The sequence below is a fragment of the Ailuropoda melanoleuca genome, chromosome 4 (genome assembly GCF_002007445.2).
Source record: "Ailuropoda melanoleuca isolate Jingjing chromosome 4, ASM200744v2, whole genome shotgun sequence".
In the NCBI taxonomy this organism is placed as follows: Eukaryota; Metazoa; Chordata; class Mammalia; order Carnivora; family Ursidae; genus Ailuropoda; species Ailuropoda melanoleuca.
The window spans coordinates 48,879,899-49,024,077 of record NC_048221.1 but is presented as its reverse complement, the minus strand read 5'-3'; the positions used below and the strand labels follow the sequence as shown (position 1 = coordinate 49,024,077).

Sequence of the window (144,179 nt, the reverse complement as noted above, 5' to 3'; positions counted from 1 at the left end):
TAACGTTCAGTTCTGCCAGAATCCTCAGAGGCTCAAGTCATCCTGAGCTGAGGAAAATGTCCTAGGGGGCCTTTGTTTGGAGATGTGAAGGCTGCCACTCTTCTGCTTGTTTGTAACAATTTGGTTTTCTCTTTCCTTCTTTTCTGTCTCTCGCCCTACTACTTTCAGCTCTTCTCCTTCTCCCTTCTTGTCCTACCTGTTGCTTGCTTTATTTCCTTGTGTGTGTGTGTGTGTGTGTGTGTGTAGCTCCCTCTTGCTTTAGACCTTGCTCTCAGTCTCTCTTCTTCCGCTGGGGGAAAACAGCTCTTGTCCAACAAGATGGACTGAGTTTCCAGCATTAAGATTTGTTAGGACTGCTGCTGGTGGAGGTAGATGTGTCTGCAGGAGGGTGGGTCACATGCCCTCTGAGGACCCCTGAAGCCCACCTTCCTGGGGGCTGAGGTCACTGCGGGTCATGCTGCACATGCTGAGCTTCCCCACAGCTCCTCAGCCTGGGGGTGGAAGGCTGCTGTGGGCAACAGGACTGAGGAGGAGGAGGGACGGAGAGAACAGGTCTTGCTGGGTATGTGAGGAAGCAGCCACAGGGCACACCCAACAGGCTTCGCCCCATCAAGAAAAACCCCTCATAAAATGTTGCCTCCCTCCTCTCAGAGTAGAGGCATACAGTATCCCTGGAACAGGGTAAGTCAGAGCTTGTCTGCTTCCCTAGAAGGTCCCTTCTCGATTGTTCCTTGTCAGGTTGCTGGTTTCTGAGAATGACAAAGGCAGAAAGATCACCCTGGAAGGGCAGCAGCTGTTTCCGGAGAGCCAGTTTCATGCTCCCTACAGGTTCTTACTGTTTCCTCTGTGTTGGTGGTGATGGCTGAATCAGGAGCATTCTTCAGAGGAAAATTAATTGCATTTCCTAAATGTTTACCTACACGCCTGCCCCAGTCAAAACAGTCATGGAAATACTGAGTTGCAGGAACAGTTGAGGGACACTAGACTCTGAGGAAGGAGACCTGGATTTGAAAGACAGGGAGAAACCTTCATGGCCCTGTGATCTTTGGGAAGCCATGTAACTTCAGACCTCAGTTTCCTTATCTGTAAAATGAGAATGACGGCACCAGGAGAATCGTGGCCTAAGTTAAAATGAGGTGACCTATACGAAGGAGCCTGTCACAGTGTCTGGGACAACTGGATGGGTGAAACATTATGCTGTATCCAGTAGAAATTCCTCCTAATTCTGATCAAGAAACTGAACCCAGGGATTTTTACGGATCTAACTGCTCATTGGCAGCCTAAACCGCCCTTGTGTATTTTCCTCTAAGACATTTCATTTGGGGGATCATCAGTGTCTTTGTTTTTCTTGAAAACAGCCTTATGAATGGAGCCCAGCCGACTCTGAAGGTCAAATCAGCCAGAAAACCACGACCCCATGTCTCTGTAATAGATGGTTCTCCCAGTGAGTGACCAGCCAAACGGGAGGAAAAACGTAGTTCTTTGGCCTTTCCTCTCTCAACATATTCTGTACCTAGCTGATGCCTGCTGCCCAGCCTGGAGTCTGTTAGCACATCACTGGTATATATGTGGAAAATCCACTTGTGCTTGCTCTTTGGTCTCCCAAGATTTATAAAGAAACCATGGTTAGGCTAAGAACCCCTGATTGTCAGAACTAAGCCAAGTGAAAACATTGAGGCAGCCTGTCACTAGCAGCTTTATTAATTGGATGCTAAATGAAGACCTAGGCTGCCAGATAAAGAAACTACTAAAATCAGTAACAGAAACATGATCATATAGTTACGTCAGTTTCCAACTATAATTTCACCACCATTCTCTCACTGATGTTTTCTCAGAATTTTTCCAGTTGCCTTCTAGTCCTTGCCCATCATTTACATCTGGAAGGCCATTAAGCCATTAACTTTTTGGCTCTATCAGGGGTCCATAAATTGGCTTTAGGAGGTCCACTGTGGGCAACATTTTGTTTCTGTTGGAATGTGTGCCTCTGAGGAGAGGTCCATAGTTTTGATCACATTGTTCTAGGCATCCGCTAGAAATCTGGGTAAGATTTCTACTGGCTTGCAGTTCATGATATTTCCTTTAAGAAAAAAATGTCAAGCACACAGAAAAGTGGATGGAAATTGTACAGTGCACACCCATAAACCTACCACCTAGTTTCTACATTTGTTAACATTTTGTTATATTTATTGTATTGTGTATCTATCCATCTATCAGTCCATCTTATTTTCATACAATTTTTTAAAAGATTTTGTTTATTTGACACATACACAGTTGGTACTTTTGCAGTTGAGGGTGGTCAAGTCCTTTCACTTTACCGAGGCAGACATTTGAGTACAGACTTGAATGAAATTAGGAAATGGCACACAGGGTCAATAAATATTTGTTGAATGTGAATGAATGCAAATATCTGGGAGAACAGTATCCCAGGGAGAGGGAATAATAAGTGCAAAGGTCCTCTGGCAGGAAAAGGTTTGGAATGTTTTAAAAACATCAAGAAGGCTCTATGAATATTTATGTTATCGTGTTTAGGGGTATAGTGTACTGATGTCTGCAGCTTACTTTAAAATTCATTAAAAAGTGAGATGGATGGATGGATGGATGGATGGATGGATGAATGGATGGGTGGATAGAAGTTTGGATAGATATGTGATAAAGCTAATACAGTAAAATGTTAACAGTAGAATTTAGGTTGCAGGTATATTCATGTTCACTGTCAACTTTACTTTGTGTTTGAAAAATGTCAGAATACAGTGTTGGAGGAGAAAACATTAAGGCTAGTGAGGCTGTGAGGGAGGGACTGAGTGAGGGAGAGAGTGGTAGGGAGCGAAGCCCAGAGTGCGGAGGGACCTCGGCAGCTCTGAGGAGACATTTGGGGTTGGCCCCAAGCACAGTGGGAAGCCTTCAGAATTATTTCAACAAGAGAGTTTCCTGATCTGATTATGATTTTAAAAGATCCCTCTGGCTGCCTTGGGGAGAAATGGCTCTACCAAGCACGAATGAAAGCAGGGAGGCTCGTAGGGGGACAATGTTGATCTGGACCAGGGCAGTGGCCATGGAAGTGGCGAGATGGGTCCGATTCAGGCGACATGTCAGAGGACTTGCTGATGGCTAAGACGTGTGATTCTCCAGAGCAAGGCTCTGGCCTGAGTAAGCAGGCAGACGGTTCTGCTTCCTAAGATGGGAAAGATGAGAGAATTAAGTAAGTTTGGAGAGGGGTGTGTGGGAGAGTGATAAGAAGGAGAATCCCATATTCTATTTCAGGTATGATAAACCCAAGTAAGAGACTTCCTAATAAACGGCGGCTATGATTACTCTTTCTACCATACACACTTACTTAACGGCGTCTGCAGTCACACGTGCCCTCTCTCAGCCTACGGCTCAGCTCTGCTCCTCCTCTCTTCTTCTCTTCCCCTTACATTTCCCATTCCTCTTTGTCCCCCCACTCCCAACTCCAGACCACCCCCAGTGACTGCTGGAGGCTCTGGAAATGCAGAAGGCAGGACCTAGACACGCAGGCAGCTCCTCCAGGCTCCTCCTGGCAGGAGCAAACCTCTGCTTCCATCAGCTTCTTCACCAGTGTGGGGAACCTGGCTCAGAGGACACCCGGGGGTGGAACCCTGAGAGCCCACAGCCTCTGGGTTCAGCTCCTGGTCTTGCAAACCCTCCGGCCTTTTTGTCCTTGTAGCTAGGCGGGCAGACAGGTGACCGGACAGCGCTAGCCTAAGGCTGGTATAAGATCCAAGGAGGTAGTAGAGAGGAGGACAGAGATCTCCCCATTTTCCTGAGAAGGTAATTTTGAGTCAAGATCTGAGTTAGTGGGGCCCATTTAGCTGTGCTGTCATCTTGCGTCAACTGTGTCAGAATAGCATTTAGGGGCGCCTGGGTGGCACAGCGGTTAAGCGTCTGCCTTCGGCTCAGGGCGTGATCCCGCGTTATGGGATCGAGCCCCACATCAGGCTCCTCTGCTGGGAGCCTGCTTCTTCCTCTCCCACTCCCCCTGCTTGTGTTCCCTCTCTCACTGACTGTCTCTATCTCTGTCAAATAAATCAATAAAATCTTTAAAAAAAAAAAAAAAGAATAGCATTTAAAGACATTTGTCAGGGAGCCAGCTGGGGAAGGCTGGCCTCACTGCCTGAGGCCCGGTCCCTGTAGAAGGCTGCCCCAGGCCCTGAGGACTAGCTGCATCCACAAGCCACCGCATCTCATAGGAGTGTCAGCACAGTCTCCTGAGCCAGCTGCTTACAGAGGGGAGCCCTAACGTGCATGTGGGTGTGGTGGGGATGGATGGGGGAGATGAACAAAAGAGGTACCTCCTTCTGCTCTTTGATTTTCCATGCTGCCCATACCCCTTAGAAGTGCGTTCGCTCTGGTAACAACTCTCATACAGAGCTAACTCTGTGCCGGGCACTGTTGCAGGCACTTCCTATACAGTAACTCATTTAATCCTCATAACAGCCTTCTATGCTGTGTACTATTATTAGCATTCCCATTTTACAGAAGAGGAAACTGAGGCTTAGGAAGGAGAAATATGTTCTTCAAGGTCACACAGCTAAAAAGTAGCAAAGCCAGGTGTTCTGGGCTTAACTCCTTGATGGGCAAGTGGGTGGCTGGAGGGACAGATACACGATGATCCATAAGGAATGGAGCAATAGAGAGGTAGCACAGGCAAGGTAGCTGCGTCTAGAGAGAGCAGAGGTCACTTTCACTACTCTTTTGTTCGATTAAAATCCAGTACATTTATTATTTTTATATATGTAAATATATACATAAATATGTATATTATTTTTATAGCATCAGACATCTTTGTGTTTGCTTTAAAGTATAAATACATTAATACTCACAGCCAGTTTTCTACCAAGTATAGGCATCTCTTAAGGTACAGCCATAACACAGATTAAATAAATCATAGGCCTAGCTCCCCTGCTCCCCAGAAAGTCTCTTTCCAAACCTCACTAGCTATATGGCCTAAAACCCCATAAACTCTCTGCAGCTTAGATTTCTTGTCTGGACCTACCCCATAGGGTAAAGCCACTAGTAATTATAATCATGAGAGTGACTATCAGCTGAACACCTCATGTATGTCTGTACTATGCTAAGGACTTTCATACATTATGGTTTTTAAAAATCTAAAATCTAGTATATTTCTTTTTTAATTGAGATATAATGGACATATAACATTATATTAGTTTCAGGAGGACAACATAATGATTCGATACACGTATTGCAAAGTGATCACCACAGTGAGTCTAGTTAACATCCATGCGTACATCAAAGTATGCATGTAGTCACCAGACATAGTTACAGATTTTCTTTTCTTGTGATGAAAACTTTTAAGATCTACTGTCTTAGCAACTTTCAGTGCAATGCAGTATTATTAGCTATAGTCGTCATGCTCTACATTCCATCCCCAAGACTTATTTTATAGCTGGAAGTTTGTGCCTTTTGACCAGCTTTACCCATTTTGCCCACTCCTTATGCCCTGCCTCTGGCAACCACCAGTCCGTTCTCTGTATCTGAGAGTTTGGTTTGTTTTTGCTTTTAGATTCCACATATAAGCAAGATCATAGGGTATTTGTCTTTCTTTGACTTATTTCCCTTAGCATAATGCCTTCAAGGTCCATCCATGTTGCTTCAAATAGCAGATTTTCCTTCTTCTTTATAGCTGAATAATATTCCACTGTATCTATACACCACATTTTCTTTCTTTCTTTCTTTTTTTAAAGATTTTATTTATTTATTTGACAGAGAGAGTGAAAGAGCACAAGCAGGGGGAACAGGAGAGGGAGAGGGAGAAGCAGGCTCCCCACTGAGCAGGGAGCCCGACATGGGGCTCGATCCCAGGACCCTGGGAGCATGCCCCGAGCCGAAGGCAGATGCTTAACCATCTGAGCCACCCAGGTGCCCTTGTATACCACATTTTCTTTATCCATTTATCCATCTATCTTTTCAAGTTAGTGTTTTTGTTTCCTGTGGAGAAATACCTGGAAGTGGAATTACTGCATTTTAGGGTAGTTCTATTTTTAATTTTTTGAGGCATCTCCCTACTGTTTTCCACAGTGGCTGCACCAGCTTGCAGGGAGGGTTCCTTTTTCTCTACATCCTCGCCAACTCTTGTTATTTCTTGTTTTCTTTTTTTCTAGTAGCTACTCTGAGAGGTGTGAGGTGCTGTCTCATGGTGGTTGTGACCTGCATTTCCCTGATGATGAGGGATGCTGAGTATCTCTTCAGGTGTCTGTTGGCCATCTGGATGTCTTCCCACATCCTCCCGAATCACCCGAGGTGTACAGAGGTTATGTGACTTGCCTGGGGTCACACAGATAAGAGGCAATGGAGCTGGGCAGTAGGAGTGCCTCAGGGGCAAGAGCCATATCCTCATTGCTTAATCCAGTCAGGGCTTGTCACTAACCAGTGAAGAATAAAGGTTTGATTGGTAGATGTGTATGTGCAAAGAGATAAGCTTCAGATGTGGCCCCATTAAGAATTCTCTCTCCCCCCAAATTAAGTCCATAGATGAAAGTGTTATTCAGCTCAGGCTGTTAGAACAGGACTGGGTGGCTTGCACAACAGAACTTTATTTCCTCATAGCTCTGGAGGCTAGAAGTCCAAGATCAAAGTGCTGTCAGGGCTGGTTTCTGGTGAAGCATCTCCTCCTGGTTTGTAGAAAACCGCCTTCTCACTGTCCTCACATGACCTTTCCTCTGTGTACATTCAGAAGGAGAAAGAGAGATCTCTGGTGTCTCTTCTTCTTCATAGAGGGACACCAGTCCAGTCAGATTAGGACCCTACCCTAATTACTCACTGGATTTGCAGGGCAGGGGGACACACAGTTTGGTCTGTAACAGTGAGCTTTGAAGAGTTTGGGAGCCCTTAAAAATTGTGTACAGCATCTTTGCATGGATGGGAGTCCACCTACACCCAAAAGATAAGAACCACTAAAAGTATTATAAGTGGACAAAGAGTGAAAGGATTCATGGACAAATAGAAGTGGAACTTGTATTGAGAGGTAGAAGAAAGAGATATTTCTTAAGATATTATTTTAGTTAGTGTTAGAAAGTGGAAAACAAGAGCGGTAATGGAAAATAAGGATATGGTGTGTCAGAAGTTAGATGGCCTGCCTGAGGCCATAGCACAGGGAGCAGATCTGAGCTAGAACCTGGTATCCGGAGCCCCGGCCCACACTGTTTCCACTGGCTTGCTGGCTGTGCTGCCCCCCAGAGCCCAGGGCCATCTGAGCGAGGCTCCTGGCTGCCGTCCTGTTCACTTCATGGATGCTCTTTCCCTTGCTTTCCTTCTAGAAGTGGAGCAGATCGAGGCCATTGCCAAGTTTGACTACGTGGGGCGGTCCCCGCGTGAGCTGTCGTTCAAGAAGGGGGCCTCGCTGCTGCTGTACCACCGCGCCTCGGAGGACTGGTGGGAGGGTCGTCACAATGGCGTGGACGGACTCATCCCACATCAGTACATAGTCGTACAGGACATGTGAGTGGGAATCAAGACCTTCTTTGAAGAATGCCATAATTGATTAGTGATGTCTTGAATGGGCACAGGAATAGGAGTGCTGGGCTGTATGGAAACCGTCTGCTCTCACTGGTATGATACACTTGGTCTTTTGTAAGAATGGATTCTATCTAACTTACCCTTAAATGGTGATCCACTTAAACAAATAAGCAAATGGCTCAGCCTTTAGAGCACACAGAGACAGCGTTTGGTGCCTTGGGATCACCATCCTGGTCCACCTGACAGCCCTCAGGGCATTCATCACCTGCCCTTGTTCTCAGCATCCAGTGGATCTTGCCATATTCCTCTGCCCTCCTGGGCCTTCTCTATACTCAGTAGCCCGCCCACTGCCCCCTTCACTGCTCACCATTCTCTTTCCCCCAGGTGGCTCTCTCAGAGGATGCACAGAAACAGTCATCCCCTCACTTCCAGTTAGTGGGGTACTGTTATTTTTCTGATATTGTTTTTTTTTTAGAAAGAAAGGCCTGCATCCCAAATACCTAGCCCTACCCGAAGACCCAGAGAGTCTACACCTTCTCTTCTTTGAAAGCCATTGAAGCTTCCTACAACACACACTCCTTCTCAGGCTTAGGTGGACCTGATGTATCAAGGAAGCAGCAAGCACGCTGGCTCTCAAGGGAAAGCATAAGCTTTGATGTCAAGAGGGGATGGTGTGAAACCAGAGAAAAGTCCAAGGCCAGGCAGACAACAAGAGAAACGCCAGTGGAGGAACCTTGGCAGCCACCTCACAATTATCCAAAACTCTGGGTCGGGAGCTGAGGGCTGGAGGCACTTTTCTTCCTCCCTTGCTTAGCCCTAAACTGCTTCTCAGGGCCCCGCATGGAGACTCAGCTCTCAGTGCTCAGCTTGTGGGCTCCTCCCCCCATTACTCCAGCACTCCCTCCAGCATTTAGCTTGTCCTAGCCTGGAGCATCATGGGAGAGAAAAACCTAGAGGAGGGGAGAGGAGAAGGTAGGCCTGGGGCAGAGGGGGGGTTAGTCTCCTGCCAGAGAAAGTAACTCAGGAGAGAGTGAGACAGTGGGCGTGTGTGTGATGCTAAGGCGGAGTGGGAAGCACCTCACCCCGAGGATGGGCATAAGTTAGCCATAAGGTGTGTGTGGATCCACCCTTCAGACATGTCTCCAGGAGCCCTGCACATCCGGGGTTCTCTGGACTGGAGCAAAGCACTGCCGACTCACATCTGTCCTTCTCCCCAGGGATGATGCCTTCTCCGACAGCCTGAGCCAGAAGGCTGACAGCGAGGCCAGCAGTGGGCCGCTGCTGGATGACAAGGCCTCCTCCAAAAACGACCTCCAGTCGCCCACGGAGCACATCTCGGATTACGGCTTTGGGGGGGTGATGGGCCGGTAGGAAACGCGGATTCATTTTTTCCTACTAGTGCCATGCCCACCTCTGTCTGTGTTGGGAGGGGCAACGGGGCCGAGGGGAGAGAGGGAGGCTATCGTGGCTGCTTGTTCCCTGCAGGATGTGATATCAGGCACACTGGGGGGTCTGCTGGAACTGGCCCCAGAATGCGGCGTGAAAGGGTCCAGCTTGGGGTGGGGATTTGGAGCACGAAGAGGAAAGATATATATTGGCAAATCAATTCTTTTTATGTAAAATAGTAATATTAAATGGGGAGAANCCAGCTTGGGGTGGGGATTTGGAGCACGAAGAGGAAAGATATATATTGGCAAATCAATTCTTTTTATGTAAAGTAGTAATATTAAATGGGGAGAAAGAGAGAGTTATAAACTGACAAGTATTTTTCCTACCTCTCTCCAGTTCTTGCACCTCCTCGCCATTTTCTGTTGAAGACCTAAGCTGTTGTATTTAAAAAATTAAGGCTCACATACTCCCTGAAGTGCACTACACAAACAAAAAATTCACACCCACGTATGTGGTGGGGAAATTGACACTCCACTCCACCCACTTATTTGGTGGGAGCACATTTGCCAATTTCTTCCCTCCCCGTGTGTGGGCTGGGCTGTGTCACGTGACCTTTCTACCAGGCAAGAGTTGTGCTTGTCATTCTACAGGCCCTTATGGGCCAAAAAATGAGGTCATTAAAAAAAAAATTAAAAAGAGAAAAGAGAACCTGACAGTTTCTCACTGCTTTCTTAATCAGATTCTCAAAATGTCATATTTTTTTCATTTTTTTCGGTGGAGAGGTCATGGGATCAGCTCCCACATATGGGTACTTGCAGACAGAGCCAGAGATACACTCTCAATAGGAACATATGTTCATGATTTTGCTTTGGTAGAAGTCTCCATGCCTCCTTTCAGTATATTCTGTTCAGTTCAGCAAATGGCTTAGGCACTGTGATAGATAATGGAATTGAGGGGCAAAAATGGAAGTCTGGGGTAGGTAGAAGACAAAGCCATGGTTCCTGGAATTCTGGGAGAGCCATATCTTCTCCTGCCTCGCTCTTCCTCTCCCTCTTGCCTCCCTTCCCTACTTTACTCTGGTTCTTTTCTTTCTCAATATTTCCTCCTCTCCAGCACCTATGCTTTGGTCCTGTTGGGGTACCCACAGGCAGTGCTTAGCTTGGCTGGTGGCTCTGGGATCTGAAGTGCTGCTGACCACATTGAACTTGGTCCTTCAGTCACAGTCCATTCCAACACTCTGTCCCTCCTTCCTACCCCCTTGCCACTTCCAGCCTCCCCTCCCTTCAAGTCTTTGTTGACCTCCCTAGGATGCAGCAAAATTGTCTGCGGGTGGAGGCTTTATCTTCAGAGTGCTTTCACACCCACCAAAGCTCCCTGGAAGGTGGGCAAGGAATATTATGCCCATTTACCAGATTAATAAAAAGGGTCTGAAAGAGGACACAGGAAAGTCTGTGACAAAGCCAGCCCTCCTGATAGATACTCTAGTCCCCTTTTCACTCCACCAGAGCCTCCCTAAAGAGTGAAAGGTGGCCAGATGCATGGAAGGCGTGTTGAGTGATGCAGTTTTTACTCCTGAATGACTAGTTTTCCAAGATCTGGAAAAGCCTCATAGATATAGCCCTTTGCTGGGGAGATTGGGGGTGGGTGACAACCCTGGACTGTGTTCAGTTCCCAGGGACCCCCTCCTGTGCTTGCAGGGAGCTGGTGATTTTTTGGTACAGTCAAGCCTCAATGCTTCAGACCAATTAAGAAGCCCTTCAGAATCATGGAAATGTCTGAACCACTTAAGAACATATCATGAGCCCAACTAACCATCACCAAAGCGTTCCCAGGTTGAAATTCTCCTGGCCTTGACTGGACATGTAGACAAGATTCATTGTGTAATTAGTAACACCACCGTCTGCAGTTTGGAAAGCAGAATGCTTCCGATTCCTTTGAGTACGCAGATTAAACCTGCCCCTCGCCACTGAGTTACACGCTCAGCCAGCGCTTTCGTTGCACAATTGAGTTTGGCTGAATGAGGCTTTACTATACCTGCTCCCTAGACTAGTGTGTAGTGTGTGGCCTGGGGTTAGCTGATCTGTTCTGAGACTTGCCAGGGTTGACCTCTGCCCCATGCCCCTGCCCTCTGGCTCCTTTGCAGAGTGCGGTTACGATCTGATGGAGCGGCCATCCCCAGGCGCCGAAGCGGGGGCGACACCCACAGCCCACCCCGGGGCCTGGGCCCCAGCATAGACACGCCGCCCCGGGCTGCCGCCTGCCCCAGCAGCCCCCACAAAATCCCCCTCACCCGGGGGAGGATCGAGAGCCCTGAGAAGCGGAGGATGGCGACATTTGGGAGTGCTGGCAGCATCAACTACCCTGACAAGAAGGCTCTCTCGGAAGGGCACTCGATGAGGTCGACATGCGGCTCCACCAGGCACAGCAGCCTGGGGGACCACAAGTCCCTGGAGGCTGAGGCCCTGGCAGAAGTAAGGGCCAGCGGGAAGGCAGGCTGGGCCAGCTGAGAACCCCAGAGGGGTGGCCGGGTGGGAGCCTGCGGACTGGGGAGCCACTTTGCCCTTCACACCAGGCTCAAGGTTAAGGCAGAACACAAGATAAGAGAGCAAGCTGGCTTCCTGTCCCCCAGCTGGCCTCCCCATGGGAGCAGAAGCTGGATGGGTGCAGCTGCTGGCTAGGGATCCCGTAAAAACTGAAGACCTCCAGTCTCCAGGGCTGGAGGGGGGATTCCTGCCCTGGGGGCAGGCCGGATGAGAGGGATGTGATAATGGCAGGTGTTTCCACAAGATGGCACAGTTGAGTTATTCATTCATTTTTTCGTTCATTCATTCATTTGTCTGATCATTCATTCATTCATCTGTTCATTCATTCCTTTATTGACAAATATTGATTGAGCCACTGTTGTGTGCCAGTCACTGCGCTAGGCACTGACAGTACAGTGGTGACCTAAAATGGCCCCAGACCCTGCCCCCCTGCTGTCCATCTTCCCAGAGCGCCTTTCTGCAGCCCCACTCTGCAGATCCCTGCATTACCTCTTAGACTAATGCAAGGCTCACGCCTAAACCACTCAGCTGATCTTTCTCTGAGCTTTCTGTCTTTCTGGCTCACATTCTGCCAGGGTAGAGTGGTGGTGGGGATGGTGGTAGAGGGGTAATCATTACACTTATTTTTTACAGTTTAACCTTTCAGTTCATGCTGGAGTATTGCAGATCAGTGAAGTCTACAGGGGACTTCATTTAAGTGGAACAGGACAAGGAAAGCCGGAGTTATCACTGCTGGGCTGGGATATAGTAAAGATGGGGAGAGGATTGCCATCTCTCCCCTTATATAGAAGGTCCCCCACAGCTAATCCTTTGGATAAAGTCACAAAAATCCTGTTCTTAAAGTAGCTAGCGTTCTGGGCAATGGATAAAATGTCATGAAGAAGCATAAAATCTATTAGCCATTGACCAGACATCCCCTAGTCTCTTAACAAAGCAAAAGGGATAAGCAGGGACCCTGCCTGTGCCAGATTGGAGCCCGTTGTGGGGGCCCAGGGCAGGCAGGAGGCCGCCTGTGGGCTGGGGCAGAGAGAGGGTAAAAGAGGGCATGTCTGTGGAAAGGGGCCGGCAGGACATCTTCAGGCTCCAGCTCCATCAGTGCGACCAGACTTGTAGTTTTTCTTGGTTTGCCTCAGGGTGGAAAAGCGAATAGTCCTCAGGGTCACCGGAGGTGGTGCACCGGGCCTTCCAGCAGAGGTTTTAGGCAATATCCCCTGTTGTCCCCTCAGCGGCCGGGTCGGTTGGGCCGTGGCCTGTCTCAGCCTGAGCGGCTCCCTGTGCCCCATTGGGTGTGAAGGCATCCCTGTAACACCTGTGTGAGCCCAGGACTCTGGCTAAAGGGAGTGTGAAAACCACTGCCTGGCAGTTTACAAAGTTCCATCACATTCATTATCTCATCCCATCTTCACAGTAACTGTAGAGGCTTTCACAGAGAAGCTAAGTATGGTGCAGAGGGCCTGAGACTTGTCCAAGGTTACACAGCCAGCAGATGGCAGAGGAGTCTTTCACTAAAAAATCCCAGCCCTGGGGCGCCTGGGTGGTACAGCGGTTAAGCGTCTGCCTTCGGCTCAGGGCGTGATCCCGGCGTTACGGGATCGAGCCCCACGTCAGGCTCTTCTGCTATGAGCCTGCTTCTTCCTCTCCCACTCCCCCTGCTTGTGTTCCCTCTCTCACTGGCTGTCTCTATCTCTGTTGAATAAATAAATAAAATCTTTAAAAAAAAAAAAAAAAAAAAAAATCCCAGCCCTTTGCCCTACCCCGGCTCCTGGGTTGAATGCTGACTTCCAGCTGCAGCGCCCTCTGCTGGTTGGAGGAGGAACAGAAGCCCTGGGAAGGTGGAATGATGAGCCCCACCCAGGCTGACCCAGCAGCCCGGGCTGCTCCCAGGTCTTGGACATGCCTTAATGGCTCTCTGTGTCATTCAGAATGCTCTCATACTGGTGAGCTCTTAATCTCCAGGAATTACATAGGCAGATGAGAGGTTTTGTTGCTTTTTAAAATTTTTGAAAACTAATTTTTCTGATTACAATACAGAGAAGAAAGTGACAGTCCCATAATTCTGGAGTGAACATTGTGGACATTCTAAAATATGACCACCAAGGAATTTTTCTATGGGCAAGGAATTTTTTTAAATAGCAATAGTGATGGGGTGCCTTGCAGGCACGGTCAGAAGAGCATGCAACTCTTGATCTCGGGGTTGAGTTCAAGCCCCACGTTGGGTGTAGAGATTACTTAAATAATAAATATTTTTTTTAAAAAAGAACAATAGCGGTTAGGGGCCTGGGCTCTAGGTTGAGACTTGGGTTATGTTACTAACTAGCTGTGTGACCTTGGGTAAGTTACTTAACCGGGCTGAGCTTCCATTTTCTCACGTGTGAAATGAGCATAATGGTAGTGCCTACCTTATAAGTATGAGGATTAAATGAGTTGCTGAAGGGAAGGGCTTGGATTGGTGGTCTAGTATTACCATTGTTACTGCCATTATTATTTGTGAGTGCCTACTATGTGTCAGGGGCCATGCCAGCCTCTTCACAGGGACTGTATCATTTAACACACTCATCAGCTCCCTGAGGTCATGTTATAATGATCTATATTCACAAATGAGGATTCTGAGGCTCAGAGAGGTGAGGTAACTTGCCCAAAGTCACAGAGCAAGGAAGTGGCAGAGTCAGGATTCTAACCCATGCCTGTCTGACTACAGAGCCTACCTTCTCAACCAGTAGTCTAACCTGCCCTCATTGCAGTGTGCTAGCTGTGCAGGCAAGTGTGCAGGTGATGCCCACCAGGATTCCCTCAGTTGGTCACAGGACACCCTGGAGATTTCCTCTCCGTCCCAGCCACAAGGCTCGTGTGCAGGGACAGCTCCCTAAGAAGCCCATAGGCCGATTAGCAGCTGAGGAAGGACTGGAGCCCAGGCCTCCAGCCTCTGTGCTGACCAGAGCTCTTTCCGTCGGCAGGACATCGAGAAGACCATGAGCACGGCTCTGCACGAGTTGCGGGAACTCGAGAGACAGAACACGGTCAAGCAGGCGCCAGATGTGGTGCTGGACACCCTGGAGCCCCTGAAGAACCCGCCAGGCCCCATCAGCTCGGAGCCCGCCAGCCCCCTGCACACCATCGTCATCCGCGACCCCGACGCCGCCATGCGCCGCAGCAGCAGCTCGTCCGCCGAGATGATGACCACCTTCAAGCCGGCCCTGTCCGCCCGTCTGGCCGGCGCGCAGCTGCGCCCGCCCCCCATGCGGCCCGTGCGGCCGGTGGTCCAGCATCGCTCGAGCAGCAGCAGCAGCTCGGGCGTGGGCAGCCCGGCCGTCACGCCCACCGAGAAGATGTTCCCCAACAGCTCAGCGGACAAGTCGGGCACCATGTGACCTGCAGGACGGGGCGGCACCGCCCTGGCCCGCCGAGCGTGGCCCGCCGCGGCTGAGGGTGGCCTCTGTGACTTCCGCGGCCGTCGCAGGGCTCCCGGCCTTGTCGGGCAGGGGCCGGAAGGTCGCCTGGGAGCGCGTCTGTGCGGAGCTGAGGCCCAGGCGCCGGCCGCAGCTCGCATTCAGCCAAGTGAATCCCACAGACCTCCCGTGCGTGAGCAGGCCCCCAGAAGGGTGCAGGTGCAGGAGCCGGAGGCCCCCCTGGAGCATCGCCTCGGATCGGGGCAGAATGTTCAATGGCTTCCCCGCATATGGTCACTGGAAAATGATTCTCTCGACATTCTCTCTGCATACATCAGTGTGTGTGTATATATCTGTGTGCATATATACACACGTACGTGTATGTATGTGTCTGTAGGTGTGTGTATATATATATATTTATGCATCTATATACATATACTAGATCTGGACACACGACTAAATGTATATAAGATCTCCTTTTTTCTTTTTATGAAACTTAGATTTACCTCAGACCCATGCCACCAAACACCTCCCGCTGAGTTACTTGGTGGGACTTGCAGGGACCTTTCTGGGAGAATTTAGAGGCCTCAGTGACTGCGAACGAAGCAATACACCACTAACCTGCAGAAAAACACACAAAAATAGTCTCCCACTGTCTCCAGAAGTCGTGGCCTTCCAGAACAGTCTGCCCCTCACGAAAGGGTGGGGCAGGCGGTACCCCAAGCAGGCTGCTCCTAGAGGTGGGGAACCCTTCACAGAACCCCCCCGTCCACCCCAGAGACCCTGCCTTTCCACCTGGAGGCCGAGGGCCAACTGTACCCCCAAAGGCACGGGAGGATGTTGGCGAGATGGCCCCGACCACAGCATCCATGTGTTTGTACGTAGAAAAAGGGGATAGTGAGAACCTAAGCCCTGTCGTAGCACAGTGTTCTGTGTGGTTGGGAAAAAGGAAAAACAAAAACTGGTGTGGAACACTTCAAAACCTAGACACGCTGTAGGAATAAACCTGTGGTAACTATAGAGGTTTAACTTATACCATTTTCAAAATATTTAATTTTTTCTTTTCTTCTTTCTACTAATTATACTGTGTCAGATCTGGAACTAAACAGGCAAGGAGGCTTTCAGTCATATCATCTTAATTTAAAATCAGTCCGTGACCCACTTTAGCTGGTGCCCTCCTGCCTGAGGCACAGGAGCCTCTCAGCTGGGGCCAGAGAGGAGCCATCCTTGGCACTTTCTGTCCCAGAAAACACTCGGTTGAGTTTATGCAGGTAAAATGGCTTCCCTCTCTCCCCTTCCCTTCCCGACCCCTGCCCCCCCAACCTTCCCCCACCACCTCCAGAGCATTTAATGTAATTGCAAATATGGTGATAGAACTGAGGTCAGTGACTTTTAGGAATTAGGAGCTAGACTCTGCCTCTGAGCTGGGAAAAGGCCTTCTGGATCACTCTTGTTTCTTTTTACTTCCTCTTTTGATCTCTTCATTTTCCAGAGATAGGCTGTTTCTGGCTAATGGACTACAGGCGAATCACATCCTATGGGGACCACTTTGATTCATCCCCTTATACCAAGCCAAGGATCTCTTCCTTATTGTTCTGAAGCTTTCTCTCTCTCTCCTGAGGCCTCTGAGTGCATCTTCATGGCTGTGGTTTGGAATCAAAAGTCCTGTGTTTGAGTCCCAGCCCCACCCCATAGGAGCTGTGGGACTTGGGGCATGTCACTCCACCTCATTGAGCCCCAGTTTACTGCTCCACAAAATGAAGGTAATAAAGGTAAAATGTAAATGAGCAAGCTCTGTAAGCTGGAAAGCACTGTGCCAACACAATTGCTCTTTTTAGTATCATTAGTAAGGTAAGTCTTTTAGATCAAAACCCATCCAGGACCTTCCCTTTGAAGCCTCCTAATGGCATTTGGGAACTGGGCAGTGGAATTTTCCAAACAGTTTCATAAGAGCCCTGAAGCACAGCCCTACAGAGATACCAGCTACTAATGCTTGAAATTCTGTCATTACCATTTCACCCCACTGGATTAAGTTTTGCCCTCTCCTCTGGTCCTCCATAAAAATGTAAATACACCCCAGGGGGAGGGACCTATTAGGTCACTAATACCTGGGTGTGTAGGAGTGGTAAGCCATTCTGTCTCTACGGAGGGATTGGCAGTTTGCACACTCAGTTTGGAAAAGTCGAGAAAGGGCACAAAAAGAGTGCCAGGGAGAGGTCAGTGACAAACTTGACCTTCCTTGTTTAGCTTACAACCAGCCCTTCCGTTTGAGCTCCCGGAAATGAAAGAGCCACAGAACCAGCTAGGAGCCCCTCTGTCTTTGAGCAGATGACGACATCCCCGTTTTACAGCTTAGGAAAGAAAGCAAGGCCTTGGGATGTGCTGTGACGTGCCCAAGATTTAATGGATGGCTGAGAGTGAGGGCCGTGTCAGGCACTTACCTGCGAGGACGCTGTGCCGTCCAGCCAGGACACAGGCTTCTCATTCTACCCCAGAGATACTCCCAGACCTTAAACGCTGTAGCCTCTGTGTGAAATGTCACATTCTCTGCCATGACTACCAGACAAAAAGCGAAAATCGGAGTTGACAAATCTGTTGCCTGATAAATAGAACACCAGTCAGACCATGTGGGTTTTCCTATGAATCGACTGCATTTTTTCCTTACTGAAAATGGATGTGCCCTTAACCAAATTACCTGCAGGCAGAGCCTTCCTTAGCTGTTTTCTTTAAGCACCTGTTTTTCCACTGGGAAACGGCTGATGAGTTCACATTTAGGGAAGCTCACACCCCACTCATCCAGCCCCAGATCTGTCCCTTGACGCAGAACCAAGTGGAAAAATCCTTTCCTGCGCCACCCCCACCCCCACTTCCTCATCTGGCACTATGCATGTCTCCGCCACCCTCTACGCGCACCCCGGCCCACCCACGGTCACTGGGCATTGGCATTCTCTTCCTGACTCCTGCCTGTGTTAGTCCACTATATATTGTTGTATTTGCTTAAATGCTGGAAAGTAACTGTTAAAATGTGAAATTGTAATTTAAAAAGGCTACGATTAAATTATAGCCAATGCCACTCACCAAATCTTTGCACCTAGTAGCTAGATCAATGTAAAAAACAAATACCAGAAACCTAACTGTACAGTGAGTGTGGGGGAAATGTAGTAACCTAGTTAGTAGTCCTCAATATAACCAATTGTACAAGGGGGAGTTTGTTTACCTACTTGTTCATCGCCATTACTGAGAGCTATACTGATCAGTTCGTTGATAACGGGCATTTTATTTTTTTCTTCACAGAACGATTTCTTTTCTTAACCTTCGACTTACCCTGAGGTCAAGCCTTTTGTCTTTACGTGTAACCGATGTTTAGTCTATTTTAGGAATGAACCAGCAAGATGTTCATTTAAAACTGACCAAAGACAATTCATTCCTGGTCTAGTTTCCTGGGCCTTGGGGCCCAGCCGCCGCTAAAGACCTTTCTCCGATAAAATTGAGAACAAGCCGTGCTTCCTACCCCACTCTCCCTCTCTCCCTTTATTCCCCCTTCCTCTTAAAGAGCTGCTCTGAGCTGTGGGATTCTATGAAAAATTCTTGCCTTTCCTTGTTTTCAGTGCTAACGATTTCTCACCTTGAAGCGCCTTTTGAACCCCGGACAGAGCGCACAACTGGAGGGAAGTGTAAGCTTGGGAGTTAGACTTGGGAGTCTTTTCTCTGAGGTCACCAGGCCAAGGGACAGGAGAGAAATGGATTCCCAAGGGATGAAAGGTTTCTATTCTACGAAGAAATCCGAGTGGGAAGAGACGCAGGGACACGGAGCCCGCGCTGGGCTCCCGGCTGGAACCAGCAGTTCAGAGATCTGCCTTATAAACACTTCAGAACTGGTTTGTGGTACGCAAAGGGGAGCCAGTGTGGGCAAGGGCCTTTACGTGGGGCTGGCTTCTCTGTTGGAGTCCCTTGGAGTGCCTTGTTGGGTATATTTCTTTCTCATTCAGGAGGCATGAATGCAGAGGACTTCCTGTGGCCTGGTCGCTCCTTGGCACTCAGCACACGTACACGGCTGATGGAAAACCACAAGGACTAATGTAATGGTTCTTCCTCTCAGTCTTTCTATTCGTAACTTTTCACACATCCAGATGGTTCCACACAAGAGCAAATGCCTCATTCTCCTGAGCATCCCAGAAAGAAGAATGGCTGGCTCACAACCATGGCAGGGGGCCCTGTTGGGCTTGGGAGGACGGGCGGGGAGGACAAGGCAGGAGGGGGTGAGCGAGGTGTTGCTTAGCTGATTTTCTGCTATGCAGAGCTAATGCTGACATTTCATGTCAACTTCCCCGGTTCTCTGGGGCCTCCTCTCTTCGGAGCAGCCGTGTAGAGAATTCCCCACATACCCAAAGCTGTCCAGGAGAGCCGAGAGAAGGGACTTCGCTGTGGTGTCGGACTCCTCCTGGCTTCTCTGAGGTCGATCTGCCAGCGTCCCGCTGTCCCATCCTCTGGGACTGGCCGAATGGCCACTGCTGCCCCTTGCCGACACCTCCTTCCTGTGTGAACTGTCCCAGGCAAATAACAAAGCTGCTCCTTGAACCAGAGCAACCAGAGTGCACTTTGCCTTCCTTAGATGGAAGTAGATTCTGGCTAGAGTTGCGGCTCAGACTCTAGTTCTGGGCGGTGTGACTGTTTACACGGTTTGGCAATAGATTTGGTTTCTGATTGCTTCAGAGTGGCTGGTCAATTTAGTTTCCTTTGGTTTCCTTCCTCCCCAAACTGTGTCAGGAAAAAAACAAACCGAAAACAACCCTAGGAAATTGCTGGTTGCCTGTCCCCACGTGATGATAAGTGTCGCCCTCTTCCAGATTTTGTTTCTCTACCTTAACGACCAAACGCCCGTCCTATAGAGTGTCTGATTGGATCCTCTGTTGCGTATTCTGATGGTGCCTGCTGGTTTGACGTGGAGCTATCCTGTGAAATAAAACAGCTTAACTTTTCTCAAACATGCTCCTGTGGCTTTTTGGAAGGGTGAGGTGGCACGTGGGGGGTGGGGAGGTCCCAGAGGGGTGTTTCTGTGTGCTTCCTCCAGGAACCGTCCCTGAAATCTCCCTTCTCTCAGACCCAACGGGGAAGGCCAAGGGTCCAAGGAGGACTGCTTCAATGGTAGAGCTGATTGAGAAAGGTCACGGTGGGAGGCCCTCTGGGAAGGCGGAAGCTGGAAATGTCAAAGCAAGGGCAAATGGGAAAAGGAGCTGTCATCTGCAATAGTGCCTTCAGAAGTTTGAGACAGGTCACCAGAGGCCACAGGATACTGAGTTCCCTGTGAAGGCATATGCAACATTTTAGCATTTGTGTCTTCACACATGTGATACTATCCCTTGGATTTTTTTTTTAATCTGTGTGTGTGTGTGTGTGTGAAGTGTTTATTCATCACTTATTTCTGTCCCAGGCGCTACATTAAAGCCCTTCACATGCATTTTCTAATCAGATTCTCAAAACGGCTGTTGAAGGTAAGTACCCTTCTTAAATCCCATTCTGCAGATGGGGAAACCGAGGCTCTAAGAGGTGAGGTGGCTCGCCCATGGTTAGCCTAGGAAGCGAAGGAGCCCAATCTGACTCCAAAGCCGCGCTCTGCACAAGTTCACTGTACTGCCTGTCATTGAGCATGCCCGTTACACCAGCATTGGAGGTGGGATCCCGCAATTAAGGTAGCTTGCGGCCCGCTGCAGTCCAAGAAGGCTCTGGACCTTTCCTTTCTGATGAACTCTCTAGTGGATTTTCAAGCAGGGGCTTCTTTGCGGAAGAGAACGAGGTCGTCTGCCGGCCTCAGGGAATCCATTAGTCTCACCCTAAGCTCTCAGTGCTCAGTGCTGGCCTTAAGCTAATTCCAGATTCCAGTACTGTGAGACCCTCTGACAGGCTACATTTTATATGCATTCCATCCGCTGTTCACTTGCTCGTAGCAACCGTGCTCCCTTGACAGCCTCAGCTCAGAGGCCTCTCGTGACTCAGCAAGAGTGTAGGAAGTACCTTTGTGTGCAGCATACCCCGAGTGAGCTTCTGGGGAAACAGGCGGGTAAGACCCAGTTCCTACCCTCAAGCTACCCACAGTCTAATTGCGCAAAATAATCCCTCCAGGATTCTGAAGTCAACTTTGACTCCTTACAACAATGATCACTAGGACAGTGTCTTTGTGCCTGGAGGCACAAAGAAAGGGCACATTTTAAGTGCTTGTCTGCTTTGCTAGTAGCCACAAAGCAGTCGGTTGCTGCACTGTCCGCTTCTGGGAATACCTGTTAAAGACCTTGTTTGCTAGTGACGAACTATCCAATCCAAACAGCTTTTTAAAAGAGAATTTATTGGCTCACGTATCTGGAAACTCTAGGCTAGGACTGGCTTCAAATACAAGAGGACACGAGAATGTGAGTGTTGCCTCCAGGCTGGGGTTCCCTGCTTCCCTCTGGTTGGCTCTCCTCAGCTCTGCGTGTTAACCTCACACTCACACAGGCTGTCTGGGATCTCTGCAGAGGCTCCTTTTGTCTGCACCTCCTGTCAATGCAATGCAGGTCTTAGGTTTGCTTCACACTGGCCGGAACTGAGCTGCGGTTTGCTGCCGAAGCAGGCCTGAGGGGTAGGACAGACCAATGGGCCTAAGCAATGCCTGGTTCCCGGGGTGGCATCGACCCCCCACCCCAAACCCTGTGTTAGTAAACAATAGCCGCCCAAACGCGATCCTAGGATCTGTCCTCATCCTTTAGACCCATAATAAATGATAAATGGAGGTTGTTTTCAGTGATTACAGTTTAGAGTGATTAGTTATGCAACAAGAGCTAACCGATACCCTAGAAAAATGTCCATGTAAATACCCTAAAACTTTGTAGTTATGCGTGGACTGCAGATCAGCTTAATGATAAAGCTAATACTCACGGAGTGCCTACTCTAATGCTCTTCCTAAGAAAACGTACAAAATACTTCACATACTTCACATCGAACCCCTAAAACCACCCGCAGGGGTGAATTACATTCATATCCCTATTTTATACACGAGGAAATGGATGTGGGTCCAGTCCGGGATTCCGTAACTGCTCCAGGGCCAGAGCCCAAACCTGTCCCCTCTGCCGCCCTGCTGCCAGACGAAATGTACGAACCACCTACTGGTTCAGCCCTTCCAGGCCAGGCAGGATTATGTGGTCCCCAGAATCCTGAATGTAGGGAGGCCTCATTGCCCCTACAACACCTTCAGATTAAAGTGTATATGCCAGCTTCTCCTGGAAACCCATGATGAACTCTATTATTTATCAATTTCTTTTGAAGTCTAATATTGAGGAGAGTGATTATGAGGGACTTTTAGCATTAGTGCCATATTTATTTTCTTTCTCTCTCTCTCTCTCTCTCTCTTTTTTTTTTTACTCCGACTCCCCAAAGAACATACGGATTTATAGTAGAGGAGATGTTCATTTTCCAGATGGGGATGCTGAGGAACAGAGAGGAGCCAGGACTTGCCCAAAGTGCCAGGATCACAAGAAGGGAGAGAAGACACCTCTGGCTTTCTTGGCCCTGGGCCCGTGTTCCCTGAGATCTAGCTACTCTCCCCAACACCCACCCGTACCATACCCGACTCCCATGTTCTGCATTGGCTGGGTGATCTTGGTGAGCTTTAGGGCATGGGTGCAAGTGCAAAGGCCCTGGGTTCAGGCAGACTTGAGCGTGGCTCCCAGCCGTGACTTGTATCAGCTGGTTGAGCTTGGCAAGTGACAAACCTCCCAGAGCCGCTGTTTCCTCAGGAATGTGGGGCTAATGAGAGACTACTTCTCAGGGTGGTTTGAAGTCTGGAAGGTAAGAGCTAGGTAACATGCCCAAGCCATCCAAGCACTCCACAAATGCTGCTGTATCAGTCCCTGTCACTTCTTCCCATTGAAGAGGTGTTGCTGCACCTGCCACTGTCTGAGACAGGAAGAGTCCTGGTAGAGCATCTGATGAGTGGTTGAGCCAAATGAGCGTTAAGGAAAGCCCTGAGCTAGGGTCCTGCCATCTGCTGGCTGCCAGATTCAGAGCAGATCCAGTCCCAGGGCTGGGTCTCCGTTTTCTCATCTATAAAATAAGATGGCTGGGGTATTGATCTTGACTATTTCTTCCAAATCTGAGGGCTCACTTGGTGTCTTGGCAGAAGGCTGCAGAAACACACATGGGAAATGGCAACCATCCCCTGCCATGCCCACCATGCTGTTCACAGGGAACATCCTACCACCCCTGTGGCTTCAGTGGCCGCGTTTGGTGTCATGTCACCCCATCTCCTGGCCCCAACTGATTGGGCCAAGAATGGCAGTTGAGCCAAAGGCAGTTGATGGTGGATTGGTTAGTAACCTTGGCCCTTGATAAGTTGGGTCAATAAATGGCTTTTTTAAGGACGTGTGAGCTGCAAGTAAGAAAATGACGTGTTAGCCGGATGAGGGGAAGATGCATGGCCACAGTGATGAGGAGATTGGAGGCAAGGACGTGACCCTTATGGACCATATGGGGGTTGGAGTCAAGAGGGAGGAGACTCGGTGAACATGAGAAAGCCCATGGGTCTGGTGAGACACATGGAAGCAACCATGGCCTTTGAGAGCCAAACCATCTGCTACCCGCCCCATGCCTCTTCTTCACTGGAAGGCCTTACACTCAGTGCCTTTACTTGGAGTAACTTGAGTAGGTTTCTCTTGCAACCGACAGGAAAGAGAGGAAGGCAGGGTAATAGCCAGCATGTTTGGAGTGCTTACTATGTTTCAGGCATTTTCCTCTGCACTTTCACATGTAAATTAACCATTCATCCTTTCGACTGGCCTATAGAGTAGGTTCTATTGTTATTCCCAGTTTACTCAGGAGGAAATAGCACAAAGAGGGTAAGAACTTACCATCAGACTGCTGCTAGGAGGTCAGAGCTGGGGTCCCCACCTGGACAGTCGCACGCTGCAGCCGGGTCTCTGCTGTTCTCTCCCAGGGCAGAGGACCAGACGGGACCCTGGGCATGACTCGGAACAGAGCACAGCATGTAACTATGAGCTTCACTGGTCTGGGTGTGACTGACCCGAGCTACCTCCCCCCGGGGGGCCTTTGCGCCTGGCCCTGGGACAGATGGGGTGGGGATGCACCCATGGGCTGCTCCTGGCTGTTGCTCAGTCAACCTCAGGAAAAGAAGACGGGAGGGATTCAAGGTTCTCCCAGGCCATCTTGCCTCGGCCTGTGGCCAGGGGCCAGGTGTCCCCTCTGACATGAATGAACATCTCGTACTAGACAATTCTCTAGAGCAAGGGGACGTATGGATAGTGGAGGAAGCCTTCCTAAGACCCTCCTCACAGACACCTATCCCCCACCCTAGCCATGGACCCAGCTGCTGCGTCGGTGCCCGCAGTGCAGGGGCCCCATGCCTGGAGTGGCCGTGCAAGGCCCTTTAGCAGTGGAGGGATGTGGAGAAGGACAAGGGGGTGGGGGGCACCAAAATGAGACCACGACTACCAGCAGGTGGCTTTCCTTCTGGTAGTGAGTGCTGATTGTGTTTAAATGAGGGATGCTAGGAAGAGGCAGAGGGGAAGAAATTTCCAGGCCTCTTGGGCTACCTCAAGAAGTCCAGCCTGGATTTTGAGAAGCAAATAATGAGAGAGAGGGATGTTTTCCAGAACCAGCACCAGGCAAATCATAGCCCGCTCACCTGTGGCCTCCCGAATCTCCACTCCAAATCCTGCAAGGCCCCACGGCACTGGCCCCTGCCCATCTGGCCCACCTCGCCTCCTCCCCCTCCTTGTCACTCTCCACCTGAGCCCTCCTCTCCTTGGACCCACTGAGGGCCACAGGCTTCAGGGCCTTTGTCCTCACTTAGCCCTCTGCCTGCCACGCTCCCGCCCAGCCTCGTCTCCCCACTGCTGCCTCCTCTTCCCTACGGTTTCTGTTCGAATGTCATTGCCTCACCGGGGCCTCCCCTGACCATCTTCCTAAAGCTGCCCCAGCCACCATCAGGCTAATTTGTTTTATTTTCCTTATTGCACCTATCATCATTGCAATTTATTTTTTTACCTATGTATAGTCTTTCTCCTCCAAACTAGAACGTTTACAATGTTCGAAAATCCGGAGTTCTATTTGTCCACACTATCTCCGGACGGTGGTGTGGTGTTTAGCACCTAGTAAATGTTCAATGGATATGTATGCACAAAATGAATATTCGTGCACAACTGGGGGCAAATGCCATTTCTGAGCGAGGAGCTCGCGGTAATTAAATGAAATCGCATCTTCGGCTGTCATTCACTCATTTAACAGATTGCTCTTGGGCACCTACTGTGTGCCAGGCATTGAGCTGGGTACTGGAGACATAGCTGTACACGAACCAGACCAATATCCCTTTGGAGCTCATGGTCAAACGCTGGAGATCAAACAATGACAACAAGGAAACAGGAAACACCAAGGGTATGCGGAGGGAGGATGTTGGGGGCCGCTTTAGACTGGGAGGCTGGGGAAGCCCCTCCAAGGAGAAGAAGTTCGAATTGGAACAGAAGCCTGAGAAGGAGGCCACCATGAGCAGGGGTGAGGGTGGGTTTGGACCGGGGAACGAACATCACGGTCAAATGGCCTGAGGTGAGAAAGAGCCTGGCACATGAAAATGGAGAAGGCCAGTGTGGGGCTGCAGAGGTGAGAGATGAGAAAACGGGCTGGCAGGGAGGAGAGCGTATACAGAGTCCTTTTGAGAACTTTGTTCTAAGAGCAGGAAGAAGCCTTTGAAAGGTTTTAATAGGGGCATTACTTGATCCTATTTGTTGCTGTTAAAAAGTGATGTCTGGCTTCTAGATTACAGCTACTTTTTAACAATGGAAGTTTGGGTGATGATTGGAGATTCAAGTATTGTGTGGGCCCAGGTCATAATGAATCTGCTTCTCTTCGCCTGACGTCTGATGGTGGAGGAGGGGCAATTGTTGTTATTTATGGACCATGAGCAATAGAGGAGTGAAAGTCCCAGAATTTTCTCTGATTGGTCTGGCTTGAGTCACAAGCTTCCCATGAACCAATCTCTGAATGGAGGGACCTTACTGTCATTGACCAGGTTTAGTGCTTTGGCCATTTTTGAACTAGTGGTTGGTACATGAGCCTTGCCTGACCACCTGGTTGAGAATACGGTAAGAGTGGTTCTCTGAAAGGAAGAGATGGATTCTATTATCAGAAAAATGATGCTAGGCAACCAGATCCCAGGAGCCAATCAGGAACCCCATGGTCCAGGGGGTGCTCTTGAGAAATGCATTCAGAACATAATCTTGGCCCTTCTTGCCACCCTTCCATGGGTTCACAGACTCCTGTCAATGGTAGGACGACACACTCTCTCTATAGCAAAATGCTTTGTCTTTCTGCAGCACCCGTTGTCAAAGAAGGGCACAGTGGATATGAATAGGACTCATGGATTTGAATGAGGACTGCCTGGGTTTAAATCCTGGCCTCCCCTCCTTGCCAGCTGAGAAACCTCAGAAGAGTTCTTTACTAGCTCTGTTCCTCAGTTTCCTCAGCCTGAAAGTAGAGACAGTGACAGTATTTTCTTTGCAGGCTTGTTGAGAGAAGTAAGTCAGTACAGGTAGAACGCATGGGATAGTGCTGAACACAGAGAAAATCCTCAATCCTATAATTACGACCTTGCTTTTTGGACAGTCTTAATGCCAGTGCCCCAGTCTCAAGGCCACAGTCATCATTTCCCCCCGTAGACCCAGGGCCTTCATGTAAATCAGACCAGCTGCCTGCCTGCTTCCATCCCAGGGCTCCACAGGGGAACAGGGAGAGACCTAAATATGTTCACATCGAGCACCTTCTACGTGCCAGACGCTGTTCTAAGCAATTTATATAGACTCTCTCATTCTTTCCCAACAGAAAAGCTATAAGGTATGAACTCTGCTTAGCCTCATGAGGTTCAGAAAGGTAAAGGAACTTGCCCAAGATCATATAGTTGGTAAGTGTGTAAGCCTGAATGCGTTTGGAAGAGGTCAACAGACATCATGCAAATGGCAGCTCCCCACTCCCCGAGCCTCAGCGTCCATATTAATGTCTTTGTTTCCAGCATGCCCAGCCAAGGCCTCCATTCCAGTGACATGACATCAAACATAGAGACACCCATGTTAGCACGGACCCCCTCCCTCCCAGGACAGAGGCTCCTGGTGACACCCGGTCCCCGTCCCCAGATACACGAGTGCCTGCGGGAGGGAGAGGAGAGGGGTGAATTTGACTCTTTATCCCCTGTAGGTCCAGCTCAGTGTCCTTTAGTAAGTTGGTGCTCACTAAAGATGGACTAGATGCAAGGATGGTGAAGTAAATGAATAAAGAATGAATGGGGTGACGACTCCTCTGCATTTCCAACTCACAGCCTGGGCGCACATCCAGCTCAGTACTCTACTGCCCCCATGTGGCCACTTGTAAAATGTCAGGTAGGATCGATGGTCTCCAACTTTTGGTGTGAAAAATTTCAAACGCGCAGAAGAAAACAGGGAATAGTATACTTAACCCATTATATCTATCCTTGCTTTAACAATTATTTGAATTTTTCTGAATTTGCTTTATCTTTTTAAAATGTCAAATAAATCACCGATATCATGGCACTTTACTGTGAAGTACATCAGCATGTATCTCTACAAACGATATTTTCTACATACTGACAATCCCATCATCAACCTAATGAAATTAATAATACTTTCTCAATATAATGTAATACATAATTCATATTCAAAGTTCATTGATTGTTCACAAAAATTTCTTTGAAAGGTTAGTTTGTTCAAATCAGGGTCCAAACAAGGGTATAACAGGGTTATGGCTATGAAGTCTTTTTTATTCTAGAACAGTGACTTCTGCTCATGACCTGTTGAATTACTCTGACTCGTTTTCTTGTGAAATGCCCCATGGTCTGGATTTGTCTGATTGCTTTCTCAATTCCCCAGTTGCTGTCCTCCACATAAGTGTTGAAAACTACAAGTTGGGTCCAAATGTTCGATTAGAGTCAGGCTCACCATTTTTGGGAGGCCTGCCCATATTGTGTCCCAACTGGAAGTGCTTGGCCTGTGGTACCCACTTCTACAGACGATAAGATTGACCAGTAGGTTTAAGGTGGATTCACCCTCATCCCTCCATTGAAAAGCTGAGTTTTCTCTATGAACCGCAAGTAAATTGTGGTCTGACCATTTGGAACCTGATAAATATCCAGTTCTATTAGTTTTGACACCTTCCTTATTTGAGGACACAAGAAGATGCTCCAGGCTCATCTTGCACCTCTTCTGCTCCCAGACCTCAAATCAGCCATGTCTCTAAGGAGCCTGGGTTCCTTTCCGTGGAAACAGTATTTAGAGACCACAGTCTGTGCGCTAGATCGCAACGGAGGTGAGATTGGAGCCCAGGCAGCCTGACTTCAGAGCTAGTGCTCTTAACCTCCACACGCTCTGGTTAATAATGTGTATTAGTGACAATGACAGTAATAATTGTGACTTTTACTCCTACTGCCAGAGCCACTGTGAGATGCCCTGCTAGATGCTTCCCAACATCTAAAAAACATAATCATTATGGCAACCCTCAGAGATAGGCTTTCTTATTCTTACCTTACAGAAAAGGAAACTGAGGCTCTGAAAGATAAGTGGCTTATGTAAGTTCACATGGTAAGTGGAAGGGCGTGGATGCAAATTGGGGTCTGTGTGACTCTCAGTCCTGTCCCTGAGACAATAGAGACCATATTGGTTGGTGAGAATTCTGCCTTTGGTGGGGATACTTGGGTGGCTCAGTTGGTTAAGTGTCTGCCTTTGGCTCAGGTCATGATCCCAGCATCCTGGGATCGAGTCCTGCATTGGGGTCCCCGCTCAGCAGGGAGCCTGCTTCTCCCTCTGCCTACTGCTCCCCGTATTTGTACTCTCTCTAATAAATAAAGTCTTTTAAAAAATCATTCTTTGGTGATTTCCACCCTGTCTCCTTTCGTTGCTTCCTTGCTTTGCTCCCTTTGCCCCAGGTGCTCCCTGCATCCCAGGGCCCCACAGCCCCAACGCTCATTTGGCATCTTTCCAGGGGATCTGACCGGTGAGTGCTTGTGGGGCCCCTTCTGCATTTACAGCTGTGCTAGGGCATGGATGGTCCTGTTGGGAGACTAAGTCATTGCCACAGAGTGTCTTTGAGGTGCAACCTGCTTTAGCACCCCAGAGGAACATTCAACTCTCCCAGGGGGCTCTGGGAATCTAATAGCCTTTAAGAACCAAAGAATTGGAGCTTGAATGGGGGATGTGTATCCGGATATTAGGACAGATGGTGGAGGCACAGAACTCAGCAACACATCCTTCAATTTGTTCCTGGTAGGGAGGAATGGCTGGAAGACTGCAGAGAGAAGAGTTGAGTACGAGTTGTTCTTCACAAGAAGGGCTGTCATGCCCCTAGGACCCATAAAGTCTGCCAGCAGATCAGAAGCAGAGTGGAGATAAGTTTTGCATCAGAGAGCTGGAGAAGACTGGTATGGGGGAAGACGAGGGACCAATAAGACTAGGGCTCCCACAGTTCTGTGTCTGGGGGCTCCGAAGCAGGGTCCAGGCAGGGAGAAGACTCCCGTGGAGGGCCACTGTGATTTTTGCTGTCTGTAGCAGTTAGCCGTTGTGGCTGTGTAACAAACCGCTCCCAAACTTAGTGGCTGAAGAGAAACAACGTTGATTATTTACCATGAGCCTGTGGTGCGTTGATCAGTTTTCTGGGAGGCAGGGGGTTTGACTGGGGCTGGATGATCTAGGATGGCCTCCCTCTCATGTCTTGTAGGTGGCTCGGTGTCAGCCGGGGTGACAAAGAAGACCTGGCCACCTGTCTCATTGTCCAGGGAATAGTGAGGTTTTGTTGGTGCTGGTGGTAAGGTTTCCAAGGGCAGCAAGAGTGAGGGCAAGCTCCACTGCGAGGCACTTTCCAAGCCTCTGCTTGCTTCGCCTTTGTTAATGTCATTGGCCAACGCAAATCACATGATCGCACCCTGCCTCAAGGTGGGCATGGACCATTCTTCCCACAGATTCACGTCCTGAAGGAAGGAGTCATATCATAAAGTGGCGTGGAGACAGGATGGGGAAGAATTTACAAGCATCTTTACAACCTGCCTGTTTACAGGCAGCCATTCCCTCTTTTACTGTATACAGCACCCCAGTGTTCAGTCGGGGTGTCCACCTCTAGCCCCAAACTCAGGCCTAGACCATCTGAGGCACAATGATTTGTCTGAGGATGGACATGTGACCCGATTCTGGTCACTGAGATTCAACCGGGGGCTTGATCTGGAGACTGCTGGGACTGAGGCCTTTTTTTTGTGCTCAGGCGGCTGCACTCGCAGAGTACAGTCTCGGGGCTTCTGCTGGTCGTGTTTGCTGCCACATCCGGGGAGGGGGGGCGCTTGACCTTCGGCCAACGCTGAAGATAGCAAGTATAAGGCATTAAGAAAGAGAGACTGAGAGGGAAGAAAGGAGACGAATCTGGTAACACTTGGATCAGGCCACACCTGAATACCTACTCCTGGACCTTCCAGCTGGGAACTAATACGTTCCCTTTTTTGATGAGGCCATTTTGAGTTGGCTTTCTTTTTTTTTTTTTTTTTTAAGATTTTATTTATTTATTCAACAGAGAGATAGAGACAGCCAGTGAGAGAGAGAACACAAGCAGGGAGAGTGGGAGAGGAAGAAGCAGGCTCATAGCAGAAGAGCCTGATGTGGGGCTCGATCCCATAACGCCGGGATCACGCCCTGAGCTGAAGGCAGACGCTTAACCGCTGTGCCACTCAGGCGCCCCGAGTTGGCTTTCTAACTCGATATTGTAGCTCAAGGAATCCTGAGTAATACAGCTCCCTCCCTTAAAAGCTCTTCCTCTCTGATCTCAAAGCTCTTCCCACCTTTAGTCCTTGTTTTGGGTAGATATTCTGAATCTAGTTTTTCGCTTGGGACCTCTGCCTGGGCCTATACTAAGTTCTCAGTAAACATTCGTTGAAAGCGTGCATAGGGAGGGTTGGGACCCCTCCTAAGAAGAGGCTGTGAAGACAGGCCGGGGACAGTCTCAGGGAGGAGCTCCACGAGGTGGTGGTCTAACAGGCAGGTGGAGCAACTGATGGATACCGTCTGTTAACGTGAACTAGGCCCTGCTGGCCCTGGTGCTGGGGCCCCAAGGTGGGCAGGACGGACTGGTGAGAACAAGGCAGGGTGAGTCCACGGGAATCATGGGGCCCACAGCACTCTCATCTCCTCCTGACCACTGCCACCCCCATCAGCTCCTTGTCACTGCCTCATGACTGGTACTTTTTCTCTTTCTCCACTAAAATCCTTCATTACCCTGCAGTGAGAGTGACTTTTTGAAAATGCAGGTTAAGTCATGTTCCCTCCCTGCGCCCACAACAGCGTACTAACAATGGCAGCTGATGCTTACACAGCGCTCGTTAGTTGCCAGGCACTGTGCCAGGCACCTTCCTCACAAAAACTCATGGAATTCTCATGACATGACTATTATCATTCCATTTTACAGATGAGAAAACCGAGGTGCAGGGAGGTTCAATAACTTGCCTGGGTTAACATGGATTAAAATCCAAACTTTTTATCAAGGCCCAGAGCCTTCCACCCCCAGGTCTCTGCACAGCTGCCTCTGTCTTATTAGTTGGTCTTGGCACCAGTGTCACCCTCTCAGAGAGGACTTCCCACATCAGCTATTTTATAATGCTTCCCACTCTTTATGACATCATTTTGCTTGTGTATCACTTAACCATTTTATTAAGTTCTCTATTCACTTTCTTACATTCTTGCTTGTTTCTGTCTGGGCCCCATCCTGCCTCGCCCAGGCAGTCAGTTCCTTGAGAGCAGGGACCACTGCTCTCTCTCTCTCTTTTTTTTTTTAAATTTTTTATTATGTTACATTAGTCACCATACAGTACATCATTAGTTTTTGATGCAATGTTCCATGATTCATTGTTTGCGTATAACACCCAGTGCACCATGCAATATGTGCCCTCCTTAATACCCATCACCAGCCTATCCCAGTCCCCTCCCCCCCTCCCCTCTGAAGCCCTCAGTTTGTTTCCCAGAGTCCATAGTCTCTCATGGTTCATTCCCCCTTCTGTTTACGCCCCCTTCATTCTTTCCTTCCTTCTCTTACTGATCTTCCTGCTGTTTCTTATGTTCCATAAAGGACTGAAACCATATGATAATTGTCCTCCTCTGCTTGACTTATTTAACTTAGCATAATCCCCTCCAGTCCCATCCATGTTGCTGCAAATGTTGGGTAATCATTCTTTCTGATGGCTGAGTAATATTCCATTGTATATATGGACCACATCTTCTTAATACAGTCATCCGTTGAAGGGCATCTCGGCTCCTTCCACAATTTAGCTATTGTGGACAATGCTTCTATGAACATTGGAGTGCATACCGCCCTCTTGTTCACTTCCTCATTCCAGCTCAGAAGGGTGAGTCCACACCTTTCCACAAGAAGGCCTGCTTTAGGACCTTCTAGCGGCTCAATAGGGGAGGGGAAGAAGGGAGGAAAGGCGGAAAGAAGGGCTAGGTCCTGAGCTCTTTCAATGCCCTTCCTCCGGACAAGGATGGGTCCTCAGGGGGAGAGAATGGAGAACAGAGAGTAATGTGATGAGGAGAGACACTGGAAAGGAACTCGGGGGGCTGGGAGGCCTTAGGGTGCAGCCCGGCTGCCCCCACCACTCTGCTGGGAGGATGTTTCCCTGATGAGGGTTGTCAGATTTGGCATATAAAACTACAAGATTCTCAGTTAAATTTGAATTTCAGATAAACAGTGAATCTCTTTTTGTTTAAAGATTTAATTTTTTTTAAAGTAATCTTGACACACAATGTGGGGCTGGAACTCATAACGCTGAGACCAAGAGTCACATGCTCTACCAGCTGAGCCCGCCAGATACCCCAGTGAATCTTTCGTTAAGTATAAATACATCATGTTCAATATTTGGGATATATTTGTATTAAAATTTGTTTGCTGGGCTTTTTTTTAAAGAGTTTATTTATTTATTTGAGAGAGAGAATGAAGGAGAGAGAGCACGAGAAGGGGGAGGGTCAGAGGGAGAAGCAGACTCCCTGCCGAGCAGGGAGACCTGATCCAGGACTCGATCCCGGAACTGGTCATGACCTGAGCCGAAGGCTGTTGCCTAACTAACTGAGCCATCCAGGTGCCCTAAAAAATTGTTTGCTATCTGAAATTGAAATTTCCAGAGCATCCTGTATTTTGTCTGGTGGCCCTACCCCAGATGGTCCACTTTTTGCTAAGTGCAAAGGGAGATTCTACTGAGCATTAGTCTGCTTTTTTAATACGGAACATTTTGTTTTCACTCCTGAATAAGAAAGTACAGTGTCTTTATTGATCTAACAGAAGGAGAATGTCTGTGAAAAGAGCAGCTTGTTCGGGCAGATTAGCTTCAAAGGGAGCGGGTGAATACCGTGGGGAGGGCAAGATAAATGCCTGGTCCTGTAGTCAAAGCTGCTTTCAGAGCCTGCTTGTGCTGTTGCTTGCACTTTCTGCCGGGGCGCCCAGAGGTGGGCTTGAGTGGGCACTGTCGAAGAGGGCAGGAAGTGTCTCTCGTTCAGCCTGCGAGGAAGGATTCGCAGGAATGTGGGTTGATTCCGGTGATTGACTTCTTCAGTCTCACTGAGCAGCTGGTGGCAGGAACTCAGAGATGAATGGCAGTGGGTGTGGCCCTGGAGGCTCTCCAGAGCCAGAGAGATGGATCTGGAGCCCAGGACCTACAAGTGATGCCTGTCCCAAATCTGTCTTCGTGGTTGAATCAATGGGAAGAATGCATTTCTTTCCCCCCCACCTCCTTCCTTATTCTTTTTCTCTTTTCTCCCTCTTCTTTTTCTCTCACCTTCTCGTTTTTTGTCATCTTCAACGTACAAGTACTATAAAGGAAAGAAAGTTCACTACTGCAATCAGGCCTGGGACCTGGTCTTAGGCGCTCCAAGCCTGTGTCCCGCACCCACTACCCACTTCCAGAACTAGGCAACACTGTCAACAGCTCTTGGAGTTCATTTGCATGCTCTTTTCTGATTGGTTGATACAACCTCTTGAAGCCCCTCACCCTCCACCCCTCTGGGCCAATCCCAACCATCCTGTTGGAGCCCCACAGAGTAAGGCATCCTGGGAGTCTCAGACTTCTGACTGTGGCCTTTCTGCTCAATTACTCCTCGGTAAAGTGTCAGCGGATGATCCTTTATCGTTTGGGTTAAAAGACCCGGATTCAAGGCTGGCCTTTGCCACTGACAACCTGTGTGATATCGAATGAGTTCTTCTGCCTCTCTGAGACTCAGTTGCTGCATCTATAAAAATGGGAATAATTTTCATGATTTTTTTTTTAAAGAGACTATTTTGTAGTGGTTAATATGGACTCTTAATCCACACGGCCTGAGTTCAAATCCTTCCTCTTCCACGTACCAGCAGAATGCCCTAAGCAAGTTATCTTTTTAGTTCCCTTTCCTCATTTGGTTGGAGTGAGTCTGAAATAGGTCAAATTGTATAAAAACACCTGGAACAGTGCTTTGCATGCAAGTGCCTAATGAATGTCAGCTATTATTGTAATGGGTATTAAAGTCCTTTGTCCAAATGTTGTTAATATTATTGCCCAATGAATATTTGGGCACTGGCTGGGAAAAATCAACTGAATACAACTCTGGCCTGGGGGCCGGAGTTTCTTATGAAGACAGCTGAAAAAAGCGAAGATTTAACCTCTCTGAGCCTCAGTGTCTTAGTCTGTATGATGGCAACAACTTCTACCTATTTCACAGAGTAGCTCAAGTGCTTGGACACTGGTAAGCACTTAAAAAAAGTATCTGTTGAGCGAATGAACGCGTGGACCATGTTGGGTAGTAGTGGCAAGCAGCAGGGGTCTGCCCTTAGCAATGTAACCGCTGACCTGCTGGTCACGAGACCTGATGCAATAGAGACCCACATAAAGCAGTGGGTGAGTACTGAGTCAAACGAGCAGACTGGGTGGTGGGCTGGTCAGCTTCACATTTGGATAACTAGCATTTTTTTTTTTTTTATAATAGTCACTCTTATACTTGCTTGGTGAGAGTATAAATGTATAAGTGTATTAGTATAAATCAGCCTCTTTGGAAAATCATATAGTGCTATCGTAATTTTACAAACTGACCCAGTAATTCCATTTATAGGAAATTATCCCCCCGATATCTTGGCCCATGTGTGCCAATATTAATATAGGTATTGTGTTCATTGCAACTCTTTGCAATAGTGAAAAACTGGAAATAACCTAAATGTATGGTAGGTAAATAAACTGTGGTACATCTTTGTTATGGACTATGTGGCGATTAAAAAGAATGAGGTAAATATGTACGTTATTAATATGGAGACTTTTTAAGATGTGTGGTTAAATAAACAAACAGAAAACTCAAGTTGACAAAGCTATGCATTTAATATAATAATATTTGTGGGGGAAAAAGCCGTGTCTGTATATCTACATTGGAAATATCTGAAAGGCTATCCGCCAGAGTTAAGGGGTTTATCCCTGCAGAAAAAAAACTTAAAAAGCAACTTTAAATTAGAATTTTATTTTGAGAAAAGAAAGAATTCCTAAAGTCCAGGGGCCCTTATTTATAGTTTGGGCAATGACACTGTATGACTCCAAGAAACTGTTCACTTTTTTGAGCGGAAGCCTCCTCTTGTGTAAACTAACAATGGTAATATTTACTTCTCAGTGTTGTGATGGGGTGAGATGAAATAATAGATATGAAAATCCCTACTCAGAGCAGGGACAGATCACTATAGCAATCACGGAGGGCAGCGTGAGGAGGAGGCATGAGCCTAGACCTTGAAAGGTTTGGCAAGGTCCGGATTTGGTTTGATTCCTGACTGTCTTTGCCTAACAGCCAACAGGCATTTATTTAACAAGGGTCTGCTACAAAACCTGATGTGGGCTTTTTAACCAGTCACCTGCCTTGAGAGGCGAAGGGGAAGCTTGGCGCGTGCGCAGTGAGAGCGTCTTTGCAGCGCTCCGCCCTTGTACTACAACTCCTAGCAGGCTCCTCGGGCGCGTCGCTGGCTGTTGACGTAACGCCGTAGCGCGGGGAATTTCGAGTAGCGGTGGAGCGCGGGAGCCTAGTGGGTGCAGGGCACCCCCAGCCTATCTAGAAGAGACCATGGACTCCCTAGTCGAGCCTCGGTGGCCTCCAGGCCTGGCAGTCATGAAGGTGAGTGCTCTGGGGAGGTCGGGAGCACGCGGGTGTCCGCGGGAGGCCGGTGCCCCTGTGAGAAGGAGAAAGGAGGAGACGCGAGCTGGGCCAGGTACCCGGCTCTGCTCTGCCTATTAGTGACTTGGTAGATTTGGGCCTGGGTTTCCTCCTGCCGAAAAGTGACGGGGTCAGGCCTCAGTCCCTTGTGGTGAGCTTAGGTTGGCCGTCTTATGGAACCGGGTAATAAAGGGGCTCAGCCTCAACAATAACAATGACCTCGAGAAAAATAGTCACTCTAAACAGTGAAAACGACAGTGGCAACTAACCCTTTCTGAGGGCCTACTATTTGTCAAGCATGTGTAAACTCTCGCAGTACATTAGTTGAGAATTTCCCATTTCCTTTACATTCTTTCATTTCTTCTAATTACCTAGTGCTGGTTGGCCCTGACTTCTCCCGGACGTGTCCTAACTCGTAACAGTTGTGCATCTCCTTTAAACAAGGAGATCAGGGCTTAGGCTCAGCACTAGCCTTTCATTTCATTATATTATTTCACTTAAACAGCATGGTTGTTTTTGGCAAGGCATTCCAGTTCCGTTTACAGTAGCGGTGAGCCCTGTGTGCTTGATCAAGAAGGACAAATACATTTTGCTGTGCTAGCTAAGAATCAGTTACTTGGTTTTTCTTCTTGCTCTGTAATTATGTATTTCTGTTTGTGACTGTGTGCAAGGACACTTTCTAGTCTATTCCTCAGTTTGGTGAATTTGGGGATTATGGTACCTTTCCCCACTGACTCGTAAGACTGACTTAGAGGATTAAGTGAAGGGACTTGGGGGAGGTTAAAGTTAAGTATAAGGCCTTTCTTCTTGCTGTCACCAGTGTCATCTATAGTGCTTGGGGACTTAAGATAGCCCCATGGTGAAAAGCTGACATTGGGGAAGGATCTCAGAAAGATGTGGTTTTGGAGTTGTGGTGGCCTTGGCATCGAGGTGCTTTGAAGGAGAACACAGATTTGAGTTCCAGTGGTCTTGGATTAAATCTGGTCTCTGGCTCTTATTTAACTGTGCGATCTTGGGTTGGTTACTTAACTTCTCTGAGCCTGAATTTCCTCAACTGTAAAGTGGAAACAAAAATAAACAGTTTATAGGGTTGATTAAATGAGTTGATGTGTGTGGATAGGGATTCTATCTGGCTTATTTGCTGTGCTTAACACAATGTCTAGCACATAGTACATGCTTAAAGATTATTTGCTAATTGGTTGAAGGTTCTAAGTATCTGGAAGGTAGTAAGCATTCAGTTAATGTCTTTATTATTATAATCATTAGCACTTAACATGTGTTGTTTCTCCCCCCCCCTTTTTGTTACTGTGAAGATTGAATTGGATAAAGGAAGTAAAAGCTTTTAGCTAGTAAAACTTCTTGCTTTGTAAAGTTAAGCATATTACCACAACTTCCAGAGTTCTTTAGAAGCAGGTTCCGTGTCTTCTGCGGATTTGATGTCTCCTCACAGCACTGAATGTAGGGTTCAGCACTTGAGGGTGTTCAGTAATGGAGTTCATTGAGCCCATATTAGAATCATGGTGGAAAGCCAGCCCCCTCCAGTATTTTCATTTCTATTTTTCTAATAGTTCTTTATTTTATTTTATTTTATTTTCGTTTGTACCTGTTACTACTCTTTATTCTGCCCATTGCCCCCCACCCCCACTTCCCCAGCAACCACCAGTTCTTTGTATTTAAGAGTCTGTTTTTTGTTTGTTCATTTGTTTTGTTTTTTGGATTCCACTAAAAGTGAAATCATATGGTATTTGTCTTTCTGTCAGACTTATTTCACTTAGTGTATATAATACCCTCTAGGTCCATCCATGTTGTCACAAATGGCAAGATCTTGTTCTTTTTTATGCCCGAGTAATATTACATTGTATATATATGCACCACATCTTTATGCATTCATATATTCACGGACAGGGGTTGTTTCCATATCTTGGCTATTGTGAATAATGCTGCAATAAACATAGGGGTGCATATGTCTTTTCAAATTAGTGTTTTCATTTTCTTTGGGTAAATACCTTGCAGTGGAATTACTGGATCATATAATATTTCTGTTTTTAATTTTTTGAGGAAACTCCATAGTGTTTTCCATAGCGGTTGCACCTATTTACATTCTTACAGACAGTGCAACAGAGCTCCCTTTTCTCCATATCCTCATCAACACCTTTATTTCTTGTCTTTTTGATGATACCCATTCAGACTGGTGTGAGGTGATATCTCATGGTGGTTTTGATTTGCGTTTCCCTGATGATTAGTGGTATTGAGCATCTTTTCATGTGTCTGTTGGCCATTTGTATGTCTTCTTTGGAAAAATGTCTATTCAGGTCCTCTGCCCATTTTTTAATGGAATTATTTGGGGTTTTTTTGGTGTTGAGTTGTGTAAGTTCTTTCTATATTTTATATTTTAACCCCTCATTAGATATATCATTTGCAAACATTTCCCATTCACTGGGTTGCTTTTTTGTTTTGTTGGTGGTTTCTTTTGCTGTCCAAAACCTTTTATTTTGGTGTAGTCCCAATAGTTGATGTTTGCTTTTGTTTCCCTTGCCTGAGTAGACATAGCTATAAATATATTGCTCAGGTGATGTCCAAGAGGTTACTGCCTATTTTTCCTTTTAGTAATTTTATGGTTTCAGGACTCACATTTAAGTCTTTAATCCATTTTGAGTTTATTTTGTGTATGGTATAAGAAAGTGGTCCAGTTTCATTCTTTTGCTTGTAGGTGTCCGGTTTTCGCAACACCATTTGTTGAAAACACTATCCTTTCCCCTTTGTATATTCTTGCCTTCTCTGTTGTGGATTGAGTCTATAGGTTTATTTGTGGGCTCTCTATCCTGTTCCATTGATCTATGTATTTTAATCCCTTTATAATGTATTTGTCAATTTCTCATCTAGGTTTTGCTTGAATTTTTCCCAGGGACAAGGAATTATCTGCTCCCGAAAGTAGCTCTGTTTGAAATTCTTTTTATACTGAATAGAAATCTGATTGCAAACCCATGGTTGCTATCCTAGGATCCATGGAAAGACTTTTGTATCCAGAATTATTTATAAGATTTTTGTTTGTGTGTGTTTTTCTGAGAAGAGAGTTCATAGTTTTTATACATACGTTTAAGGCGATCTTGTGACCCAAAAAACTTAAGAACCTTTCCTCTAGTTATTAAGTCTTTTCACTCATTTCCTACTCTCCCCTTCCACTTTCCCCTCTTCTAAGTTGAAGAAGTCCTAGAGCATCCACTTGACTGCTCTCTGTTTAGTGGAGTGCATGTTATGGTCTTGAAATGGCATGACTGGAAGTTTGTTTAAGAATGTTATAGCTCATCTGATACGGTGTCACCTTTCACAGATCTTGCTTAGTTTGTGTCAGAACCGCTCCTCCAGAAGAGGATGGTTATATAGAAGAAGGCACAATAGAGGATGCCAGGACTCTGGCTTTCAGTCCCGACTTTGCTTTTAATTGATGTTCAGCACAGTCCTCTAGCTTTGTGTGTCAATGGTAGCTTACCATCCAAAATAATGGAAGATTTTGGCATTTTCTGTTTATTTCCCTGGTTTTATAGTAACAGGAATTTTTGGTTTTGACAAATTATAAATGGAATATGTGTATATAGTAGAAAAAATTAAAATTCAGATTAAGATATAGGAGAAAATGAAAGTTTCCCGTCACCCTACCATCTGGAGGTAACCATGGTTTAATGTTTTCTTTGTTTAATGTGCATGTAGGATGTGTATATGCATTTAAAATTTGGGATCACTTTGGAGTTGACTTCTTGGGTTTGATTTATCCACTTTATAAGCACTGTAGGTTTCATCTGTAAAACTGGAATATAGATGCTATAGACTTCATAAGATTGTTAGGGAGATTAAACTGTATAGTACTATTGTAATGTAGATTTGTTCTCTGATTTTTTTAAGTTTCCATTAAAGCAACATTTTCCCATGGCATTAATTATTCTTTAAAAGTGTGTTTTTTTTAAATGGCTATGTAATATTTCATCATATAGACTGTTAGTGACATTAGTCTTTTTTTGTTTGTATTTTTAAAATTTAGGTAGTACACTCATGGTTAAAAAATATAAAACAAAAAATAAAAGTCTCCTGCCCAGTCTGTCTTTTATCCAGTTTTCTGACTCCTGTTACTATTATTTATGACTTTATTGTTTATCTTTTCAGAATTTCTTTATACGTATACAAGGTAAAAATAGAATATGTTTTTATTCTGCCCTCTCTAACAAACAGTAGCATACCTTCTTTTTTTTAAATTTCATTTTAAAGATTTTATTCATTTATTTGAGACAGAGTGGCATCCTACCTGACTTCTTTTTTCCCTTACTTTGGCAGTCTTTCCATATTGGTGCATGAGTGAGCTCCCTCTTTTTTTTTTTCCCTCTTAAAAACTGCTCAGTATTCTTATTGAATGGAATAACATTTTATTTTAAATGATTTAGAAGATTTTGTGTTGTGAGAATAGATCCTTTCCTATTTGGATTGCATTCCAGGTTGACACACATCTGACTGACTTCCCAGATTGACCACATCTTTACCTTCTTCAGCCGCCACTGGCTCTAGCTCTTTCCAGGGTTTCCTCAGTTGGCTCCACCATGTAGTAACTAACATGTGGTACTGTGCGGAAAGCACTGGACTGACTGCCAGCAGGGAGACAGGAAGTTTAGTCCTGGCTTGTCTCATGCCCAGTATTTGTGTGTGCTTCCTCTTTTGTGAAGTAAGGGTTTTAACTAGTTACTTTCTAATGTTTTACTTTAATATTCTCTGATTTTGTTCTTAACCCGTGTGGTGAATGGTTATGGGTACCTTTCACCCAATAGTGGCTGTGAGTCGGGAAATGGGGTCTGAAGAGGAAGAAGCTTGGAGTAAGAGCTGGAAACACACGGGAAATGGAACAGGAATGCAGCAGCCCCTTTGTAGAGGGTTGACAATATGGACCAGGAATCTGTACAATGTCAACTTTATCTATCAAAAGCTTTTTCGGTAACCTGACATTTGAATGTGTAAGTCATATGGGGAAGGTTTTTCTTAATTTGTCAAGAGTCCTTTCAGTTTATGTGGAGTTAATTTTGAGTTTGTATATTTGACCAAAGAGTATTCTTAAATTGTTTTTTTTAGGGGATGGAGAAAGAGTTCTGTGGCAGACATTCCAGTCTTGGTGTTTTTCTGATAGGTATATATGTATTTTTGCATTTCAGGCAATAGATGATTTGCTGCGCTGTGGGATTTGCTTTGAATATTTCAACATTGCAGTGATGATTCCTCAGTGTTCACATAACTGTAAGTATGCATTGTCTCTGTGAGTTAGTAAAAATATGATTTTTACATAAGGTAGTGTTAATTTAACACCAAATGTGAGTACACATATTTATATCTCGCCTCTAGCTCCTCTATCTTGAAGATTTTAGATGATATTTTCTGCTGCCTTCCTTTTAGGCATATATTTTTTTAAAGCAGAAAATTATTATATTTCAATATGCAACTTCTGTACAACCAAAAAGTAAAACATCACTGTAAAATGTTGGTGAGAAAACATGGTATTTCATTTGCAATTTATGGCAAATGGTTGACATCTTTAGTTACAAATGATCTCTTAGAAACCAGTAACAAAGACACTAATATTCTAAGGGAAATAGAAAAAAAAAAAACACACAGAGCAAAGTGAAATAACAAATGAGTAGAAAGGTTTAAGGATATATGATGATGTTTGAACTGAGCAGTAACAAAAGAAAAGCAATTCTTTGTAATGTCATATTGTCAAAGATTAAAACACTGACAGCTGATGTTTGTGCTGTTTTAGAAAAAGTCTCATAGACAAACACTGGGGGACAAGACTGATGACAATTTTTACAATTTTGGAGAAACCTCTACTTTTTTTTTTTTATCAAAGATTTTATTTATTTATTTGACAGAGAGTGAGACAGTGAGAGAGGGAACACAAGCAGGGGGAGTGGGAGAGGGAGAAGCAGGCTTCCCACTGAGCAAGGAGCCCTATGCGGGGCTTGATCCCAGGACTCTGGGATTGTGACCTGAGCCGAAGGCAGATGCTTAACGACTGAACCACCCAGGCGCCCCAGAAACCTCTACTTTTGACTCAAAATATAAATTTTGGATATCCAATGAAGTGGAGCTACTAGGACTATTTCAACAAATTAGGTGGAGAAATTAAAAATAATTTATATATAAGCATGTTCACTGCATAGAAAATATGTAGCTAATATATGGGCCCTTAAGACTACTTGCATATCAGTTTATTTATCAGTATACCCCAAAAGGATATGCACAAAACTCCATTAACAGATAATGTTGGGGAGTAGAATTAGGAGGGGAAAAAAGCATTTAAGAAGTAAAAATACTGGGGCGCCTGAGTGGCACAACGGTTAAGCGTCTGCCTTTGGCTCAGGGCGTGATCCCGGCGTTGTGGGATCGAGCCCCACATCAGGCTCCTCCGCTATGAGCCTGCTTCTTTCTCTCCCACGCCCCCTGCTTGTGTTCCCTCTCTCGCTGGCTGGTCTCTATCTCTGTCGAATAAATAAATAACATCTTTAAAAAAAAAAAAAAAAGAAGTAAAAATACTATTGTTCACAAATTTCTGCGTCCTTGGAAATCCAGAAAAAGATAATTTTTTATGAATCAATTTTAATTTTATCCTGTGATAAGTGAAAATAATGAATATGTGCACTTAAGACTTATGGGAACACTGAAGCCTTGCAATGACACCATCCTGAGCTTCTGTGTAGTAACATCTCCATCATTCAAGCTCCCAAGATTTAGTCCAGTGTCAACAATGAAAGCAGTCATCATGTCTGGTTACAATTCTCTCTAGTGACACCCTTTAGGTAACTTTCAAACATGAGCTTTCCCAGTCCAGTTTTTTGATCTGGGAGGAGCATCCACTCCAACACACGAGCCGGAAATATCTGCACGTTATAAAGACTGTCTTTTGGATTTGAAGATGGTGGTAGAAGCGAGAGCATCAGTTTCCTATTCAGTCATCACACTCGTTTCGCCAAGAGGTATTCCTGGGACCAGAGATGGGAGTGAAGAACGCTTGAAGGAGCAATATTGCCAGCAGAGGTCTGGTGGCACTATTTCTTGGTATTACAAGCAAAGATGGCAAAGGTGTGTTTTTCTGGAACTATCATTTCCTGTGGTTCCCAGTTAAGACTTATGAATTAAGGGGCGCCTGGGTGGCTCAGTTGTTAAGCGTCTGCCTTCGGCTCAGGGCGTGATCCTGGAGTCCTGAGATCGAGCCCTCCATCGGGCTCCCTGCTCCACTGGGAGCCTGGTTCTTCCTCTCCCACTCCCCCTGCTTGTGTTTCCTCTCTAGCTGGCTGTTTCTCTCTCTGTCAAATAAATAAATAAAATCTTTTAAAAAAAAAAAAAAGACTTATGAATTAATAAAGTCCATACAAGAAATGTTCCTGTTGTCAGCTGTCCTCAGGCCATCTGTAAATCTCTTTTCGTGTTCATTGCAAATCCCATCTTCTCCCATATTCTTTTCTTGGGTCCCCTCTTGGATATTTTTACGCCTTTTGTAACATTATGGCAATAAAGATCTTGGTCACATATGTGGTTCTTTATTTGTCTAGTACTTGTAGATGTTAAATTTCAGAATTTTTGTTTTGTAACAGGTTAACACATAGGTAGTTCAATCATGTAGTCCTTGGCATGAATATATAATTCAAAGTTTAAAAATATGTTCAAATATATTCAGAGTTTAAAATCCCTGTGGAAGAATCTACCAGTAAAGAGCATTACAGACAATTTTATCACTTATCTTGCTGTGTGAGTTTGGAAAGACTCTTAAATTGAAATTTGCTTGTACTTAGCTTTGTGAGTCTGTTATGTATTTTCTGTTCTGTAGCTGGAGGTATTTAACACATAGTGGTGAGCCTGTCATTGTTCAGGAGGTATTTTCAAGTGATTTGTCTTGAAAGGTTAAAAAAAAACAAAAACAAGGTAGGCTTAAAAAATGATTTTGGTGGATAGTAGTAGCTTTGGTAAGAAGTTTCTATAGCAAAGACCTAAGAGGGTGGTACATGGGCGTTAGAGGTGTACTTAAGCTTGACTCTTGACTCCCCAACTTACAGCTGGTTGAATTTGCAAATGCTAAAATTTCTTCAAATGTAAAATTTTGATGAATAATTGCTACTTGAGAAGATGATTGTGAAAATTAAATGTGCAGAACCCCTTGTCTGGCATGTTATAGGCCCTTAAAATTGTTAGTTCCTTTCTAGGTTAGATTCACATTAGTAAAGAGAAGTTTGGGGGATTGTTTTGAAATATTTATTAAAATAATCTTTATTTAGGTATAATTTATATAAATAAAATACATCCATTTTAAATGCACAGTAAAGTGTACAAGCATCAGTGAGGTTTGACAAAGATATATACCATGTAACCACTACAATTAAGATATAGTACATTTCAATCCCATGATAGAGTATTCCCCATCTTAGACAATATAGCCTTAGGCAGTAATGTGTGTGTCTGTTTCTGGACTCTGTTCTGTTCTCTGTGTTTATCCTTGTGCCAATACCGCACTGTCTTAATTATTGTAGCTTTGGAATACGTCTTGATGTTAGACATTTTAAGGCCTCCCATTTTGTTTTTCTGTATCAAAATTATTTGGACCTTTCAGGATCTTGGCATTTTATGTGCGTTTTCATATAAATTTTAGAATCAGATTGTCAATTTCTACAAAAATCTGGTATGTGTTTTGGGATTGTTCTGAATTTAGAGATTAATCTGGGTAGAAATGACTTCTTAACAATGTTGAGTCTTCAATATATGAACTTGTATATTCCTCCATTCTATAGCTTTAATTTCTCTCAACAGTATGCTTTCGTTTTCATTGCACAGGCCATGAACATAGAAATACAATTTTTTTATTGACCTTTTACCTTGTGATCTTGGTAAATTCACTTTTTAATTCCAGCATCTTTTTTGTTGAATCCTTCAGAATTTTTACATACACAATCATGTGATCTGTGAATAAAAACACTTTTATTTCTTTCTAATCTCCATGCCTCGTATTTTTTTCTCGTTTTACACAGGCGAGTACTTCTAGTACAATGTTAAATAGAAGTGATGTGGGTGGACATCCTTTTCTTAGTCCCAATTTTATCGGAAAACCATTTAGTATTTTAAATATTATTTTAGCTATAGTGTTATTATATTCTTAATACATTTGTATAAATTTATCAAGTTGAGGCAGTTCCTTTCTTGATTAGCTGAAAGATTTTTTTTTTAAATCATAAATGCGTGTTGAATTTTGTCATGTGTTTTCTGCATCTATGGAGATGCTCATGATTTACTTCCTTTAAGATGTTATAGAATTGCTTTTGATTGTTGAAACAACCTTTTATTCCTTTCATTAGATTTACCTGTTTAATCTTAGTGGTTGAGTTTATTCGCACAGAGTTTTTTAATACTGTTCCTTATTACTCTTTTTCATGTCTGAAGGATCTGTAGAAATGGCTCTTTTTTTCCCATATGCTAGAAATGTGTGTTTTCTCTTTTTTCCTTAATTGATCTAGATAGTGGCTTATCAATTTTATTGCTCATTTTGGAGAACCTGCTTTTAGTTAATTTTTCTATATTTTGTCCTTTTTCTGTTTCATTTATACTTTTATCTTTATTATTTCCTTTTATTTGATATTGCATCTTTCTTTTCTCATAGAAGCGTTTGAAATATGCTATAAATTTTCCTCTAAGCCCTGCTTTAGCAGCATCTCACACATTTTGATATGTGTTTTCATTTTTATTCAGTTTAAAGTATATTCAAATATGCTTTGTGATTTCTCTTTGACTCATGAGTTATTTAGAAGTCTGTTCTAAATATTTGGGAGTTTTCTTGATATTTCCTGTTACTAATGCTAATTTAGTTATGTTCTGGTCAGAGAACATATTCCAGTTGGAGAACAAAATCTGTTTGATTTCAGTTCTTCAAAATTTTCTTAGACTTGTTTTATGTTCCAGTATATGGTATTTCTCGGTTAATGTTTTATGTATATTTGAAAAGAAAGTCCATGGGTGGAGTATTCTATAAATGTCTGCCGCGAATGGCTGGCAATCCCTGTACCGAGGGATGAAAGCTTACTCCAAACTTTGCTGTGAAAGAGAGAAGACAAGGGGGTCAACGCTCAGAGACAAGACCCTTTGCTCTTCTTTGTGCCCGTGTTTATTGGTCCTTCAGGATAATCACAAATCCTTATCACTGTTCCTCAGGCACATGATGTGTGATGAGGGATCTTACTGAAACTGGGAACATCTGTTCATGGGAAAGATACGATATGCTAATTTGCAAGTTTTATGAGTTCTGCTAAACATAGCCTAAGGGATAATGCCTACATCTCTTAGATCACAGGGTGGCTGCTTGGGCTAGGAAAGTTTCTGGAAGGCAATTCCTGCGACATTCCAGTGGCAGAGTGGTCATGCAGGCCTCCTCGGCATTCCAAAGGCCTACACCCTTCTCCAAAACCTTCCCTGCCCTCAGTGGGCTTCGTGTTACATTTTAGTGAGCCAGCTATTATGGCTGATTTCATGCTCCATATTAATCCCAACAAATGTCAGCTACTCAAGTTGGTGGATAGTGATCTTTACGTAGTCTTTACCTCTGTTGATTCTTTATTATTTTACCAATAATGAGAGAGGAGTGTTGAAAACTCCAAGTATATTACAGATTTGTCTAGTTTTCCTTTCACTTTCGTCAGTTGTTGCTTTATGTATTTTCAGATGCTTTTATTAAGTGTATGCACGTTTATGGTTATTTTGTCTGCTTGATAAATTGACTGTTATCACGGAATGCCCCTCTTTATCCCTGGTAATATTCCTTGTTCTCAACTCTGCTTTTTTCTGATGTTATATATAGCCACCCCCACTTCTTTAAAATTAGTGTTTGTATGGTTTATCTTTTCTGATGTTATATATAGCCACTCCCACTTCTTTAAAATTAGTGTTTGTATGGTTTATCTTTTTCCATGTTTTTATTTCTAAACTACCTGTGTCTTTATATTTCAATTGAACTTTTTGTAGACAACATATTTGGGTCTTGCCCTTTGATTCTGCCTGACAGTATCTACTTTTACTTGGAATATTTAGACCTATACTGTCTAATATAGTAGCTGTTAGCCACATAAGATTATTTACATTTTAATTAAAATTAATTAAAGTTAAATAAAATTAAAACTTTACTCTTGCACTAGCCACATTTCAAGTGCAGAATAGCCACATGTGGCTAGTGGCTTCTGTGTTAAGCTGTGCAGATAAGTAACATTTCCATTATTGCAGAAAGTTAAAGTAATTATTGATAAGACTAGATTTACATATACTACCATTTTGTTTTTTTATTTGTTCATCTATTTTTTCCCCTCTTTCTGCCTTTTTAAGAAATAGCTGAACATTTTTTAAGTATTAAATCTTTTCCACAGTTCCCTTACTAGCTTTCCTTCTTTATTATTTTAGTGGTAGTTTAAAGTATGCCTCTAACTTTTTACAATTTCCTTTCAAACAGTATTATGGCACCTGAATAGTGTAGAACTGTTACAGATGTGTACTTCTGCCCTCTTCCTGTCATCTTATTGTTGTTTTTCATTTTATGTGTACATATATTATGGACACTATAATACATTGTTACTATATTTGCTTTAGACAGTCCATATTTTTTGTATTTACCCACATATTTATCATTTCTGATACTCTCCTTTGTATATACCAAAGGTAACTTCTGGTGTCATTTTCATTCTCTCTGCCACATTTCTTGTGTTCACATAGGCTGCTAAAGAATTCTCTCAGCTTTTGTTTGTCTGAAAAAGTTACTTCATTGCTCATTGAAAGATGTTTTCAGTGGGTATAAATTCAGGGTTAACGTTTTTTCCCTTTCAGAATGTCATTCTGACTTTACCGGTTTCAGATGAAACCAGGTGCAGTCTTTTTTTTTATAGCTTTCTGTATGTAATGTGCCTTTTTTCCCTGGCTGCTTTTCATATTTTCTCTTTATCACTGGTTTTCAGAAATTTGTAATATGCTTTCATTTGGTTTACTTTGTATTTGGCCTATCTGGGGTCCCTGAGCTTTGGGTTTATATTTGAAAAGATTTTAGCCCTGTTTCTTTTGAGTATTTTTCTGTTCACACACCCATCCCATTCTCCAATACTGATTCCAAATAAATTTTGTTAGACCTTAACTATTTTTTACTTTACTGTGTGATATTTCCCTACAGACATCGAGACTCTGTTCTTTTTTCTTTTTCTGTTTTTGTCTCCCCCCTCATACCCACCCTACCTTTCTGTGCTTAGTTTTGGATAATTTCTTTTGCTATGACTTCAGGTTTATCCATTTTTTATTCTGTAGTGTCTCATCAGCTGTTAGTCTCATCCAATGAAATTTTCATTTCAGATATTGTATTGATTTCTAGAAATTTCGTTTTAAAAATATTTTCCATTTCTTTCCTCATTGGGTTGTGTGTGTAAGCTTTGAATATACTGAACATAGTTCTAATAGCTAGTTTAAACTCCCTATCTGCTTATCCATTATCTGTGTTGTTTTTAAGTCTGTTTCTGTTGACTGATTTTTTTTTTTTTTACACTTCCTGTTTATAAACGACATTTTCTTGTTTCTTTGCATGACTGGTAGTTTTTGATTAGATGCTTGCCATTATAGTGTTTACCTTTTTGAGTGGGTAGATTTTATTGTATAGCTTATTGGAGTGTTAGGCTGTGTTGTGGCAGGCAGGTAAGTTACTTGTGGATTAGATTGATCCTGTCAAGTTTTGTTTTTAAGCTTTGTTAGTGTGGTTTTAGAGTAGCCTTTTCTATAGAGCTGGGTTTTTTGGGGGGTGCTGGGGGATTGGTAAAAAACACGTAACATGAAATTTACCCTATTAACAATTATTACATGTACAATATAGTATTGTTAACCAAATGTACATTGTTATACAGGAAATCTTTAGAAATTTTTCATTTTATGTGACTGAAATTTTATACCCATTGCACAGGAACTCCTCATTTCTCCTTACCTTGGTTCTGGCATTATTTCACTTAGCTTAATGTCCTCAAGGTTCATCCGTGTTGTAGCATATGACAGGATTTCCTTCTTTTTAAAGGCTGAATAATATCCCGTTGTAGGTATACATCACGTTTTCTTTATCCGTTCAATTGTTGGTGGACACTTGGGTTGCTCACACCTTTTGGCTATTGTGAATGATGCCGCTTTGAACATGGTAGTGCAAATACCTCTTTGAGATCCTTTTTTCATTTCTTTTGGATAAATATGCAGAGGTGGGGTTGTTGGCTCATGTGGTAATTCTATTTTTAATTTTTTGAGAAACCTCCATAATGTTTTCCATAGTGACTGTACCATTTTACATTTCTGTCAACAGTGCACAAGTGTTCTAATTTTTCTACAGTGTTACCAACTTTTATTTTCTGCTTTTTTTGTAATTGGCTACCCTAACAGGTGTGAGGTGATATCTCATTATGGTTTTGATTTGCATTTCCTGGATGATTAATGATGTTGAGCATCTTTTCATATACTTGTTGACCAACTATATGTCTTTGGAGAAATGTCTGTTCAGATCCTTTGCCCTTCTCAGATCTTGTTTTGGGGTATTTTTGATGTTATTGTTGAGTTATAGGTGTTCCTTATATGTTCTGGATATTAACTCCTTATCAGGTATATGGTTTGCAAATATTTTTTCCTATTTCATAGGTGGTTTTTTTTTTTTTTACTCTGTTGATTGTTTCCTTTGCAGAAGCTTTTTAATTTGATGAAGTCCCACTTACCCATTTTTGCTTTTTTTTGCTAGCGTCTTTGTTATCAAATCCAGGAAATCATTCCCAAGGATGATGTTATGAGGCTTTTCCCCTTTGTTTTCTTCTAAGAGTTTTATAGTTTCAAATCTTCATTCTTTAGCATGTAGAAATCTAGTTTTTCCACCAGCATTTGTTGAAGAGACTGTCCTTTACCCACTGTGTACCCTTAGCACCCTTGTCAAAGACCATTTGACACTATATGTGTGGGACAGCCTCTTTCTTTCTAGTACTCTGGCCTAGAAATTCTAGCTACCTGAATTGCCCTGCATTCTGATCTTTGCTGCTTCAACTAGCAAGACTGATGGGCTGTTTGGCTCTTCTCCCTCCACTGTGGTCAAGAAATTGCCTCCAGACAAAGGTTGGGCTATGATAGAACTTTCTCATTTCTGCCATTGTCCAAAGTCTGAAAATAGTTGTTTCATATTTCCCTCCAGTGTTTTAGTTGTTTATGGAAGGTTTGTAATTCTGGACCCTGTTACTTTCTCATGGACAGAGATGGGCATCCCTTCTGTAGATGAAAGACTACTTTTTATGAATTCAGAGAACTCTACTTAGCTGAAAAAATTAGGCTTTACTTTCATTCTTTTTTTTTTTTTCATTGTTTCTTTGTCACTTACAGTTGTCACTGATGCCATTCTTTTTTTGAAAGGAAGTCAGTGGAGGGTACTTTCAGTAATTATTTTATGAGCCCTTAGTTGTCTGTTGTACCTCTCATTATTTGGTAGGCCTTTTCTACTAAACACATTTGTCACAGGCTCCTGCAAAACTGAAAGTTGCTCTGGGTCTGAAGTATTGTTTTAATGACACAAAAGCCCACAGAGTTTAATAGGAACTAGATATGGTAATCATTTTCTGCTGTTGTCCTGGATCGACTGGAATTGGTGACCCAGAATCCTACCCATTTATTTCTGCTTTTTACACATTTCATGATTTATCATTTTAGTCACTTTATTCTGTTTTGCTCTGTTTAGCTCTTTTGGATACGGTTAATGTGTTCATTTCTACATTTGCAGTTTTGCTGTTATTAAGGTTGGAATGGGCTGCATTGGCAGAACGCAAGTCAGTTAAATTGATCCAAAATCATACTTTAAAGAGTACTTTTTTGGGGGAGAGCAAATGGACTTATTCCAATCTTTAAAACACCATTAAGTGAGAAATGTTCTCACTAATAGATTGATATGTTCAAGTGCCAGTTTTCTTTGCACTTGCCCAGTGTTTCTGACTTGATAATGGAAGATGCTCAAAATATTTACTCCTAGATGAAATCATTGACTTGTAGACACTGTTAGATTACCATTACTTTAAAGATGGATCAGCAATCATTTTTGTTTTGTGGATTTTGATGCACAGAATTAGTTGAAGCTTCTGTTGAAATAAAAGGCAATTTAATTTCTTTATTTTTAAAGTGAAATAAGAAATGCTCCATTTACTGACCTTTGCTAAATTACGAGGCATTACAAGATTCCTTTAGGCAAATACTGTATTTTTCTTCTTTTATATTCTTATGAGGCAGCCCTGTGATTGTAGATGAGTGATACCTACACATATGGATGGGACATACAGTCATGCAGAGCTGCATGTATGGGAATGCTGGAGTGCTGCTTGTCAGGAGGGATGCTTCTCTCTTAGCAGCTAGCTGGTCATTTAACCCTAGAACTGGAGGCAGAGACCGGCTTTCTCAGCTTTCCAGGACCTATTTGTTTCAAAATGGCAACTAGATTTTCTTCTTTTAACTGGACACTCGAGAACTATTTTTGAAATGGTTCATTTTCTCGTACAGGCCATAAGATCACACACAAAAATAACTGGTTTAACTTAGAAATTTGCTTTTTACTGTTAGGATGCCAGGCTCTTGATATTTGAAAGCTAGCAGTTGGCTTTATCCTGTTTGAGATTAGAAATGCTTCCTTCCCCAAGGCTTGGGTATTTCTGTGAAACTACCCATATTTTTTTAAAGGTTTATTTATTTATTAGAGAGAGAGAGAGAGAGGGAGGATGTAAGCTGGGGAGTGGCAGAGGGAGAGAGAGAGAATCTCAACCGACTCCCTGTGAGCTTGGAGCCTGACATGGGGCTTAATCCCACGATCCTGAGATGATGACCTCAACCAAAATCAGGAGTCTGACGCTTAACCAACTGAGCCACCCCGGCGCCCCTGAAGCTACCCTTTACGTCACTGTTTTATTTTACCCTCCTCCACCCTGTCCACAGAGCTCGTAGGTGGATTTTGGGAGGAAAAGCAGCCTTCACAGGTGATTTACATAAAGCCAACAGGGAATACATAGTCCAGAGCTCTTCAACAGCTCTACTTTGATTGGAATATGATAGTTGCTCCCTAGAGAATGCATTATGCTGGTCTGCAGTTCACCGGTACATATTTGATAGTAAACTAGTAGACTGAAATTAAGCCAAGAGCTTGATCTACTTTGGGCTGTGTCTGGTTCTCCGTATGTGAAAACAAAACACATACAGGATTATGCACAAGAGAAAGCAGTAGTCTCATTATGCATACTCTGGTACATGTGATCCCGCTTATGAAATAATATTTATTTGTATTATATAGGTATACATAATAAATATATTTTATGAACAAATTATATATATTTTAAATAATTAATATGTTAAGAGCATGAGCTCTGGTACTTGCGTTTGCCACCTGTTTCCTTTGTGATCTTGGTCAAATTGGGTGAGCCCTGTGCTGCATTTTACTTACTGTAAAATAGGACTAATATTAGTACGAGCCTCAGGGTTGTTGTAAGGATCAAAAGAGTTAATAAAACATGCTAAAAACAGCACATGGTAAGTGCACAGTGTTACATTTAGCCACGTGAAATTGCCAGTATTTGTTCTTCTTTGATTTACTTAAAAATGACAATTTTATATAGTTAAACCTAATAGCAGAAACATACTAATTTTTAAAAAATAATTATTCAATCAGAATCACATATTATGGATGCAATTTACTGGCCAAAATCCATTGAATCCGTATGACTGGGGTAGGGCTTGGGAAACTAAATTAAAACCAGCAATAATCTCTCCCAGTGATCGGATAAGTAGCTGGGTTTGGGAATTCTTGATTTACAGTATTGCTCAGGAGTTTTTTTTTATACCGTGAGGGGAAAAACATTGATGGTCAATAGAATGAATCTGGAGAGGAATTTTGCCTCAGAATGAATCATACCTCACTCATGTGGTATTTTGGACTTCAGACTTTAGAGTCAGTGCTGGAAAGAATTAAAGACTTTTGGGACTGGTGGTATGTGATGAATGTATTTTGCACTGTAGAAGGGCATGGATTTTCAGGGGGCAAGGAGCAGAATACTGTGGACTGAATCGTGTCCCTCCCAGAATTCATAAGCCCTAATCCCCAGTGTGATAGTATTTGGGAGATAATTAGGTTTTGTTGTGGCCGTGAAGGTGGGGCCCTGATGAAGGGATTAGTGCCCTTAAAAGAAGAGACATATATAGCTTATTCTCTCCCCCTGCCAAGTGAGGACACTGAGTAGACAGCCGTCTATAAGCTAGGAAGAGAGTCTTTACCACAAACCGACCATATTGGCATCCTGATATTGAACTTCTAGCCTCCAGAACTGTGAGAAAATAAATTTCTTCAAGGCACCAGTCTATGGTATTTTGTTATGGCAGCTCCAGCAGACTAAGATGTCTATAATTCCTCCCTCCAGTACTTTGTATCGTTGATGTCATTAATTCCAGTTATACATAAACACACATAAGAAAGTATATATACGTGTATGTTTATATAGATATATATATATTTATATATATATCAAAGAAGAAACTGAAGAAACAGTTGAAGAAACTGTTACCTGTTAGATCAATTAAGAATAAGAAAATAAAAGTTTTTATTTTACTTGTATTTATTCCTTCTCCAGTGCTTTTCCTTTGTTTATCTAGATCCGGGTTTCCGACTTAATTATTTTCCTTCTCTCTGAAGAACTTTTTTAAGCATTTCTTATGATGCGGGTCTACTGGGAGCAAAGTCCCTCAATTTTTACTTGTCTGAACAGTTCTGTTTCTCTTTCACTTTTAAAGGATTATTTCACAGCACATAAAATTCTAGGTTTGTGGTGGGTCTTTTCTCTCAATATTCTCTTGCTTGCATGGTTTCTGAGAAGTTGGATTTAATTCTTTTCTTCGCTTGTCTATAGCTAAGGTATCCCCCCCCCACCCCGCATCTTCCAAGATTATTTTCTTTGATTTTTTTGCAGCTCAAATATGATATGCCAGGTTGTAGGGTTTTGTGGGTTTTTTGGGGCATTTTTCCTGCTTGGTGTTCTCTTGACTTCCTGGATTTCTGGTTTGCTTTCTGACCGTTTGGGGGGAATTCTCAGTCATTACTTCAAATATTTCTTCCCCCCCCCTTTCTTCTCCTTTTGGTATTACTATTACATGTATATCATACCTTGTGTAATGTCCTGCTACAAAATGTTCTTAAATATTGTTCTGTTTTTTTCCAGTTTTTTTCTTTTCGAAAAGTTTTGTAGTTTCTATTGAGATACTCTCAAGTGCAGTGATTTTTCCCTCAGCTGTGTCTAATCTACTTAGACCGTCAAAGGTGTTCTTTACTCTGTTACAGTGTTTTTCAACTCTAGCATTTCTTTTTGATTCTTTCTTAGAATTCCCATCTCTCTGCTTACATTACCCATCTGTTCTTCCATGTCATCAGCTTTGTCCAGTTGTTTTAAATTCCTGTGTTTTTTTGGTGCCACAAAACCAGACACATAGATCAGTGGAACAGAATAGAGACTCCAGAAATGGACCCTCAACTCTATGGTCAACTAATCTTTGACAAATCAGGAAAAAATATCCAATAGAAAAAAGATAGTCTTTTCAATAAATGGTGCTAGGAAAATTGGACAGCTACATACAGAAGAATGAAACGTGACCATTCTCTTACACCATACACAAAGATAAACTCAAAACGGATGAAAGACCTCAGTGTGAGACAGGAATCCATCAAAATCATAGAGGAGAACATAGGCAGTAACCTTTTCGACATTAGCCACAGCAACTTCTTTCAGGTCACGTCTCCAAAGGCAAGGGAAACAAAAGCAAAAATGAACTTTTGGGACTTCATCAAGATAAAAAGCTCTGCACAGCAAAGGAAACAGTCAACAAAACTAAGAGGCAACCCACGGAATGGGAGAAGGTATTTGCAAATGACATATCAGATAAAGGGCTGGTATCCAGGATCTATAAAGAACTCAGACTCAACACCCAAAAAACAAATGATCGAGTCAGAAAATTGGCAGAAGACATGATCAGACACTTTTCCAAAGAAGACATCCAAATGGCTAACAGACACGTGAAAAAATGTTCAACATCATTAGCCATCAGGGAAATTCAAATCAAAACCAAATTAAGATACCACCTTACACCAATTGGAATGGCAAAAATTAATGAGGCAGGAAACAACCAATGTTGGCAAGGATGTAGAGAAAGGGGAACCCTCTTACACTGTTGGTGGGATGCAAGCTGGTACAACCACTTTGGAAGACAGTACGGAGGTTCCTCAAAAAGTTAAAAATAGACCAGCAATTGCACTGCTGGGTATTTACCCCGAAGATACAGATGTAGTGAAAAGAAGGGGCACATGCATCCCAGTGTTCATAGCAGCAATGTCCACAATAGCTAAACTGTGGAAGGAGCCGAGATGCCCTTCAACAGATGAATGGAAAAAGAAGATGTGGTTCATGGGGCTCCTGGGTGGCTCAGTCATTAAGCGTCTGCCTTCGGCTCAGGGCATGATCCCAGGGTCCTGGGATTGAGCCCCACATCGGGCTCCCTGCTCTGCTGGCTGTCTCTCTCTCTGTCAAATAAATAAATAAATAAAATCTTTAAAAAAAAAAAAAGATGTGGTTCATATATACAATGGAATGTAACTTAGCCATCAGAAGGGATGAATACCCACCATTTGCATTGACATGGGTGGAACTGGAGGGGATTATGCTAAGTGAAATAAATCAAGCAGAGAAAGACTATTGTTGTATGGTTTCACTCGTATGTGGAACATAAGGGATAGCACGGAGGACTTTAGGGGAAGGAAGGGAAAACTGAAGGGGGGGAAATCAGAGGGGGAGATGAATCATAACGACTATGGACTCTGGGAAACAATCTGAGGATTTTAGAGGGGAGGGAGGTGGGGGGATGGGTTAGCCGGGTGATGGGTATTAAGAAGGGCACATGTTGTAATGAGCACTGGGTGTTATACACAAATAATGAATCATGGAACACTACATGAAAAACTAATGATGTACTGTATGGAGACTAACATAACATAATAAAAAGAATAAAAAATGAAAAAAATTCCTGTTTTTTTAATTCCAGCTTTCATGCCATATTTGGCTGTGATTCTGATGTGTGCAGTCTCTTCAAACTCTGTCTTTTGCTTTTTATTATGCCTTGTAGTTTTTTCCTAATAATGAGTCACGATGTACTAGGGAAATGACTGTAGTAAATAGACCTTCAGTAGTGTGGCCGTGAGATGTCAGAAGTGCAGTGTTCTGTAGTTCTGTGATTACATCTCTCATTTAGTGAGCCTGTGCCCTGGACTGTGAACTTCACAAGTGCTTCTCAATTAGTCCCCTTGGGTGGGACAGGATGAGTAGAGGTAATTGGAGGCGCTTATTTCCCTTCCCTGAGGTCAGCTGGGCTCTGAGAATACCCCAGACACTTGGGTCTGGTAATACTTTACCAGTTAAGTTTCTCCTGAGGGCAGGCCTTGTTAAGAACAGAGTGCTCTGGTGTATTGCAAAATGATTACTTTCCCCCTCCCCTCAGGCGATTTTTCAGATTGTTACTTAGAGTACCTGGTAGAACCCTTGGAGCTGAAATTCATGTATGTGTGGGCCTACGCTGTATCTTGAACCTTCTGGAGTTTTAACTCTCAGACTCCTCCCAGCTGAGCTTCCAGCGATTTGCCGGTTACAGTTGAGGTTTTCCTGCCCCAGCACTGGTTCCAGCAGAGGCTCTACTCTGTCTCGTGCAGGTTTCTGGTTCTCTGTGTCCAGCTTGTCTGGCTTTCTGGTTTGGGAGCAACAGTTTGTCCTGTAACCTCACTTCCCTGATGGCGCTAGAAAGAGCTGGTTTTTCAGTCTTTTTACTTGTTTACTTTTTGCAGTTGATTTTTCAGTCTTTTTACTTGTTATTAGATGGAGTTAGGGTGATGACTTTCAATCTCCTTACCTGGAAACCTGGAAACCAGAATTTCCCCTTTATTTGTCTTTGCTTCCCCCACAAAACTTAACGCATTGCCTATTTTATCTCCTCTTTTAATGTGGTCTTTCATTTTTCCCCCTGGGCGCTCTTGCTGAGGCTGCCATGACTTGTTCATTTCCTGGATATCTATACCTGAAATCACACTGTCTCCTCCTCTTTAAACTGAATCTTTTTAAATGAGGCTCTTCACTAAGCTGAATTTGGACTGATAGCAAATTAGCTACCATTAAGGGACCATTCTATTTAGTTACTTTTTTTTTTTTCCTTTGGGAGATCATTTTATACTGCCTTGGGTGTGAAGAATTTAGTTAATGCTGATTTCTTGCTTAAATCCTTAGGATTTATTACACTGAATAGTACTGAAATTACCTCACTACTTTGTTAGCTCCTTGAGGTCAAGAACCTTCCCTTACATATTTTTCTTTTCTTAGTGCTTGCCACAGAGTACTTGTTATGTGTGGGATGATCGACGTCATTTGTAGAGTTAGGATGTAGAAATCCCTAATTGATAACCTAGGTATATATTTTCTTAACATGTGTATGTATCTTGTTTCAAAATTTATATTTTTGAATGTTAGGTATAAGGATATCTGACACATTTATACAGTATCCATCCCAGATCTTACATGTATGTTTCCTACATTTTATGGAGTTGTGATATCCTAGGGACTCATGATTATTATTATTTGGTATCTTTTCCTCTCCTAAAAATGCTGTTTCATCACTTCTGTAAGTATGCATAGGTAGAGTAGAGGTGTGAGAATTTTGAGATTATAATGATATGCCTTAGATGGAAATATTCTAGGGCTTAAGTCAGATTTTGTTAGAAGTCAGATTCCTGTATTATTAATATAGCTTAACTAATTTATTGTGTTGCATTTGTTTTTTTTGCAGACTGTTCTCTCTGTATAAGAAAATTTCTGTCCTATAAAACACAATGTCCAACTTGTTGTGTGGTAAGTTTTTCTTTCCTGGTTTTTTTTTTTTTTTTTTTTTTTTTGGTAAACTTAATTGATTGGTGCAAATATTTCTGTCATGTATACACAAAAGCCCATGGAAAGAGGTATAATTATTGAATTAAGCTACATTTTCAGAAAGGGCCTCTAAAACACATATATGGAGAATTGGGCTTTGTTCAATTTTTCATAAAGATTTCTGATAACCTATTAGGTTTTTTAGGAAGTAGAAACTAACTCTAAGATCAGGGTGTAGCACCCTTTGAATCTAATGATCTATGTTTTAATGGTTTCTCATGTTTTATAATTTTTCACCTTGGGTAGAAAATCTGCCAGTAGGATTATTCATTTGCATAGGATTGGTATTTAAGTATTTGTGTGGAAGGCAAAGATTCATGGCCATCGGGCCGAGCCCAACCTAACTGGTCCCTTACTTTTTTTCTTTTTTTTAAGATTTTATTTATTTATTTATTTTAGAAAAAGAGAGAGAGAGAGGGAGTGAGCAGGAGGAAGGAGCAGAGGGAGAAGGAGAGAAACTCAAGCAGACTCCACACTGAGCACAGAACCTGACACAGGGCTCGATTTCATAATCTTGAGATCATGACCTGAGCTGAAATCAAGAGTCAGGCGCACCATAACAGTCCCTTACTTCTTTCTTAAACGAAACCTTCATGGAAAACAGTAGGAAATTTGATGTTAGAGTTTCTGAAGCATTTCAAGTAGGCAAAAAGGTAGGTAAAAAGGGCAAGTATACGTAAATAGGAATAAAGAAAAAAGAAGAAGCAGTGAGGTCTAATAGAAAGGATACTGGAACTAATTGAAGGGTTTGGGTTCTAGTTTGATTCCTCTGGTAGGTACATGGTGTTAGAATGTCATTGAACTTCTCTGAACTATTTCCCTACATTAGAAATGATGCAGTTTGACTCCCAAATTTAATTTCTTTACAACTTGGTGTCTTGCAGTTGCCAAGATGGTCTCATCGAGGAGATGAACTGAATACCATTCATGCCAATTAACTATAAAATCTGTCATTTTTCTGTTGCATTCCTGAACACCAACCTTGTTTTTAAACTTCCTTGTAACACCTAATGCCTCTCCCTATGTAGTCACTTAAAAGAGCATCGCTGTTCTGCTTTTTCAGTAGAAATTTTTGGGATGGCATTTTGAATAGCGACTCTTGCTCATATTAGGTCTTATCTTCGTTGGTACAGAGCATGTACGGTTTTACCAGAGACTATGGAGAGCTTTTATCAGACTTCCAGTCAGCAGATGCTGATTCACTGTTTTAAAATTCCATATTAGTATGAGATAAATGAACTTTATTTTGAGGCTTTCCTGGAAGACTTAGTGGCATGGGAGTCTCAGGAGGATGGGTCACACATTTTCAAAACAAGATTATGACAAGTTATTTTATTATTTCTGACCTTTTTCCATCTGTTGTTTTTCCTTTCTAGACAGTCACAGAGCCGGACCTAAAAAATAACCGCATATTAGATGAACTGGTAAAAAGCTTGAATTTTGCACGGTATGATTTAATTTTGTGACTAACCCCTAACTGCTCTGGCCTTTTATATGAGTCCCCTCTTTACTCTGTGAACTTTTGGGGATTAGAGAATGCAGGGTTGCATATTTTGGCTAAAAGAAAGGAAACGACAACAGTCATTAATCACTCTTGGACAGTCTAATGGTAGTAATGTTTTCTTCCTTTACTTAACAGAAAGTCTGATCATGAAAAACAAAAGTTAAAATGCAGATTTGAGCACTTAACTTTTGGGTACTACAGAGATCCTCCAGCTTCATCTTTTATCTTTCCTGTCCTACCCCTAGAATCATCCATTTTTTCCAAGGGCCCTTGTTCCTTTTATTGGAGAATGGTATTTAGAATCAGGATCTGGAGCTAGGTATGATCATTGTTACTGAGATGTCATTGCTTCTAAGCTCTCAGTGGACAGAGCTGGATAACATATGCATGTATACATATGTGTGTACTAACCCATGTGTACATGCTTATCTATAATCGTTTCTGTGGCTGTTATATATTAACCCATTAATTCTTAATCTGATTTACTCAGCATGTATAAGATGGTGTGCTGTGTGAAATAGGTAATTGCTGGTACTTCATACAGCTCAGAAATGTAACTTCTTAGCATGATGGTGAAAATGAGTTTGGTCTCCCAAAGGGATATAAAAAGGCATATTTTACCAAACAGTGTCTTGAATTAATTTTTAGTTTTAATCATGCAAGTCAGTCAGGAATTTTTATCATGAACATACTGTGTTTAGTTAATAGGTGCCCATCTCCTTAAGTGTGTGACTTCCTAGCTGTTGGGACTGTTTTGGAGGTACCTTACATTGTTTCTCAAAATGTAAAGAGATTTCTTCTGATAGAATTGCACATTTATTTCATTGGGCTGTGTCCTGAAAATGATCATATTTAGTCCTCTGAATTTGCCTAATATGACGTTCTAGAAATTGGCTCAGTTAATCATTTCCCTAAACAGAGTCCTAAAAAGGTGCTATTTCCTAGATTAAGAAACTCTGAGTCTCTGATTCATACAATTGCAGTTGTTGCTTTTCTTATTTTAAAGTCTTTCACCAGTTAGATTTTGAGGTCTATGAGAAAGGATGGTGCCACGTCTTTAGAAAGAAATTTCAAAAAAATTTTTTAATTTATATTCAATTTAATTAACATATACTGTTGTATTAGTTTCAGAGGTAGAATTCAGTGATTCATCAGTTGCATATAACACTCAGTGCTCATTACATCAAGTGCCCTCCTTAATGTCCATCACCTAGTTACCCCATCCACCTACCCACCTCCCCTCTAGGAACCCTCAGTTTGTTCCCTATAGTTAAGAGTCTCTTATGGTTTGCCTCCCTCTCTGTTTTCATCTTATTTTATTTATCCCTCCCTTCCCCTATGTTCATCTGTTTTGTTTCTTAAGTTCCACATATGAGTGAAATTATGTGGTGTTTGTCTTTCTCTGACTGACTTATTTCACTTAGCATAATACCCTCTAGTTCTATCCACGTCATTGCAAATGGCAAGATTTCATTCTTTTTGATGGCTGAGTAATATTTCATTGTGTGTATATGTGTGTGTGTATATCACATCTTATTTATCCATTCATCTGTCGATGGACATCTGGGCTCTTTCCATAGTTTGGCTATGGTGGACATTGCTGCTATAAACATCGGGGTGCCTGTGCCCCTTCAAATCACTATGTTTGTATCCTTTGGATAAATACCTAGTAATGCAGTTGCTGGGTCATAGGGTAGCTCTATTTTTAACTTTTTGGGGAACCTCCCTGCTGTCTTCGCCTGTGGCTGCACCAGTTTGCATTCCCCACCAATGGTGTGAGATAAAAGAGGATTCTCCTTTCTCTGCATCCTCACCAATGTCTGTTGTTTCCTGAGTTCTTAATTTTACCCATTCTGACCAGCATGAGGTAGTGTCTCATTGTGGTTTCGATGTATTTCCCTGATGCCTAGTGATGTTGAGCATTTTTTCATGTGTCTGTTAGCAATTTTTGTGTCTAGAAAGGAATTTATTAGCTTTTTGATTATCCCTGAGATAGTAAAATTGCATTTCAAGGCTTATTTTTTTCTTAGCTGGTACTGAAAGTACAATGACTTCACTGCTAGGAGGAAGGGAGTGTCACAAAGCAAGCACGGGTTTGTTGGAGAGAAGTGATCAGTATCTTTGGTTTTATAGACCTTTTGATAACTTAAAGGGAGGCCTTGGAATAATTGAACCTCTCCCCTTTCCTGCCTCCTCCCGAAAGAAATGGGCTGTTTAATTATTCATTAAAGTGGGTATGACAGGGTGAGAAGCATTCTTTGTGGCTTTGGGATGGGTTTTATCATTTCTTTCTCCCTCTGTTTGCCTTGGAATTACCTTATGTTGGACATTTGTCATATCTAAAGTGCTGTGGTACTTCATTTCCAAAATTTGTAGGGATGGAATTCAAGCTAGGCAATTTCAGTACTTGTTTGACATCTGGTTTAAGATTGATGAAGGAAGGTTTAATCTTATGACTAGAATGTATGACATTTGTGTTATTTGTCAGTTTTGTTTTTTACTTTCTTTCTCATCTGTCATTGCCATTTTAAGACATGATGATTTTAAAAAGTTTAATATTCTAAACTGAAATAAAAGAGTATTGGAAATAATTCCAGAGATTTTTCCAGACAAAAGACTGACATTCAGGGATGCCTGGGTGGCTCAGTTGGTTAAGCATCTGCCTGCGGCTCAGGTCATGATCGCAGGGTCCTGGGATTGAGCCCCGCATTAGCCTCTGTGCTCAGCGGGGAGCCTGCTTCTCCGTCTCCCTCTGCCTTCCTCTCCCCCTGCTTGTGCACACATACACACACACTCTCTCTCTGACAAATAAATAAATAAAAATCTTTAAAATAAAATAAATAAATGTTCTTCAGGAACGGTGGTGTTGAACAAAATTATTTAGAATATTTTTGTCTAAGTGGAACATCATTCTTGATCTAAGTAAAAAAATACTGTTTCTGTATTTTTGTGTAGCAGCCAGTCTACCTCAATATCATTTTTACAGATTGGGAGTGTAGAGCATCATTTACTGCTTTGGTTTATCCCCATTAAGGTACGAATTTTTCTCCAGGTACTTACTCCAAGTTTAAGAATTTAAACATTTTATTTTTTTCTACTTTATTTTTCTAAAAGATTTTATTTATTTATTTGTCAGAGAGAGAGAGAGAGCACAAACGGGGAGTGGTAGGCAGAGGCAGAGGGAGAAGCACATTCCCAACTGAGCAGGAAGCCCGATGCCGTGGGATCATGACCTAAGCCAAAGGCAGACACTTAACCGACTGAGCCACTCAGGAGTCCCAGAATTTAAACATTTTAGATGATAATTGTAATAGACAATTCCCTTAGCATCTTATAAAAGTATGTAGAATATACCTTTTCTTATGGTATAGTCTAAAGCATACTGGCTTTGGATTCAGGCACAACTAGGTTCTAGTCCTGGCCCTTCTAGTTGTGATGTGACTGTGGTCAAAATATTTAAACCTCTCTGGCCTCTGTTCCCCATCTGAAAAGTGGGAATAATAATATTGATACTTTCAGGGATTGTTGTAAGGATTAGAAATGAAGAGTTATACTAAAAGATACCCAGCATAATACCTGAACAAAGGAACTAAAAAGATTGCTGTCATTATTATCATATTTTACCTGCGTTTATATTGTCTTCTCCTATATTATGGATTGATGCCCTAAGGTATTAATAAGAATTTGTGCTTTGGTGGGCCTCTGCCTGTTTAACCAAATGGTCCTAGACTGCTGTTTGTATGTTTTGGGTCAGAACAGCGTTTGCAGGGACTTTTACTAGTTAATGCGGTCCACGGACTTGATCGCATGGATTTCATGACTGCCCATGTCTGCCCAAAGACCTGTTTTGATTCTTGAGTCTTGGCTGCATTCTGAAGAGGTAAGATTATTGTATAGTTAATAAATGGGCAAGATTTTCCTGTACTTCATGGAGTCACAGTTATTCTGAAGGTCTGTAATTCACCCCCAAAATCTGAGCATCTATGATGAGTGCTATTAGGCATTATAATACCAACTCTCTTTAAGTTAAATTTATAGGAGGGATGGAAATGAAAGGAAAAGTTACCAATTTAGTTTAAGTATTCATTTTGGAATTAATATTTTCACACAGCTTATACTTAAGATGTGTGAATTGCAGTAGTCTCATGGTTTTAAATACCATGTGTCCATTCATGGCTTCCAAACTTTTATCTTCAGCTCGATCTCACCCCAAAACTTCACTCTCATATATCCAACTGCTGACCTCACATCTCTGCTTGGACCTCTTCAAAGCAACTCTTGATTCTCTATACTGCCTGCCACCCCCCACTCCAAATCTGCTCCCACAGCCTTTCTCATCTTGTTAAATGGCAGCTCTGTCCTTTGAATTGCCCAGACCAAAAACCTCGGAGTCATCCCTGACCCTTCCCGTTCACACTTGATCTGTCATTCAGTCAATAAATCCTGTTGGCTTTATCATTAACAGACTTCCCAAAACTGAAGCTTTTCATCACCCTCCCAGTATTATCCTGTCCAAGCCAGTATCAACTTGGACTTCTGTGATCACTTTCTGGTGGTTTTCTTATTTCTCCTTTTGCCCTCTGATAGTCATTCTGAGGCCAGCAGCCAAAGTGATCCTTTAAAAAGGGGGTCCTTTAAAAAGTCGGATCATACTTAATATTGTCCAGAGGTGTTATCCCATCTCATTTGGAGTGAAACCCTGAGTCTTCTCCCCTCAGTGGCAGTCCTCTGTCCCTTTCTGACTGCCTCTCCCACTTCTCTGCCCCTCCTTTATTCTGCTCCAGGCACGTGTTAGCCTCTTTCTCAAACATGTCAATCATACTCTGACCCTAGAGACTTTGTACTTTTATTTCTTGGTGACACAGTGTTTCCCCAGATAATCACGTGGCTTGGTCCTTCACTCTCTTCCAGCCCTGTTTTTCATAGGTCATGCTCTCAGTGAGGCCCTCTGTGACCATCCTGTAAAGAGTATCAAGCTCATCCCCTCCTCATGCACGGCTTCACCGGCTTCATTTTTTTGCTACAGCACTTTCATATATGTCGTGAACGTCTCCCATCTCTTCCCTTACTATAGTATAAACTTTGTGAGGACAGACGACTTTGTTCTTTGTTATATTTCCACTGCTGGAAGTACCCCGAAAACAGTGGGCACATGAAGAAGTTAATGAGTTTCAGTTTTGGCGAGGGGCATAATTTTATCTTTGCAATAGTGCAACTGTCTGCACTTTTTTTTTTTTTTTAAGATTTTATTTATTTATTTGACAGAGAGAGCACAAGCAGGGGCAGTGGCAGGCAGAGGGAGAGGGAGAAGCAGGCTTCCCGGTGAGGGGGTAGTTCGACATGGGGCTCAATCCCAGGACCCTGGGATCATGACCTGAGCTGTATGCAGATGCTTAACCCGCTGAGCCACGCAGGCGCCCCTGTCTGCCACTTTTTTTTTTTATCAGTATGTAGAATCCTACCTTGTTTTATTGTACTTTGCTTTACTGCACTTTGCAGATATTTAATTTTTTGAGAAATTGAAAGTTTTTGGCCACCCTACATTGAGCCAAGCCTATCAGTATCATTTTTCTAGCAGCATTTGTTCACTTTGTGTCTTTGTGTCAAATTTTGGCAAGTCTTAAACTATTTGGAACTTTTTCATTATTATTTGTTATGGTGCTCTGTGGTCAATGATATTTGATGTTACTATTGTAATTGTTTTTGGGGCTCCACAGACTGCAGCCATATATGACCACAAACTTAATTGACAAATATTGTGTGTGTTCTGACTGTTCTAATCACTGGCCATTTCTCTGCCCATATCTCTCCCTCTCCTCGGATCTCCATATTCCCTGAGACACAACAGTATTTAAATTACGCTGGTTAAAAACCCTGCAAGGCCTTTCAGTGTTCAAGTGAGAGGAAAAGTCATATGTCGCCCTTTAAGTCAAAAACAAGAAATGATTCAGCTTAGTAAGGAAGGCATGTTGAAAACTGAGATAGGCTGAAAGCTAGGCCTCTTGTGCCAAACAGCCAAGTTTTTGAAGGAAATTAAAAGTGCTACTCCAGTGAACACGTGAATAAGAAAGCAAACAAACTCACTGCTGATATGGAGAAAGTTTGAGAGGTCTGGATAGATCAGGCCAGCCACATCATTCCCTTAAGCCAAAGCCTAATGGGGAGCAAGGCCCTAACTCTCTTCACTTCTGTGAAGGCGGAGAGAGGTGAGCAAGCTGCAGAAGAGAAGTGTGATGCTGGCATAGGTGGTTTGTGAGGGTGAAGGAAAGAAGCTGTTTCCATAACATAAAAGTGCCAAATGAGGCAGCGAGTGCTGATACAGAACTGCAGCAAGTCATCCAGAAGATCTAGTGAGATCATTAATGAAGGTGGCTGCACGAAACAACAGATTTTCAATGTAGACAAAACAGCCTTCTATTGGAAGAAGATGTCATCTAGGACTTCCATAGCTAGAGAGAGGTCAGTGCCTGGCTTCAAAGGACTGGCTGACTCTTGTTAGGGGCTAATGTAGCTGGTGACTTGAAGTTGAAGCCAGTGCTCATTTAGCATGCAGATAATCCCAGGGCCCTGAAGAATGATGCTAAATCTACCCTGCCTGTGCTCTGTGAATGGAACAACAGAGCCTGGATGACATCTGTTTATAATATGGTTATGCTCATTGACAATGTACCCGGTCACCCAAGAGCTCCAATGGAGATGTATGAGATTAATGTTGTTTTTGTGCCTGCTAACACAACATCCATTCTGCAACCCATGGATCAAGGAGTGATTTCAACTTTCAAGTCTTATTATTTAAGAAATATGCTTTATAAGGCTGTAGCTGTTGTTCATATCGATTCCTCTGATGGATCTGGGTAAAGTCATTTGAAAACCTTCTGGAAAGGATTCACCATTGTAGATGCCATCAGTGTGGAAGAAGTTGATTCCAACCCTCATGGATGACTGAGGGGTTTAAGAGTTCAGTGGAGGGAAGTAACTGCAGATGTGGTGGAAATAGCAGGAGACATTTGGATTGTTTCTGATTTTTGTTATTCCAGAGACTGCTGCTTTGAAATTCTTATTTATGTCTTTTAGCGTATATTTCTTTTGGCATATATCTACAAGTGTAATGGCTAGATCAGAAAGTAGGCATTCATTTATTTGTTGGTATCTTTAAAGCTAGTTTTTAAATTATTAAAATCAGTACACTACGACCAGCAAAATATAAGAGTTCCATGTGCTCCACATCTTCAATACTTAAGTCTTTCCAATCATTGTAATTTTAGCTTTCCTGGTTAGTATGTCAGTGAGATTTTTGAAATTATTATTGTCTTACTTTTATTATCTCTTGATTCTTTTAACTGTGATAAAATTTGCATATAGCGAAATACATAGAGTAAGTTTGAATTTGGTCATTGGATTTTGGTTATGCATACATCTGTGTAATTACCTTCACAGTCAGGATACAGAACATTTCCATCACCATAGCTGCCTTATTCTGCTTCTAGTCACTCCCTCCGTCACCCCCACAGACAGTCATCATTCAGGTTTCTTTAATCACAGGTTGTTCTTATGGTGCATTTAAATGGAGTCATACAGTATTCTTTATTCTTTTGTTTCACATACTCTCTGTTTTTGTCTGTTGTTGCTTATATCAGTAAGCATTCTTTTTTGCTGAGTAGTATCTGTTGTATGAATATGCAAAATTTGCTTTTCTATTCATCTCTTGATGAATTTGGATTATTTCCAGTTTGTGGCTAGTGTGATAAAAGCTGCCATGAACATTTGTGTGCAATCTTTGTGCAGGCATCGATTTCATTTCTTTTGGGTACATGTCTATGAATGGAATTGCTGGCTTATACGCAAGGTGTGTATTGAACGTCATAAGAAATTGCCAGTTTTCCAGTTGGGTTGGACCACCCCCACCAGCAGTGAATGAGAATTTCAGTTGCTCTACATGCTGTATTTGGTATTTGGTAACATTAATCCTTTTAGTTGTGTAAGCATTTTATTGGGTGTGAAATGGTAATGATTGTGGTTTTAATTTGCACTTTCTGATGACTAGTGTACCTTTTCGTGTACTAATTGACTTTTCTTATATTTTTGGTGAAGTATCTGTTCCAATTTTTAGAAATGGTATTGTTTGGTTTTTTTCCTTATTGATTTGTGATTCTTTATGTATTATATGTATTTTTTCTCTTTCTGTCTCTGGCTTGCCTTTTCATTTTCTAAAGGTGTCTTTTGATGAATAGACATTTTAATTTTAACGAAGTCCGTTTTATCTCTCTTTTTTTATGATTACTACTTTTTTAAAAAAAAAAGTCTTGCCTAAAAAATCTTTGCCTACCTCAGGTCATAATGATTTTTCCTATGTTTTTTTCCTAGAATTGTTACAATTTTAGCTTTTACACTTAGGCCTGTGAACCTATTCAAGTTAATTTTTATGTATGATGGAGGTTAAGAGTCAGGATTCATTTTTTTTCTCGACACATACTCGGTTGCTTCAGCACCATTTATTAAGAAGATTCACTAAATTGCAGTGGCTCCTTTGTTGTAAATCAAGTGACTACATGTGTTGGGCTAATTCTGGACACATTCTCTTTGTGTCTCTTTCAGCTAATACTACAGTGTCTTTAATACAGTAGCTATGCCGTTAAGTTCTTAACATCTGTAGTATAAGTACTTTACTTTGTTTTCCTTTAAGACTACTCTCATTATGGGGCCTTTGATTTCCATGTAAATGTTAGAATGAATGTATCATTTCCGCCCCCAAAAAAGTTGCCTTTATTTTGATTGGAATCGTATTGAATCTATAAATAAATGTGGAGAAAATGGGCATGTTAACATTGTTGAGTTTTCTAGTACATAGGGTATTTCTTTACTTAGGCCTTTTTAAAATTTCCCTCGGCAAATTTGGTAGTTTTCAAGATAATAAATTTTACACATTTCTGTTAAATTTATTCTTAGGTATTTAATGTTTTTGATGGTATTTCAAGTGATATTTATTTTAAAATTTCATTTTCTGTTTGCTAATATATAGGCATTAATTTTTGTTAATATTATGTCGAGGGTCTTGCAACAATTCACTTATTCTAGTTACTTGTAAAGTCTGGATTTTTTATGAACATAATCATGTTACCTGCAAATAAAAAGTTTTCTTTTTTCCCATTTGTGTGTGTGTGTGTGTATGTGTGTGTATATATATATACACACATATATATGTGTGTATATATATATATACATATATATGTATATACATATATATATACATATATATGTATATACATATATATATGCGTTGTGTGTGTATATGTGTGTGTATATATATACACATATACATATATGTATGCTCATATATATGTATGTGTGTATATATATATATATGTGTGTGTGTGTGTATTTTTTTCCCTTATCAAAATCCTAGAGCCTCCAGTACAATTTGAAGAGACATAGTGGTGGTAGAAATATCCTTGTCTTGTTTTCAATCTTAGGAGGAGATGTCCAAAACTTTACTAGTGACTCTAATATTAGCATAGTTTTTTTTTGAGAGTATCTTTTATCAGATTAAAAAACTCTCCTTTTGGGGGTCCTGAGTGGCTCAGTCAGTTAAGCATCTGACTCTTGATCTCTGCTCAGGTCTTGATCTCAAGGTTATGAGTTCAAGCCTTGTGTTGGGCTCCATGCTGGGCATGGAGCCTACTTTAAAAAAAAAGTTTCCTTCTATTCCTGGCTTTCTAAAGTGTTTTTATTATGAATGGGTATTGAATTTTATCAAATGCTTTTCTGCATTTACTGTAATGATTGTATAGTTTTTCTCCTTTATTTTGCTAATGTGGTGAATTACATTGATTTTTCAAATAGCAAACCAACTTGTGTTCCTGGAATAAATCCCACTTGGTTATGATGCATTATATTTTTTTATTTGTCTCCAGATTTTATTTGTTAATGTTTCATTTATGATTTTTATGTCTATATTTGAGATATTATTAGACTATAATTTTATTTTCCTACAATGTGCTTGTCAGATTTTGTGACCAAGGTTATGCTGGCTTTAATATGAGCTGGGAAATAGTCTTTTTTTATTTTTCTGGATAATTTTGTGTAATATTGATATTATTTCTTCCATAAATATTTGGTAGAATTTAGCAGCAAAACCGTCTGGGCCTGGAGTTCTCTTTATAGGAAGGTTTTTAATTACAGCTTGGTTTCTTTAATAGATAACACTGCTCTTCACATTTTCTGTTTCTTCCTTTGGCAGTTTTGATGAGTAGTCTTTTTCAAGAAATTTATCCATTTCATTTAAAATTTTGATTTTGATATAAAATGTTTGTAATATCCCCTTATTATCTTTAAATTTCTGTTGGATTTGTAATGATGTCTCCTTAAAAGTCTTCGTTTTCGTAGTTTGTATTTTCACTTCTTTTTTTTTTCTTGTTCAGTCTTGGCAGGGGTTTACTAATTTCATTAATTTTTTTCAAAGAACCAACTTTTGACTTTGCTCATTTCCTCTTATATTCTTATTTTCTATTTCATTAATATCTGTTATTATTTACTTCCTTCTTGTGGTATAATTTGCTGTTCATTACCTAATGTTTTATGTTGGAAGCTTAGAATGTTGATTTTCAGTTTTTCTATTAAGCTGTAAATTGTTTTCTAGAGACTGTTTTAGCAAACCTCGAAGTTGTCATTCAGCTCAGAATATTTTCTAATTTGCATTGTTTTTGACCTAAAGGGTTATTTAGAAGTGTGGTGCTTAACACACTTAAGTGCGTCTCTTAAAGTTTGGAGATTGTCTAGTTATTTTTTTGCTACTGAGTGTCATGTGGATTCACAGTGGTCAGAGTAGATACACTGAATTATTTCATTCCTTGTAAATTTGTTGAGATTTACTTTATGGCCCAGAATGTGGTCTGTGCTGGTAAATATGCCGTGTATACTTGAAAAGAATGTGTAATCTGCATTTGTCAGATGTAATATTTTTTGTTAATTACATTAATATGATTAATTGGGTTGGTTCAGATATTCTGTATTCCTACTGATTTTTATTTGTTTTGTTAGTTAGAAAGATGTGTTTAAATTTATACACACTATTATTTAAACCAAACAATGTTGTGAATGGGCCCTTTCTCCTTTTCTGTTAGTTTTTGCTTTATACATTTTGAAGCTATGCTATTAAGTGAATATCATTTATGATTTTTATGGCTTTGAATTAAATTACTATAATGTCAAAATGAGATGTCCCTCTTTATGTCTCATAATACTTTTTGCCTTAATGTTGTCTGTTATTAATGTTGCCATATCAGCTTTCTTTTTATCAGTACATGGTACATCTCTTCCCATCCTTTTATTTTTAACCTTCCTGGGTCTTTATATTTAAAGTGTTTTCTTTCAAACAGTATATAGTTGCATCTTTTGTATCTTATTTTTTAATCCAGTCTGACCATCTTTGTCTTTCAAAGTATGTATCCATTACATTTAATGTGATTACAGTTTGCCACGTTGCTTTTTGTTTTTTTGTTCCTTTTTGCTTTTTGTTCCGTTTGTTCCTTTTTTAAAAAAATTATTTCTTTATTCCTGCCCATTCTTTTCAATATTGAGTATTTTTTTTTTAAAGATTTTTTTATTTTTATTTATTTGACAGAGATAGAGACAGCCAGTGAGAGAGGGAACACAAGCAGGGGGAGTGGGAGAGGAAGAAGCAGGCTCATAGCAGAAGAGCCTGATGTGGGGCTCGATCCCATAACGCCGGGATCACGCCCTGAGCCGAAGGCAGACGCCCAACTGCTGCGCCACCCAGGCGCCCCTCAATATTGAGTATTTTTAATATTTTATTTTCTGTTAGTTTTTACATTATACTTCTTAGTGTCGTTCTTTTAAGTCCTTACTGAAAAAATGACAAAATACATCCTAATAATAGTGTATCATAAATTAGCACTTCCATTATGTCCTGAACAATGCAAGAACTTCACAGTATTTTTATATTATTCAATCTCCCTTTTTTTGCTATGTTTTTGTATGTATTTTACTTTCGTGTATGTTATAAATCCCACAAGACATTGTTAGTGTTGTTGAAAAGTCAGTAGTTTTGTTTTTACCCACATATTTACCGTTTCTGGAGCTGTTGATTCTTGCTGACATTTTTGTGCTTCCCTCTAGAATTGTTTCCCTTAAGCCAAAGAACATTTCTTGTAGTATTTCTTGTCTGCCATTGAGGAATTCTCTTAGCTTTTCTTAGTTTGAGAATGTATTTTGCTTTCACTTTAGAACACTATTTTCTTTCTTTCTTTTTTTTTTTTTTAAAGATTTTATTTATTTATTCATGAGAGACAGAGAGAGAGGCAGAGGCAGAGGGAGAAACAGACTCCCTACTGAGCAAGGAGCCTGATGCAGGACTTGATCCCAGGACCCTGGGATCATGACCTGAGTGGAAGGCAGATGCTTAACTCTCTGAGCTACCCAGATGCCCTAGAACAGTATTTTCAACGGAAATAGAACTCTTGGTAGTTCTGCTTTATAAAGATGTCATGATGTCATTCTGTTACCTTCTTGCTTTCATTTTGTTTGTTGAGAAGTCAGTAATGTTTTTATTGTTTCTTAGTGCACTGGTTCTTTTTTTTTTTTTAAGATTTTATTTATTTATTTGACACAGACAGCCAGCGAGAGAGGGAACACAAGCAGGGGGAGTGGGAGAGGAAGAAGCAGGCTCCTAGCAGAGGAGCCTGATGTGGGGCTCGATCCCAGAACGCTGGGATCACACCCTGAGCCAAAGGCAGACACTTAATGACTGCGCCACCCAGGTGCCCCAAGAGCACTGGTTCTCAGCTGGGAGTGATTTTACCTTCCCTTTACCCCTCCCCCAGGGGACATTTGGTAATGTTTGGTTAGGTTTTGGTTGTCTCAACCCCACAGTGGGGTGTATGCTACTGACATTCCTACAATACACAGAACGGTTTTTCACAGCAAAAAAGCATCTGATTCAGTAGTGCTGAGGTCGAGAAACCTTGCCTTAGAAGTAGCATGTCTTATTTTTTTTCTGGTTGTGTACAAGATTTTCTCTCTTTCATTTCTTAACAGTTTGATTAATATATGCCTATGTTTTATTTTCTTTGTTTATCCTTTTTGGGATGGATTTTAATTCCCCCTAACAGTATGCTATCTTTTTATTCATTTGTTTTTTTCATCTTTTTTCTTTAATACTCATCATAGGTATCTTGAAGTCCTTCTATTGCCACTCTTTGGATCACCTCTGGATCTACTTCCATTGACTATTTCATCTTTTGATTAGTGGCTGATTTCTTGCTTCTTTGCATGTCTAGTCATTTTTAAATGTGTTTTGATGAAATGTTATAGAGATTGTGAATTATCTCCCTTTAAACGATGTTGGATTCTGTTCTGACAGGTGGCTGAATTACCAGCTCTTCACTCTTTTTTTTCTTTTTTTTTTTTTTTAAGTAGGCTCCATGCCTGGTGTGGAGCCCAATGAGAGGCTTTAACTCACCATGCTGAGATCAAGACCTGAGCTGAAATTGAGAGTCAGATGGTTAACTGACTGGGGCTTCCAGGCTTCCCACCAGCTCTTCACTTTTATTCTGTTAGGGCCTTATTTAGTTTTTTGTTGGGTTTGTTTTATTAATTTTTTATATTCCCAGAGTATGTTCCTTTTTCCTAAGGTGTGGCCTTTGTGGGGTTTCAACTGAATGACTGGGATACCAGGATCTTTCCAATTTGGCTGGGCTCAAACTCCAGCAACTTTTCAGCACTGACCTTGGGAATCTCAGCTTCGCAGCATGTACTTCCTATGAGGTTCTCTTGTTCTCTCTCTGTCTTAGGCTTTTGCAGCCCTGGAGATGATCAGGAATGGATGAGAATTTCTGTGCAGATTTTTGGGGTTCTCTTTCTGTGGGTACCCTGTCCCTCTAATCCTAGCCATCTTTGCTCAGAACTCTGATCTCTCTTCCCTTTGGTCTCTCTTTGGACTTCATTTCAATGCCTAACTCCAGGAAGATGCTTCCAGGGGAAATTCTTGGGGGAATGTTGGATCACCTCATGTTTCTCTTTTCTTTCAGTGACTGCAGCCTCCTATTGATTATAGTCTATGCTATAAACATTTGTTTTGTATGCTTTGTTCAGATTTTAAAGTTATGTATGAGAGTAAGTCTCATACCAGGTATTCTTCATGGCCAGATTCTGAAGTATCTCCATTTTCCTTTATAAAAGATGAACTGCTTTTTAAGTCAGATTTTTTTGGTTGTCATTATGGAGTAAGTTCTGTATTTCACAGAAGCAAGTGTTAATTGGGTAAACAGCTTATGTCAGTTAACTTATTGTATATAACTTGACATCTTCATTATCCATTGTGTTTTTTGTGCTTCAAGGAATCATCTGTTGCAGTTTTCCTTGGAATCACCACCCATATCTCCTGCTTGCTCCTCTTCAAAGAACCGCGCTGCCAAAGTACACACTCCTGTAGCCTTCAGACATTCTTTAAAGCAAGGAAGCAGGTTAATGGAGAATTTCTTGATCAGAGAAACTGGTGGTTCCACATCAGAGTTGTTGATAAAAGAGAATGAGAGTAAATTCGTCCCTCAGAAAGAGGTGAGCACTTCTTCGAAGACCAAAGAAACACCTTCTATAGAAAAGGCAGCTTCGTGTTCTGTTGATAGTCATGTTCCTGAGACACCTTCTACATCAGCTTTGAAACAGGTTACCAAAGGTAGGAAGTTATTTTCATATATGTATTTTCTCACTTAATGGAAATCTTTTTATCCCATATGACCTGAGAATAAATAAGCATCTTAAGGGGGATGGAATGGGAAAGGACAAACCAAATTTCACATAACAGTCTCAGAAATTGATGTAGGCAGTGCTGCAAGATATTTTTATACTCTCTCTCTCAGAGAATAGGAATTCAGGCTGATTGCTGGAAAAATGAAGGAATTTTAATGAGCTCATATTTTAACTATGGCAGTAGCTTTCTGTTTTTCAGCTTTTAATCTCCCTCCTCATCTTTCACATCAGTTCCAGTTTAATCTTAACGAGCTCCTTTTATCTTCTTATACCCCTCTTTGAACACTTCCAAGCTGTTCTGACTGGCATTTATAGCCATAGACAATTTGACCCCTCCCTTAGATATCTGACCTTCTTTCTTACCTCTCTGTCTCAAAAATCCTTCTGCGGTAGCCAAACTGATCCTTCCCATTATTCCTTGAATACGCCCAGAGATCGGAAAAACTACAAGTTGCAGGCCAAATTTGGCTTCACACCTATTTTTGTAAGTAAAAGTTTAGTCGAAAATAGCCACACCCATTTGTTGACATATTGTTTATGAATGCTTTCATGTTCCATGGCAGTGGTTAGTATAACAGAGTGTTAATATAACAGAGACCATCTAGCCTGCAGAGCCTAAAATCTGCACTACCTGGCCCTCAGCCAAAAGGGTTTGCTGGGGCACCTGGCTGGTTCAGTTGGTTAAGTGTCCAAGTCTTGATTTGGGCTCAGGTCATGATATCAGGGTTGTAAGATCAGGCCCTGTGTTGGGCTCTGTGCTCAGCAGGCAGCCTGCTTGAGATCCGCCCCACCCCCATGCTCACGCATGTGCATGCTTTCGCTCAAAAAAAAAAAAAAGTTTTGCTGACCCCTGTTTTACCTTTCTAGACTCTATCCAACTCCTAACCATTCTTTAGTTATGTTAGACAATTTGACATCTCACATCACGAAAGTGTTAACAGCACTTGTTTTCTGGACTATTTTGTGTATAGTTTGCTTTTTTGATGAATTGGTCAGCTTGTTTAACTTGTTTCTATGTCTCCTCTTACCTGTAAAGTTCAGAGCACCTTTTAAGCAGAAACTATGTCTTAGACATCTTTGGTACACCCACATCACACACAGTGCAGGGCAATTAGTGGCTGTTTATTTTAGTTTTTTAAAAGATTTTATTTATTTATCTGAGGGAGAGGGGGAGAGAGAGAGAGCATGCACGAGAGAGTACAAAGGTACGGAGGGGCAGAAAGGGAGAGGGAGAAACAGATTCCCTGCTGAGCTCTATTCCAGGACCCTGAGATCATGACCTGAGCCAAAGGTAGATTCTCACCCCACTGAGCCACCCAGGTGCCCCGCTATTAGTGGTTATTAAACTTAGGTTGAAGTTAGCATATTAGCACTTAAGGGTTTAAATTTTGTGAGGAGGGGCACCTGGGTGGCTCAGTTGGTTAAGCATCAGCCTTTGGCTCAGGTCATGATCCCAGGGTCCTAGGATTGAGCCCCGCATCAGGCTCCCTGCTCAGCAGGGAAGCCTGCTTCTCCCTCTCCCTCTCCCTTTGCCCCTGCTCGTGTGCTCACTCTCTCACTATCTCTCTTTCTCTGTCAAATAAATAAAATCGTAAAAAAATAAATTTTGTAAGGACATGTGAATCTTGCATTTTCTAGTGTATCTTTTGTCAACTATCAACTGACAGTTCTTGTTGTAGTGTTTTTAGCTTGGTAGTTAACTTTTTCCCCCTGCAGAACAATTTTTTCAAATGAAATCTTACCATGAACTAGAACACATTAGATAAAATTGGCCTTGCTCCATTGAAGTAGAAATGGAAGGCCTGACCTCCTCCTTCATCCCTGCCTTTGTCATGGTGGCCTCTGGGCCCCAAGATTTTTCCACAATTCTCTGCAACTTCGTCAAACAGTTTGAGAATGATTGTGATTCCTAATGGCAAATTTCTATTTACAAATGAGAGCTAAATTATCAAATTTGTAACCATTGCTAATTTGAACAGTAGTTGGCCCAAACCAACAAATGCTTCAGTTTAGCTTTGCATATCCTCCCATCCCCAGCCAGGTATATCTTATTCACGTTGTTACGATTGCTTCCGTGCTACGTGTGAATGGCTCCTAAGACGGGAAAACTTAAGATTAGTTCTATAGGTCACACCTCAGTAGAAAAGACTTAACCAAAGCATTTTCTAATGAATGGATCTCCAGACTTCTTTGCAATCTCTTCCTGTAGGCCTTGGATCCTAATTTTGTGACTTACCACAGTTTAGCCATTACTTAGTGAACAGTCTCTCCCAGTTCTGTTGCCCTGAGGTCTCATTCTTTGTCTCTTCTGCTTTTCTAAGTGCATTATTTTAGTTGCTGAAAGATCATAGGTTATACATTATTTTTGCCCTTTATGTAAATAACAAAGTCTCTCTTTCTCTTTTTAAAAAATACAGTGGATTGTCCTGTTTGCGGGGTTAGTATTCCAGAAAATCACATTAATAAGCACTTAGACAGCTGTTTAACACGGGAGGAGAAGAAGGAAAGCCTCAGAAGGTAAGAAAGTTAAGCATAATCATTGAGCTACTTTAGCAAGGTACTTCTTGTGCTTTATGAACTCTTTGCTACCTTTTCCATTCTGTCTCCTTCACCCTGAGGGTTATTTCCCATAAGCCATGAGAATCTGGTGACCTGCATTTCTCCTTATAAATGTTTCTTCCTGGGATGCCTGGCTGGCTCAGTCAGTAGAGCATGTGACTCTCAATCTCAGAGTCCTGAGTTCAGGCTCCACATTGGGCATGGAGCCCACTTAAAAAAAAAAAAAGAAAAAGAAAAACAAAACAAATTTCTTCCTGAGGAACGAGTTTCAAGTATAGAGGCTGAGCATTTTCTCCTTGAATAGTAAGCAATCAGCATTGCGACTCTTGGTTGGACTGTTCTTTTCCTAGATGCATCTGTTTTACTTCTTCTAATACATTTCGTTTTGTCAGTTTATCCAAAGACATACTCATCCATACATAATTAAGTTCAAATTCCGGTAGTGGTTCCAGACCCTGCTCCTTGGGATACTGTAGTCCCTCCATTTGCTCTGTCTTGCAGCTTAGAAGCGCTGCATATCGTGTTTCTTAGGGAAAGATTCACTATACTAGTTAGTGTATTGAAGGCTCTGAGAAGTCCTACATCAAAGGCAATTGTGGATTTTGTTTAATCCTGTAATTACTACATTTGTTTGACCCCAAAATCTTTTTTTTTTTAAAGATTTTATTTATTAGAGAGCATGAGCAGGGGGAGGGGCAGAGGGAGCAGACTCCCCACTGAGCAGGGAGCTCACTGTGGGGCTCCATCCCAGGACCCCGAGATCATGACCTGAGCTGAAGGCAGACGTTTAATGGACTGAGGCACTCAGGTACCCCTTGACCCCAAAACCTTTTTATCCTCATAATTTACATCTTACAAAATTAATTGGCAAACATAAGCTTTGGGGAGCATTGAGCTGCATTTCTCTTTAGTTACAACCTGGTCCTGGGGTCTGGTCACATAAAAGATACTGTGACATTTAGAACATTTTATCTGCAATACCCTGACAGGCCATTTCCTTGATATGGGTGACAACCCTTATAACCCATTCTATGTAGAATCATATCAGAGTTGATTCAAAGAATATTCTTCCTTTTGATGTCTTCAGATTCTGAGGACCCTTAAATGCATTACTCACTTTCACTACATCATGGAAGAAGGACCAGTGTTATCTTCATGTTTTGGGAATCATCTGTCAGCCTTCATATTTTAAAATTCTGGATAGAAATTGTTGATTTCTGCTGGTGCTTTTCATCGTAAATGCCAGTGAATAGTACGGTTTTCCATTTGAATTTCACAGTCATCAGTTTAATTGTCTATCCTTGATAAAATAAATGTTTTATTTTTTATTTTTTTTAAAAGATTTTATTTATTTATTTGACAGAGACAGCCAGCGAGAGAGGGAACACAAGCAGGGGGAGTGGGAGAGGAAGAAGCAGGCTCCTAGCGGAGGAGCCTGATGTGGGGCTCGATCCCAGAGCAACAGGATCACACCCTGAGCCAAAGGCAGACGCCCAACGACTGCACCACCCAGGCGCCCCAAAAATAAATGTTTTAGATACAGACTTAATGAACTGTCCCTCGCAGTGTGCTTGTATAAACTCTACAAAATGTTTCAGCTCTTGCTACCCATTATGATTTTATTTAGCTGTAATCTTACTTGTCTTGTAGAGCCCACTGGGCAGTTTTCAGTAAAATGTATTCTCTTGAGGGTTTGTAGGTCTTTCTACAGTTAAGTAGTTATCTCTGGCTTTTAGACATTGTTGATAAGGCATAAAAAATAATTTAGGGAATGATACTGTTGGTTAGTAGAAAAATGTTTGGTTGTTTTCAGTCTACATATATTCAACTGTACTGTTTCTCTCAGTATATAGTCTTTGGGCCATTTATTTCAGGGGTACCCCATGGAAACTTGTTAATATAGATTTCAGGTCTCCAGAACGTAATCAGAATTGGGGGGTGGTGTGGAGCCGTGACCAAGAATCTGCAATTTAATAAACTCTCTTGGTGATTCCAAGATTCACTCCAGTTTGGGTAGCATGGCCTTGAAGGCAAACTAGTTATATGCAAGTCCTTTGTAAAATCTTGGGTTCTTTGGATAAACTGTTTACTTTCAAATGCTTATTAACTTTTACTGGAAACTTTGGTATTTTAATTTTGAAATATTGGAATTGTAATGACTACTTTGAATGCATATTTATTAAGCACCTAATTGCCATGGTGTTGAGCCAAGTAATGTACTCAGAGAGCCAGATTATAATCAGATTAAATAGATTAACGCTCACTAAGGAGTTCCTGTTTATAAAATTGTCTCTAGTCATTGATACCCTTAGGTAGCTTGACTTCTACCATTTTAAGAAGTAATGTTTATTAACTGGTTTTTTGGAGGGAGCAGAAGAAAGTCATTTAATGGGGCTTTGCTATATTAAATTGTAGCTTAGTGCTTGTCAGCGTATTAATTATATAAATAGAATGAAGAGCCAGGTGGTGGTTTTGCTAATATACTTGTAACCCTTATATATTTGTTAATATAATTAATTGAAGTTGAAGAGAACAAAACCCTCTTGTATTTCTTGCTTTTGTTTTCAGTCATGTTCTTTGAAGATGATGCCATAAGAATATTATCTACCTGTCAACTTTCAGAACTCTATTTTCATTGGCAGTAATGAATTGGGTAAAGCTAACCATCCCAACACATCTTTTATTTAATCTAGAGCTTTTGGACAATGATTGCCTCCACTTTGAGGGGGCAGTTTTGCCTGTGGATGGGCACTTTTTTTTAAAACAGTTATACTCTTACGTCTGTAGTCTGAATCTCAGTAGTGTTTTTACTCTGATCATCCGAGGTAACAGTTTTTTTGCAGAGATCTTGCATGGAAACCGTGGGCACATTTTAGAACAAACATGCTTTAAAGCAGTGGAGAATTGAGGGAGTCTATGTAAGTGTGATTCTGAAATGAGGTTCTCACGGCATTTAGTGCACAAGCCTTCCATGGGCGTCCTGGGTCTGCGTCTTTAGGTCTGACCTCTTTCTGAGACCTATGTTTCTCTAAGGTTGGCTGCCACCTAGACCCCGGTATCTGAATGTGCATCTCACATGCACCTCAGATGCATCATGTCCAACACTGTCAACCTTATTTGCAAATTTAATTCTTTTTCTCTTTCCCATTTTTATCTTAATGGCTCTGCTATTTTCCCAGTCACACTGGTACTCCATCAGAAGGCAAATTAACTGTTTTATGTGAGGAGCATTTGATAATTCACAGTAACTCTAAGTGATCTCTTTTTTCCCTCCTTTTTAGTTCTGTTCACAAGAGGAAGCCTCTGCCCAAAACTGTATATAACTTGCTCTCAGATCGCGATTTAAAGAAAAAGCTAAGACAGCATGGATTATCTATTCAAGGAAATAAACAACAGCTCATTAAAAGGCACCAAGAATTTGTACACATGTACAATGCCCAGTGCGATGCTTTGCATCCTAAATCAGGTAAACTAATAAAGTAATGAGTTCTTGTTTTCTGGATAAAGCAGTTTTGTGTAGCTCAGGGTTTATAAGTCATAGAAAAAAATTTTAATAAATACAATTTTGATAATAGATGAGACATGCAGATGTATTCCTTCCAAAGGTACCTAGAGTATACTCTGATAAGTCTTTGTCTCAGCCGGCCTCTCAGTCACTATTCCCTTCTCAGAGGCAACCACGGCTGCTGGTTTCTTTTGTATATCTTTCTAGAGATAGCATGGGATGAAGAGTTGATCTAGAGAGCCAGGGTTATAATCCCAGTTTTGCAGTTTTATGACCAGGAGACTGTGGGCCAGTTACTCATTATCTCAGTTTTAGCATCCATAAGGTTTATAATACTGCATACTGCATAGTGTTTTTGAAAGGAATGAATGAAAAGTGCATAGCACCATACCTTAAAAAGTAGTTATTATTCAATATATGTTATCATTATATTATTAATTATACACAAACGTGTCCTTGATTATTGTTTGGTAAAATGTTAACATTATATACACACTATTTAATGGTTTGTCCTGTTTCATTGAACCACACACATATTTTGGAGTTCTTTGAATTATTAGAATATAAAGAATTGCCTAATTTTTAAAAAACTGAAGTATAATGTAAGCAGAAAAATATACAAATTGTATTTTTTGGTGAATTATCACAGTAAATTTCCCAAAGGGAAAATACCTTTGTAACTGCTTTTCAGATCAGAACCAGCTTCCCAAAAGCCCCTGCGCTCCCCACCTCCAGTCACTACCCCCTTCATTCTCATAGGTGACCACCATCTTGTCTTCTAACACCAGGAATTATTCATTTTGTCTGCTTTTGCCTGTATTTTATCTTTATGTAAACAGAAAAATAAATAGCTTATGTATTCTTTTGAGTGTGGCTTCATTTGTGCAACATTATGTTTAGAAGATTCATCCATGTTTTCATGTGCAGGTGTGATATTTTCATTTTTATTGCTGCAGAGTATTCCATTATATAAGTATTTCATACTATTTATCCATTCAGTAGTTGATGGACATTTGGATTTTTCTATTCTTTGGCTCTTAAGAATAATGCTGCTGTGAGTAATCCTTTACATGTCTTGGTGTACCTAGGCACACTTATTTTTTGGAGAATATATATATATATATATAGAGAGAGAGAGAGAGAGTTTTATTTCTGCAGCTCTTCAGTTTTCATGGATCTAGCCGAAAACTCAGTATCAGGGTGCTTCCCCCCCATTTAATTCTTTTTTTTCCTTTTCTTCTTTTCTTATTTTCATTTCTACCAATGTGCACTTTTATCAGGAGGGTCTGAGAGTTCCAGTTTTTTCACATCCGTGACAATATCAGTATTGTCATTTTTCCTTTTTGGCCATTCTGGTGGATCCTTGGTAGTATCTCATTATGGTTTTACTTTGTATTTCCCCAGTGACTTACGTGTTTAGCAAATTTTTTTTTAAGACGTTTGTTTATTTATCAGAGAGAGAACGAGTGGTGGGGGGGGAGAGGCAGACGTAGGGGGGAGAAGCAGGCTCCCCACTGAGCAAGGAGCCTGATGTGGGGCTCAATCCCAGGCCCCTGAGATCATGAACTGAGCTGAAGGTAGAAGCTTAACCGACTGAGCCACCCAGGCACCCCATGTTTAGCACATTTTTATATGCTTATTGACCATCTAGATATCCTCTTTGGTGAAATACCCATTTAAGCATTATGACCAATTTTTTTATGCTGTGTATCTTTTTTTTTCCTTACTTATTTGTGGGAGTACATGAAATTTTCTGTGTACAGATCTTGCTGGATATATGTATCTAATCTCTTCTTTCATTTACCTTTTCACTCTCTTAAATGACTTCATTCAAAAAGTACAAGTTCTTGTACTATTTAATCTTTTGCGCTTTTCTTTTGGATAGTGCTTTTATGTCCTTGGCTACTACAAGGTTCGGAGGGTCTTTTGTTTTCCTCTAAGAGCTTTATTGTTTTTGCTTTTACGTTTCGACCTGTAATTTATCTGGAATCTATTTTAGCAAATGTTGTGAGGTAAGGGCAAGATTCTCCTGTTTTTCCATATGGGTAGCCAATTGATGCATCACCATCTGTAGAAAACCCATCCTTTCCCCGCTGAATTGTCAGTACATATTAACTGAGAATCAGGTAACTGTATATGTGTAGGTCTCGGACGTTGCTTTGTTTCATTAAGTCACATATATCCCTCTGTCAGTAGTATGTTGTCTTAATTACTTTATGAGTAATTTATAATAGATCTTGCTCCTGGCAATGTAGTTCCTCTAGTTTTGTTTTTTGAGATTGCCTTGGCTTTTCTGGGCCCTTTGGATTTCCATGTAAATTTTAGAATAAGCTTGCAAAATTTCATCAAGAGTCTAAAATCTGCTTGGATTTTGATTGGGACTGTGTTGAATCTGTAGATCAGTTTGGTATCAAAGTTGATATCTGTACACTATTTGAGGCTTTCAGTCCTTGAATTTGATTTATCCCTTTAGTCATTTTTCATTTCTGTCAGTAAAGTTTTATAGTCTTCAGTATGAAGGGTTTTTTTTTAAAAGACTTATTCATAGGTATTTGATGTTTTTGATGCAGTTGTAAATGGTGTCTTATTTTAAAACGTCAATTTTTATTTTTTGTCATTCGTATGTAAAAATGTAACTAATTTTTATGCATTGTCTTGTATCCAGCCACTTGTTACTTATTCACTTTTTATGTGTGCATTTTAAAATTGATGTATAATCCTTTCATTTTTTATTTTTATGTTTTAAAGATTTATTTATTTGAGAAAGAGAGGGAGAGTGCAGCAGGGAGGGGCTGAGGGAGAGGGAGCGAGAGTCTGAAGCCGACTCGACACTGAGCGCGGAGCCCCATGAGGGGCTCGATTTCATGACCCTGAGATCATGACCTGAGCTGAAACCAAGAGTTGGAGCTCAACTGACTGTGCCACTCAGGTGTTCCTATAATTCATCCTCTTACAGTGTACAGTTAGATGAGTTTTGACAAATGTATGCATAGTCAATTAACTATCATTTCAGTCAAAATATAGAACATTTTCTTACCCATAATTCTTCTGCCCTTTCGTAGTCATTTCTCTCCTCCTTACACTAAGGCCCTGGGATATACTGATATTTTATGTTTCTATGGTTTTGCCTTTTCTAAAATGCCAAACAAATGGGAGTTATACATATTGTACATTATGTAGTCTTTTGTATCTGGTTTCTTTAACTTAGTGCAGTGCTCTTGAATGTTATCCGTGTTGTTGTATTTATCAGTTCAGTCATTTTTATTGTCAAGCAGTGTTTTAGTTTTTGGCTATTATGGATAAAGCTGTGATGAACAAGGGCTTGCATATCTTTGTATAGTCATATGTTTTCATTTTTCTTGGATAAATACCCAGGAGTAGAATTATTGGGTCATATGGTAAGTGTATATTTAAAAATAAAAAAATTGCTGAGCTGTTTTTAATTTTTATTTTATTTTATTTTTTTAAAGATTTTATTTATTAATTTGACAGAGAGAGACAGCCAGTGAGAGAGGGAACACAAGCAGGGGGAGTGGGAGAGGAAGAAGCAGGCTTCCAGCGGAGGAGCCTGATGTGAGGCTCGATCCCAGAACGCTGGGATCACGCCCTGAGCCGAAGGCAGACGCTTAACGACTGAGCCACCCAGGCGCCCCTGAGCTGTTTTTTAAATGGCTACACTATTTTTCATTGTATGAAGAGATCCACTTGCTCCACTTCCTTATCAACACTTAGTATTTTCAGTCTTCTTAGTTTTAGCCATTCTGTTGGATATGTAGTGGTATCTCATGATGTATGTATCCTGTGTGCTATATATGTATGCACACATGTAAATCCATTTACACTTATATGCATTAGAAATCATGAGAATATACTGTGCTTACAGTCCAACCCCACAGAGTTCTTTGCCTTTCTGTCTTACATATTTGTATTTCCCTTTTTTCCCCCCACAGGGAGATCCTCCCTTCAATAGCATCAGCACATTTACAATTTGTTCAATTCTATAGCACATCTAAAATAGTTTCAGAATTGCTTCATCAGTACTAATTACACCACTACAAAACAGACCCACCTATAAGAAAGAATTCAGGATATTTTCTAGTTCTCTTTCCAGACTTCCTCTCCCCTCCTCCCTTTGTTGGACTCAGGGTATGTAGTCAAGTATGTGTTCATAATTTCCTTTTTCTCTTTCTTCATTATGACTTGATTTTTTACTGAAATACAGTGGAGTTCATTTGTTTCACTTTGTTTCTAATTGTTGTTACTTAGTTTGCCCTTACAAGTATAAGACATTAAAAACTTAAATGTAACATTGAAACTAAGAAGATATATTTTTATAATGGACCACTGGCTGTCATAACAATATTACATACAGTAGCAGTTTTGTTTCCTTTTGTTTTGGGAGTGCTCCTAATTACTCTCGAAGCATTTTTAAAAATATTTTTTAAATTTAAATTCACTTAATTAACATATAATGTATTGTTGGTTTCAGAGGTACCGGCCTGTGGTTCATCAGTCTTATATAACATCCAGTGCTCATTACATCACATGCCCTCCTTAATGTCCATCACCTGGTTACCCCATCCCCTCACCCTCCTCCCCTCCAGCAACCCTCAGTTTGTTTCCTATGATTAAGAGTCTCTTATGGTTCGTCTCCCTCTTTGGTTTTGGCTTGTTTTATTTTTTCCTCTCTTCCCCTATGATCCTTTGTTTTGTTTCTTAAATTCCATGTATCAGTGTACTCTTGAAGCATTTTTATGATGGTAGCTTTGAAATTCTTATCCTATAGTTTCAAGATTTGAGTCATCTCAGTGATAGCATCTGTTAATTGCCTTTTCTCATTGAAGTTATGATTTTCCTGCCTCTTAGTTGACAAGTGTTTTTATTGTGTCTTGGACATTTTGCCTATAATATGAGATTCCAACTCCTTTTTAAATATTTTACTTACCAGACGGTTACTCTGTTTAGGTTTGGCTTGCAGATCCAGGCCTACTTCTGTGTACCATGGTTCTAATGACAGTTTAGTTTTCAGAGCTCTTGCAATGTTGTTCAGGTCTGCTTCATTTAATTGCTACCTGGAGGGCACTCAGAAAACCTGGTATTCCATACTGTGCTTCAGTTCGCAGACCTTTTGGCCTATTAATTTAATTTAATTTTTTTCAAAGCTTTTATTTATTTGTCAGATTGAGAGAGAGAGAGAGAGAGCGAGTGCGAGCACAAGCAAGGGGAGCAGCAGGCAGAGGGAGAACCAAGCTCCCCACTGAGCAAGGAGCCCGATGTGGGACTCGATCCCAAGACCCTGGGATCATGACCTGAGAGAAAGGCAGACACTTAACTGACAGCCACCCAGGTGTCCTTGGCCTATTAACTTTAGAATATTTCACGTGCGAGTGGATCAGGAGCGTGTTTAGGATTTGCCTTGTAGTTTTAAAGGATGCTTTTCTTCAGGTTTTTTTCTCTTTGAGATCCTCATTCCAATCACTAGTTAGGGGTTGAGGGTGCTACCTGCTACTAGTGGGTGAGGGATAGAGGTTTAGGTTACTCACTAGGTCTCTACTGGCACAATGTTGCTGGAAGAGAAAAGTTCTCCCCAGTCTTCCTGTTACTGCTGGAGGGAGAAGGAGAGTGGAATCCACACTCTACACTTATTCTCTAATGGTACTTTAGTGGGCAGGAAGCATCAGCAGTGTTTAGTTGGAGTAGGTCGGGTATTGTCAAAAAGTTTTTTGGTCTCCTTTCATAATCTTTTGCTCGAAAAAAAATCGGTTTCTTGGAGGTGTGTGTGTGTGTGTATGTGTGTGTGTGTGAGAGAGACTAGGTGGTTCTGGGTTGTAGGCTTTACCAGTTCCCAGTCCGGGATATATAGAGATAAAGAGAAAGCCTACAGAACTCACCAACATGATGGTGACCTTACATTCTGAGACCCTTAGCCAGCCCGTCTTCCTCCTTCTATTTTTCAGAGATCTCTTTTAATTCTCTATTATTATATTACATCTAAGGGTTTTAGTTATACTTAGGAAGAATATGAAAAATGAGAAGAGAAATGAGTCTAGTCCATCTTCTTCAGAGCTAGAAGTTCTTGTTCATTTTTAATTACTTTTCTAGGTGCAAACACATTTAGGAATGTTAGGTTTTCTTAGTGAATTGACTCCTTTAACATTAATTATATAATTTCCCTCTTTTTTTTTTTTTAAAGATTTTATTTATTTGTCAGAGAGAGTGAGAGAGCACAAGCAGGGGGAGTGGCAAGCAGAGGGAGAAGCAGGCTTCCTGCTGAGCAAGGACCCCCCCCCCCCCCCCCGCCACGCGCAACTTGATCCCAGGACCCTGGGATTATGAACTGAGCCGAAAGCAGACGCTTAACTGACTGAGCCACTCAGGCATCCCTATAATTTCCCTCTTCATCCCTGACAACATTCATTGTTCTAAAGTCTGTTGTGCCTGATATTAATATAGCTATTTATTCTACGTTTCTTCTCATTAGTATTTACATGATACATCTCTCTCCATACCTTTATTTTGAACCTGTCTGTGTTCTTTTATTTAAAATGGGTACTTTGGGGGTGCTGGGGTGGCTCAGTCAGTTAAGCATCTGACTTTGGCTCAGGTCATGATCTCAGGGTCCTTGGATTGAGCCCCACATCAGCTCCCAACTCAGTGCAGAGTCTGGTTGTCCCTCTGCCCCTCTCCCTGCTCATGCTCCCTCTCTCTCTCTCTCTCTCAAATAATAAAATCTTTAAAAAAATAAAATGAGTTCTTTGCTGAAGCATATAGTTTGTTCATTATTTTTCGAATCTAATCTGCATTTTCTATCTTGTTGCTTTTAGATCATTTACATTTAATGTAATTATCCATAACAGTTGGCTTTACAGTGAAAATTTTGCTATTTGTTTTCTGCTTGTTATACCTGCATTTGTTCCATTTATTTATTTATTTATTTATTTATTGGTTCTCTTTTGGATTGAGTATTTTTTTACCAATACATTCTATTTCTACTTTGGGCTTATTTCCTCTTTTTCAGAAAGTTTTAGCGGTTGACCTAGGGTTTCTATAACCACCTTTAAGTAGTCAGAGTGTACCTTCAAATGATATACTTCATTTGTAGTATGAGAATCTTAAAACATCATACTCCCAATCCCTAATTCTTTGTGTTGTTGTTGTAATGAGTTTTACATTTTTACCTATGCTGTTAACACAATATCTTGTTTTCCTTTAAATGGATAGTTATCAATAAGAAAAATACATTTTGTATTTACCTTCATTTTTACCATTTCTAGCACTCTTCATTTTCTCTTATGGGAAGAGATAAAGAGATAAGTTTCTCATTTCATATTTCTTCTGCTTAAGCAACTTCCTTTAACGGTTTTATGTATAGGTCTGCTAATAATACGTTCTCTGTTTTTGTTTGTTTCGGAAAATCTTTATTCCTCCTTCACTTTTGAAGAATATTACCATTGACACAGAATTCTGGATTGGCAGGGTTTTCTCCCTCTGCTTTTAATTCATCACTCCACTGTCTTCTGGCTTGAATAATTTCTGATGAGAAGCATGATATAATGCTTGATTTTTTCTTTTATGTTAAATACTCTTTTTCTCTGGCTCACACAGATTTTCTATGTTTGTCAGTGTGTATATATGTTATTGTTGTATTTTGTTTTGTTTTGTTTTTGCATTTATTCTGCTTAATGTTCTCCAAGTTTCTTACATTTGTGGTTTGATGTCTTTTATTAAATTTGACAAATTCTGGCTATTAGGTCTTCAAATATTTTTTCTCTTCCCTTCTTCTTCCTCTTTTGGGATTTCTGTTACATGTATGTTAGACTTTTTGATATTGCTCCATAGCTCTTAATGTTCTGTATCTAAAAATATATATTTATATTTAGTACATTGGAGTTTGAGTGGATATCTGCTAAGAATTGGATTCACACTAACAAACTAATTTTCATATTCTGTTGGACTGCTATTTATACCTATATACTTAAAGAGCAAAATTACTGTCTTAAACTGTTCTGCATGTGTATGAGTTCAATGTTTTATTCCATGTTAGTTTTGTAATCTTTTATTTTGAAATAACTTTGGACTTAGAGAAAAATTATAAGAATAGGACAGGGAGTTCACGTATACTCATCTTCCAGCTTTAGAGTTAACACCTTACATAACCATAGTGCAATGATGAATACCGTGTAATTAACATCGGCTGTATGTCCTTATTTTAACAGCTGCGGAAATAGTTCAAGAAATTGAAAATATGGAGAAGACTAGGATGCGTCTTGAAGCTAGTAAACTCAATGAAAGCGTATGTTGATGGTCTATTTCATTATCTGGGTAGAAATGATGGAAAGAAAAATTGAGTACCCCAATAAAGTTAACGCATGCCAGAATTAAATCTGTTCAATAGGAAATGTCCTGGAACACATCTCCATTTACTGTATTATGATTTACTTGCAGCTCATTTTTAGCACAGAATTCTGTCACATTTAGCAGTCTTCTAGGACAAAATACAGTTATAGTCCTTTGGGAAAAGCATATGCCTGTACATCAAGTGGTCTTGATATTAGTCCTTTCTCTGCTGGTTGCTTTTGATAAGCTCTTTAATATCTGTGGCCCTTAGGATCTTCGTCTGTAAAACTCAGGGGTTGAACTGTATGATCTCTAAAATCCCCCTTTAGCGCTGGCATTCTGCCATTCTGTGATTATACTGATGGAGAAATTAAGTAATTGTAAAACTTTATGAGGATTGAGTATCTATTGAGCTTATTGAGGGAATCAGAGATTTAAAATTCTTCACTGTTGCCTTCCTCTAGCTTGATGGTCCAAAACTTGAGGAAAGGATACCAAAGAAGAAAATAGTCATTGTGTCCTATGACACTGGAGGAAGTGTTTTGGGCTCTCCCAAGTAGACTTTTATTCCTAGAACATCGGTAATGTGTCTGTAAGGAAAGCTACAACCTTAGGGAAGTAAGTTTATAATGAGATAGTAGAAAAAAAATGAGATTTTCATTGACTTTATCATTACCTATGTGCTAACTGTAGATGGAAACTATAATGAATCATGTAAGTAGATTTCTGATCTTTTAAGTCTAAGATTTTTAAAAGTGGAACACACTAAAATCTTACGTTATCATATTTTCTTTATATGTTACTTTTCCAGTAGACTTAGAGAAGTTAGGTTGGAATAGGGAGAAGACAAACAAGAAAATCTGACTTATTAATGATCTGCTAAATGCTTCTTCAGTCTTGTAGTTTCAAGTGTTACTTCTTATATTAATGAATGTGAAAAATTAAATATTGAAAATAGGAATTTGTTGTTAATACTTCATCATAGCATTAATTTGTATATTAGTGTTGCATTTTCTACAGATGAGAAAACAATAGTGAGTAAAAGGTATACTTATGCTATTCAAAGGAAGTTCACAGGAGTTATTCTTCCTAGGTTTATATAAAACAGAGATAAGAGATTATTTTCCCCTATTTTAAACATTCACATTTGAGATTTTAAAGTTTGTAGTACTAATTTCTGTTTTTGTCATATTTTGAATTTTTAATTAAGTTTTTTTGGATCATTTCAGATAATGGTTTTTACAAAGGACCAAACAGAAAAGGAAATAGATGAAATTCACAGTAAATATCGTAAGTTGTGTGACATTTTCTTCATTACAGTGAGCTTGGGATGCAGATTTTCATCTTAAGTGATTTTTTAAAATATGGGGCGCCTGGGTGGCACAGCGGTTGAGTGTCTGCCTTCCGCTCAGGGCGTGATCCCGGTGTTGTGGGATCGAGCCCCACATCAGGCTCCTTCGCTATGAGCCTGCTCCTTCCTCTCCCACTCCCCCTGCTTGTGTTCCCTCTCTCTCTGGCTGTCTCTATCTCTGTCAAATAAATAAATAAAATCTTTAAAAAAAAATAAATAAAATAAAATAAATAAATTTTTATAGTAATGTTTGATATAAACTTGTTAATATTACTTAAGCAACTGAATTTTAGTTGAGTGTTTATTCAGTGACCTTTTTTATAACTCTGTACCTGCTTTTTGATTTCTAACATTCTACTTTGAGCTTATCACTAACCACTTTGCTGCAAAATATTAATTAGCTGCTCTCAAAGCTTCTCTGTGAATATAAAATGGAATTAAAATGGAAACTTTCCTGACTTCCCATCCTGTCCTGAGGCCACTCACTGGCAACAGTTCTGTGAAGAATTTCAGCACTTCTGTGGCTTCCAAATTTGTGCCAAAAATATTTTTCATTTTATCACTTATTACCAACTTCCAAATTACTTCCTTTTCCTTATTAGGCCTTTGTATATATCTTTTCCAGGGCCAGCGCTTTAATGTTTTGTCAATTTGGTAGCTGTTTTTGCTTGGCTGGTTGCATTTTTAGTTTAAATTTAAATGTAAGTGCCTGACAAACAGGTAGTTAATAAATATTTGTTGAATGAGTATTCCACCCCTGATATGCTTTAGTTGTGCTAAGAGAATTTTGTTGTCTTCTTTTAGTTCTCAGGCTTTGAATGTGTAGGTTCAGTAGTGATCTGTTTGGGGAGGGGGAAGTGAAGTACACAGGCACTAGATACGGGTGTGATGGCCCATGCCTTACTAGAGTAGGAAAAGAAGCCTCGAGTATTCATGGACCACAGACTGAGCAACAAAAGTCACTGTTTTTCTGTTGTTAGAAAGATAAGTGTGATGGGAGCCTCCTTAATCAATTTTTGGGAAGTCAACATGATTTTCCTTGAGATAGGAGAGTGAGACTATCAAATGATCACTGAATTGCAAAAAAAAAAAAAAAAAAANTTAAAAAAAAAAAAAAAAAAAAAAAAAAAAAGTCCTGTAAAAATAAGGAAGCCAGAAAATTTGCTTGGAGGGAAAGTAATTTAAACCATTAAAAGAATGATATCTGGGGGGCCTGGGTGGCTCAGTTGGTTTAAGTGTCTGTGTTCGGCTTGTGTCAGATCCCAGGGTCCTGGGATCAAGCCTCACATCTGGTTCCCTGCTTGGCGGGTAGGCTGCTTCTCCTTTTCCCTCTGCTGTTCCCCCTGCTTATGTGCTTTCTCTCTCTCTGTCAAATAAATAAAACTTAAAAAAAAAAAAAAAAAAAAAAAAAAAAAAAAAAAAAAAAAAAAAAAAAAAAGAATGAAATCTAACAGTGCCATACTGAGAAGAATGTGGATTAGATTTAGGCAAGAAAATATACAACCATCTATTGCTCCCCATTTACGTATCTAAAAGAAAGTCTAACTTCACTAGATAGTTCATACTAAATTAATGCATTTAGCCCTAAAATAAACCTCCGTATCTAATTAAAAAATACATGAAATGGACAATTTCCTTGAAAGATACAAATTACTAAACTGTATTCAAGAAGAGGTAGATAGGCAAATTGAATTTGCAGTCCCTGAAGAAATGCCAGGTCCAAATGGGTTCACTGATGAATTCCATGAAATAGGTAAGGAAGGAAATAATATCAATTCCATACATATTCTGCTAGAAGATTGAAATGGAAGGAATACTTCCTCCCTCATTTTATGAGGCTGGAGTTTCCATGAAACTACAGACCAAAGACAGTATAATAAAAATTCTGACCAGTATTCCTCATGAACACAGATGCAAAAATCCTTAACAAGATTTTACTAAATCTGGCGATACATAAAAAGGATAATACATCATAACCAAGTGGGATGTATTGTAATAAGGCAAGATTGGTTTAATTTTAGAAAATTAATCATTGTAGGGGCGCCTGGGTGGCACAGCGGTTAAGCGTCTGCCTTCGGCTCAGGACGTGATCCCGGCGTTATGGGATCGAGCCCCACGTCAGGCTCTTCCGCTATGAGCCTGCTTCTTCCTCTCTCACTCCCCCTGCTTGTGTTCCCTCTCTCGCTGGCTGTCTCTCTGTCAAATAAATAAATAAAATCTTAAAAAAAAAAAAAAAAGAAAATTAATCATTGTAATTCACTGTATTAAGTGACTGAAAAAAAACCGCTATATGATTCTCTAAGTAGATGCAGAATAAGCATTTGACAAAATCGAACGCCCCTTAATAATAAAAACTCTTACTAAAATAGAATGTCTTCAGTCTGATAAAGAATACCTACCGAAAAACCTTCAACTAACATCATAATTAATGATGAAATAGTAAATACTTTTCTTCCAATTGGGAACAAGGTAGAGGTGATGATTCTTACTTCTTTTGTTTAACATTGTACTGTAGGTCCTAAACAGTGTGAAGAAGCAGGAATAAATAGTATACAGATTTGAACAGAAGGAATAAAACTTTATATTCACAGTCGAGATGATCATCTTTCACAGTTTGAATCATAAAAGAAAAAGCTTAAAGAAAATGTGATAAATTATATTTCAGTAGAATTAAACTTTTGCTCTTTAAAAGGCAAATATGAAAATGAAAAATCAAGCTACAGATTGGGAAAATATAAAAATTTATATATATATATATTTTTTAAAGATTTTATTTATTTATTCGACAGAGATAGAGACAGACAGCGAGAGAGGGAACACAAGCAGGGGGAGTGGGAGAGGAAGAAGCAGGCTCATAGCGGAGGAGCCTGACGTGGGGCTCGATCCCATAACGCCGGGATCACGCCCTGTGCCGAAGGCAGACGCTTAACCTCTGTGCCACCCAGGCGCCCCTATAAAAATTTATATTTGACAAAGTACTAGTGTCTATATTATGTTCTATATATATGTCCACACAGAGATTTTTGAAATCAGATTTATTGAGATGAAATTCATCAGAACAATTGTATATTATTGACAAATGTTATAGCAGCTTATTCATATTATCCTAACCGAAAACAATCTAAATATCCATAAACATGCTATGATACATCCATCTACAATGGAACAGTACTTAACAATAAAGAATTAACTCTCCACATAGAAAACAACATGGAGGGATGTCAACAACATTGTGTTACAACACAAGCCAAATTAAAAAGACAGCATCTTGAATGGTTCCATTTATATGAAGTTCTAGAAAAGGCAAAGATTAGTAACAGAAAGCAAATTAGTACTGCCACCTGCTGTGGGTGGAGGAAAAGGGGATCAGGAAGGAACTCTTTTAGGTGACTTAAATCTTTATTTCATGATTGCATTAGTAGTTACATGACTGCACATTTTTTAAAAAATGCGTCAGATTGTGCACTTAAAATTGACTAATTTTATTGTGTGGAAATTATTTCTCAGGAAGTCTGATTTTAAAAACTTAGTGACAAGAGTGGCATTCTTCTCTATTTCTGCAAATATTTTTGATGTCTTGCTTAATAGAGGACATCCTGATTCTCATGAGCTTCTGCATTTAAGCTGTTGCCATGTGTTTTTTTGGTTAAAATATATTAGAACTAGCCAGCCTGATGCAGATACGTAATTGAAAAGAGGGAAGTGTTTCAGTAGATTTTTTAAGGTAATCATGGATAGCCTGGGCAAGTGTTATTTCAGAAAGGTTATTTACAATGGAATATAAAATCATATTAATGAAGTTTCTGTTCTCTATTGCATAAAAATCTGATCTGTCATGTGCTTTTTTTTTTTTTTTTTAAAGATTTTATTTATTTATTTTGACAGAGATAGAGACAGCCAGCGAGAGAGGGAACACAAGCAGGGGGAGTGGGAGAGGAAGAAGCAGGCTCACAGCAGAGGAGCCCAACGTGGGGCTCGATCCCATAACGCTGGGATCACGCCCTGAGCCGAAGGCAGACGCTTAACCGCTGTGCCACCCAGGCGCCCCTTGTTTTTTTTTTTTAATAAAATTTTCTTCCTTTCTTTTTTTTTTTTAAAGATTTTATTTATTTATTTGACAGATATAGAGAGATAGAGACAGCCAGTGAGAGAGGGAACACAAGCAGGGGAAGTGGGAGAGGAAGAAGCAGGCTTCTAGTGGAGGAGCCTGATGTGGGGGGGCTCGATCCCAGAACGCTGGGATCACGCCCCGGAAGGCAGACGCTTAAGGACTGAGCCACCCAGGCGCCCCTGTCATGTGCTTTGAATGGACCTTTTTACTTGTGAATGATTTTGTAGCATCATTTGTTGGTTATTTGGAAAATATTGGTTCATTGAGTTACATATGTTTTCATAATTATATTGCATTTATATTATATAATGTCAAAAATAGCATTCCTTAGTTTCAGCACCAGTCTTATCAGAAAAGTTAAGCATTGGAAAGTTGTCAGATCATAATGGTAGATACAAGTTATCTAAAATTCTGATTTTCACTTGAAAAGCTATTCTTTTATATTTGGCAGCAAATACTGTTACTTGTTTTTCTTGAAGTGACATATTCCCTCATTCATTTTTGAGAAAAATTTATTATCCAAGTGTGAATAATCACAATTTGTCTACTGTTCTAGAAAATAAAAAACAATGTTCATTTAAATAAAAACAGTGTTCAAGTAAAAACAATGTTCATTTAAAAAGTAGCTAATTTTAGCTCACAACTAAAATAATTACCCAAGTGCTTCTGCAGGGTACTTTGGGTATGTAGCAGAAGTGCTGTATTTGTAGTTCTCATTTTACCACTAACGGTATTAAAAAGATACTATCCTAGGGCCAAAATTTAATGAGATTAATAATTTTCTTACTGCTTCATCAAGGACATTCTTAAGCAAAATTGGCTTTTTTAAAATGGGTGGTGCATGGTCATGTTACTGGTACAGGTCAGGGTCGCTTCCTTGGCTCATGCTGAGACACCAGCGGTTTTATCTACGATTACTATTGCACTATCAGTGCATATGTCAATGTGACCAAAAAAGGCAAGTAAAATAGGTTTTAACCTGATTTGCCCTCTGAAAGAGGGTCAGAGATCTTCAGCAGTCGACCAGTACATTTGGAACTCTGCTGTTTATTTATTTATTGTTTTTAAAGATTTTATTTATTTGACAGAGAGAGAGACAGCCAGCGAGAGAGGGAACACAAGCAGGGGGAGTGGGAGAGGAAGAAGCAGGCTCCCAGTGGAGCAGGGAGCCCGATGTGGGGCTTGATCCCAGAAAGCAGGGATCACGCCCTGAGCCACAGGCAGATGCTTAACAGCGGAGCCACCCAAGCGCCCCAGAACTCTGTTGTTTAGAGTGTAGAGGATGGGTAGGGGAGACAGCCAAGAAAACTGAAGGAGTGCCCAGGAGATAGGAGGAGAACTTGGAAATGTGGTATCAGAAAATCTAGGAAAACAAAGTGTTTGAAGAAAGGAGATATGATGAATTGTGTCGATGCTTCTGTGGAAGGTTGAGTAAGAGATGGAAAGCATCAGTACATTTCACAACTCAGAGGCAGTACATTAACTTCCACGAGAACAGTTTCATTAGAGAGGAGGCATCAGAAGCGCTCCATGTCGGTTGAAAGCCAAATGGAGGTGAGGAGGTAAAACTGTTCATGTGGATAGCTCTTGAGGGAGGTTTTACTGTGTCAGAGACAGCAGAAAAATGAGGGTATAGCTGGAGGTGGGTGTCGGTGAAGGGATGGTTCTGTTTGTTTTCAAGTTCAGAGATACTTAATCTAGTGGCTTTCAGATCTTTTTGACTGCAGCCCACAGTGAGAATTTTATTTTATTTTATTTCTTTTAAAGATTTTATTTATTTATTTATTTGTCAGAGAGAGAGAGAGAGAGATCGAGCAGGGTGTGTGGGAGAGGGAGAAGCAGACTCTCCACTGAGCAGGGAGCCAGACTTGGGGCTCATCCCAGGACCCTGGGATCATGACCTGAGCTGAAAGCAGACACTTAACCTACTGAGCCACCCAGGCCTCAGAGTTATATTTTAGATATAATTCATTAGATATTTTATTGTGAAATGAAAGTTTCACAAGGCAATATTTACCCTTCTCATTTTTTTAAAAGGTTGTATTCGGATGTTTTCAAATGATGTTTGCATTCCCCCTCCTCAACCTTAAGTGGCCCCAACATTAGAAAAAATTATTTTCTATCATTTTTCTCTCAAAATTTCTGTGACTTTGAAAAAAAATACAAGTAGTGAGATAGTTATGTTCCAGAGCCAGTTGGTTATGCGTATCCAAACCATCCATACTACATCCTACTCTCTGTCTCTCTCTCTCTCTCTTTTTTTTTTAAGTAAGACTTTATGTTTTTAGAGCAGGGAAATGTTACAGAAAGTTCTCATATATCGCCCACCCCTACACATGCATGACCTCTCCCGTTATCAACACCTCCCGCCACTGGGTACATTTATTATAGTTGGTGAACCTACATTGCCACATCATAGTCACCCAAAGTCCATACTTTACCTTAGGGTTCATTCTTGGTGTTGGACAGAGATACAATGACATGCATCACTGTGGTATCCTGCAGAGTATTTTCACTGCCTAGGGATCCTTTGTGCTTCAGCTACTCATGCCCCCAGCTACAAAACCCCTGGCAGCCATTGATCTTTTTATTATCTGCATACTTTTGCCTTTTCCAGAATGTCATATAGTTGCCATCATCTAATATGTAGTCTTTTCAGATTGTCTTCCGTCACTCGGCAATGTGCATTTTTTTTTTAAAGATTTTATTTATTTATTTGACAGAGATAGAGACAGCCAGTGAGAGAGGGAACACAAGCAGGGGGAGTGGGAGAGGAAGAAGCAGGCTCATAGCAGAAGAGCCTGATGTGGGGCTCGATCCCATAACGCCGGGATCACGTCCTGAGTCGAAGGCAGACGCTTAACCGCTGTGCCACCCAGGCTCCCCAGCAATATGCATTTAAAGTTCCTCCATGTCTTTTCATGCCTTGATGGTGCTTTTCTTTTTAGTGCTGAATAATATTCCATTGCCTAGATGTACTATAGCTAATCCATTCAACAACCGAAGGACATCTTGGTTGCTTACTCTTGCCATTTTTAATGTACTCTGACACTTTCCATTCTACGCATTATTTCGTTAAGAAAAAATGCTGGTCTATACCTAATTGTTTTCATAACCCACACTCTCACTTCCAGCAGAACAGTCCCAGGTGTATTTGTATGCCAGTGGGGAAGGTGCAGAAGAGGGGGAAATTGATGATATAAGACAGGGAGAGGGTAATTACAGGTACTATATCTTTGAAAAGGCCTTAGTGATGGAATCCAGAACGTAAGTTAGGGCTTGGCCTTCCCCCCCCCCCCAAGAGAATAGATCTACACCTTTATTTATTTACTTTACAGTAAGTTTAAATCCTTGAGGGTTACATCATCACATGGATTCTGTGGCCAATGGCTTTAGCAGGAAGGTTGCTTTGGAATTTGGCATGAACCATGCCACTGTTTCCGTGAGCACGAGTTACTTTTCCTCAGTTACTCTGGTTTTGTTCGGTTTGCCACCAGGAGTCACTGTGTTGTTTTTTGCGTTGTACACATAAGCACATCTCTTGCCTAGGTAGAATTCAGATTCATCTCGAGCATAAACATCTTCAGTTTTAAGAAGAGCTGTGTGCTCCGCCTCCGGTTCTGGAGACCTGGTTTATAGCCAGCAAAAATGGCCTTGGACCACAGCCTCCCAGACCTATTTGTCGTTTTAGGAGTCCTGTTTCCAGCAGGTCTCCACAGGTTCCAAGATGGCCAGGAGTTGGCCTTTAATTGCTGCAAGAAGAGTCATTTCTTGTTCAATATAAGGCAGAGAGAGCGTATGTGCACAGATGAAATAATGGTAGTTGGAAGAAGACAGAGCTCCTGTTGGAATGTTTCTGTGTTTTCAAAGTAGTGTGAGGCTGGCTGAGAAGGAAGTATTGTAGGTGTGAAAAGTGTGAAATGGTCATTTTGTAGTAAAGCAGAGTTTGCTAGAGAAAGGTGGAAAAGTTGTACAGCAGTGTTGAGTGCCCATTTTAGGCTTATGTCATGAATTTAAAGTGAGACTGGTCAGTTCAGGGCTAAATGAATAAGCCCTTAGTGAATGTTAGCCATTACTGTTACTCTCTTTATCCAGGTTGAGATGCTTGAGGGTCCTAGGTGGTTGGTGGAAAAATATGCATTAGATTTTACTTTGAGAGACACTGACTCCAAACTTGTTCTGTGACTTAAAGTAGACAAGTGAATATCTCAGTGTCATCATTTTGGAGGGTGAGTCTGTCCCATTCTTGTGAGAGCCTGGCTTTGGTCTTATGTACCTCAGGGCTCTTGGGCAGATCCAGAGATGCTTTAGCTTTAAAAGCTGGTCTAAATAAGTAGTTAAGGCCTGGTGAAGGAGTGAAGGTCTTGAATTGGAGAAGCAGAAAGGGTAATATGATTCAAGTATTAAAAATCTTGAAGAATAAGAGTTGGTTGAATGTGGGGCTTATTCATCAGCTCCCACAATTATCTCAGCCATTTAATATTTTTAAGAGGTAAATTCAGGGCATCTAATTATCAGAACTGAGATTTTAAACTGTAAAGTACTCCTTGCCAGATGGCACAGCTCCTGAAATGAGGTGAAGAGATGAATGGGAACAATTTTATTAGTCATAATCTCTTGGCATTGTTCATCTTTTGAGCAGAGGTTATTGGACTTCTTGGGCCAAAGCCAGAGCAGTGGCTGCCATTTACTTTTTGGTTTTGAGCCTAGCTGTAGGCGTAATCAGATTAAACAAAGAAAATCTCTTTTAAACCTAGGATTTTATTACTTCAGAAGAGAAAGTCATTAAGCCTCCTTAGCTTTTAAAGAGATTACTTGAGCAAGTTTCTTAAGTAATTCTTACACCCATAATTCACATATACACAATGACCTTACTGGGAGAAGACCTAGACCAGGTCTGACCAAATTACGTAGACCCCATAGTGCTGGGTTATCTTTGCCTAACAGAAACCACATGTTGATGGTGGTGGTGGTAGCCCACTGACTCTGGGGAGCTGAAGGAAGTATAAAATAATTATCCTCAAATGCAGAGTTAAATAGGACCTGAAAGAAATCACCTAGCTTATTTCTCAGATAGGATCTCACCTATTTCTGAGGAGCTAACTTTTTCCAGTAATCTTTATGGCCAGCCCACATTTCTTATGCTGAAATTTTAACCAATCTCTTATTTAAAATTCACCAGACACTTTATAAGTTGACATGTCAGTTTCACTGGGAGTTTTACACATACCATACACATAAATATATTGGGATTAGGAGCAGTTTCTCCCTTATGTCCAAAGAACAGTCACATTTATAGATCAGGAATATTGAAATCCTTGTGCAAATGGAGGCAAAACTGGCTTAAGCCACAGTGGGGAGGGAAGTCAATTGAACCTTCACCCTGCAGGATTTTGCATGTCTGTAGACAAGAATTCTTTTCTGTTGCCATCAGTTATCTACTGAGCTGTGACATAGCTCAGAGGCAGTGAATGCCTGGAATCTTGGAAGGGTACCTCTAGAAAATGCATAGTTTTCAATAAAAGCACCAATTTTTTCCCACACTCAATTATTCTTAGTGTACCACAGGGAAGGTGTTGGTTACTATATGAAAATGGTCTCAAAACTTGAACTGTTTGCAGTATGATTCTTCCTGAAGTACATTTTTACAGGATTTATGACATCATTTTGGGCGATGACTGAAGTGTTTGAGGGTGTTAGACAAGTCAAGTGCATCCTAGCTATCTGAACTGTAGCTCAGGATCACAAATAGACGTCCTAAAGGCTGTGCTCTAACAATGCCTAGCTATTCTTTATTGAGTAAATTAATGTACATTAATAATGGTGACCTCGAGAGGAGGCTTATGTTATCTTCAGTTGTATTAAAGTAGCAGGTGTTATTAAGATTGGTGTAATTACGATATCCTGAGATAAGGTGGATTGGGGGTGGGTGGTGGATGTTAAAGGGATCATGATGGGAAACAGGCAAGAAATGCAAAGGAAAGGGGGAATTGAAGTGGATATCCTTTGATTTTATAATCCAGCTTTCCTGGAGGCTTTTGCTTTTATATTCAGTTAGTGTTCTTCATGTTAGTACCCTTTTGTTTCTTGTGGGTTAGAATGGTGTCTTTTGGATATATTCAAGAAAATGATCTCTTTTGTGCTCTATCAAAAGCCTCTTGGAGTATGGGGTTTGGGGAAAAAACCCTACAGTAGCAAACTAGGAATATCCTGTTTCCATGTTTGTATCTGGGGAAAGAAGAAGATAAGAAGGAGAGGCTTCCATGACCCCAGCCCTTTGTATTTTTGTGCTTGCCAGCTTGTAAATTTATTGTGATTCCCAAGGATGTTGTTCTTTTTTTTTTTTTAAATATTTTATTTATTTATGAGAGAGAGAGCATGCCAGGGAGCACAAGGGGGGAAGGGGCAGAGGGAGAGGGAGAAGCAGATTCCCCGCTGAGCAGGGAGCCCAACTCGGGGGCTCCATCCCAGGACCCTGGGATCATGACCTGAGTTGAAGGCTGACACTTAACCGACACTTAACTGAGCCACCCAGGTGCCCCCCAAGGATACTGTTCTTGAGCAGGCTTGGACACTTCTTGATATTCAGTTTGTCAGCATAGCAAAAATACAACTTTTATAGTCCTTCTTTACTGAGATGATCTTTTGAATTTTAGGTAAAAAGCATCAGAATGAATTTCGGCTTCTGGTGGATCAGGCCAAAAAAGGATACAAGAAAACTGTTGAAATGTCAAAAAAAAAAGTAACAAAAGAAGAAGATGGATCTACAGAAAAGCTATTACCTCTATGCGTGGGTAAGAGACTAATTACAATTAATTAGTAACTAAAAACAGAAATACGTTGAATTTCACTATTTATTTATTTTAAGATTTTATTTATTTATTTTATCTTTGAGCGTGAGTGTGTGAGAGAGCAGGGAGAGGGGCGAGGGAGAGGGAGAGAATCTCAAGCAGACTCCCTGCTGAGTGCAGAGCCCGATGCAGGGCTTGATCGCATGACCCTGAGATCATGACCTCAGCCAAAGCCAAGAGTTGGACACTTAATGACCCAGGTGCCCCTGAATCACTATTTATTTTTAATATAAAAAAGAAAAGAAAACCATGGGATTTTACCTTTTTATTAGGTATCTGAAGTGGGAAAAAGTATTTTTAGACATATGGCAGTTGTGCATGTAAACTAGGTTTGTTATTGTGGGGAAAATGATTGGGAGAATGTCCGGAAGACAAGTTTCTAAAATCTTTCATTTAATGATAAATCAGAAGTTTTTTAGTTGTTTCAGCCTGAAGATGTTTTCTAGGTGTAGGATTTATTGCTGTACATCTTCAGATATTCTACAAATAATTTTATCTTAGAATAATTTTTGTTATAGGTCACTGGTATTTATTTTGGATGGAATGTTCTGCTAAAAAGTCTGAAGCTTACATACTTGGTGTGCCCATATATAGCACATCCTTAATTTTGATTCATCTTAAAATTTGAGATGAATATTATATTTCTATCGCCAAGGCTTTGGGCCAGTGAACAAAACAGAATCATAATGGAGGAAAGTGCACAAGAAAATTCCTGATTATTTTTTTCTTTATTGTGATAAACTATACATAACATATTTACATTTTAACCATTCATAAATGTATAGTTCAATGGCATTAAATACATTCAGAATGTTTTATAACAATCACCACCATCTAGACCCAAAACTTTTTCATCATCCAGCAGAGACTGTGTACCCATGAAAAATAATAACTCTCTTGCCATTTTCCAGCCAGACCCTGGTAATCCCTATTCTACTTTCTGTGCGAATTTGCTTATTCTGGGTACCTCACATAAGTGGAATCATATTAATGTTTGTCCTTCTGTGTCAACTTATTTCACTAAGCATAATATTTTCAAGGTCCTGTTGTAGCATATATCAAAATTTCTTTGCTTTTTATGACCAAATACTATCTCATTGTGTGTACATGCCACATTTTGTTTGTTCATCTGTAATGGGTTATTTTCACCTTTTGGCTGTTGTGAATAATGCTCTGTGAAGATTGGTGTTCAGATATCTGTTCAAGTCTCTGCTTTCCATTCTCTTGGATATATACTTAAGGGTGGGGTTTCTTCTTCTTATGGTGATTCTGTGTTTACCTTTTGAAAAACCACAGAACTCATTCCAAAGCAGCTGTACCATTTTACATTCCTGCCAGCAGTGCTTAACGATTCCAGTTTCTCTATATCCTTGGCAACGCCTGTTCTTTTTGTTTTATTTTTGTTTTTACCATAGCCATCAACGTAGGTGTGACGTGAATATCTCACGGTTTTGATTTGCATTTTCCTAATGACTAATAATGTTGAGCATCTTTTCACATGCTTATTGACCATGTGTTTTTCTTTGGAGAAATGCCTGTTCATGCTCTTTGTTCATTTTTCAATTGGTTTGTTCGGGGGGGTTTTTGTTGTTTTTTTAGGAATTCTTTATATATTCTGGATATTAATCTTTTTCCATATATAGGATTTGCAAATATTTGTAAATATTTTCTTGGTTGCCTCTGTTTTCTTCATAGTTTCTTTTGATGCACAAAGGTGGTTAATTTTGATGAAGTCCAATATATCCATTTTTTCTTTTGTTGCCTGTGCTTTTGGTGTTATATCCATGAAATTGTTGCCAAACCGTTCATGAAGATTTTCCACTTTGTTTTCTCCTAAGGGCTTTACTATTTTAGCTTTTAACGTTTAGGTCTGTGATCCTTTTTGAGTTAATTTTTGTGTATGGTATAAGATAAGGGTCCATACTTCATTCTTTTATGTGTAGATAAAGCACCAGTTGTTAAAAAGACTATTCTTTCCACATGGAATGCTCTTGATATTGTTGAAAATCAATTGACTATATATGTGAGGGTTTGTTTCTGTGCTCCCTGTTCTGTTCTACTCTCTGGTCTGTATGTCAGTTCTCATGTCAGTACTGTACTTTTCTGATTACTATAGCTTTGTTATACATTTCAAAGTCAGGAGATATGGGTCTTCCAACTTTATTCTTCCTTTTCAAGGTTGTTTTGACTTTTTGGGTCCCTTGAGATTCCATTTGAATTTTAGGATGAATTTTTCTGTTTCTGCAAAAAGTACCTTTGGGATTGAATTGAAGCTGTAGATTGCTTTGGAGCTTTTGATGTCTTAATAGTATTGTCTTCCAGTTTACGAACACAGGATGTCTTTATGTCTTCTTTAATTTCTTTCAACAATGTTTTGTAGTTTTCAGCACTTTATTTTTTCACCTCCTTGGTTAGATTTATTCCTAAGTCTTATTCTTTAATGTGTGCTGCGTTCTTTTCTTTTTTTTTTTCCTAAATTCTCCTAGTATCATTTAGTAGGTTGCTCCCTGAGTATATACCTCATGCTGTTTATGAACAACTTAAATGTGTTTGTGAAGTTGTTAAAGGATTTTCTTAGAAAGTAGTTTAGTTCCTGAAAAAAATCTGGCTTAATATCTCAGAATGGGAGAACATTTTTGCTTATTGGTTGAATGTCTCTTGTAAATAATTACTTGCTTATACTCAGGGGTGTGCATTATATATGTATATGCCCATAAATGTTGCCTCTGTGGGGTGCAGAGATGATTGCTGCTGGTAGGTTGTTGTGCATGACTTGCACATGTCTGCGAGGGGTGGAGAGTGTGGGAGAGAGGACTGACTGGGAAGTTGAGCTCTGTATAGCATCATACAACCAGTGTAATTTTTTTTCTTTGGAATAAACTTGCTCATCGAAGTGCCAATGTAAGTGAACAAAGATACATGTTCTCTCAAGTAAATCGTTCATCTGTTTTGGTCGCATGTCCTCAGGGAGGCTTGATGTAGAGCCTCCGAGTTGTGAGCTCTGTTTGACGTTCTATTCTGACATCTATGGACAGATATGAAAGATAACTGACTTTTAGTACCGACAAATTGTTGAATGATACTTGTCCCCAAGAGGGAATTTATCTTGGAGAGGCTTATGTAAGAGGGGAAGAAGTAAGAAAAGATATGTCAGGTGCAAGAATAAAAGATAGTTTTAAGTTGAATTCCTACTCCCTGGTTTGAAAGCTTGATTGCAGTCTCCTGTTCAGATCAGTGTTGAATTGTCTGGGTTCACGGAGTTTACTGGGTAATTGATTCTTCTTAACGTGATCCTGGGTGTCTCTTTACAAGAGGAGATCTTTGAGCCCCTGGGTTGTGGTTGTGGTTAGCTGCTTCTTTCCTTTTCCCAGATAAACACTGGCGGGTACAGCTTTGTTTTGGTAATGATTTGGCGTATTGAAAGCCTGACAACATCAAGAGCTTATTTATAGAAATTACACTTTTGTGATGTACGCTGTTCTTTCATATAACAAAAACTTTTTATTTTGGAAAAATCTTGACTGTATGGACTTGGAAAGGTGTTTTTTTGTTTTTTTTGTTTTTTTTTAAGAATCTTATTTCTGTAAATTTTCTCTTTATGACAACTCTTTTTAGTGTCTTTTGTTGAAGGTCGCTTGCCTGTACAAGCACACTGGATGAGTGATGTGTGGAAGCTCTGCTTCTCTGTGAGGAAGCTCATGGAAAGGGGCTCTATACTATTAGCGCATGTGGCTTGCATGCTAAGTACTTACTCAGTTCCTGAATCTTAAAGACAGTGCAACTGAAATCCTAGCAGGGTCCTGAAACAGGGTCACCTGAAACAGGTGAGGGAGAGTCCTGGGCACTGAGGGATCCTTCATGGATATTAGTTTCTGCATTTGTATTTGCAGATATTTGGTCATACCCGTATGACACATTCTTGCAAACACTGTCTGCATGCCTCCAGCTTCCTTTATTTTTATCTGCAGCAAGAGACCTCAGAAATTCAGAATATGACAAAGGAGACATAGAAATATGACATGTATTAGATCAAACAGAAATACTGGTTATGTCTGATTAGTTTTCCTTTTCCATATTGAATATTAGATTCTATTTAATGGACTAAGAAATATCCAGATGGATTCACTACCACATAGTAGTTTTTTTTTTTTTTTTTAAGATTTATTTATTTATTTGAGAGAGAGAGAGAGCACAAGAATGGGCTGAGGGCAAAGAGAGAGGGAGAGAGAATCTTTAAGCAATCTCCCTGCCGTGGAGCCCAACATGGGGCTTAATCCTAGGATCTATGAGATCGTGACCTGAGCCGAAATCAAGGTTGAATGCTCAATCGACTGAGTCACCCAGGTGCCCCAAGCCCATGGTTCTCTTACTGATTGAATTTTTAATCCTTTTTTGTTGTGTTTTATGTTTATCAGTTTTCTCCGATCTGTGAAATATGCAGGAATTCTTTGGTAATACTGTAAATAGAAGCCTCATTAGAATTACACAGTTCACTACTCCTGGTTTTAAAAGGAAGTTTTGTTTTTATTTTTTATTATTTTATTATTTTTTATTCTTTTAAGATTTATTTATTTACTTGAGAGAGTGAGTGAGTGAGAGCACACAGGGGGAGCAGCAGGCAGAGGGAGAGGGAGAAGCAGACTCCCTGCTGAGCGCAGAGCCTGATGACACAGGCTCAATACCAGGACCCTGAGATCATGACTTGAGCCAAAGGCAGATGCTCAGTCTCGTGGGACTCTGGGACTCCAGTTCAAGACCTGAGCTGAAGGCAGATGCTTAACCAACTGAACCACACAGGTGCCCCGGAAATTTTGTTTTTAAATTAATTAAAATGGAAATACGTGTGATGGACAGTATAATTAGATGGCACATGGTAGTGTTGATTCTTATTCTCTGTCACTAGAGTTTTGGAATCAACGTGACATAAACTTCCATTTTACTAGGTATAAATAGCAATGAAAATGTAGAAATAATAAACAGAGAGGTTGCAGATTTTATGGTACTCTTAAATGTTTCTTTTTATTTTTTGTTTTTTTAGAGCAGGAAGATAAAAAAATGAAATTCTCAGATACTCCCCCGGTAACAAACCACTTCTCTCAATCAAAGCTGGAATCCCCAGGGAGAATGGAGCCTGATAGAACAGATGATTCTTCTAGTTGTACTGATATTCAAGAAGAAGCTCTTTCTTCACCAGAATCAGACTCATTCAATAGGTAAGAAACATGTATTACCTGATTATTTTAAATTTCTATTTCCTGCGCATGCTAAGATAGATAGGCAAAAATAATTAGAAAATAACTTTGAGGCCTGGGGCAGTTCATTGTTCTTCCACTTTAGTCTCCTCTTCTGCTTTGTAACTTGCACAGTGATAGCAAGCAAGGCAGCATGTAGGAGAGTATTGCAGTGGCCATGGGTATTTTTTTGTCAAGACAATGGATGAAGAAGATAAAGATAGCTATACTAGAAAATAGAAATGATCAGAAGGACAATGCATAGGACAATAAAACCAAAAAGAAAATGTAATTGAACAAGTAAGAATGGATGGGGACACTTTAAAAATGAGAGATGTGGAGGCGAGTCGTTTTTTCAAATGATTTTTTAAAAGATATTTTTAAAAGATGACTTAGAGTTAAATCATTGTATACATGTTTACGATATGTGTACATATATACACATATGTATATAACTTTTGTGTTCTGGCATTTCATTTTATATCATAAGCCATTTGTACCCATGTTTCTGCCTCATCTTTATAGCTGTTTTTGTCATGGGTACAGCCTTCTCTTCTAGTTCTGTACCATAAATGACCAGATTCTTCCGTTTCTGTTAGATAGCTACATTTTCCCCAGTGTTCTACTTATACACCTAAAACTGTGGTAAAGCTCTCTTTATATAGAGCCTTTTGTTTCTGATAAATTATTTTTAACACTATTTTGGCCATGGTAGGTGTTGTTGCCTTCTGAATGAATTATACCAATTTTAAATGCTACCATCAGCAAGTCCAGTAGGCAGTGTTTGTTTTTAAATACAAATCGTGTAGGAATGCTAGGTAAAAATGGAGGAAAATCAGAGTTCAAGGGAGTAAGAGTTCATTTTTAACCATAGTCACAGAATGCCTGAATGTCTGGGAATACCAGGGTGAGTTTGAATTTGAAGTGGGGGAATGGAAGAAACTGTAGGAGGGAATACATGGCAGCCAGATTTATATTTATGTATTGGTGGTGAGAGGATGGTTAAGTAGGGTGAATTTGTTGGAGGTCTCGTCCTCAGATTTACTGGCATCACCGAAATGTGAGAGGATTATTAAACCACTAAAAAAAATCTTTTTAATGTAACCTCTTATATTCTATTTCACTTTTAATTAGTTCTGCACGTGTATGTGTCTACATACACATGTACACCCATATCCAGTGGAACTACCTACTAATTACCAATTTTTAACAGCTATATTGAGATAAAATTTACATACCATACAACTCACTTGTGTAAGTGTGCAATTTAATGTTTTTTAGTATGTTCACAAATTTGTACAACTGTCACCACCATCTTAGAACATTTTCATCACCCTAAAAAGAACCCTTATACTCATTAGCAGTCACTTTCCATTTCCTCCCAACTCTGCCAGCCCCTGGCAGCTACTCATCTACTTTGTGTCTCTGTAGATTTGCCTATTCTGGACAGCTCGTATCAGTGGGATCATACAGTGTGTGGTCTTTGTGACTGGCTTCTGTTACTTAGCATAATATTTTCAAGGTTCATGTTGTAACATGTTTCAGTGCTAGATTCCTTTACATTGCAGAATATTACTCTGTTGTACGGGTATACATTTTATTATTCATTTACCAGCTGATGGACATTTGGGTGGTTTCTAATTGCAGTCTTACAAGGAAAAAGAATCATTGAGTTTGCTTGCACACTTTGGAAGCCAAACTTTAGAGACCGTATATGAGGATTTGCTTGGCTTACCTTGAGAAAGTGGGCAGTGTCCACTACTGATATCTCAAGTTTGAGTAACTGTTAAATACACTGTAAATATTAAATATGCTAATCTTTCAATTTTTTATTTTATTTAAATTCTTTTTAATTTACTTGTCGTTTTGTCCATCTAAGATTTTTAATTTTAAAAGATAGAGTGTGTTCCTTATATCATACCTAGAAACCAAGGTCAAAAGGGGAGTGAGAATGAAGTGAGCCTTTACTAATGGTATTTGGTTTGATACCAGGACAGACCATTGGGCAACTGATTCAGGAGTGGACTGTGGAGGAGTGAGTATGGGCAGGGAGAGGAAGCGGCTCTGGCATAGCAGGAACAGTAGTAGGCTAAGTTAGAGTTGAGTGGCTTTGCATCAGGATCTGCTGGGTGATTTGGGAATCAGTCTTTTGAAGTCTTCACATATCTATGAAAAACATAAAAATATCTTGTTTCAGATCTGTTGGAAAGGTGAAATGAGGTAATAAGTTTGAGAATCTTTGATAAATGTGATTATTCTACTTTTATAAAGATGAAATCAATTACATTGCCTTCAGTAATGCTGCAAAAATTGGGACTCTGGCTGGGCATTGCATCTCCTTCATTCTGAAACTTCAGCTGCATCATAGAGTAAATCCCACAGGTTATCTTTTTTCTTTTTTTTTTTCCTCCCTATTTCTGTTCTGAACTTTTCTAGAGAAAGCTGTGAGCCTGGGCTAATTAGTTGCATTCAAAATTCATTTAATCCGGCCTCAGCTGGGTGCTGACTGGTGAGGCATAGTCTTCTAAGTTACTCTGTGTTGCATTTCCCAGGGCGCCTGTTCCACACCAGTTGCCTGCGTGTTGCCCCACCTTCAGTAGAGGCCATGTCTGCAGTTCACTGAGGCCAGCTAATCTGAACTGCCTCCAGCTCTTCCTTTCCCTTCTAAGGTTTTTTTGTAGTTTCTGACCTCTCCTTTCCTGTTTATCATAAGAGAAAGACATATTTCTTAAGACATTCCTAAAAAAACTTTCCTCTCAGTGAGAAAAAGGCTTACTATTTCTTTTCAAAAAAAATTTTTTATTACATTTTTAATTTTAATTCTGGTATAGTTAATGTAGGGTGTTATATTAGTTTCAGGTGTACAGTGTAGTATACAATTCTATACATTGCTTAGTGCTCGTCATGCTAAGTGTACTGTTAATCCCCTTCACCTGTTTTTCTCCTCCCCCTGCCTGCCTCCCCTTTTGTAGCCGTCAGTTTGTTCTCTGTAGTTAAGAGTCTGTTTCTCGATTTGTCTCTTTTTTCCTTTGTTCATTTGTTTTGTTTCTTCAGTTCCTTATAGGAGTGAAATCATATGGTATTTGTCTTTTTCTAACTGACTTATTTCACTTAGCATTATACTCTCTAGCTCCATCCATGTTGTTGCAAATGGCAAGATTTCATTCTTCTTTATGGCTGAATAATATTCCGTCACACACACACACACACACACACACACACACACACACACACACACCCCTTCTTTATCCATTCATCAGTTGATGGATACTTGGGCTGCTTCCATATGTTGGCTATTGTAAATAATGCCGCTATAAAGGAGACATATTCTTTCTAAACATAAATTCAGCTACCTCCTCTAAGACATTGCTTTGCCAATCCTCCTTTGGGTTTGTTCTTGGATGGCCCCTTTCAGCCCTTCCTCTAATCTCTTTCTTTCTCAATCTTCCCACTAAGCAGGAAGTAATTTCTACTTCTACTTTCTACTTCTATGAATTCCTGTAACAGTGTATCTGAATTCCATAGCAGTTTATCTAAATCAAATCCTTTCTTGTATTATACTTATTTGAGTATCTTTGTCATTCCTATAATTACCCATCAAAGTCCTTAAGAATTGAGTCTGTCAGTCATTTTCAAAAAAATTTCCTGCCAAGGGTTTACCACACTAGTCTGCTGTTACTACTAGGCCTTTATTTAGTGAATGATTTATTGGTTGTAAGACATAATATTTTCTGTTTTACATTTTAATATCTGAAATTGTGATGTTTATTACAATCAGTGGTGTCTCAAAGTTGCTACCTGTCAAGTTGTGGTAGGTATGTGAGCATCGTGGCTCTTCAGGCTGTCATTTCACTTGAGTTACATGCATTGTTAGCATTACATTGGTTTGTCATTTAAAATATCTTCCGTAAAGTAATGAGAGAAAAAAGTTATTGTGTAGGAAGAAAGTGCAGCAGAGTGTAAGTTTGATGTTAGCAAGTTAATATTCATCATTGGATGAATGGCTGCAATTCCATTCTTGAAAAACCATCAAGTGATTTGTAGGACGTAGGAAAGAAAGATACCCACAAGTCTGAAGACTTGTTATAATTTTGATTATAAACTATGTGCAAAGGATTGGCTGTTACATGACCAACTGAATGCAGGAGAAATGGTTAAAACCCTTGGAGTAGATAGAAGAAATTTCAAAGTAATAACAGCATGACTGATTTCACATGTTGCAAAAGACTCTGGTTAGGGTGTCCCACATCAATTTGTCAGATCTTTCTTGATGTCGTTGAACAGAAGCTGCTTCTAGTCACATGCAATGTGATTGAGGAAAGAGACAAGGTTAGGAAATGAATTTGCAGAGTGGATGTCAGTGCCTTAGATGAAATTCCTGGAGACAGTAGTCAAGTATTTTTGAGAAATGCTGTGTCTCTGGTGCTGTTGGTAGCACAGAGGGTAACTTTGTGAGGGAAAACTCAGACTTCAGAGATAATGATTCAGAATGTGATGAAGAAGAGTCAGACTCCACATCTGAAGACATTTTGGGAATACTTTAACCAGTTTATTTCAATTCTTTTTTAAATATATATATATATACATATATACATACACACAACAGTGGTATAAAATAAAAACCTACGTCTACATACATTTATAGAACTCTCTGGATATGTAAATTAAAAATTCTAAGTGAAGAAGAAGTCTTTTTTTTAAAAGATTTATTTATTTGGGGCTCTTGGGTGGCTCAGTTGGTTAAGCAACTGCCTTCGGCTTGGGTCATGATCTCAGGGTCCTGGGATCGAGCCCCGCATCAGGCTCCCTGCTCAGTGGGGAACCTGCTTCTCCTTCTCCCTCTGCCACTCCCCCTGCTTGTGCTTTCCTGCTCTCTCTCTATCAAATAAATAAAGGTTAAAAAAAGATTTATTTATTGGTTTATTGAGAAAGAGAGAGAGAGAGTTGGGGAGGGCAGAGGAAGAGCATCTTTAAGCAGAGTCCCTGCTGAGCGCAGAGCCGGATGTGGGGCTCTGTCTCATGACCCATGAGATCATGACCTGAGCTGAAACCAAGAGTTGGTCTTAATTAACGGACTGAGCCACCCAGGTGCCTCAGGAAGTCTTATGTCATAGTTGAATTGACCTCTGTTTTTTTCTAAGTGACATAAAATAATGGTTCGTTTTCACGTCAGTATTGTCGTAGGTTATTGAAATGCAGTATTTGAGTATGAATAAGGTCTCTGACTCACTTCAAATAGAATTTCATCACCTAGTTGGAAACTTAAAAAGTATGTCATAATACTGGCTAGTGGTAACCTGGCAGAAGGCTGTCATGAAGTATAGTGATCCACTGGTTAATGCCAGTGGTATTTAGTGACTATAAAACCTAAGTAGTCAAAAGAGATACCCAGTCGATTGGGGTAATTAGCTCCATAGAAATCAGGAAAAGAATTCAGAGGGAGAAGAGGACCCATCACAACCAAATGCTTTTAGTAGACTCTTAGTGTATTAGAAGTAAGTCATCTTTATTTATGTGGTCCAACTTTTACTTTCCATAATATTCAGGTATCCAATGGAAAATTAGTACCCTTATTGAGATCTTTTCCAACCCTAAAATTCCATAATCCTGTTATTTTTAATGAGTGTAATAGTTGGTAAGTTACCTGTGTTCTTTTACCACTGGTTCATTTCAGATCATGAGTCAACCTTCTAGAGTTATAGTTATTCCTTGTATATTAAAGTATTTCTATCTTTATACCTTTCATTTTTTACAAAAGTTCTCATTTTTTTCTCTTTATGATATTTTGTTGCTTTCATTGTAAAGCCCAAAATTTTCAAAACCCCTTTAAATTAGATGTTATGCATGTTTGTTGTGAAGAATAGAAAATTTAGATAAACAAAAAGAATAAAATTCCCAAATTTTATCAACCAGAAATAACTTCATGTTAACATTTTCATGTGTAGACCCTTCTAAAGATATTGGTATGGATAGATAGATAGATAAGTGAACATTTTTAAGACAAAAGGATCATAGTATTTTATAATTTTTTATGTTTTTTTACTCTTTTTTTTAAAGTCACACTATTTGAGGTCTAATGTGAGTGCAAATATATTGTGAATTGTTCAATTCATGCAGTCATGCTTTAGTATGGAGTATAGATCTTACTGTTAGATTGTTGAATAAAAATATTAGTTTTCTTTGTATTAGAACAATATTCAGACTTACATAAACTGGCAGACTTTCAACTAAGAATAATCTTATTTTAAGACCCAATAGGTATATCCAATCCAAATAATTATTAGGATGAAGCTGTTTTGTTGCTAACTTGATTCTTAACTCTTAAGTATTTTTTTTAGAATTTGAATTATGAATGCTATATTGATTCTCTGTTGCCAACCTGAAGACAGATGATAAGCAAATTGATTAGAATTTTGTATTTTTGTACAACTTCTTGCTAGATGATTTCCGGGAGTTCAAGAAACTTGTCCAGATTTCTGTAAATTAACTTATTGTTCTTCTTAATGAAAAAAGAGAGCTTTTGTTCCCTGAGTTTTGGCAAGCAGAAAAAACTGCATTTTTATTGAGTGCTACATTATAAGAAGAGATGCTTTTGATTATGACCCTTTAGAGGAAGCTTTATCTTCATGCAGAGATGAATAGTAGTCATGCTTTTATTTGGAAGAATCTTCAGATGATTATTTTAAAAATATGTATTTGTGCACTTTAGTTCTAGGCAAAAGAATTTATAAAGAGGCATTGTGTTTTGGCCTAACTGGAGAGATTTGAATAAGGTCTATAGATTAGATTATATTAACTATGTCGGTATTTAATTTCCTGATTTTGATAATTTCATCGTGGTCATATAAGTGAATGTGGTTGCTCTGAAGAAGTGCGCACTGAGGGGTGAAAGGGGCATGATGGTTCCAGCGTACTTTCAGTGGTTAAAAAAACACATGTACACACATGCAGAGTCACTTTTTGTAGCTTTGAAATTATTAAAATTAAAAAATTTATTGAGAAGTCATTGTCCTTAATCAAAGAAGTTTGTTTATACTAGGAAATTTTCTTCCTTTTTAAAAAAGATTTTATTTATTTGTTAGAGAGAGAGAGAGAGCACATGCAGGGTGAAGGGCACAGGGAGAAGCAGACTCCCTGCTGAGCACGGAGCCTGATGCAGGACTCGATCCTGGGACCCTGGGATCATGACCTGAGCTGAAGGCAGATGCTTAACCGACTGAGCCACCCAGGCGCCCTATACTAGGAAATTTTCCAGAGGAAAGATTTGTGCTTCTGATTTATTAACCAAAAAAAAAGTGGTAGCCAGTGGTCTGCATAGGGTGGTGAGTATTGTTTTCACGTAACTCAGTCAATTAGTTCAGGACCAACCCAACTAGGTTATCTTTGCTTTGACATGTTAGAAAACTTGGACTGATGAAGTGGCCACTGGGATTCCAGTACTTAACAAAGACCAACTAAATTCACCACTTGGTAACCTATGTGAACCTTCTTGCAGATGCTAGGTGTTGGTCATAAAAGTTCTGAGTCAGGTAAGTTGTGAATGAATACATTTTAACTTTTCACGGTTTCTGGCAAAAACAGTTAGCTCTTCTCTGATGCTAAATTAGCAGCAACTGTGTGGAAAGTCCAACACAGACATAGGCACAGAACACTGGGCTCTTTGACTGAAAGGCTTAAATTAACCATTGGCCATGTATTTGATATATTTGGGTGCAACTTTTCTTCACTTTTCAGTCATTTTTGGAAAAGCTGTCTGTCCAGAATTCTTGAGAGCAAGAGAACAACAACAACAAAACACAAAAATGTGAAGAAATCTTGATTACTGTTTGTTGAAAAATTTAAGGAGTATATTCCAGCCTTTCCAAAGCTCTGAGTAAATTGAAGAATGGTGGCACAATCTTAAGAGAAATGTGCTGTTGTGATATTCATCTAAGGAATGTTGAATACTGGCATCATCAGCCTGTTGATAAGATCCAGTCAAGTTTATGACTTATTGAAGGAAAGGGGAAACACTACCTCAGTCATCAATTAGAGTGGTCTCTTCAGCCAGAAGGTCAAAGTTGGGATGTGTGTTGAGATTTAGAAGGTTGGTTTCAGGCAGGTCTTTCCATGCAGGTCTTGGTTAGGATTGGGTAAACCTAAGTGGAGAATTGGTGAATACAGCAATATGAGGATTTTAAGAGGTGAGGGGTACAAAGAATCCTGCGGTATCATGCTTTCTATTGAAAAGCTGATGGGGTCTTTTACGTTTTTAGACTCAACAATAAAGTTATTCACAACTTTTATATTCCTAGACAAGAGCCTCCTGGAATAGTAAAGTGTATTGGTGAAGCCTTGTTAATGTGGGCTGTAAGGTATGTGATTTTGACAAATGTAATTTGAATACTAACAGTATTGCATGCATTGTTTCGTTTAGCCCACAGGCAAACCCATTGTAAAGATGTGGAAATGAAAGGTTAAAGGAGTGAAATAAGTTGCTTAGGGTGGTGTGTAGTGTATGTGGCAATGCCAGGATTTGAATCCAGGTATAGTTTACCTCGGAATCCAAGTTCTCCTGACTAATAATGTTGCTCTGACTGAGCTTGCTTGCTCTTCACATTCTTGAAAGAGTGGAAATATGCAGATGTTGAAATGGTTAGATTTCCTGCGAAGACCCTGAGAACAAGGATTTGAGTGGAATCCGTTAATCTGGAAGGTGAGGAACCACTATAGGGAGTGGGCACATGAGGCAGGAAAGGTGAGACAGTATTGAAGGGGCATATTATCAAACCAGCTATCACTGTGAGCAGCTGGAGTTTTATCAGAACTCCTAGAAACTAGGAGCTGGTTTAAAACACTCACCTGAGTTAACCCAGGCGAGGGGTAAGGGAGTCAGTTACTTGGTTGGGGGCTGCTCTCTACTGCCTGCAGCCTCCCATGCTGGTGACAGAGCAAGCTCCAACAGGGAGAGGACAATCTGACAAAGGCCCTGACCGTTGCAAGTCAAGCCTGGTACACTGAAGGGAAAAGGGTAAAGGGATGAAGGCAGAGTACCAATGGGATCTGCCAAAGCAGTGATTCCAGCTGAAGATAGGAAAATGGTTCGGTTTTATGTATTCTTTATCAATACAAATGGGGGTGCTCTAGGCTTTTGTCTAGATCTCTAGTCCAAAAGAGTGTAGGAATGTCTGTAGGCATTCCAGAGCTAACTGCACCTCTCTAGGCGTTCCAGAGCTAAATGCCAAGCACCCTTGCCCATTGCTGCCAGGAGTGGAAGAGATAAGGCTGTCTGGGGGCTATTGAAGAAGTGATGGACAAGGAAATGTCAGGGGGAGAAAGGGACATTATCTGGAAAGCTCTGAGATAAATGAGTCCACAAACTGATGGGAGAAAATGTGCTTGTTGGTGAGAAACAATTTACTTTTTCATCTTGTGTGATAATAAACTGAAGTATGAAATAATCTATCATCATACTAAAGTTTACCAACATAGTGAATAAAAATCTCTTGGCCTTAGGCAGAAAATCACAAGCACAGAACTGGGAGTTCTTTGATAGTCAGGCATATTTCCTTATTATCCGCTTTGTTTTGCCTTACTAGAGAAAAGTGTACTGTTAATTAATGGGCCTTGTGTATATGGACATCCTCTCTACTTCTGAAGTCACTCTGCTGGCTGTAGCACAATAGGCCTGCTGGTCTTTTTTAGGAAGGTCTTTGAAGTACCCTACTAATAAGTGGCAATATTGTGTGACTTTGAACCCTCCTTAGAGAGGAGGAAGAGAGGTTTTCTAACCTTCTATTCGGCACATCCAATGGTAATCATTTTTAAATGTTTTTTTTACACACACAGTTGCTTACTTATTTATGTTTAAGAAGTAGAAAGTGGTATTTTGAAGTGTACTTATCTATACTATTTGATTTGCATTGATGTATGGACCTTAAATACTTCTCTAACATATATGTATTGAAGTTTCTCCCTGACTTATTTCAGAAGACTTTTATCTTATCTTACCTATCTGTAGTTGAGCATATATATTTTTTCTGTTATGTTAGCTATGTGTCCTTCTCTTAAAATGGGTGACAAATGGGAACCACGTCGTTGGAGTGGGAGATTATAGACAAGGAAGGCTAAAGCTTCCAGTGTTGTACAGGGTGAACTCATGGCTAGCTTGCTGTAAACTCAGGGCATACATATAAAGCTATTTAGAGAGCTGTGTGAGGAAGTAAGCGAGTGTACAAACATGTATTTCCTTGCTGTCTCAGCTGCCAGGGCCAAGAAACAAGGGCACTGCAGTTGCAACCAGCACACATAGTGCCCTGTTCTTGGTTTCTCATAACATTCCCCAAAAGAAGGAACTACTGCTTCTTGGAGAAATGGCTGATTCCAGGGCTGGGGCAGGAAGCAAGACAATGCTGGAGAAAGTGTTAGAAAAAGAGAGAAAGAGAAAAAGAGAGGGAGGGAGGAAGTTGTAGGGAGGGGGTAAGGAGGGATGAAAGGGAAGAGAAAGGAAGGGAAAAGAAGAGAAAACAAAAACCTGACAGCCACCACCTCAGCCAGGAGATCAAGGTCATTATCCACAGTGATGTTATGTTGGTGGCATGTACTCTTGACATGATGTGGTTGGAATGACACTTTATCTCTGTGGCCTTCCTCCCCAAACTTAATAACCTCAGTCAAATTGTGAGAAAAACATCAAACTCCAGTTGAGGGTCCTTTTATAAAATACCTGACCAGCACTCCTCAAACTGTCAGGGTCATCAAAAACAAGGAAAATCTGAGAAACTGTCAGTCTAGAGGAGCCTAAGGAGACCTGATGACTAAATGGAATGTCCTGGATGGAGTGCTGGAACAACAACAAAAAAGACATTAGAGGTGGAAGAAATATAATTCAAGTGTGGGACTTCAGTTAACAATAATGTGTTAGTATTGCTTCCTTGGTTGTAACTAATGAATCAGACTAGTGTAAGCTGTTAACAGTAGAAGAAATTGAAATGTGGGAACGTTTTGTACTGTCTCTGCAACTTTCCTGTAAATATAAAACTATTCTAAAATAAAAAGTTTATTTTAAAAAAAGTAATTAGGACATCAAATTGGACACTTTCTGGGTTGTATAAGTTTAGTTATTGAACTATTCCTTTTTCCCTTTCATTTAACATTACTTGTTACATTTAGTCATATAAATGAATTTATAATAAAACTCTGTTTTAATGCATTATATAAATGTATTATTATTTTGTGCTATGTTAAAATTTAATCCATAAATATGGCCTGAGGAAAGAATTCTACTTTCCTCTCCATTGTCTTTTTTTTTTTAATCAGTTTTGCTTTCTTGTACTAATACTTTGATTCCGTAGAATGATTTCCCCTCCAAGGATGTAGCCCAGCATTTGCATTTCATCATAAGAGAAAACATGCACAATTTACAATATGCCTCAACCTCTTCAGTTGCTGTATTTTTATTAGTGAACATATGCTTGTAAAAGTGATTTTCAGTAGTGATCCTCCAAGAACAACGTGAAAGGACAGATAGTTTTATCTTTTCTCCAGTACTCATTGCCAAAAGATATTGGTTGTTCAATAATAAGGTTTTCTTTTACTCTCAGGCAGTTCATGTTAGCACCTTTTGCGAGGAGTGTTTTATCATGCATTTTTGTTGGGTAATCTGAGGAGCTTCTTCAGAGTAACTTCGTTGTTGTTTTATAGTAAGTTCTTGATTTTTCAGCCTTCTGAGTCAATCCCAGGTGGCAGATATTTTCATTTGTTTTTACCAAATTCATGAACTGCCATGATACAGAGATCCTCTGTAAAATTACTTTGAGCCCTTCAATTTCCTGTATGAGGAGAGAGTTTTCAAATTATTTTTACTTGTGTATCTGAAATGCTTATAGAAACTGGTAGTTCCTTCCAGGTTCCATACTTACCAAATGATACCTTCATTGTCATAGCTTAGAGCAGTGTCTGATCATCACCCAAGGTTTTGGTTCTATGACTGTAGCGTTGAGAGTTTTGGCTGGCATGACAAGGTAATACTAGAATAAAGTTGACATTTTTAAAGTGTGTTTTCCTTTTTTAGTTTTCAGACATTTCATAAACTACATAAGAATTCTTGTTCCGTAAGCTTCTGGATATACTTAGCTTGATATATAAAACTGAGATACATTCTTGACTGGTTCAGAATTCAGTTTTTCATTAAAAAAAAAAAAAAGGAGCTGATAGTGTGTTTTTCAGAAAGCTTTGAGAAGAGTAATATGAGACCTTGAAGGAACTACCAGTTTCTTCTAAGTGTTAGTAGGCATGCAGTCACTGTTTTGGACTAACTCTCCCAGACCCCCACCTGTGGACAACCAGGTAAGAGCTCTCTGTAGTAAAAAAACCAAACAAATTCAAAATCAGAGTCCTGTTCTGGTGAATGAATTTGGGTGGAAGTGAAGTATATAATTTACTTATCATGCTATTGGAATTTTGTATTTTTAGTCAGTCGATTTAGTTTATAATTTGTTACAGTCACCTCAGAAGTTAAAATCAGAGCTTTTTCCCCCTGCCTTCTCATTTCATACTACCTTTGCTTTTAAATCAGAGGAACAGATATATGAGGTCTCCTTGGAGACCTTTAGAACCTGGGGAAAAGACACATTAGGGTAGAATACAAACATTTTCAAGTTAGAAGGTAACACAGGAAATCACTAAATATAGTGACTTCATACCACAGGTAAGGAAGTGGAGGCCTGGACAGGTGAGGGGACTTATCCAAGGTCAGTAAATAGAATGGAAGCCAGTAATTCTCAGCTCGGGATCCCCCCACGACAACATGAGTTGCATCAGGACTTTTGTCTTAGGCACCATTGCTTCCTTTAATGGAATTGTACAAAATATCAGTTAGATATAGAATGACCATATGTTCTGATTTGCCTGAGATAGGCTGGTTTCCATTTCTTGTCCTGGTGTCATTATTAGTAGCACACTATATTACTCTCCAGAGTGTCTGGGTTTAGATGATAGATTGTACGGTTGCCTTGTTAGGACATGCAGTGTTAATTTGTACATGTTCTGTTCTCTTGATTCCCACACAAACATTCTGGAATGTGGGTACATATAAAATTGCTGATTTTGCTTCCTCCTTTGATTTTACCACATGACTAGTGCACATTGTTCCTGTATCGCAGAGAGATTTGAGCATTAAAGCATAACAGGCCTCAAAGGGAGGTTTTTTTTTTTTTAAGGTAATTCTACAGAAGTTAATTATAGAGGTCTTTAATATTGTGTTAATGTGTGCTATAGTATGCTTCTCTTGTCCTAATAAGCACATTTTATTAGAACCATTTAGAATGTGTTATTGGAGTATGGGTAATAGTACAAATACAAAATTAAAAATATGTATCAGAACATTAAAATTTGGTGAAAGTACAGTTTTGGAGGGATAATTCTTTCTCATGCACTAGATCATTTTATTGGAAACTGAATCACAGGGAGGTTCAGTGTCCACTGCCTAAATTCCAGCAGTATAAGGTAGTTTCCAAATTCTTCTCCTCATGAGACTGGAATTTTGTGGCCTGAACTTTGACTTAATATTGTATTTCTGTGGTTTCTGTGGTTGGTATTGGCCAGGCTTCCCACATTTGCACTGTTGAATCTGCCTTCTCAGGGTGGACAGGTGGGTAGATTATGCAGAAGTTGGCCTGGCTGTGCAGAAGACATGTTAGTCTCAGTATGAGCTTCATATCCAGCCCCGTGGTCCCTGTTATCAAAGAAATTTTTAATCAGATGAAAACTTCTTCTTAAGTTGTGGAGGAGATTTTCACCTTTACAATGTTGCTTGTCTTTTAGTTTATTTCTCTTTATGGAGCAAAATATCATAGCCTGTTACTATGATCTTGTTATCTTTTAGTATTTTTTTTTTATTTGTATCAGTCATTATACTGCTGACAGTCTAAAGAATAAAAACAATTTGAAGCATCATGATTTTACCCCCCTGCCCATTTAACTTGAGAGTTTGATTCAGTATCTAGTTGTAGCAGTGAAAATTTTGCTAATTAAAAAAATTTTCCCTTACATTAGACTCTCAGAGTTGATGTCTTCTTTTGTTTCTTAAGTTCGTAAGAAAAAAATTAAGCATACATGTTTAATTGTATTTTGAAATTGGATTTCTCCAGACAGCCAAGAGGATTCCAGCATTTGGAATTAACCGAATGTCCTTTTATTTCTCTTTTTTTAAAAAAACCAACACACAGTACTTTTCTTCATTTTTTTATAAGAATTTAAAGAGATTGACCTAAAGGTCTGGTTCGTTCGTTCTTTCTTTCTTTTCTTTCTTTTCTTTTCTTTTCTTTTCTTTTCTTTTCTTTTCTTTTCTTTTCTTTCTCTCTCTCTCTCTCTTTTTTTTAAAGATTTTATTTATTTATTTGACAGAGAGAGAGATAGCCAGCGAGGGAGGGAACACAAGCAGGGGGGAGTGGGAGAGGAAGAAGCAGGCTCCCAGCAGAGCAGGAAGCCTGATGCGGGGCTCGATCCCAGGACCCTGGGATCACGCCCTGAGCCCAAGGCAGACGCTTAACGACTGAGCCACCCAGGTGCCCCATGGTTCTTTCTTTAATACAGTGTTTCCTAACCTTTCTTCTTGGCACACAGAAAATGATAGTAACTGTTTGTCATGAGAAGATGATGCTGGAAGCCAGAGGTGCCTGTCATGGCCTTCAAAATTATTTTAGGTCCTTTGCATCTCCCTATAGACCTTAAAATCAACTTGTCAATTGCTGTAACAAAAAAGGAACTTTGGTTGAGATTCACTTGAATCTGCAGATCAGTTTAGAGACCAAATGATTTATCAATATTGTTCTGATCCGATATGGTCTGTTTTATATTTTTTATAAGGTTGACCCCAGATGTTGTGAGAATGGATGGGGATGGGGATGGGGGCTGGAGGTGAAGTGAGAGTGGAAACAGGGAGGCCAGTTAGACTTTTGTAGCAGTCCATTCTAGGGTCTGTGGTGGGGTGCATCTGCATAATAATAGTGAACAGAGAAATGGGTGGGTTTGGGGATATATTTTGGAGGTAGGAGCTGCAGAACTTGCAGATGGTTTGTGTATGGTGAGCAAGGAAAAGCTCAGTATGAAGGATGAATCCTAAATTTTTGTCTTTAGCAACTGGGTAAATAGTTTTAGCAACTTAGTGCTTACTCAGGAAGCATCTGATCAAAGCATGACCAGCAAGTCTGCCTGATGGTTTTTATTTTCTTAATGTAGCTAAGGCATGTTCATCAGCTGAGAGTGGGGGGGTTTGGGAAGATAGGAGTCCTCTTGAGAGTGGGAAGCAGAATGCACAGGTAAGAATTATAGGATTGCTTGGTAGCAAGGATTGTCCATTTCAGATTTGTGGTCAAGAATTTTAAATGAGATTAGTTAGCAGATAAAGCCAGATCAAGAGACCTTTTGTTTTGTTTTGTTTTGTTTTGTTGCTGGCATGTTTAGTTGCTGGTGTACAGCTCAAAGCGGTAGTTAATTTTGGTTAGCCAGAGTTCCTGCATTAATTATAGAGGATAGTGTGGGGGGTACTAGAAAGAATCAGAAGATTGTTTTTAAATCACAACCAGAATTAAAATTAAGATAAATATAATAATACTTGCTTTGGAATTCTTTCTCATCAGCCAAAAAAATGTCAGATATGTAGCTTTAAAGAAATAATGTTCAGCTTTGATATTATAACTTAATAGAAATGTTTTTGACAATGAAAGAAGACATGCTAATACTTTTTATTACCATTTATAGACTTAATAGTACCTTTTTAAAAAAATATTCAGGAGTAGATAGTCTTTTTGAGCATCTAGAAACTGCTAAGGAAAAGACCCACAAACCCAGGAGAAAAATGGGCAGAAGTCATGAACAGAGATGGTTTGCTGAAAGAGAAATACAAATTAAATCCAATTCTCACCTGGTAGGTTGGCAAAAAATCTTAACATTTGCTTGCATCCTCTGCTGTAAGGCTGTGGGGAAACAGACACTCATTTATTACTGGCTGGTGCTACATAATAACCATTCCTAAGGACAGGAATCTGATGAGATCAACCAAAAGTACTATTGTTTTGCCTTTTAGCCATTATTCAATGAATTTGTCCTTCAGATTCCACCTGCACATCTACACGGTGACTTACACACACAGTTATTCAGTGTTTACAGAATAACAAAAGCCTAGAACTACTCACATGTTTATCATTGGGGCTGGTCGATTAAACTGTAGTACAGCCATACAATGAAATACTGTGTGGTTGTTCAAAGGGACTAGGAAGGTCAGTAGGAGAAGAAAGGGATAAAGAAAAGAGGGGGTAATCAGAAGGGGGAATGAAGCATGAGAGACTATGGACTCTGAGAAACAAACTGAGGGCCTCAGAGGGGAGCGGGGTGGGGGAATGGGATAGGCTGGTGATGGGTAGTAAGGAGGGCACGTATCGCATGGTGCGCTGGGTGTTATACGCAACTAATGAATCACCGAACTTTACATTAAAAACCAGGATGTACTGTATGGTGACTAACATAATAAAAAAAATTATTATAAAAAAAAACAAAAACAAAGGGACAATCTCTGTGTGCTTGATAACAGAGAGATTTCCAGGATAGATTTGTAAGTGAAAAGACCATTGTTCAGAACAGCATAAATAGCATATGGTTTCCTTTCTAAAAGGGGGGAGGTGATGGTGTATACTTATATTTGTTTGGTTTTGCATAAAGAAACACCAGAAGAATAAACAAACTAATAAATGATTACATTTTGGAGACAAGGGGGAATGGGTTGGCAGGGGAGTGAGGAGAGTGTGAGACTTCTGAGTGTATATCTTTTTATGTCATTTTGATTTTGAACCCTGTAAATATATTAATCTACTTTAAACAAAAAAGAGTCTGTGCTATGCGAAATAAAGTTTTGGAAGTCATTGTTATCTTCAGTGTTATTATAAATTGGTTAATGAAGTTTGATGGTGCAGGCAGTAAGGTAAGACAAATATATTAATGAGATTTTGTAGTTTAGGGGGCATTGGAATTATTGGAAAAATTGCTAAATAAGTTTATGTTTCTGGTCAAGAGAAAACAGTATCTAAAGAAAACATCAAAGTAAACAGTAACATAAGTTATAAGTATGTTACTATAATTTAGTGATACCTTGTATTTTTAAAAACCATGATTGCTTTTGGAAGGTTGACATTACATTTGGTTTTTTAACTTTTAAGAATGTGACATTTATTGAATTTAATGTTGCTACAAAATCTTTTTGTACTAACATACATTACTATTTGTACTTTATAATAGCCTTTTTTTCTGGGAACATTTATGAACTTCAAAATACTTCTGAAAGTTAAATGGTTCACTGTGTTTCAGGTGGTGATTTTTGTTTGTCGAATGTTTTTAGAGAAATGTGGGAACATAGGCTAGTTCTGTCACATCTTTTGCATTTTCAAAAGAGTTTAAATTAGGTGGTAAATGAGCTTACTGTCCTTTGGATGAATGCAACATTGTTTTGGGGGGAATGGATCTTCACCTAAGATATTATGACATCAAGTCCTTGAAATGTATGTGTGTCTGTGAGATTCCCGTAACTAGCAGGCAGGTGTTTTTGTTTGTGGAAGTTCATCTCAGTCGTGGTTTTCTGACTCTAGAATGGTTCCTGGCATGTGGCCGAGTGTTGGATTAATTTCCCTGGGCTTCACGTGCCCTGTTGATAAAATGGAAGGGTAGTTTTTTACTGGGTTAACCTTCCTGGGTGATTTTAAAAAAACAAATGAGGTGATTATATATTGTGAATGCTTTGTAAATTGAATATTACCTTAGTTTTAGGTAAGGTTTGCTTTCATCTCTTCTTAAGGATTTACCATGTATTGATAAAAAAAGTTCTTATTCTTGTATCTGAAGCTAGCTTCATTTTATATTTTTCTAGATGTAATGGAGAGCAGTGAAACTCTTAGCTCTGCTTTATCCATGAGCCTTGTTGGTGGTTGTCTGATAAACCTTACTGATGAGTGTATAGGAGGCGGTAGTGTTCTTTAACTCCTGTGGATTAATAGCATTTTTCATTCTGCTACTACTGGTTGAAGCAGCACAGTGTGGTAAAAAGATGAGCTTTGCATTCACATCCCTCTTTTTTTACTTACTTTAACGTCTCTGATCCTTTGTCCATCTGTGGGGATAAAACCTAGGCTGCTTCTATGAGTTAAAGCTAATGCGCACTGGCTAATTATTACAATGGTTTGTAGAAGTAGTTGCTCAAAAAATGGTCATTTTTGTCATTGTCAACATTGAGTGATTTCTTGTTTGAACATAGGATGTTTACTATTCTAACATTTTATTGTTAGCCTGCTGCTAACATATTAGGTATATAAGCTGCTGCTTACCCTGTGGAATAAGAACAGATTACTGAAAATAAGGGTTTGAAGAAGGATTCACGGGAGCCAGCAGCATTTAGTTAAATACCATTGTCTGTTGGCACTGTGCGCTCTCCACCAGTCCTCCAGTGGTCTATCCTTAAGGAGTTTTTTGTTTTTGTTTTTGGGTTTGATATACTCAAGCACGCTTAAGTCAATGCCACAGTTATGAGAAGAGATGGGCTTGTGGGGGAGGGTAGTGGAGTAACTACTAGATAATAGAAAATCCCACTTGTAAGTAACCTTTATTCCACAGGATTTTTTATAGCAGATGTTTGCATTTTTTCTACCCCACGGTACCCTGTGTACCTGCCATGCTGGATAAATAACAAGTTCTGATGAATTTGCACCCTGGTGTCATAGAAACAGTGGAAATCAAAGATTAAAATAGAGCACCTAGTGATCAGGTTTCCTGGCACAAATGGAAGGATAATGCTGAGGCAATTATTCCTGTAATTCAGACCCAGATTGTTATATGAAAATGGAAGCATTACTTATTGAACACTTACTATATGCTAAGCTCTATGTTAACCAATCTGTGTGTTATATTGATTAATCTTTAAAATATCCCTGTGAACTGCAAGTGTTACCATCCTGACCTTATAAATGAGAATATTAAGACTTGGAAAGACTAAGTAAGTTGGCCAGTATTACATATTAAGTGACAGAAACAGCATGGAAACTCAGCTCTGATGCTAAAATCTGTGATTTCTTATCCTCTGGGTAGTCTTATCAGTCATACTGTTGTGAGAGGTGTTAGGCATCTTTTCAGCTTTGGCGGTAAAATCTTGACTAGTAAGATGAAATAAGGTACTGCAAAAGAAATATGCAAAAAGTGTTTTCCTTTGCCCGTTAAGATGTTTTGCTACTACTTTTAGTAAGAGAATAACAAGAGTAAAACATTATAGAAAAGACCAGTTAGGCCCAAGACCTACAAGCCAAAAAGTTTAGTTTATACTTCCGAAATTCGAGCTGAAACAAAGGTTAAATGGTATGAAAATTAATTGTGGGTGTTCTAAATAGATCTACTAGAATCTTTCTACACAGAGATTGGGAATTCCATAGAATTCAAGATTAATATTTTTGTCTGTGTGTCCTTCTTATGTGTATTTAATCTATAGAATAATTTGTGCTCTACCCTAGACTAATGCTAACATCAGAGAGCACAGTTTAAACACCCTTATTTAGGGAGCTGTGACTTTCATGTACCTGACCTCATATTCATCCAGCTTCTTAAAAGCATGTCTACCAGAATGTTTAAACCCAGGTAGGAGAGGAGCTGAAATTTACTCTGAAAAAGTTCTTGTCTGAGAATTAAAAGCTATAGCTGTGTAGGCTTATACATGCTCTGACCCTGTGTATACCAGAGTGAGTAATTTATTTTCTCCTGTGGAGGATTTTTTTAGATGTCTTGAAAGTATATGAAAGAAATTTTTGATCTCCAAGGCATAGTAAAATGACTAAATGACTAAGTATTAATTACTTCAAGGAAGAGATCTGCGAGTGTTAATCTTAGTAATATTGACTCTTGTGCCCAGTAGTCTGTTTGTAAATCCTGTTTGCAAAACTGGATGTGTAATTTCAGGAAGGTGGTTTTTAAGTAGAATATGGTGAGTACATTAACTTAGAAAGGAATGAACATGTATTAGTGTCAACTCTTAGTTGTTTTTTGGTAGGGGTGGGGGCAGTGGACAGAGGAAGAGGGAGAGGGAATCTTAAGCAGGTGCCATACCCAGGACAGAGGCAGACCCGGGGGTCCGTCTCATGACCCTGAGATCATGATCTGAGCCAAAATCCAGAATCCGACGCTCACCCGGCTAAGCCATCCAGGCACACCAACTCTCAGTTTCTTAGTGGTGACTAGAATCAGAGTAGCAGATATAGCAGATAATCCTGAAGCATCACTGTAGGTAAAGTTCAGACCTCTCAAAATTTATGTCATTCAGATTAGCAACTAAGCTGGGGTGGAAGGAAAGGTGGCGAGAACTGAGGGACTCAGGAGCTGGGTAGCATGTCTGGTCAGTGGTATTGAAGTCACAGAGCAAGAGGAGATTGCAGACCATTTTTGAGAAGTGTTTTTTGTGAACCTTCGCTACCATCTGTTTTCACTGAGGTATTGTAGAAAAACCGCTTAGGTTTATGTCACTAATGTACTGCAAATATTTTCCTTTAACAAATCAGTGATTTCTACTGGTGATTTGAAAGCCCCTAGGTAAATTGACCACAAGACTACTGGGTTAGTTGACAGTTCTAGCTGTCCTGCTTACTTAGCTAGAACAGGAGGGATGCTTTGTAACCTTCCTGTTTAAAAAAAAAAAAAATTATGTGTATGTTGGTGTTGGCAAGAAGCACACTTTATTTCCTCTAGCCCTGTGACACCTACCAGGACTCAGAGTTGCATGACTACCCTTTAACCCCCGTTCCCTTAGTTCATGGGTTCTCGATAGGAGCTCCCTAGTGGATGGAACTTGGCTCTTGGCAGCGAGGAGGCTGGATGGCCAAAAAACACACACATACAAGAACAAAAAAACAACTTACTCTGTGTATAAAATATATATATATTATATATATATAAAGAGATACAACATATAAACAGGTACAAATTATATTTAAGTATTAAAATCTCATGGAAGGGCAATTATGAAAAAAAAGTCTAAAAAAGCTCCTTAGGTGGGGGACTATAATGAAAAAGGTTGAGAAGCACTGCCCTAGCTCTGTCCAGGTAAAGAAGAGTGGGTGAGGGTATCAGTGTAACAGGAGAGAGAAGAGGGGGAAAAAATTACATTAAAACAACTTCAGTTTTCTTTATAAAGTTGTAGTAGTTAAAAGTGAAGTAAGGAATAACAGAGGTTGGGCTGTTGGGAGTGGAAAGGTTGGAGCGCTTCTGTGGGGGCAGGGGAGGCAGTGGGTATCAGCCTGCCCTAGCAAGTGCGAAATTCATAAAGTTGGTAAAATCTACCCTGTATCTCCTTAAGGACCTTCTGCTTTTCTCCCTTCTCTCCTAATAAAAACTACATTTAGCTAGCTGTTTAATGAGAAAGTTTGTTTTAAGGTGGTTTACACTATTACCAGTGATAAATGTGTGTTATTATTTTCTGGGGCACTTGCATTTGCATGGGGGGCACCCTCAAATGTGGAAGAGCAGCAGATGCTTGGGTACTCCGATACTTTAGAGCAGTGCTTCCCATCCCAGGGGCTTGAAGGAATGACTCAGTGGGCCTGCAAGAGCACATACATACCAGGAATTACCTGTGTCTCACAAATGCGGGTGCTACTGTTTTTTCACTGTCCTGCATGTGCCACTGTAATGAATAAAATATAGACTAAAAGTATTGCTGAATTTATGATACTTTGTTATTATGTATTTTCTCAAGCCACTAATACTAAGCGTATTGTTGCTACTGTGAGGCTCCTTATCCTGAAATGCCTGAGAACCACTGAGCTAGCTGTACCGGAGGGTCACTACACCCACACTGCAGACGGAATCGCCACACACAGGCCATCATACACGTGAGCCGTAGTCAGAAGGGCTCCTGCATACAGCTCCTTGAGGCTTGGGATTGGGGGGGGGGTACCCCTTGAGTAAAATATCTGGCACAGCACCGTATTTATTGATGGTTGTTGGCTTGTTTTGTTCATGCACCACAGGCAAATGTTGCTTCAAAATGATTTGTTTTTTTAATTTTTAAACTTTTGTTATCTGAGTATCATTAGAAGATGATTGGCACAGGTCTGTCCAATCGTGTTGTTTCTCACCCAGGAGAAAGTTATTCCTTTGTTTTAGCCTTCTCCACCCTGGGGTAGTGACTCCTGTTTCTGAGTTGTCCCACGTAATGCCCTTCACATTCTTTGTCTTGGATGCCTAAGGAAATGCTTTTTCGCTATTAGTGTACATCTTTTTTTTCCTTTTTATTTATTTGGTAAGAATTTTTTTGGGTAAGAACAAGATGCTAAAAGCCTTGGAACACTTTTTCTTTTAAAGAAATAATATATGCCCTCTATAACCTTATTTTACCCCGTACCCTGCACAGATAGACCAAACCTTTAAGCCAGGTTGTATTATAACGAATTCCATTATTAGCACAGTTCAAATTAATTAAATTTTACTTTGGTTACAAAGGGACTAAAAGCCACTTAGGAACTTAATGTCTCTTTATGAATCTCATTACTAGAGTGCAGGTTTTAAAACACAGTTTGATCTTTGGTTGCCATGGGAGATTAAAAATGCTTGCGACTGTGTTCCATTTGAATGCAGGCTTTATGTTGAAGGATTTATTTAAACTTTGATGATTTTTTCTTTATTATTGCTAGTTTATTTTTTTACACCTTTACTGAAATTGATGTATAATAAACTACAAATATTTGAACCACACAGTTTGATGAGTTTTGATACATGTGTACAGCTATGAAATCATCTTCACAGTCAAGATGGAGTTTTTTCTTGCCACTTTGTAATCCCTCCTTGCCCACCCCTTGCCCCCTGAAGGTAATCACTGGTCTGCTAGTTTGCTTTCTGTCACTAGAGATTAGTTTGCGTTTTCTAGAATTTCATATAAATCTTTTTATTGTCTGACAGTATTGATGTACATGTCCTTTTAGTTCCAGTTCAGACATCATAAGAGATCTTCTTGAAGAAGAGGAAGCCTGGGAAGCATCACATAGGTGAGTTCTTATCATTAAAAAATGTGTATACTTTGAGAAATTATAATTCCACTCAATTTTCAAACAAAAGAATATTTGTGCTTTCTGATTTAAGAAGGTAATAATTCACACACATTAAGGTAAAGATTTCCAGTTTACTATTTGTTTTATACATTTTTGCTTAGAAATGGAATCCCACTGTAATAACTCTGCTTTCTTGTCAGAAGTTGTTTTTCTAAAGACAGATTATTCCAATGAGAAATTAATAGTTTAGCCATAAGCACTGGCTCAGGGTGTTTACAAAACTTTCAGTCCTTTCCTGGGTGTTCCCAGTCATAAGATGTATTTAGTGTAAAATAAATGTAGTTTGATTCCTTCTCCTGTTGGCATTTAGGAATCTGTCCAGGAAATGAGAATGGTGGAGGGGACCTATTCCAGGTCCTACTGGTAGGTGGGGAGGAAAGGAACAATGCCAAAGAATATTACATTTTCATTAATCTCCACCTGCAGGAGTGATCAGCGGTACAGTGGGGCAGTTCTGTTCCACTATAATTTTGTGATTACACTTCAGTGGGCCCTCCAAACTGCTAGCAGTTTTACTGTTTCTGTGGTCATTTCTTTGTCTGGTTCTTCACAAGGATTATTTGAAACCTCACCTCTTTCCAGTGGCTACACCCCCAGCTGGAGACCTTTTCTCTTCCTTTGTAGAGAAAATAGAAGCCATTATATGGCAGTCCTCATCTTTTCAACACCAAATATATAAATCTGCCTATATATTGTAGATATTTTATTCCTCTTTTTATATTTGTACATATTTTATTCCTTTTATAATGAAGGGATGTCTTACCAGAGGGTAATTCCTCCTCCCTCATTCCTACCCATTTGTCAGGAATTTTTTCCCTTCTCCCCTTCCCTTGTCTGGCAACCTCTCCCTCTCAGTTGTATCTTTGTTATTGGGTTTTCAGCCTGCTCACATCTTTCCATCTTAAAACCAACCAAGCAACAAATAACACCTCATTCAGTCTCTCCTCTTACTCCATCTCGTCCTGCAGCCACTGTTCTATCTCTCCTTCCTTTCTTAATGGATGGTCTCTACCTGCATTTTCCACTTCCTTATCTCCTACTTACTCTTACACATTCTCAGCCAGTTCCGTCATTCATCTGAAATCATTTCCACTAAGGTCATCAAAGAACTCCATGTTGCTAAATCCAAAGTCAAGACCTTCATTGACTTCTTAGCAGATTTGATACTGTTGACCTCTTCACCTTGTTTAAAGCCTCTTTGAGGCTTGAAGAGGTGAATTTCCATCCCAAGGTCACTCAGCAGTAAATGGTAAGTGATGGAGCTAAGACTGTAACCAGTGTGTCAAAAGTCAGCTCTTCGGACCATTAAGCTGTATACTGTCTTTACAATGAAGGAGAAGTTCACTGTGCTGAGATTCTGTAGTTTCATAGCTGAATCACTGGAAGAAAGGGGAGTGTGCTGTATCCAGGGAAAGCATGAGGAGGAGGTTTTTCAGCCAATGAGATATTTGGTGGTTCAAACAGTAATGTTTTATGAAAGTTTGAGATTTTAGCTGCATTACTCTCACCTAAGCATTATTTAACTGCATTTTGGGAAGAAGGCCACTGCTTAGCTAGCTATTGCCTCTTGTACCAGGAATCACCCTGTTCATGCTGACCTAAACCAGGCACCGAGGGCTATGACACATTATAGCCAGAGTTCCTATACCCAGGCCCATTCTTAATATTGATGGCCTCCAAAAGTCATCATTATAAGAAAGCACTTAGACCAGTCCCATCGATTGATCCTCATAAATAATAAATGTTACAACTAGAAGAATCTTAAGTGTTCATCTCATCTAAACCTATCATGTTATAGAGAAGGAAGCTGGACTCCAGAGTGCTAAATTGACCAGGTCAAAGTCCACAGCTAGTTAGTGGCACTGCCAAGATCAGAAGCCAGGCCTCCTAACTTCAGCTGAACGTAGAACAGTTCAGACAAACTTGTGCCATAATGTAGCTTTAGAGGCAGAAGCAGGAAAAGCCTCCATAGCTTTACTTTTAAACAAAGTCTGTCAGTTCTATATCTTAAGCTTATAGGCATGTTTTGTGGTACCACAAGTGGCATATTTGAGATGTTAGTCCTGGAACATACTATTTCAGTTCCAACACATTCTCTTAATTCCGTAAATGATTGAGAGGTTCTGTTAGCAACACAGTGCTCCATATAAAGCAATATTTTCATGAGCAACCAAAATTGTTTTCTACAAACTGGTCTTGGGTTCTTATGTCTGTAAGTATTGGTTCATCTTACTGTTTCGAGCTATAAAATATATTACATCAAACAGGATAAAAACAGTAAGAGAAATGGTCCTGGTATATCATTTCCCATTTCTAGGTTTCACTTGTTTTTATATATAAAATGTGAGGAAAATCTGTCTGCCCCAGAGAGTCTAAGTCCCTTCTCTCCAGAGCTGCTTACCGTCCACTGTCCCCTCTCTCAGTAGATGGAGTATGGTAGTCTGCCCCACTGTTCAAGCCAGTCACCTAGGAATCATTTTCAACCTCTCACTCGCTCTGACTTTTCATATTTAGTAAACTGCAAAAGTCGTATAGGTGAGTGGTGCTGAGACCTAAGTATGCTTCACAGACATCTGAAGGACTTGTTAAAACACAGATTATTGGGCTTTTCCCAATTCAGTAGATTTGGGGTGGGGCCTAATAGTTTGCATTTTTAGCACATTCCCAAGTGTTGCTAATGCTGCTTCTGGTTCCCCCACCTTGTGCAGCTCCTTTGTGATATCTCCGTCAGCCCTTTGAGCCACAGCTGGCTATAGGCCCTTTGCTCTTCTCTCTAGCTTGCTGCAACAGCCGTCTAGCTGCCTCTCTGCCTCTAGTCATTACAGTTCATTCTGCCAGTGAGATCTGAAACACACTGTGTTCTTTCTGTTGGACTTAAAAGTCCTTTAGGGACTCGCCAGTACCCAAGGCTCCTACTGTCATGGCCCCAGCCTACCTACTGGCTCATGGAATTTCATTTGCACGCCGCAATTCCTTGTTTCAGCTAAGCTGAACTACTCACGGTCACCTCAGAGAGTCATGTTACCTTGCTTCTATGCCTTTGCTTCTGCCTCAGTTGCCTTTTCCCCTTTCCTCAGCTAGATGGGAATTGTCATTCCTTTCTCCACAATTCCATTCAGAAGCCCCTGACTCTGCTTCTGCAGCACTCTGCACTCACCACTTGACTGCCTTTCTAGAGAGCATGTTCATTGGGCCTTGACTCTTCATGTGTGTAGCATAGTGCCTGGGTGGTCCATAGTGGGCACTCAGTAGGTATATGAGTGAATGAATATGTCAGTCAATGTTTATTGGATCTGAATACACTCATTAGTGAATTCTAACTGTTAGTGACATAGCTTCTGTGGCTCCAAGAACCTGTGAATGGATAAGGATGGTCACTTACAAATCAGTTTAACTCTTTATCTCATAGTGCCTTAAAGAGGAAATTTTAGGAAATAGCTTTCCTAATATTCTTATAAAATCAGAAAAGAATAATTTTCTCTGTTGATAATCTGAATTTTATCTTAAACCCATGATAATTCATTTGCAACACGTTTTGTTTACCCATTCAACAGCTGATGGGCATATTTGGGTTGTTTCCAGATTTGGGGGATTATGAATAAAACTGCTGTGAGGATTTGAAGGCAGCATTTTGTGTGGATGTAAGTTTTCATTTGTCTTAGGTAAATACCTAGGAATGGCATCATTTGGTAAATGTATGTTCAATTGATAAGAAACTGCCCAGCTGTATTCCACCAGCAACGCATGAGATTTCTAGTTGCTCCATATCTTGGCCAGTACTTGGTTATGCTCTTTAGTTTTAAAGCCATTTTAATAGAGATATAGTAGTATTTTTTTTGTCATTTTAATTTGCATTTCCCTAAGGATTGATGATGTTGAATTTCCTTTCACGTGCATATTTGCCATCCCTATGTCTTTTGATAAAGTGCTTCCTCGAATTTTCTGCCCATTTAGTAAATTGGGTCATTTTTTACTTTTGAGACTTATGAGTTCTTAATCAGAAATGTGTTTTGCAGGGGCGCCTGGGTGGCACAGCGGTTAAGCTTCTGCCTTCGGCTCAGGGTGTGATCCTGGCGTTGCAGGATCGAGCCCCACATCAGGCTCCTCCGCTATGAGCCTGCTTCTTCCTCTCCCACTCCCCCTGCTTGTGTTCCCTCTCTCTCTGGCTGTCTCTATCTCTATCGAATAAATAAATAAAATTTAAAAAAAAAATGTGTTTTGCAAATACTTTCTTCCACTTTATGGCTTCTCTTTTCATTTTCTTGATAGTGTTTTTCAAAGAGCAGTTTTAAATTTTGATGAAATCTAATTTATCAGTTTTTTCCTTTCTTTTACATATGGTGCTTTTTTGTGTCCTGCCTAGGAAATCTTTACCTAACCAAATGGTTTTCTATTACATTCTAGAAGTTTTAGGGTTTACATTTAAGTCTATAATCTATTTCAAGTTGGTTTTTATAAACGGTGCACTGTGTGGATTGAGGTTCAGTTTTTCTCTTCTACATGTGGGTCTCCATTTGTTCCAGCTTTATTTATTGAAGAAACTATCCTTTCTCCATTTAATAACCTTGGTACCTTAATCAAAAATCAATTGGATATATATGTGTGGGTCTGTTTCAGGAATCACCATTTTGTTCTAGTGATCTATATATTTGTCTTTTCACCAATAACACACTGTCTTTGTTACTGCAGCTTTCAGTAAGGCATGAAATCAGCTAGTATGTGGCCTCTAACTTTCTTTTTCCAGTTTACATCAGAGTTCATTCTTCTTATTTTATAGTGTATGGGTTTTAACAAATGTATAATGACATGTATCCATCATTATAGTATACAGAATAGTTTCCCTGCCCTAAAAATCCTTTATGCTCCACCTGTTCATCTCTCCTTCTCTCCAAGTTCCTGACAACCACTGATGTTTTTCTGTCTTAACAGTTTTTGCCTTTTTTAGAATGTCATTTACTTGGAATCTTACAGTAGGTAGCCTTTTCAAATTGGCTCATTTCACTTAAGTAATATTCATTTAAGATCACCCCATGTCTTTTTGAGGCTTGATAGCTCATTTCTTTTTAGTGCTGAATAATAGTCCATTGTCTGGGGTATTACAGTTCATTTATCCATTCACCTATTGAAGGGCATCTTGGTTGCTTCCAAGTTTTGGCAATTATGATTAAAGTGCTATATATAATTCTAATTAAAAACAAAGTACGTGATTTTGTGTGGATATAAGTTTTCAGTGCCCTTGGGGAAATACCAAGGAGTGCAGTTGCTGGATTGTATGGTAAGACTATTTAATTTTGTAAGAAACTGCCAGACTTTGTTCCAGAGTGGCTGTGCCATTTTGCATTCTCCCTGGCAGTGAATGAGAATTTTTCTTGCTCTACATCCTCACCAGCATTTGGTGTTGTCAGTGTACATTTTTTTTAAGAATTGTTTTGGCTATTCTGGTTTTGTTGATTAGAATTGGAGCTGAGGGTTGCTTGGGTGGCTAGCTCATTAAGCAACTGACTCTTGGTTTCAGCTCAGGTCGTGATCTCAGGGTCATGAGATCGAGCCCCACGTCAGTCCCTGTGCTTAACGTGGAGTCCACTTGGGACTCTTACTCCCTCTCCCTCTGCCCCTCCCCCTGTTCTTTCTCTCTCAAATAATAAATAAATCTTAAAAAAAAAAAGAAGTGGAGCTAAGGTTCTCCTGTCCCTAAGGGAGGTGAAAGGCTATCTGTACCGGTCTGAATGTGGTGCTGAACTTTGGGAAGGGATTTTATGGTTCTGTTGGATATAGTATCAGATTCACCATCCTACCCTGTCCTGTTGGGGAAGGAAGCACCTGAATTGATTTTATGGGGTTGGGTAAGATTCACAATGGGGAAGGGAAGCTAATGTGACCTTGTAGACAGGGCCCTTTGGGCTAATTCATTGTACTGTTGTTTTTAAATTTGGATGTAGGGGCGCCTGGCTGGCGCAGTCGTTAAACGTCTGCCTTCAGCTCAGGGCGTGATCCCAGCATTCTGGGATCGACCCCACGTCAGGCTCCTCTGCTAGGAGCCTGCTTCTTCCTCTGCCACTCCCCCTGCTTGTGTTCCCTCTCTCACTGGCTGTCTCTGTCAAATAAATAAATAAAATCTTAAAAAAAAATTTGGATGTATGTGGGAATTGATGTGTTACGTATGCATAATTCCCCACCCAATAAGTGCCAGAGCAAATTCTCTGATAGGGGAGAGCCACACACAGAGAAGTGCTAATACCCTTGAGTTCCCACAACCCTAATGACCCCTTGGAGCTACAAGTCTTAAGACCAATAATTTTCCTGATCGGAGCCTCTGAGAAAGGGAGGCAGCCTCCACCTAGAGGCACCCTTTGGGATTTTGGACCCAGGTTGACCCAGGTTGTAATTTCCTGGTTCCTAACATGACCTTCAGGGTATCAGAGGCATCAAGTTCCTCAACCAGTGGGCTGCTTTTACCTTGCGCTTAGTTTGGGGGCTGGACTGTGGGAAGCTTTTGTTCACTGATTTTGTTCTCATTTACCTTTCAGCCTTGTCTGCATTCCTTCATCCCAGAGGGACATCTCTCCATGTCCATACCTCTCCCTCAGCAGTTTATTGCTACTGCCTATTACTTGGTGCTTGGCTCCTGGTGGGAGCCTGCTGGGGCTCTCTGTTGTCTTGTTCCAGCTGCAGTCTTGGGCAGGCTGTGTCTGGATTTCGGGGGTGGAGCTTTCTCTGCCCTCCCATGGTAGTCACACTGCCTTGCCTAAGCCTTTGCTTGGTGTTGTTTGAGATTATCAGCCCAAGATGATTTTCTGCCCTTCCTCCAGGGTAGAGGTTTTTATTTCTACCATTTCCCCAAAGAATCTTTGCTGGTGTTCTTGCAAATGATTTCCTGTCCTTCCCATTTAAGCAGACTTCCCATTCAAGCATTCTGCCCCTCCTCCAGAGGTAGTAGATCTTTGCCTGACTCCCATGGGCCAGTGAGTTTCCCTCAGCAGCTGAAAGCTCTCACTTCAGAGAAGAGAACAGTCCCAGGAAGAGATAGGCCTTTCTGCCTGACCCCTGTCACCCCGATTCACCAGCTTTATCCTGTGCCACCAAAGTGGGCTTTCCTCAGTCTCCCACCCTGCTCCCAGTCTTTCTTATGAGCACTTGATGGAGGCTCCTGGAAAAGAGCTTGCCAGTGCATGTGGCTTCTCCTTGTGTTCGGGCCTTCAGTACTAGCCCATAGTTCAGAATTCATTAAAAATGCTAGCTCATGTCCTCTTACCTGATTGTATAACAGCCATCTTTCTCCAATTCTGTTTCAAGAGTGAGAGAATTTGTATGGCCCACCTCTCTTTGGTGGGGCTTAACTTTCTTTGGAATTTTGTTTTCTTGATGCCTTACAACCTCAGCTCTCAGGGTCAAGAGAATGATTTTGTTAGACACTGACTTTGTCTTGTTAGGATTTTTTTTTTTCCTGCAGTTTTCTTCATGTTAAGCAAAGCATAAAACTATTCTAGATTTTGATTCAGAAGAAAGGGGTTCAGTTCCTACTTCTGTCACTTATGGCCTGTAATCTTTGCTTCTTCACTGTCTTGTCAGTTACAAAATGTGTATAATAATAACAGTAATAATAATTATTTTAGACTTGCCAGTGGAGTAGAGAACTGTTTGGAAGTTTAAATGAAATAGTGCATGTGTGATAGCACTTCTCAATGAGAAGCTGCTGTAGAATTATCATGATCTTTATTTTCTGAGATGCTGTTTCCTTTTTTCTGTTTTCAGAAATGATCTTCAGGATGCAGAAATGAGTCCAAGACAGAATCGTCGTACAAGATCAGCAGAGGGTGCTGAGATTGAGCCGAGAAATAAGCGGAATAGGAATTAGTGAGGGCTTTGCTGACTTTTCCAGTGTGGTGATTGGAGTGTGGCACTTTGGGTTGCCACACAGACTTCCTATTCATAAGTGCCCATGTGCAGGTGTTGACTTCTCAATTTGATGGTTAGCTGGTTTTCATACTTTTTGCCTTTCCTGGGAAAAATAAGTTCTAAAACATCCTCACCTGGTCAGTTACCCTCTGTCTCTAAACCACGTCTCTCTCAAAATATTGACATCCACATGTCTGCCAACTTTTCAGAGTACACAGACATTGTGACAAAGAGTTTTGTGTCATTTTGTTTCTAAATTTAGGATATCCTTAAGGCATTCTCCTCTTCCATGTAGAAACTAACTTGAGAAAAGGATTCTTTCAACCTCTCTGTCACAAGGAGCAGCTGAGGAGTTAAGAGCCTTTGTATTTCTGGAAAGGCAGGTTGTCATAAATCACCTCTTTGGTGCGTGTCAGTTCCTGATGCCCGGATGCCAGCATGCCTGTCATAGCAGTTATGTGATGGTCATTGCCTGAGTTTAATGTAGTCATTTGTCACTTGGGGTAGGATGTTGGTATCAAAACTAAAAATCGCAAACACTGACTTTGAAACATGGGGCATATTCTTTGGAAATGGCACTTCAAAATGATATTAGTCTTTTTCTTTTTTTTCACTTGGGTAAATCAAATCTTTACCACTCTGACTCCCAGCTATTAAACAAAAAGAATGCAATAAATGAATTTTGTAAATGAATAGGCTGTATCAATTTAAAATAATGTCCTGGAAATAGTGTCTTATGAATAGTTGAGTACACGCTACAAATCATTGAAAAGACTTGGTCAGAAATTGTCTCTGTGAAAAATGTCCACCGGTTCCCAGTTCTACCAGAGTTCCTCATGCCGCTCTTCAGCATCTCAGAGTCAGCCCTCTCCACCCCTGCCTGCACATCACTCCCAGCCCAAACGCATCAGCTTTCAAATAACACGACAGCACACGCGCCAGTGTTAAGACAACAAATTTATGAGTGTGCCAGAGAGACGTTTGTGACTTCCCCTTTCCAAAGAATGTCTCCATTGACTTTGGCTTTTTGGTATGCCTTTGGGTTTCTGGATAATATGTGGAGTCTCATTATGACTTAGAGTTCAGCGCTTGCACGCTTAAATGGCCATTTGTTTTCTTTTTGAGTTCCCTGAACTTCAAATGGTTATGTAAGAATTTGTCATAGTCCTTTCATCTGCTAAATTATGAGTGGTGCATTAAGGAAACTAAAAGTAGCACCACTCACTGAATCTATCAAAGGATCTGATGTGAGGTAGGTTAGCAGTATCAAGCAAAATAAGGTTTAACATTGATGTGATATTTACATCACTGAATTGCCAGAAATTATGCTAAAATGAAAACTGCTTCATTAAAAATTGCACAGCCTACTAGAAATTAAACTGGAAGTAATTACTGTAATTGCAGCTGTAAAAAACAAAATCCAAACAAGTAAATATGAAGATCTAATTGGTTTTATTCAAGGATTCATGAATCAGGCAGCATCCCATCTACAAATAGAAAGGAGCACCAAGTCGCTGTACAAAATGGATGGTTTTTAAAGGCTTAGAAACAGGGTGGGAAGGAAGGATGGACGGACGTCATTAGCCAAAGACAAGAAAGGATAGGTGTAGGCAAGGTCACCTTTTGGGGGAAGGGCTGGGGTCTGTCATGCAGATGACCTCAGTAATGCTGATCAGGAAATTTCAGATTGACTGGTTAAAGTTCACATTCCTGCAGTGCAATTAAGTTTTGGTTGCTGTTGAGGGGGCAAGTGACGTTATTTTGGGCCTGTTACTTATTTTTCTTTTTTTTTTAAACACAGCAAAAGGAGGTTGCAAGGGAGTAGTGAGACCCAAGATAGGGAACCAGGCAAGTGACTTTATTCAGAAAATATTTGATTATCTTCTTAGTTACGTAGCCATCACTGCTGGGTGATGTACAAAAGACGTTAGGGTTCGAAGCCGACGGCCAAGAAAGAATTCTTAAGACGTCTTTGATGCAAAAAGATGGTTTTATTAAAGCACGGGGACAGGACCCGTGGTCAGAAGGAGCTGCACTGGGGTCATGAAGAGTGGCCCATTATATACTTTGAAGTTGAGAGGGGGTTAGGGATAACATAAGCCTCCCAGGTATTTTGACAACAAGATTTCCAGGATCCTGAGGGGACTAGCTATTGTTAGGAAAGGGGGCTAGCAATTGTTAGGAAAAGGTCATTTATTACTGTTTAGTAAAAACTCAGTCATGAGACTTTTCAGATGTATATTGGTGGGTCATATGCTTGGAGCATGATTGCCAACCTGTATCTTGTGGAGGTAGAGATAAAGGAGGTTTCCAAAGGAATTTTTATATGTTGAAGTAGACTTACAGGATCCTGGGGGTCAGACTAAGATTGCCTTTTGCCCTTAGCAAAGTATTAACCTCAAGACAGCTGAGTTCCGAGAGGTATGTCACTCTTACTGTTTCAAGGACTTGTCAATGGGCTATAGATAGTAAGGAAACGTAATAATTTTTTTTCTGCCTTTGTTTCCTGCATCACGGAACCCTGGGAAAACAGGTGACCAGAGGCCATTTGAAAAGGTGGTTCTTGGTAGGGCTGGTTCTCATTAGGGCAGAGAGGAAGATTTTGCCCCTAGGAGACATTTGGCAATATGTGGAGACATTTTTGGGTGTCACAACTTTGGGGTTAGGGGATTGCCACTGGTATCAGTAGGTAGAGAGACCGAGGATGTTCAGAAGCATCTGAACATACTACAACACACAGGGCAACCCTCATGCAGTGTTTGCTCAGGCTGCCATAACAAAGTGCCATGGACTGGGTGGCTTAAACAAAATAATTTTTTCCCCTCCCAGTTCTTGGAGGGTGACAGTTGAGATGAAGTCAGTAGGGTTGGTTTCTTCTGAGATCTCTCTCTCTGTAGCTTGCACATGACCACCTTCTTGCTGTGTCCTTAGATGATCTTTCCTCTTGCTTGCATATGTTTGTGTCATAATCTCCTCTTAAAAGGACAGCAATCATATTTGATCAGGGCCCATTCATATGATTTCACTCTACCTTAATTATCACTTTAAAAACCCTGTTTCCAAAGGCATTCACATTCTGAGGTGCTGGGGTTTCCAACTTCAATATATGAGTGGCAGGGTTAGGGAACACAACCCATAGCACCCCACTTCCCAATTAAGGATTATCTGGTCCATTAAAATTGTCAATGGTGCCAAGATTGAGAAACTCCAGTGTAGAGGAGCTCTCAAGTCTACTTGAAAAATAATGCTTAAAGGGCATTTACTGAGCTCAATTTGTTAGCACTTAGAATATATTTAATATTCATATATTAAAAGAAAGGGATTTTTATATTCATTTAAAAATGAGGAACATAGGGTAAGTGTTAAATCCAGGATTGAAACCAATAAGCTTTTGATTCTGAAATTCATCTTTTAGTGAAAACATGATCCTCATCACTGGTTATTAATTCTTTTTACCTCCTAACTCCCCTTCAGGATGTAACAGCTCCCATGTGTATGTCATCCCACAATGGCAGTGATGCCTGTGGTTTGGGGAGGGTGCAAGTAAGCTGCTGTGTTGTCCAGAAAGGGACCTTCAGGTTGATCTGGTCTGTCAGGCCATGCTTTCATCTTCTAATCCCTTCTCTCTTCTTTATACCTCTCATTGAGGGTCACTGGTCTAGTTGAAAAAGTAATTCACACATGTGTGGCAGTGTGAGTAGTATAGTGATAATGGTATATATTTAAGATCTATCTCATGTGGTTGAAGAGCTTCAGAGCAAGTCTCCCTAAAATGTGCCACTTTGGCATGTGGTAATTGAGCTGAAAGCAACTGAGACCCTGTAGGCCCAAGAGAAACTTTTTGCCATTGCCTTAACTATCATAAGAATTTAAACTTGGGGGTCTTTCCCAGATTTACAGTTAATACCAGAGATAAAATTTTATCTGAGTAACCTATCTCAGGTAAACATCTAACTACATCTAAAACATCTGCTCTTTTTCTTATTGCCCTGTGAATTGCTTTCTTCCTCTTTGAAATCCCAGGGCTCTATCCCATTTCTTTCTGTCTTTGAACCTTTCACGTTTGTGGGGTTCCCATACAAAATTAAATTTGATTTTCTCTTGCTAATCTGCCTCCTGTCAACTTAATTGTTACACCAGCTGGAAGAACCTTTGAAGGGTAGAGAAAAAATTTTCCTCCCCAGCATGGTAAAGATTCTGTCAACAGGCGTAAACAAAATAGAGAAGCTTTTGGAGAATTTTTTTTTTTCCTGGTGGCCCTCGTTCCTATAGAATGGGAAAAAAGCAGTTATCTAGATTACTACACTAATCGTTGCTGTGGTTGAAGTAAAAATTTGACTCTTGAGTTTTATTAGAACTGGGGAAAAAGCAGAAACAGCGGATTACAAAATTCTTACCATCTGCTAAAAGAAAATAGCAATTCTTCAAGTGAGACACAGTTTTTCCTATTATGTGTTTCTTTTTATTATAAAAGTAACTAGTTATGAACATTAGAGGGGAAAAACCATCACAACCATTGAATTCATGACCATTTTGATAACCTTTCTTTGGTTTTAGTTTTTGGGTAAATCAGATGTCCTTAGTAATAGCCGCTTGAGGTATAAACAGATCATACTGGCATTGATGTCTCTATGTTACTGGCTTCATATCCCTACCTACACTTAGGCATCATGGGGGCATTTCCCCATCCCCTCCCGGATGTCCAGGTATCCCTGGCCTCAGACTACTGAAAATACAGGAACAAATCCATGCCTAAGTATGTTGCTGTTCTCCTGCCACATTCCTCCTGGGCATCTGTCACCCTTGCCAATGCTCTCTCACACTGCTGGTCCTGCCAGAGAATCCTGACTTGCCATGTCCTGACTCCTGACCTGGCACGTGCCAAGGCATCCCCCTACCCCCTTCCTGTTGATTTCACTGAGTCTTGGCCTTGCTGTGTTCTAAGTGGAAACAATGAAAATGTGCTCCCTTAGTCTGAGAGTATGCTGTCCCCTGGAACCATTGTGTCCTTCATAAACATTTTGCTGCCTCTCCTTCTTTCCTTACCCCTTTTTCTTTCTCTTTCTCCCCTTTACCTCTCTTTCTTCTTTCCCTCCCCTGCCTTTCCTTGACTGTTATGACTACATGTCAGGTAGTAGTGCAGAACAGACAAACCCTTCCCTGGGACATACAGACCAGACGGGCAGATGGACATTAATTAAATAATTATACAGATTACTTTGGTAGTAACTGAAATAAAGCAGAGGTACATGGCCCTATGAAAATATATAATAAAGGGATTTTGTTTTGCTAATCAGCTCTATAGGGAGCTTAAAAATCAGTCCAAGAGGATAATGTTAATCACATTGTCCTGCTTTGTCCTCTGTGTCCTCATCCCCAAGAAACTGTGCATGTATCTTCTGACTTTTTTGGTCCAGAATACAAATTATTAAAATACTCATCGAAGTCAGCTTATGCAAATAGGTGCCTATGTGTCCACTAACTTCACAACTATGTGAGATAAGCTGGACAAGTCGGAATTACATATGACTCAGCCAGGACTGACTCCATGCTAAACACACACACACTGCTTTTATCACTTTGCCACAGAACACTTTCACAGTACATTATCAATACTCTTTAGTGTCTATGTCATGAACCCATCTGGATCATGTGCCACGTTTGCAGTCTTCTTTTCCTGGACGTTGAATTTACTGCCAGTTTTTCCCAGTTATAGATAACAATAGAATTACTTCCTTCTGTTAGATTCCCAGAACTGTAATTGTTGAAACATTAGCTCTAAACAAAATATATGGGCAGGTTTTTTTTTCAAAAGAGAGGACATTAGGATATTAAATTCTAAAGAGAATTTAGCCTGTGCCTTAAAATAATGGTCGTTAAGAAATATATTGGAGCTCTTTGTGGGAATTTCACAGCAAGAGCAAAAGCTTTCATATGGCTGCTACTTCTTTTAGCTCTCAAAGCCGATAGGTCCACAATTGACAGGGACTGACAAAAGACAGTTGTGTAGGGTTATCAGCAAACAAAAGGCCCAAATACTTTGGGTATACTAATACTGTGTTTAGGACCTCTGAGGGTGATGACTAGAAAGAACCCTTTTATAACATTTCATACCCAAGCTGAATACATTTTTTGGCAATATTCTAGAGCTGTCATTTTTCTAGCGGTGTCCAGAGAAGAGTCCAGCTGCTTTGGGTGCTGGATGAACGGGTGACAAAGTTGGCATACTCTTATGGATGTCTTTACTTGAATGGGGGTCCAGCTGGGCTCAGGAGTACTTTTTTTGGTCCCTGTATTACAGCTTTGAAACTGTAAGTTTCGTAAGTGAAACGCCAGACTTCCATATGGTATTATTACTTCATTTTGGTTGTGTAAGAACCGCATCACAATCTTGAAGGAATTTTATATATTTTTGTGCGTGTACCATTTAGAGTAGTCCTGACTTTTCTATGCCGAACAGCATGTCTGAACCACAGAACGCCCAGAAGGTATTCTGTAGTTGAACGAAGCTGTTAAATATTCTTTATCGGCAGCATTAATTTCTGAAACCATGACATCTCTATAGAGCAATTTGTGTTGTATTTTCAGCTCATGGCATTGAGTTATCTAAGTAGGCTGAAAGCTTGAAGGAGGAGGTGGGGCTAAGGTAGACTGACAGATGACGTCATACGCATCTCATCACAGTTTCACCGCAATACAGGCTTTTATAAAGACACATTTTGCCTAGATGTGTTCCAAGATCAAACAGTTTGGACTACTGCTGATTTCTATCCAGAAGTGGAAAAGAGATGAATAAATGTTTCTTAAAGTCCTACCCTGTTCAGGGCTGGGATTTTTCTTGCAAAGTAAAAGAA

General features: G+C 40.5%; 2 protein-coding genes and 1 pseudogene across 7 annotated transcripts in view; 2 read left to right on the top strand and 1 right to left on the bottom strand.

Moving 5' to 3' along the window:
* SRGAP3 (SLIT-ROBO Rho GTPase activating protein 3) overlaps nucleotides 1–19,797 on the top strand; it is a 250,454-nt gene extending 230,657 nt beyond the window's left edge. For 3 of the 5 annotated variants that reach the window (XM_019800883.2, XM_034658695.1, XM_034658697.1), the window contains 4 exons: nucleotides 7,296–7,476; nucleotides 8,712–8,861; nucleotides 11,027–11,354; nucleotides 14,381–19,797. In XM_019800883.2, coding sequence (XP_019656442.2) covers nucleotides 7,296–7,476; nucleotides 8,712–8,861; nucleotides 11,027–11,354; nucleotides 14,381–14,794 — 1,073 coding nt within the window. In that variant the 3' untranslated portion in view covers nucleotides 14,795–19,797. The remainder of the gene's footprint in view (nucleotides 1–7,295; nucleotides 7,477–8,711; nucleotides 8,862–11,026; nucleotides 11,355–14,380) is intronic. The other 2 variants (XM_034658696.1, XM_034658698.1) reach the window with 2 other exon arrangements.
* A 16,062-nt stretch (nucleotides 19,798–35,859) lies between these two features.
* On the top strand, nucleotides 35,860–138,016 carry RAD18 (RAD18 E3 ubiquitin protein ligase). Of its 2 annotated transcripts, XM_034658694.1 has the most exons (14): nucleotides 35,860–35,991; nucleotides 41,220–41,301; nucleotides 57,970–58,031; nucleotides 59,486–59,556; nucleotides 73,968–74,305; nucleotides 76,797–76,896; nucleotides 80,220–80,404; nucleotides 88,660–88,736; nucleotides 90,010–90,070; nucleotides 100,899–101,036; nucleotides 106,132–106,306; nucleotides 114,619–114,678; nucleotides 129,304–129,366; nucleotides 137,182–138,016. In XM_034658694.1, exons 1-14 carry the CDS (start codon nucleotides 35,941–35,943, stop codon nucleotides 137,282–137,284), a joined length of 1,566 nt encoding a protein of 521 aa, XP_034514585.1. In that variant the 5' UTR covers nucleotides 35,860–35,940; the 3' UTR covers nucleotides 137,285–138,016. The 2 variants fall into 2 exon arrangements, with proteins under 2 accessions (XP_034514585.1, XP_002920426.1); XM_002920380.4 differs by lacking the exon at nucleotides 114,619–114,678 and having other exon boundaries at nucleotides 35,941–35,991.
* Nucleotides 97,586–99,957, bottom strand: LOC109489806 (annotated as a pseudogene).
* Nucleotides 138,017–144,179: the final 6,163 nt, after the last annotated feature.

Excerpts from the sequence above, each read along its gene's own strand:
- RAD18 (XM_034658694.1), top strand. The coding sequence starts at position 35,941 with ATGGACTCCCTAGTCGAGCCTCGGTGGCCTCCAGGCCTGGCAGTCATG. Across the intron at positions 76,897-80,219 it reads AAGAAGGAAAGCCTCAGAAG|TTCTGTTCACAAGAGGAAGC; the intron begins GTAAGAAAGTTA and ends CCTCCTTTTTAG. Across the intron at positions 88,737-90,009 it reads CTAGTAAACTCAATGAAAGC|ATAATGGTTTTTACAAAGGA; the intron begins GTATGTTGATGG and ends GGATCATTTCAG.